This window comes from Pithys albifrons, chromosome 4 (assembly GCF_047495875.1).
Source record: "Pithys albifrons albifrons isolate INPA30051 chromosome 4, PitAlb_v1, whole genome shotgun sequence".
Classification (NCBI taxonomy): Eukaryota; Metazoa; Chordata; class Aves; order Passeriformes; family Thamnophilidae; genus Pithys; species Pithys albifrons.
Window position 1 is genome coordinate 24,202,598 of NC_092461.1, and position 144,179 is coordinate 24,346,776.

The following is a 144,179-nucleotide window of genomic DNA, read 5'->3' on the forward strand; positions in this document are numbered from 1 at the left end:
GAAGATTTCTGGTACTCTGAATATTGGGCTTTTAAAATGAACTTTGGCTGTTCAGTAAAATTCAAGATGCTTGGAAGAGTGCTGTTGTGCAAGTGCTTGCCAGAAGACACTGGTAGCAATAATAATAGTAGTGTTGTACCTACAGCATAGTAGTTCTACAACTTTAGTTGCAGAAAAAAAGATAACCTAAACTAAGATACTCACAGATCCCCAAAAGGGGATCCCAATGGGATGAGGTTTAACAAGGCCAAGTGCCAGGTCCTGCACTTTGGCCACAACAACCCCATGCAGCACTTACAGACTGGGCACAGAGTGGCTGGAGAGCAGCCAGGCAGAAAGGGGTCTGGGAGTTTGGATTGACAGGAGGCTGAACATGAGCCAGCAGTGTGCTCAGGTGGCCAAGAAGGCCAATGGGATCCTGGCCTGTATCAAGAAGAGTCTGGCCAGCAGGATCAGGAAAGTGATCCTTCCCCTGTACTCTGCGTTGGTAAGGCCACAACTTGAGTATTGTGTTCAGTTCTGGGTCCCTCAGTTCAGGAAAGATATTGAGGTGCTGGAGCGGGTCCAGAGAAGAGCAACAAGGCTGGTGAAGGGACTGGAGCACCAGTCCTATGGGGAGAAGCTGAGGGACCTGGGATTGTCTAGCTTGAGAAGAGGAGGCTCAGGGGAGACCTTCTTCCTCTCTACAGCTCCTCAAAAGGATGTTGGAGGCAGGTGGGAATTGGTCTCTTCTCTCAGGCAACCAACACTAGGACAAGAGGTCATGGGCTTAAGCTCTGCCAGGGGAGGTTTAGGTTGCATATCAGGAAGTTCTTTACAGAGAGAGTGGTCAGGCATTGGAATGGCCTGCCCAGAGAGGTGGTGGATTCTCCAGTCCTGGAGGTTTTTAGGTGAGACTGGATATGTCACTGAGTGCCATGACCTAGTAATCAATGTTGGGTTGGATTAAGGGTTGGACTTGATGATCTCAGAGGTCTCTTCCAACCCAACTAATTCTATGATAAGTGTGAGGTGATTATCAAAACCACGAGGTAGGTGCTACTATGGCAGAGCAGTTTCACAGTCAGTGTGAGATTTGCACGCAGGAGACACTCACTTTCAGTGCTCCCAATAGGAGTGTGTGAGACCTCTGCACTGCCTGAAGGTGCCCGAGTGGCTGAGGAGCTGCTGGCCAAAGACACCCAGCTCTTCACGACTCGCGATACTCATTCTACAGGAAATGCCGTGCTGCGGTGTGTTTTTATTCAATTTGCCCACCTGAAAGGGATTAGCGCTAAATCACAGCCATAAAAGCCAGTCACTTTCAGCCAGGCTTTGCTTTAACCTTCCTCCCCAGCTCCCAGGGGTACCGGGGACCAGGGGGCTGGCCTGAGGGCGGGTGATGCTAGAGCCGCTGCTCAGAACCGGGACCAAAATCCCACACCCGGGTGTGCGGCCATGCACATTTCAGCCTTAACACGGCTCTGCGGAGCACGCACGGGGTGTCGACCAGCGAGCCCAGGCGGGGCCGGAGCAGTTCCCCGGGCGGGGCCGGGCCGAGCGGTGCCCGCGGCGTTGCCGGGTGACGGCGGCCCCGCAGCATGGCTGGCCCCGGCCCCGGCCCCGGCCCGGGCGCGGGAGGGCTGCGGGGTGTACAGGAGGCTTTCAGCACCGCGGCGGGGAGCAGGCGGCTTGCCCTCGCCGCCTTCTCCCCCTTCAGCTACATCCCGACCGGACGGGAAGGGCCTCCGGAGCTCAGCTACTTCAATCGGGCGGCCAAGGTGAGGGAAGGGAGCGCGCCGGGGGCAGCCGGGGAGTCTCTCAGGGCCGGGAGGGCAGAAGTGGCCGGGGGTCTCTGCAACGTATAAAGGCGTTCTGCCTTCTGCAGGGGCTCGCCCCTCATCATGAGGGACCTGGTCAGGCAGGTGCCCAAAATCGTCCTACAATCATAGAATAGTTTTGGTTGGAAGGGACCTAAAAGAAATCCAGTTCCAACCCCCTTGCCTTGGGCCAGGACACCTTCCAGGAGAGCAGGTTGCTCATTGCTCCGTCCAGCCTGGCCTTGAGCACTTCCAGGAATGGAGCATCCACAGCTTCTCTGGCAACCCATGCCAGTGCCTCACCGCCTGAATACTGAAGAATGTCTTTCTAATATAGAAATACTGTGCATTAATTGCGACTTAAGGTAATGTCAAAATAGAAGGGTTTGCCTTTAGAGGCCTTTGTGAAGTGTGTTTGCTACTTGTGGGTGGCCAAGGAGGGTAAAGTCTTGGACTGGACAGCAAGAGAAGGCAGAAACACAGTTTGCCAAGGATTGAGGATCAATAGGCTGTGTGGTATCAGTGAAATGGGAGGCATCTTTAGGGGGAACAATAGGAAAGGCATCATCTGTCACTGGGGTTGGATTGCAGACCTGTGTTTTTTCTGGTAACACACACTCTTTGGGACTCTTTAACAAGAAACGTCTCCATTTTCAGTTAGGGCAAAAGGTTTTCAATGAGCGTTGCACAAATTCTCTATATGCTCAGCTTTAATAAAGAAAATCAATACAGCTACTCAAAACAATAACATCTATATATGCCTTCATAATGGAATGCTTCTGAAGGTGTTATGCTGACACTCAACATGTAGTTACTCAAGTGTACTGGCAAGGAGGCTCACTCCTCACTCTCTGCTGCATTACATCAGTTCCTCATTCTCTCTGTCCTCATATTTAGCATTAGAAATTAAAACAATCATATACCTTCAGCCTCAGCTGGGCTATACTTCCTGGGTGGCAATTTTTTCGCTCTCTGGAGTGTCATATGAGACATTGAACAGCTTTTTCCTCAAAAAAAATTAGCATTGAAAAGTTCTGAAATGTCTATTATATCAATGTAATATAGCAATGTTATAGCAACATCTGTTTATTTATAACAATAAATGCACCCCATGTATTTATCCCATCCCAGCCCAAGTGACAGGCTGCTGAACGCACCAAGCACTGGGCAGCACTAACTGGTGGCTTATGAGAGTTTGCAGCTCGTGTGTCCCTGTGATGTGGGCAGGGTGTGGACCACAGCACAGAGCTGGATGTTAAAGAAGCAGCAAATTCCCTGCATTGACTCGGTGGCCAAGCTAAAAGACAAATAGATTTGTAATGTCAGACTCTGTTGTGTTGATTTCAACATCACTTTGGGGAGGTACTCTGAGCCAAAGGTGAGCAGACCCAGCTGGTGCCATGCTTAACAAAACACGGTAGGGAGAGCACAACAAGAGTAAGGCCAGGGCAGGTCAAAGGGCTGGCATGAACTTGGGGCTGATGGAGCTCACAGTCTACCCAGTCTGCATGGAATTAGCAACCATATGGTAGAGCTTTTGCTTACAATATAGTCTGCTTTCACATTCATGATGATCTGGTTTGATGGAAAATGCTGCTCCAGTGGCATGGAAACCAAATGTGATAACATCTGTTTAATAGGTTTCTTCACAGCCCAGGCCTTGGCCACAGGGGCCAGATTCAACTCATTCTTCTGCACAATTAAGGTAATTTGAATCTTTTTTACAGCAAAAGAATTTCATTCCTTTTTTCATCTTAAATACCTAAAACCAACTGTCTATCAGAGACTGAAGTAGAGAGAAATAGGAAGAAGATGTATTCATCATGTGGCCAAACCCCAGAAATTTCTGCCTTTTAATCCCTGGGCTGACAGTTGCTCCCTCCCTTGCTTTACATGGCTTACTGTAGCCTGTTTGCTTGGTGTTTCCTGTTCTGAGATGTGGAGAAAGCTTTTCCTTATTTTATGTGTGTCTGGAATATTAATGAATGTTTACAAACATTTGCTTTAGTAGCAATACACAGAGGATACCCACCCTGAGTGCATATTTACTGTCTGCTCTGCGTGACTTACTCGCTCAGATGGGTTTAAGCAACACCTCAACACCACCACCACCACCATCCAGGCCAACTAAGTTATCATTTAACAACAAAGAGAAACAGTAGCAGAAAGTGACTGGTGTATTGAGCACAGAACTGTCGCCTCTGCACATCTGGCAGAAAATCTTAAAGAGAATCATCTGGGAGAGAGCTAGTTTTTGACATAACAGGCTGACTGCCTATCTTCAAGTTCCAGAAAGAATGAGTTTTCTGCTCTGACATAAGTAAAAATGGACAAATAACACCACATGATTAAAAACAAAGAGCAAATAACCTTCCTGGTGGTGAGCACAAATTAGACGCCAGCTGAAATTCTGAATGAAACTGGTAGCATGGGGAGTAAAGGAGAAGCAAGGAAATGCAGGAATAATAATCATGAAGGTGACAAATCAGGTGGAGGATGCTCTTGAATGTGTCTGAAATTCTCTCAGGCTCCATGGTTTCTGGGAAATGAAGGGATAGGTAGGATAAATACTAAATAATCTCTCCTCTTGGGAGTACCAAGTAATGGAGATACCTCCTGTGATTACAGCAGTTTCTTACTGGTGGTCTTAACTATGGTTTTCTTCTAAGAAAACCATTCTAGGCTTCTTAACTTGCCCTGACTTGACTATTTTTAAAGAATTGTATTGTAAATTATAAGACTTAAAATACATGAATTTTTCAAAGGACACACTATATTAGAGGGGGGAAAAGTCCAACAAAATGCATCATTTTTTTAGTCAGCCGTGCACAGAGACAGCGATGGATTGACATTTAACTGAATATGGACCATTTAATGAAGCTCACTGACATATGACAGCGTATTTCAGTAGGGGATTTTGCTTTTCTTTCCTTGAGCTTTTTTTGGTTTTGAAATTCCTTTGATTCCTTCCATGAGAACTTCTTGATTGGATTTCACAAATGCCTTTGTTGGCAGATCAGTTCTTTAATGTTGCTTATTTGGATACAACTGTGTCAACAGTTATACAATTATATTCTGGCTTGAGGTGTGCTATGTTTCCATGCGTGATATATGTGTGTCACCCATAGCACCAGATCACAGGATTACCACTGTGGCATGTTTCAGAACTCTTCTCAATTCTGCTTTAATCAGCAATTAAATGATTACACTGCAGGAGACCTTTGTCTTTTTCATTCCAAATTAATTTTGAAACTGCATGTTTGCTTTTACATATTCATGCCAGTTCATTTGACAAATACATAAACTTAAGAAGAATAATATTAAGTTCTGAAAATTCAAGCAAATAAAGCACTTAAATTTCCAAAAGTTACAACAGATTGGGTGGGGTGGGGGTCGCAGGGGGAGGAGGAGGTGGGAAATTATGTAAATTGCCACAAGGGAAATTTCAGAGCTGAACAGGCTTAAAAAAAGATATCATGTGTCCTTAGGTAATTTTGCAAACTATTACAAAGAAGTGGCCCAAACGTGGTAATAAACTCAGTAATATTACAGTTATTATCTAATGCAATATGTGACTGTATAAGTATTAATTTGACTACGTATATTCTGTAATCTCTAAAGTTAAGCACTGCTGTGAATTAGCCATTTTCCCCCTTTTCTTAAGACAGAACAGGTTTTCACCTATGACACCATTTTTAGAATACCAGAAGGTTACAACCAGTATCTTCCCCGATGTGACAGAAGCCATGCAAAAGGTCGTGGTCTCCACATTAATAAGGAGGTAACCTGTTGATAAAGTCATAATTACCTTTGTTAAAGTTGTTTGGGTTTTTGTTGGTTGTTTTTTGGTGTTTGTTTTTTTTTTTTACATGGCTGGAGGCTACAGGCATTGTTTTAACCTTTACAGTGCAGCCTATATGGTAGGAAAAGAATTGGAAGGAGTACATCATTGAGCTCAGTCTGGAGGTTTAGGAGAAAGCATTAGCCCATGAAGACACCTGAATTAGCTCTTGCTCTCTGGCATCCTGAAGATTTCCAGGTGACAAGACATGCAAGTTAAAGCATGGGGAAAGAGGCAAACCCACTGTTACAGAGTTCAAGATGTATTCTGAACATCTGTGCCCCTCAGGAGTTGTAGTTCAGGTGGTTCTGGAGCTATTCCTGTGATGCCTGAAAACTCTTCTTCCCAAGAGGACTGGATTCAGAGGCTGTGACTTCACTACCATCCTCCCTATGCCAGCATTTGCTGCACAAGTCTCTGAAGCCCGTGGGCTTGTTATGAAAACTCACACTGGATTACCCTTCAGGAAGGAAATTCCTAGGGAGTTAGTGCAAAGGAGTGGTCAGTCAGAACAGCATGGACATGCCTGAAAAAGGATGGGCAAGGTATGCAAGGCTAGCAGAATCCAGCTTTGATGTGCAGCCTGATAGCTAAATACAGTCCTGCTTTTACACAGCTGCCTTGAAAACAGAAATACTATAATATATATACATAAATATATATGTATGTATTTTTCCATGCAGTATCTGAATTATACACATACATACAGAAGTGTTTATATATATTTACACACAGACACAGAGGGAGAGGCTGTCAAAACCAAAAGAAGTGTAACCTCTGTATGCTAATGGCCTCAAAATCCCAGTGGGTTCATGGGATGTAGAGGGATGGGTGGGCTAGGGATGGCTGCCTGCCTTGATGATTATATATGATAAGAAAGAAGGAAGAGAAAGACAAAAGTTAAAATGATTGTAATTGCTGTGTAATAAAATTGTTATTATTTTGTGACAAAGGCCACTGCTTGTGATTTATCTCACTAGAAGCCATATACGCCAGATATTTCAGTGCAAGTGCATAGCCATAATGCCCTTCATCCTATCAGACAGTGCAGGATGTATTAGGTGCTCCCAAAGGAATCTCAGGAGTGCCCATTACCATCATCTGCTCCTGTCTAGTAAGTCTGTAAATCTGTGTGAGGCCAATCTGTGAACTATAATCTGTGTGAAGCCAAAAGGCATGTTAATGACAACTCCAATTAGAAATGAAGTTTTTCAGTTAAACAGGACAAAAACAAACTCACTCCCCCACTACCAAGACCAACCTCCAACTGGGAGATTTGTGTGGAAAGTTTAGCAATGTAAAGTTTAGGTTTTTTACTGAGCTCTTGTATCAACAAAAGCCACTCTCCTACGAGTTTTCTTCCTAAAGCAAATACATGTGGGCCAGAATTCATACCAGCACTGCTGGGCAGTGCACGCAAGGGATACTATCTGAACAGGTGTCCCTTAATCCAGCCCTTTAATTAGCATAGGGACAAATCAAACCCACATCTATTTAATGCTACAATGTGATCTTGCTGCACATGATGACGCCCAACACTGGATGTAACCATAACTAAAGTGCAGGTCACATACTCAACTCCTCCACTTTAATTATCACTGTGGCCCTCACAGACTTTTTATAATGATAACTATATTATAAAATATAATAAATAAAAATACAACAATCAACATCTTTCTAGTACAGCACCGAAAGCAGAAAGGCTGAATCCACCACAGTACACTCCTTTACTTGAAGTGGAAAAAAAAATAAAAACCACTGCAAGTAAGCCCGTCATTTCCTGCAGAGCCTGGGTGCACCCCGGGAATTCAAGAGCACAGTCCCAGATACTCAGTTACCTGCATGCAGCACAGCAGCTGCAGTGGAGTGTTTGCACAGGGCTGCCATTGCTGATTTCAAGTGTTAACAGTGCCAGAATTACATGCTGCGAAGGCGGGTAGCAGGTCGCTTCCCAGCCAACTGTTGGGAAATCTGTTGAATGCCAAACCCACAAAGATGAAATGCCAGTGTGCACAGTCAATGCTGTGCTACTGAGGATGATGAAAATTGATTATTTATTTAAAAAGGAACACAAACTATTGGAATCACATACTGCTGCCTGTCATTAGCACTGTAAACCCTGTATTGCTAGCAAAGTCTTTCTTGGTAGTACAAAGGTATTGTCATTTCTCATTTTTCAACATTTACCCACAACTGGGGCAGGGGAGAAAATTATCTTTATTTTGCTTGACACTCTTTCTGACTTGATTATCATTCTGGTGGGGTTAAAAGTTGGTGTACTGAATAGCTAAGGACCAAGGTGTGCAGGAGAACTGAGGAATGAATGGTTGTTTTGCAACTGGCTTTTCTCTTAAGGTGTTTGTTTGGTTTGTTTTAAAAATAGAGGATGAATGGATGGATGGATGGATGGAGGGAGGGATGAATAAGATAGATTAGATAGATAGATAGATAGATAGATAGATAGATAGATAGATAGATAGATAGATAGATAGATAGATAGACAGATAGTTTACAGCATCTTCCCAAGAATCTCACATTCTGTCCGTGAGTCTGGAAATGTCTCTCAGCTGACTGCCCTGCTGTGAGACCCCTGCCATCTGTGCTCCCTCTTGAATCTTTGCAGGACCCAAGTTCTGATTTGGCTCAGACTTGTGTCTGTTGTAGCAAAGAAGTCATTTGTTTGTGCTTGAACTGTGGTATGGCATCTGTATTTTAATTCTCCTTTTAGATACTATTTGTAATAGAAGACTAGATAAACACATTGGGGCTAAAGGCTTACTGTGTTAGCCAGTGCACAAACATACAGGCAGTCTGATAAACCCAAGACCTTTGGCTGGGGAAATAAAAACAAACAAATCCTGTCTTTCCCTTCTGACTCCATAGCTCCCCATTGCTGTAGCACAGGAAGGAACTGCAGATTGCAGATAGTGATTGCATAGTCACTTAAAGTGCAGCTAAGAACAAGCTTAAAATTATCTTCTCTTGGTCAGGTTATTTTTCATCAAGTCTACTTCCTATCATTGCAGTTATTTCTGTAATCTTACAGCTACAATAATTTTTAGAAAAACCTTTCCTTGTGCAAAAAGAAAGCAGTATATGCTTTATTTCCTTCAGGGAAAGCTTGCATGGACTAGTGGTTGCTCAAGGTTTTTCTTTAGGCTTTGATTTTTTTCATGCTGTGCTTTCACTGAATTGTGTGAGCAGGGTAGGTGTTCGTATAACAGGGGACACAAATTTCTCGTATTTTCCAAATGAATCATGCAACTCAGTGCAAAAGAAAAACAAGAATAAAAATAAAATCTGTGCTTTTCAGTAACATAGCATTTAGTTTGCCAGTAATCACATTGTAATCACGTGTGTATGTATGTGTGCAGAAAGTTATCAGTCCACAGCTCCATATCTTATCATCATGTCATCTAGTGATACACTCATGGTTTATTAATATACATAAAAAACTAGGACAGCGATAGAACAGTAAGAGTGCAGATCACTGCTAAATAAATATACATCCACACAGCAGGTGCTGTACAGTTCTGTCAGTTATTTTGCCCCTGGCCACAACACATTTCGCATTAGAAAACTGCCAAGTTTCCTATTCATTCTGTGATTTTTTTATAAGGCAACTTTTATATTTTCACAGGAAATGGCAAGACCTGTTCCTGTGTTGTCATCTTCAGAGTATGGGAGATGTGTAAATCAGCCCTTAGAGAAGCCAACCAAAGATCATGTAAGGGCTAATCACCTGCAGGAAGCAATCTATGGGGAAAAACGCAGGACCTGCTTACAGGAAAAACCTTCTCCAAGCCTGGATCCATGTTAAATAAAACTCTTGTATCTATCATTGCCAGCAACATTTACGTGGAAAAAAACACATCAAAAAACAGTATGGTGATTTTGCCTTTTCCTCTACATTTTAGTTAATGAAAATGATCTGGATTAAAGATAGGATGAAAGAGCAGCTGTACTTTTCCTCATGCTAATTAAAATGCATGTCTTGTCCTTACATTCTCATAAAAATCTCATGAAGAGCAGCACCAACAAGAGCTGAACATTTTAGACAGCAACACTGGAACTGAAACCTGTTGGGTTGAAAGCTATCGCTGCAATTCTAGGCACTGCTTCTACATAAGTATTCACAGTTTTAACATTTAATTAGTTTGTTCCTCAAGGTATCAGTCGTCACGGACTTCTTAATCCTTATGATGTTGCTACAGGATCATGAGGCATCATTTTATCTGCACAAGAGCTGAAATGGAGATTCAGCACAGAATATTCTAAAATGGATGAGCTTACCCATAAATGTGAAAATAAAGAAATGATCTTTTCAGAAGTGCTTAGCAGTTCCAGTAGGCTTCAAGTGGAAGTTAAAAGGAACTTCCAAGCACTTAGCATTTCAATAGACAAAATCTGGGTTTAGCTGATTTCAGACATTCATTTCACTGACTTTCACTGTAGGAATGGCATCTGACTGATGTGAAAAGAAAAATCATTGTTGGTTCTGTATCCAATGCTGAAAAAAATAAAAGGAAAAAAACCCAGTAATACTAGCAGAACAAGCACTAAATAGTTGGGTAGAAAGAATGGAAAAAACAGAAGGATTTGAGCAGTAGTCATTTAAAAAGCAAATGCCTAAACCTGCTTTAACATTTAATGCCTTCTGTTGTCAATGAATCCAGTACTAAAGTTTTAAGGTAATTTCAGGAGCAGTTGCTTCTGCAGGGTATGCATCAGTCTGGGGGACAAGAGACATTGATCTTGCTGTTGTTTGAAGCTGAGGCAGTGTTGTTCAGAAAGGAACAACAGCCAGACTGATGATACCAAAATAAGGATGAAGTCCACAGCTTTGACCAACACAGGTTTTGTCAGTACTTACATACAGGAACTTATGTCATTTTTGAACACAGCGAGACTCCTAGTTTAAAAATAACAGAAAGAAAAACTTCTTAATGTGAGACCTGGGTAAGTAGTAAATTAGGCCATCAATAGCACTTGTTTGGCATGATGGGAGGCAGAGCACACAGAGCAGCCCATCTGGAGAGATGTTTGCTACTTTCATTATTCATGACCTGCAGGTTCTTCTCTACTCAGTGGGCTAGGAACAAGAGACTTGAATGCTACATTCCTTTTCAACAACAAATACTTCATTAAACAAGTCCAGCAGCATTAAATGAAAGGAATCACAGTAAGAACAGTCAGAAGGAAATATTTTCAAATACCAGAATGCCTTTTCAAAGATCATTATCAAATGTATACCAGTAAAGAATGAGATGGAATATGGCTGTATTCTTGGCAGGTTATTTTTAGTTTGGGACAGTCAGTACAAATTACTTCTTTTAAGTAGTCTTACTATATTTACATACCATCTGTGTTTGAAAAACTATTGGAAATCAAATTTGCTTGAGAACACCACCACCTTCTGGCCTCTGTGATAAACAGGCATCACCCCTTTTTCATCCCTCCTCCCTTTTGAAGGCCTTTCAGAGGTTGTTCCTTCCACTACTTGTTACTCATTCAGTTCTGAGTGGTTGACTTCTCCCTTCAGTGCTCACTCTCAAAAGAATACCTTGACTATTTCTTACATTCCTTACAAATGTGTGCAAAATCATTTCCTCCGTTCTTCAATTTCTCTTTTGCTAGGATGACAAACTGTTAGATTACTGATGCTCTGAGCTTACTATTACAGTTGGAAAGCATTTCAATACCTCTTGGTGCTCCTTCCTCTGTCAGTGTGGACCTACTCTAAGGGTTTTACACATGCAACAAATTATCATTAACAGAACACACAGCAGGACACAATGTAAATCAGATTTTGGATCTGGATTTTTCATCTGGTAATCCTCAAGGATTGTTGGGACAATTGACACACCTGCAACTCACAAACTAGCAACAGTAGCTTCAGAAGGAAAAAGTGGACATGCTCTGTATCTATTGGTAAAATATACAGAAGGTCAATGATGTAAAATTTTGACCTTTATTGTATGAAAAGTAGGTGATGCTGTGAATTCTGCTTTGCTACTCATAAATAATAACTCCACACAGGGAGGATGCACAAGCCAACCTGAAAATGTGTTTTACATGACAGTTCCTGAAGTAGAAGTATACATTATATGATTAAAACTAAGGCTATGTTGTTTTTCCTTCATCCATCTGCAGAGCAATGCATTGACCCAAGTTAGAGCACACTTGATCTGGATGAAGTGGGTACTGGTTCTGGTTCTCAGTTCCAGAATTTCTACTTGTACATAAAAAAACACTGCCTTAGGACACAGCTCCTCAGAGCTTCACAGTGCAGAGTTTCTGTAAACTGAAGGAACTCTGGAAGGCGTACCTGAACCTATTGAGACAGCTTAGCTAAAACTGCCACTAAACTGCAAACAGAATACATCCAGAACAGCAAGTGGCCCCCACAGAGACAGCTGTGCAAGTCCATTATCCTGTGGCAGCTGTTACAAAGTAAAGCAAATCTTTTTTTATTAAAAGCATTCTCATTTTCTGTAAGGCATTGCTATTTATTGAACAGCACTCTACATCTATTAAGAGCAATAAGCCAACACTGCTTCTGCAGCTACTACAGATTTTAGTTTTATGAAACACTTGGGAAATTACAAAAACAGCTTTAAGTAAATCACATAATTTCTTCTAGTACTGTCAAGAAAAGCCCCAATCAGTAGGCAGCATGGCATATTCTGTACATTCAGACTGGCCAGTATCCTTGAATAATCAGGTATCTGTTTGTAGCTGTGAATTAGAACCAGTGAAATACAAGAGAAAAGTAGCACGAACTGTCTGGCACTTATATCTGTCAACTTATCATAAATATTCACACAAAACTTAAGAAAATATGATGGTCTTTATTACTCTTGACATGTCAGTTGTTCCAAATATTGGAAGGTTGCAAGTTCAGAAGCTCAAATTATCTGAGGTGGAGTTATTTAGAAAACAGCATTTTTCTTCCATATTTACAGTTCTTAGTATGGGAGGTCAAGCTGTGATTTAGTGGTATTCTCCAGTGTCAGTTGCTGAGTCCATAGGTATGAGGAAAGATTTTTTTGTGTAGATATTCTGCCATTTTTCTGCAATTTTCTAGACTCTCTATCTCAAAAAAAGGAATCTGTAAACAAAACAAAAAATAGTTGATGGAAATACCTCCTAATAAACAACTGGGTATAACATGTTCATTAAGCAGATGAAAAATTACGTATCAAAGATTTTTCTGCTTTGAAATGAAACATTTAATTCTAAACATGTTATTGATCTGTAAATCACCTGAAAAGAGATTATTGTAAAACAAAGAGTTATATCCGTTACAGTTTAAACTAAGTTAAATATTATGGAGTTATTCTTATGTAGTAAATGATTATAAATGGAAAATAAAATTGTGAAAAACTAGACATATGTTCAAACATAAAAATACCCCTATTACTTCAAAAGGTATTTGCAATACAAACCAGTTTCTTCTTTTTAACTCCTAATTCCAAATTCAAACCTTTTAAAAAAGTATTTAAAAATGTCAATTCTACCATACTCTTACACAACATTTTCCTTTAAGTCATGATTTGAATGAATCATTGCAGAGATGTACTCTTTCAAGCAGCCACTATTTAGCAGAAAACACAGAGAGAATACACAAATTGATCCAAGAAAGACAAAGGAATTTCTGTACACCCTCAAAAAGGCAAAAGTTAGTCAGAGAGAGTAATAATAATAATAATATAGAAAGCACAAGACTAAATCTGCCTTAGGAATTAATTGAAACTATAGTTTTAAGCACTGTAAAATATTTTTTTACTTGTTTTCTTACCCAGAGCAAAAGCAAATTGCTGTCTTTGAACTTTACCTGCACAACTTCATAACCAAGTAACTGAAGATGTCTCTGTTTAGTAGCTTCTTCTCCCAATAGATTGTGGCTATTAGCACAAAATCTATTTTGACCATCAACACAGAGGGCAATTCTAAAATCAAGCATAAGTGTAGTATGAAAGAAAAAAACATCAACAATCAGTTATTTCAATCACAAATACTGCAGTTCCTAAGCAGCATGAGACAATACCTCCCTTCTTACTTCCTTATACCACCTAGAATCAGATACTGTAGGATGGGAGTTACCTAGTTCAGGACAATTTAAGGCACTCAGTTTAAGAGTGAGAGGTGAAAGGCTGAAGCTTAGTGAAACTGATCTGAAAAGCCTTTTTATTTCCTCTGAACAAAAATTACCATACAAGTTAATGAGAGTTCGATATTGTTAACACTACTATTGGTAAGCTGTTTTGAAGTCTTTTAGAAGGAAAAACACAAAAAACTAGCCTCAGCTTCAAAGTATTTCAGCAGCTAAATTTATTTAACTTACTAGTTTACCTGTTAAATCCATTAGAGTTCAAGTTAAAGTGAAGTTCAAGCTAAATCTGTTAAACCTGTACATATGTTTGGCAGCCTTATGGGTTGTATTTTTTCTCCTTGGTGATAAAAATCCCATCAATTTAACCCAAAATTAATGTATCTACTGTTAAAAAGTTGCTTAATTTTTAGTATGTTAAGTATATAGTGACTTTATTTACACCTGAAAACTTATTTAAAAAATTACTAAAGCCCATTCTTAAACTGGAGAAAGCATAACCTTTTCACAGAATTTTGCTTTATTCACAGAAGTGCAGATGCAAATACCACACAGCAGGTTGCTTAACTTTATGCAAGGGTTCTCAAAATAACCCTTTTTTAATGTATTTTTTAAACAAGTATGCATTTGTTAGTTAAAAAAACCCAGCATCTGTATTTTCTCATTACAAAGGATTCTTTAGAGCAGTAAATTTGTGGACTCAAACTAGCTTAAAATATGTTAAATCTATGCAAATATGCTTGATTAGAATTTAGTTTTAATTTGAAAATTACAGAATATCTAAATACATTACTGTAAGCGAAATCAGGATCACTGGATCCTGACTGTCACAGGGTAAAGAGACTAATGGTCTGGCAAAACGCAGTCAGGTGGCAAAACACTAAGCAAAAAGCACAGATTGCTGATTTTGGCCTTTTGCCAGTAGTTTCAGAATGAAACCTGAACTTTGTTGAAGTCAATGAAAAAACTCCAAGTAGCTTAAGTTTTGCAAAGGTTTCACCCTAGATGCTCTTTGTCAATGTTCATCAACAATTCACCAGTTGTTTCTTCTATTCTCTTACCTTTTGTGTACCTCTTCACATTGGGCTACAGGCAATACGAAACCTTCTTCATCCAATTTAATCTCAATATCTAATATAGATGAAAAAAACAAGTCACATTAAAAATCATTTCATATAATGAAGTACTCACTGTAATTCTCATCCTCTCATAGGGTACTATCACAATTATTTTTTTCTGAATCTCAGAGGTTTCCCAAAAATGTGTATAGATTAAAAACTTAATTTGTAACACTTCAGCCTTTCCTAAAGCTAACCAGCAAAGTAGTATTCCAAGTTCACTAAAATCCATAATGTAGCCAAATGGCACCTTGTTGGGCTGGCCAGGGCCTCTGGAATTTTGACAGCTTTGTGAAGAATGTCTCCCTCTCTGCCCCCACCCTTTACTTTTCTCATTGATTCCCTAATTTTATAGATTACGTCCATTTGCAAACAAGAGTTTTGGACCTAAACCTTGACAACTTCAACACTCATATGGATGCTGAAATGCAAAAAAAATCTAGAATCATCCCTCTCTTTTATTTGTTTCTTAAATCCCTCTGACACCCCTGCCACCCAAGAGGCCCTTCCCTCAACATCTCATTATCATCCACCCCTCTGGGGCACACACACATCCTTCCTCATGGCTACCTCTCTGTTTCCTTTCCCACTCCATGAAACACTGTTTTGCTCACTCTTTCAGCCCACAAACCCCCACTGACTACGTGCAGCCAACAGCTGTTGCTGACAGAGAGGAGCCCAGCTGAGCAGGGGTGACCACCTGCCTGTTCTCCCTTTCTCTACTCACCACTAAAGTGGGGAGATCAGGCAAGTGGCACTACCTCATTTTGCTTTACGTTTGTCTTGGGTTGAGCTGGCAAAATGCCAACTGTCCAAGACAGAGTGAAAAGGGTTTCTCCTCCCCCCAACCAGCTAAGGGGAAAAGAAGAGGGAGAGGAAAGGAAAACTCTCAAAACCAGGTTTATGCTGAAACTAACTACATGTATTTATACAGAAAAGAGAAAATTAAGAGGAAACTACAATATAACACACACTTACACAAGTTACACATATATAACAAGAAATAACTTCCCACTCCCCAGTAAACACAAAGTGTATTACTCTAGATTCATAAGCACTCTAAAAGACACCCTGCAAGAAAGAGAAAGTATAAGAACAAAATAGTTCTACTTCCTTGAACTCAAACAAAATGCAAGGAGCAGTAGCCGGAGCAGGGCCTAGCATAGTAGAGGAGCTGCCAGACGTCCTCCTCTTAGTGCAGCCATGATGGAACTGAACTAACACCTCCCACTGCTATACACATATCTTAAGTTTGCGTCATCTGGTATGAAATACTTCCTTGGTGACCCAGTCAGGTGATAGCTGCCTCCCAATCCACATAGATTCTCTGAGCCTGACAATTTCAGGCCTAGCTAAAACCATTATAACTTTACACAAATTGTTTAAAGGATAAGGAGCCGATAGTAAAAATATGAAATACCAAAAATACAGAATACCAGAGTTAGCAGCTATTTACAGTACAGACGGGCTGTGTAAATTCCAAGTAATGCTGCAGTTCTTTTCTCCCACTTTTCTTATGACTTTAATAATGGGTTTACTTGAAGTTCCCGAGATGTTTCCCCATTTCAGACCTTCTGAAGAGCTTTGTATTCCAGTTTACTTCTTCTGTATTTGCAGAATTTAGAATGCTCACAAAGGGAATGAAAGTTTTGGCAACTCACATTTGATTATTAATCTAAAGAAATGTTACTTACCAACTGCATAGAAATATGGTGTTGATACCTCTGGTGCAAAATATATTCTTTTTTTTAGTAAATAAAGTAGTCCAGTCTTCACCCTTTTAAGGAGGTACACATCACAAGAACTGTGAGACATGGGAAAGGCCTTTACTTGATACTTTGGAAGGAGTTTTGGACCCTACATAAGGAGAGAAAACCAAATCAAACAAAAGAAAAAGGGAGATAACATTTTTGTAATTAACTCATTTTAATGTAGCAAAATGTATTTTGTGCATTTCAAAGCCAAGTCTATTAGGAGACCTACAGTCTGATGTATGATTTGCTGGAAACTTAAAATCCCCCAAACAACCACCAGAACATTCTCAGCAAGTTTCCATGATCTCATAATGAACATGTGCTCAAGAGAAATGTACAACTGTTTCAATCCTCTGCAGTCAACATCAAAGTGTGCCTGATCTTATTGTGCTTCTTGACTTCACGAGCCAACCATAAAGAACAAATACCTGTTGAAAAAGTATTTAGAAATACAAAAACCCCACTTTAATAACGTAAGAGTTAAGTCAGTTCTGTCAAACATACAAATATATCAAGTCAATCCATCAGGTAGAAATGCTTCATATTTTCACCAAAGGGAAAAAAAAAGCTATTTTGTCCAATTCTAGTATTTTTATGGGAAAGACAGTACTCAATTATAAACAGAGCCCTAATGAACTTATCACCTCTTGTTAACATCACTTCTGGTTTCACATGTACTGTACCTCATAAAATGGGCACTCCAGGGTGACAGTCAGAAAAAGCTGGGTTAGCTGGGAGGTAACAACTCTGTTCAAACCAGGTGGCTGAGCTGAAACAACAATATTCAGGCTTTCAGGTGTACCTTCAACAAAGTATCTTTACACAAGCCACCATGCAGTCATTTTAATGTGCAGAGACGACAGTTAATCATTACAATTCTCAATGATTTTTTGAATGAACAGAAAGATCAGTGTGAAATGACACAGAAAAATGAGGGAATTATTTACAGAAATATCAACATAAAAAACCATAAAACTAGCAGGATCTTAGTTAAAACTGTCATGTTCTTTCACAAAAAAAAATGAGGATCTGAGAGATGGAAGACATTCTACAGAGAAGAATAAGGTTGCGTTGAAGTCTTGGATAAATATCCCCTTCCAATAACCCCTTCTCCCAAAGCTGTAATACCAGAATTGCATTTCACTTTTTTCTTTTCCTAATCTGGACATAGTGAATGCCAAATCATTTCTGGAGATTTGTTTGTGTCATAAAAATCAACCCCCTTAAGGTATTTCATGCTAATGAATGATTAAGTGACCAAAATTTCCAATCACTTCGAAAACCTGATCTAAATTTTATTAAGAGAGCAATTTTAACTGAGATCTAAAGAAGTCACTCATCTTCCTGGCATAGCTTACATCTCTCCATAATGATGCTAAAGATGCTTTACTATCTAATACAGAATTCCTTAAAATGTTGTGTTGTTCCTAATAAGTTTGTCTTCCAAAGCATTGGAATATGCAATAATTAGAGCCAAGGACAGACTATCACATGGGAGATGTTCTAGCAGCCTGTATGGGACAAACATGGGGAAACCCAGGCCACTATTTTTAGAAACAATGAAGGATTAAGGGAAATTAAGTTTCTGTTTAAGATAGTCCAGTGCAATTTTCAACCTCATCTAAATGATATAACATGAAGGACAACTGCAACTGTGAAAAGGAGGAAACACACTTTGGCCTCCAGATCACTATTCTCTTACATCATTTAAAGTCATTTAAATCAAAGAATCACAGAATATTCTGAGCTGGAAGGGACCTACAAAGATCATCACGTCATAGCTGACTTGACAGATAAGTGATAAAAAATGAGTGCTTGACAAGAGACAAACCACATAATAGAAAGAAATATAGAACATCCCAAGAGAAACACTGCTCTTTACCTTGAAGCTTTTGCAGAAAGTAGGGACTAAATATTTTTGGCAGAAAGTTTTGTGGGTAACGTTGAATAAGAGCACACGAATGTAACAGGTTCAGCAAGGTGTGAGGCTGAAAGTGCCTAAGGCGAGTATGCAGTACAGTTTCAAGCTTCCTAAACAAGGAAGGAGCACTTGGAGGCAGATAGTTAAGAATCCCAAATGGTATAATATACCCAGCAATCTGGTCAGTGGTAAGTCAGTCAGCATGGGAAATGAAACCTTCTGCCACTGCATCAAAGATGGGCTTTGAAAGGATCGTCTTTTTGCAGCAATACTGCATGACTTTGCAGACTGTTTGAGGATGCATGGTAAGGATGACCTTGGGAACGTATCTTTCCAGTGCCTCTGTAAACATTTGTTCACGATGTCTAAAGTATAGGAAGGCTTCCAGGACATTCTCCAGTTCATAATCTGTGAAATGTGGAACATGCTTAACTGCATGTTTACACAGTGCAATGACTAAGGCAACTGCCTGAGTCTGACAAAGAACCACCAGTGAATTCAGGATTACACTTGCAAAGTTTGGGCTTAGCTGGGGAACTGCGGGTAAAGTGACACTGTTCAGCAAGTTTTGGTATTGCTTCCCTCCCCTGACTGTCACCTGCAATATCTTACAAACCATCACTGTTTCTCTGGGACTCCACTTCTCAATGTCTTTTTCTTGCATGAGGTGCACAATTTGTTCTAGCGTCACACAACTGGGGCTTTCCAACTCAAGCAGGCTCTCTCCCAGAGCACACAGATGTTCCACAGTCAGCTGTCCCTTACCAAGCCGCTCCTCGCTCTCTGTAAGCAAACTTGCCATCAGTGTGCTCTGCGGATCTATGTGTAGCATTACCAAAGCCCGCAACACGTTCAGCAGCCCAGTGTTTGACAGTTTTGAAGATTCAAATTCAAACTGGAAGCATAAGGCCCTGAAAACTTCATTCTCTAACACTGCAGGGTTTTTCAGACCACTGTCATCCGCCTCAACTTCAGAAATCCTCTGCAGGGCTCCTGAGGCCATAGTATCAGACATGACGTCTAGAGAGCTAAGAAAGTCAAAAATCTCTTTTGATGTACAAAGGCTGTTCAATTTCTTGAAAAAAAATTGTTCGTCCGTCCACCCATTATTAGATTTAGTACAGTTCCCAGTATCTCCACAAAGAGGCAGAGTTTCGTTAACAGAAAGTGGCTGCATCCACAGTTGTATGTGTTTTTTTCTACAAAGCATATACTGAGACTTATCCTTGACACAGAGCATCCTCATGGCGACGGAGCTACACTGTTGGGGCTTTCGACGCCCACTGATGAAGCTCAACTTTTTGCTGAGGGTCATCAGAACAGCCCTGCTCGCTGGTACGCTGGATGAATAAAACTTGAAACTTTTTTGGCTAATCAAAGCCATATTGAATCAAGTGGGTTCTGAAATGATACCTAGAGGAAGAAAAATACGTGTAAGCATATAGTTTGGAAGACAATGCCAGTGTCACTAATACGCAGAAAAAACCCAACCAAAACAAACAAACAAAAACAAACAAAAAAAAACTCCACACCAAAACCACACGCCTCTGTCAGCCGGAAAGGACTGGGACGATCCCTCTGCCACCGCCACCAGCGCAAAGCAATGCAAAGAAAAGGAAGTGCCGGGAGCGGCGAGACCCGTGTGAGAGGCTACGACACAGCTCTGCCCCTCGCTGCCCTTCGGGACAGGGGCGGGGGACGGACACGGACGCCTCGCCCTCCACCCCGCGGCGGGGGCAGCTGGGCGGGTCTGACACGGGCGAGCCCGACACGGGCAGGGCTGCTCCACAGAGCTGCTCCATAGGGCTGCTCCGTGGGGGCTGCTCCATCGCTCTGCTCCATCGCTCTCCGCCTCAAGCACCAGCACCTCCCTCCGCCCAGGCGCATCCCTCCCTCCCGCCCCAGCGCCCACTTGTCACTGCCGCTGTCACTGTCACTGCCGGGGCCGCGCTCCCTCCGTGCCGCGGGCACCCGGCACTGCCTGGGTAGCCACAACAGCCTCACCTCCGCCGCCATGACGGGAAACGCGGCGCCTGCCGGGATTTTCCGACGCTTTCCCGGCGGCACCTCCGGGCGCCCCCGCCCCCGCGGAGCTCTGTCAGACCTGCCCTGGCTCACCCTTCCCGGCCGGCGCGGTTCTGCGCGGCGCTGCCCGGCAGTGCAGGAGCGCAGGCTGGCACTGGCAGTGGCGCCTCATCTCGGCAGTGGGATTCGTGGGTCGCGTCCTCCAGCGCAAGTATTCCTATTCCCTCTCCAGGGCATAGCGGGCGCCGGGCGGGGCGGGTGCGCGGGGAAAGGAAGTGGTGTTTGTGTTGGACGCAGAGTGAAAGGGTTCTGAGCAAGTCACTGGCTTAAAAAGGGTCTCGAGAATGGCGTTATGTCTCTGAACACACGATCCCGCAACCCTGTTCAAAGCCACATAGGAGAATGTAAACCCACTGCACTGAAGTTTCTTGCTTTTTTATCCGTTCCATGGCCACAGAGTTCGACACATTTGCCAGAGCAGGTGCATAGTGCGCAGTGTGGCCTCGCAGTGCCCCGGAGCAGCTGCAGGGCCGGCACTGGGGCCTCCACGGGCCGCTTGTGTGAGTGTGTGTGTGTTCACCTCGGGGCTGAGGCACTCCCTGCTCATCTCTGTGCACTGTCAGCTTCTGACCTTTCTGAGTACGGGATCAGATGAGCTAGAATTTTGAGTTTCATCCCGAGTTTCATGTTAAGCCCTGCTTTGATCCAGCAAACCCCAGGTGTTTTTCCTGGCTTAAACGTTATTTTTGGTTATGCACCTACCAACATGTGTTACAGGCTGCAGGTGTGGTAATACTATTAAAGTTAGAGGGGTTCTCTAGAAAGCTTGATAGTCACAAATTAGCATTTTTGCCTCTCTTCATTACAGCTGAACTTGCATTGCATAAGTGAAAGTGGCATATCGTCTTTGAAGAGTGTATAGGGCAGCAAAGCAAGACCACGTGGGCAGCATGTTCATCTGAGAGCAAGTGTGTTCCTGCTTCATGATTGTTCTGCAGGTAGGCATGACTAATTTTTCTTTCCTTGAGCAGGCATCACTTGATCACTTTATTTGTGAAGCTCTTGTGGTTGATGACACAGAAGATGGGTTTGCAGGGTGAAACTCCTCAACTTGTGCAATTTAGGTTGAATCATGATCAAATTATTTTATTGGTCTATTGATGATCTAATTAACTGTTAGGGAGTTGAATTAACTTCTGTTTAGTCAGTTAATTGAATTATGTATTCAACATAAATTGCAACAGATACAACAAAACTAGGCACTTACAAAATGTTAATTAATGCCTACAAATATTTAAACAGCTCTCTGTATCTAATTCCAAGGAATTGTCTAATTGTGGGCTCTCCCATTCCCACACTGTTACATATAAATGCAGTGCCCTTTCTCAGGAGGTCTGCGTAAGCATCTCCAGCATCATCCTCTCCTCTGGCTGCATGGATTCTCTTGTTTCCACATGTGTTCTGTTGGAAGTGCAGTTGCTTCAATCATTGTGTCTTTATGCAATCTAGTAATCCACTCACCAGTGAAAAAAACTCTCCCCAAGTTCACATATATGCACCAAAAATATATGTGGCTACTTTTTGCACCTTTTATTTTTGCTGTACTAGCTGGAGTGGAATGAGCTCACAGTGTTATGGGGATCCTAACTGCTCTGCCTGACCTGAGCAGAGGTCATTACACTGTTAGGGCAACATCTAACCACATCAGACCACATTGTGACTGCTGTTCTTTCTGTTGCCCTCTCTATTCCCCCTCAAGCATTAACATCTTCCCAAGCTGGCTCTTGTTTGAAGTCTGTTTGTAATCCCTTGGCTGTAATGTTGGCAGTTTACCCCTCAGCTTTTTGTGTACTGACGGCTTCTGTGCTGTGGTGTGGTCCCAGTGGAAAACTGTTTATCTTTCTCCCTTTTTAATGTATGAGAAAGAATGCAATAATGAAAGTTGTTTCACCTTGTTGGTTTTATACATCTACAGTCGGGCAGTGCCACCTGCTGACAAGAGAATTAGGTGAAAGAAAACACAGCACATGACTAGGATGAATCTGTATTCTTACAGGGATCTGAGGGTATTTAAATTGTATTTACGCTGTTTTAGATGAGTCTTCATAATTAGCATGTCAGTACATTTCTTTTGGAAAAGGAGGATGAATCATTCTGTGGATTGTTTCACTGTATGCATCTTCTGTGCACATGAAGCCATTTATATAAATAAATTTAAAGTGACTGTTAAGGAAATTTATATTTGTAGGTAGTATATGTAATGAATTTAAGGTGAAAACTAACGGAAAATGTAGCATCACAGAAAATACAATGAAGCCTTCAACATTTTTCATGGAATTCACATGTGGTACAGGCACTGTGCTCTTAAGAACCTATCAATTAGTTTTGCTACTTTTAATGGATAACTAGGAGAAACCTGTAGGAGAAACCTTCCACAGTACTGTGGGGAGAAATATCATGCCATATCACTGGAGTACAGTATTCCTCTTATACAATTGAGCCATGTTTTTTTTCTCTTGAGAAAAACAGAAAAAAAAATGCCTCAAATTATCTAGCCATAGATGTCAATAAATCAGTGTGTGGGTAAGAGACTGAATGCTTTCTGTAATTGAAGCCATGTGGGAACAGTAGGTGAAGTACAGCAAACTGGACCCAGGCACATGAAAAATATCTCAGGTTGGAATGGTTAATTACTCAATTCTAATTTTGTGTATCCGAGTTCTACTGCAGCTCCTTAGCAGTGACAAAATATTGACAGATTAATTGGTAATATCCACATGAAAGGTATTCTGCTTGTCTCTCCTGTTTACTGCATCTTGAAGTTTTCCTTACTTCTGTTGTGTTCTCCATGTCAAAATCATGGAAGAAAACTTTAATTCAAACATTTATGGAATGGGTGAATGGATAAGGATATACGTCTCATTCATCCTACTGCTTTTGAGGGACTTTGTGAAGGAGTGTCATTTTACTAACTACAGCAAATTTCTCTAAGATTGTTTCTTACTTTTAAGAGATAAACCCCCCAAGCAGTCAATTCTGTAGTTCACAGAATCACAGGATAGTCTGAGTTGAAAGGGACACACAAGGATCAAGTCCACCTCTTAAGTGAATGGCCCATATGGCAGTCGAACCCACGACCTTGCTTTATTAGCACAATGCTCTGACAAGCTGAGCTAAACTCATGGTCAAGTTGCATTTGTGTAAGAAGCTCCTTTTTGAAATGTGAAATTAAAATCAATATTTGTGCTCAAAAATACAGGCATAATGGACAGTAAAGTCATTTGGGCAAAAAATACTGATTTCAGAAAAGAAGAAACTGAGAACTTTTTTTCTTCTTGGGCTTTGTAGTTTGACCAAATCTACGTTTTGTTTTGTTTTGTTTTGAAATACATCTCTGAAAAGTGAACAAAGCAGTCACTGAGTTGAAGTGAAAAATACAACTTACGTAATAAAAGTAGTGTGTATTTTCATAAAAATATGAAAAGAGTAGATGCCTCATTTCCAAGTTAGACACCAATGCTGCTATCTCTAAAGTATCTCTTGAATAACATAATCAAAGTAAAATCTTGCTGTTTTGCTTGCAATAAATTCACCTTGCTTAATTCTTTTTTCCCCTGCAGTGTCTCTAAAAAAAATAATCTTCTGTTTTGGGAAATGTGCTGTGATTCAAAAAGGAGGTTTTTGCTCCTCTATGCAACACAAAAGGGGCAGGCAAAAGCCATAGCTGAGGAAATATCACAGCAAGCAGGTGCTCATGGACTTGAAGCTGATATGCACTGCATAAGTGAAATGGATAAGGTGAGATACTCCATGTTGTTTTGAAAAATAAGTGTTTAAGAACTGCATTTTTCTTCACTTTCTTGAGTGGTGACTATAATCATGAAGGCTAGCAGATACCCCCACCTAAAATATACCATCGAGATTAATTTTTTTTTCCTTTGGAATTAGTAACTTGAACCAATACTCACAGTCTCTTAATAGTCTTCTGCCAAATATACATGTTTCTTAATATATCTTTATCTCTCTTCTGACAATGGTTCAGTGATTTCTTGAAAACTATTTATGTCCAGTCCTGTTTAACATCTTTATTGATGATTTAGAGGGGATTGAGTCCATCATCAGCAAATTTGCTGATGACACTAAGTTGGGAGGGAGTGTCAATCTGCTGGAAGGCAGGAGGGCTCTGCAGAGGGATCTGGATAGACTAGAGAGATGGGCTGATTCCAATGGGGTGAAGTTCAATAAGGCCAAGTGCCGGGTCCTGCACTTTGGCCACAACAACCCCCTGCAGCGCTACAGGCTGGGCACAGAGTGGCTGGAGAGCAGCCAGGCAGAAAGGGACCTTGGAGTACTAATTGACAGGAAGGTCAACATGAGCCAACAGTGTGCCCAGGTGGCCAAGAAGGCCAATGGGATCCTGGCCTGTATCAAAAAAAGTGTGGCCAGCAGGACCAGGAAAGTGATCCTTCCCCTGTACTCTGCGTTGGTGAGGCCACACCTTGAGTACTGTGTTCAGTTCTGGGCCCCTCAGTTCAGAAAGGATATTGAGGTGCTGGAGCGAGTCCAGAGAAGAGCAACAAGGCTGGTAAAGGGACTGGAGCACAAGCCCTATGGGGAGAGGCTGAGGGAACTGGGGTTGTTTAGCCTGGAGAAGAGGAGGCTCAGAGGTGACCTCATCACTGTCTATAACTACCTGAAGGGAAGTTCTAGCCAGGTGGGGGCTGGTCTCTTCTCCCAGGCACTCAGCAATAGGACAAGGGGGCACAGGCTTAAGCTCTGCCAGGGGAAATTTAAGTTGGATATCAGAAAAAAATTCTTTCCAGAGAGAGTAATCAGGCATTGGAATGGGCTGCCCAGAGAGGTGGTGGATTCCCTATCCCTAGAGATTTTTAAATGCAGATTGGCCATGGCACTGAGTGCCATGATCTAGTAAATGGACTAGAGTTGGACCAAGGGTTGGACTCGATGATCTCGGAGATCTTTTCCAACCCAATCGATTCTATGATTCTATGATTCTGTTATTCTATGCAGTAGTGAATGAATTCTGTATTTACAGGTCAGGTCTCCTCTTGTTAGAAATGATGCACTTTTTTTCCCTTTTTCTTTTGTTGCATTTGTGTTCTGTGTTCTGTTAACTGTGGGCTTCAGCATGGCCCAGAGCCTTTGTGGAGTCTTTTTGTGTTGCTTAGCATATGTACTCACTTCAATTCCCACAAGATTCCCTCAAGTTATATTTTAGAAAGAAATAAAAAGCTTGGCTGGAGCAAGGAAATGGCTTTTTATTACTTACTGTTATCCAACAGTAAAAATGCAAAAACTGTTATGGTCTAACTAAAAGCAATATGGAGTGTAATTTCCTTCATGAAGTACTTTTCAACTGTGTGTCCTCAAACAAAAGTATATAAAAACCATAAAAATCAAACAATCAAAACTTGATAACCTGTTATTTCATAGGAGATGAGGAGAAAATAACAGCTTAAAGAGTTTTTTTTCATGGACTTGAAAATGTGAGACATTTTGAATGAATACTCACTGAGTATATGTTACAAAGAGACTTCTATGCAGCGAGCCTGGAATGTGATGATTCTTCTTATATCATTCCATTTAATTTCTTCTGCATTTGACAGGTTTGGAGATTAGTTTCAGGAAGGTGGTAGACAGGATATTTCTGACTCTCTTATTGGCCTGCCTCTTGAATAAATCTATTCTGTCAAATTTGGCAAGACAACTGAGAGCTGCAAGTTGATGAGGTAGAAAGATGTACTGAATTGAGAATCTGAGAATTAGGCACCAAGGAAAAAAGTAATTTCTGCCGCTTTGTAGATTTTATCACATAAGCTTCTGCTTTTCCCCTGTTTGTCAGTTAGCAGGCCTGTCTTTATGTAGCTGTTGGGTATTTTTAGGTCTTGTCATCACTTAAAGGGATTGCTCCGACGGTGAATGGATGGAGTAGGTGGCTACAGACTCAATACCTGTAACATCATCCTCCTGCCATACAAAAGTGAATTGTCAAATGCTTCTTGGGTTTCAGAAGCACTGTCTGTTTCCAAGTAGTGTCTCTGACCTACAGTCTTATGGGTGAGAAAACATCATAAATCTCTAGTTGGTTACAGTAGTGGCTTTTTATGGAAGACTGAAATGAAGTGGAAGTGAGGTAGGAGCAGTAAAAAATGGGAGGCTAAATGGAGGTTGTCTTGAGTCACAGTGCATGTAGTCAGCCTTGGATGAGCTACCTGATGAAGTACATTATTACATAAGTACATGTATTATTCTGGATAAGACAGACCTGGGTGCCTGATCCCATCCTCTTGCTTTGGCAATCATTCACAGCTTGAGCGTGCAGTTTGCTGCTCTTGTGTGGCATTGCTGTCCTCAGCTGAGGAGAACTTTTGAGTGAAAGAGAACAAATGGAATAAACCTGTAACACTAAGGATATAGGAAGAAGTGGAAGGTAGAGTACAAATCTATGTAGTTCGGTTAGGTTCCTGTTGGTCTGGTGATATATCAGGTCTCTCAGTAACTGACAGAAATTATTGCAGAACCTCTCACGAAATGTTTGGCTTCCAAAAGAGCTCCAAGTTTGCAGGCAAGACTCTGCAGTGTAGCAAGCAAGAAATTAGTGAATTAATCATGCCTCTGTTCTAATACACCACGTCGTACTTTCTGAGCCTGTATCTTTTTTGGTTTTTTAATGGAACTCATTTTGGTATATTTAGTAAATTCTTATGTGATACTAGTAGTCCCTTGCTTTCTTTACTTGAAGAATTTGCTTTTGTTTCTAAATGCAGTCGTCCCCTGTGGCAATGCACTGCAGAAGTTGTTATGTTTGTACTTGTCAAATAAGATGTGGAAGTTTTGAAAATCTGGGTCCTTATTGCAACAGGACCCTTAGGGCCTTTTTTTGTACAACTTACAGTTCAGTTTTGGAAGTGTCAGAATTTTGTGGGCACTTGGAGTTCATCTGTAAAAGACAAAACCTCTGTTTGTAATGTTCCTGGACCACAATTCATTGAAGTCTGTAAAATACCCAGGGAATATGCATGTGCTTGCATGCTTACTCTACTGTAGGCCACTGTCAGAGGCAGAACTCTGTTCCAGGTGGTAATTTAAGTTGACCATATAACTGCTTTTAGGTTCTTCAGGAAGGATTTGGAAGCAATGTCAACAGCAAAACCCCTTTATACTCTGTTTCTCTGTACCTGTAATATTTTTGGGTTGTAGGTGTCAAGTAATTTTTTACATGACTTGACAAGGGGTTTTGCTTTGAGTGATTTATTGAGTGAAGTGTTTGGAACATAACCCCTCAAACCCTGAAGACTTGTATTGTAGTCCTGAAACTACTTTAAGTGAAACATAGCATCTGTTTCAATCTTTATTTTCTCATAACACTATTATTTTTATTTAACTTGGAATGCTGTGAGAGAATTTAAACTGCAACCTACAGGGAACAGTAGAAGGAGCTTAGGTTGCTTTTTATGGCAAAAAGGAGGCAAGAAGTCACCTAATAGCAGCCTATGGGAGCCAAACTCTTCTTGGCAGCAGAAAACTGTATAACAGGAGGCCAGATCCACTGAGTACCATCTGATAAACTCAGATTTGATGCTAGTGCAGAAGTTTTTCTAGGTGGAAAAAGCTGCCCAGAAGAGGAGTATCTCTACCCTTAGAAGTCTGTAAAATGCAGCCAGAGTTGTAGGTGACAGAGTGCAGCACTGGCAGTTAATCCCACTTGGGGCATGGGGTGGGACTCGGCGACCTGCAGGGTTCACTCCCGAACAAGGTGTCTGTAGAGCTGTGTTTCACATAGATCACTGGCTGCTGTGTGGGTCAAAACCTACAGCCAGTAGGGGTGCTGGGAGAGTGGGTTGTGGGGGTGACCTGCCCAACAGCAGGCTAGCACAGTGCCCAGCCCACTGGTCCCTGTGCAGAGGGACCTTGATAGGCTAGAGAGATGGGCTGATCCCAATGGGATGAGGTTTAACAAGGCCAAGTGCCGGGTCCTGCACTTTGGCCACAACAACCCCCTGCAGCGCTACAGGCTGGGCACAGAGTGGCTGGAGAGCAGCCAGGCAGAAAGGGACCTTGGAGTACTAATTGACAGGAAGGTCAACATGAGCCAACAGTGTGCCCAGGTGGCCAAGAAGGCCAATGGGATCCTGGCCTGTATCAAAAAAAGTGTGGCCAGCAGGACCAGGAAAGTGATCCTTCCCCTGTAGTCAGCGCTGGTGAGGCCACACCTTGAGTACTGTGTTAAGTTCTGGGCCCTTCAGTTCAGGAAAGATATTGAGGTGCTGGAGCAGGTCCAGAGAAGAGCAACAAGGCTGGTGAAGGGACTGGAGCATAAGTCCTATGGGGAGAGGCTGAGGGAGCTGGGGTTGTTCAGCCTGGAGAAGAGGAGGCTCAGGGGAGACTTTATAACTCTCTATAACTACCTGAAAGGAAGTTGTAGCAGGTGGGGATTAGTCTCTTCTCTCAGGCAAGCAGCAGTAGAACAAGAGGGCATGGGCTAAAGCTCTGCCAGGGGAGGTTTAGGTTGCATATCAGGAAGAAGTTCTTTACAGAGAGAGTGGTCAGGCACTGGAATGGCCTGCCCAGAGAGGTGGTGGATTCTCCAGCCCTGGAGGTTTTTAAGGTTAGACTGGACATGTCACTGAGTGCCATGATCTAGTAATCAAAGTGGGGTTGGATTAAGGGTTGGACTTGATGATTTCAGAGGTCTCTTCCAACCCAACTGATTCTATGATCAGTGGAAAGCTGGAATTACCAAAGAATCTGAATGCTTTTTACTTGAGAAGTAATAAATGGTGGCACAAGACCCGAATTTATGGAACTGTCACACAGTCCCTGATACAGGCACTTCTTGCCAACCTCGTATGGTAGGAGTAGCCCTGTGAAACTGGGAAATGTGGAACATCAGTTTTGGTAAAGGGGAGAAAAGTGAATTATGGGGTCAAGATGAAGGGGCCAAAATTAATGAGACTGTAGACCACAGTGACTGTTCAGCACTGTTCACAGCTACCTTAGTTCCCCCAAAGCACAGGGGGATTTTTTGTGGCAACAAATTTAACATAGAAGTTATCAGACAGAACCAAATTATACTTTACGGAACTTAGAAATGGCTTGTATGGCCACACCCCTCTTTTCTGAGGATTATGGTTAACTGTGCAATTTCAATCATATATATACAAAAATACTTTTTCCACTTGACAAATTAAATACAGTAGGAGTTGTGTATTTAAGCTGAGTGCAGTTGTGAAATATTCTCCATGCGTGAAACTAGCCTGCTCAAAATGGTACCCTTTGACATATGTGTGGGATCTGTATGGGATCATAGGATATTTCAAGTTGGAAGGGACTTCATGAGGCATCTTGCAGCAGGGTCAGTTGAGGTCAGAGCGGGTTCCTTAGGGCTTTACCCATTCTGGTCTTGAAAACTCCAAACAAGATGATACATTGCATCCCCAAAATGACTTTTAATTACTTTAAAGACTTTCTGTGGTTTAATGTAAGACAAAATTATAGATTTTTCTCGGTATCTTTGAGAAGACGGAGGGTGGGAGGTGGGATATCTTAAGGTCACAAGTGGGTATCAAATGGCATCTTGTAACTTAACTTGTTCTATTGCTTGTAGTATAACCTGGAAACAGAAAAGGATCCTGTGGTTATTGTTATTTCCACCACGGGTACTGGAGATCCACCAGACACTGCCCGCAAGTTTGTGAAGAAAATTCAAGACACAACCTTACCACCTGATCATTTCACACATCTCCAGTATGGATTACTAGGTGATTTAGTATTTTCTATATTATTGCAGAACTTGTCTCTCAGAGAATTTTTTTTATTATTTTTTACTTCTGAATAGGTTGTTTGAGTTTTTTTAAGTGCTTATAAGACACTTTTTTTTTTTAACATAAACACCTTTTTTGTGTAATGTCCTCTACGAGCAATATAGGAAAAAGATCACAAAAATTATCTGAATGTAAGCTACCAATGTAATTTTTTTATAATTTAATTTTCTTTGCATAAAAAACATATAAACTGTCTATAACTGTTGAATTTTTAATTTCATGTCAAGTCTGTACAAACTAGATTAGTTTACTTGATTGTGTGAGTCATTGGGCATTTCTCTATACAGAGGGAAAGGCGATATAAAATATTCATAAAGATAAGGTTTTTAAAATCATTCCATCCCTTTAAATTTGCATTAATATTTTAATTTTCAATGTCATACTTATCAGGAGAAGGAATGTAACTTCAGCTTAAGGATGGATAAGCAAAATACAGATTTGGCAAAATGCATCTGATACATCTTGAGCTGATGGTAAGGTCAGTTTGTTGAGTTTTCAGATTGTGTTTGTAAGCAAGCTCCAGAAATGCCTACTTGAACCTAGGTTATTTTTACCTGGTAAGTTTAAGTTGATAGCTGGGAATGAGAAAGCTTCTAGGTATCTAGTGAGAAGGGTACCCACTAGAAGGAAATTTCTACTGGATATATAATCTGGAAGTCTGAAATATGGATCCCAGTCATGTAACATTTTGAGATGTTGTGCTGTTGCCTAGTTATACAGTACAGTTTGTGAAATGGTTAGGTTTTTCATAGCTGAGTAAACACATACGTACATGGATGAAGATAAGCATTATATTATTGCTGACTTTCATTGTAGCAGAAATTATAGTGTCTAAGTTATAACACAATTCAAGTCTAGCAAGTTAAGAGTCTTAAAATACATCCACGGTATCCATTTAATCTGGTCCAATGAAGTGTTTGCTCTAAATATTGTACTTGAGTGAGAGCAAAGTCCTCTTAAAAGAAAAAAGGAGAGAGAAATAGTCCATTATTAGGTGGCATCATGTTGAACCCCAACTGGCAACCAAGCCCCGCGCAGCTGCTCTCTCATTCCCCCTTCCTGTTCCGTTGTGGGATGAGGGAGAGAATCGTGGAGGTAAAGGTGATAAAACTCATGGGTTGCTATAAAGACAGTTTAATAGAGAATGCAATAGCTGCATATATATGAGCAAAGCAAAACAAGGAAGTCATTCACCCTTTCCCCTGGACAGGCAGGTGTTTCAACCATCTCTAGCAAAGCAGGACTCCATCACGCATAGCACTGATTTGGGAAAATAGACACTATCACTCCCTATGTCCTCCCATTCCTTCCTCTTCCCCCAGCTTTATATGCTGAGCATGGTGCCACATGGTATGGAATGACCCTTTGATCACTTGAGGTCAGCTGTCATGGCACTGTCCAGCTTGTGCACCCACAGCCTCTTTGCTGGTGGGGTGGGTTGAGGAGCAGAAAAGGCCTTGAGTCTGTGTAAGCACAACTCAGCAATAGCTGAAATGTCCCAGAGTTATCAACACTGTTTCCAGCACAAATCCAAAACATGGCTTCATGCTAGCTACGATGAGGAAAGTTTACTCTATCCCAGCCAAAACCAGCACAAATGGGAATAATAAGAATCTAGTGGTTTGAAATTGCCCATGAGAAAGGGTCAGGCTGTGAAAAATTCTGATAGCAGTAGTGAAGCAGTGGTAGGGATTATTTACCGAATTTGTGAAGACTACCTAACCAGTGGTCTTTGTGTTGTTAGACAAGCATCTGTTAAGGATTATTAATCGCTTTTAAGGTGGGTCAGTGTTTTAGTTGACCTCTTAAATCCTCCATGGACATACCTCCTAAGTGTACTGACTGTTCAGCTGGTAAAGCACGAGCATCTTCTAACAGAACATCTTCACAACAGTTAAAGGGCAGAAACCCCAGTGCGGTTAAAATAAGATCTACAAAGAAATCTTTGATTTCTGAGTAGTAGGTTGTTGGACCAGATGCCCTCATGCAGCTTTTCCTATTTTCTTGTTTAAAATCACTCCTATGTTTGATCTTTTTTTTCAAGTTTCCAATTTTTTTTGATTTCTTTTAATACTCCCTTCCCTAAATTGTTGATATATTATTTTAAAAGCCTCAAACTAAAGCAGCATTTTTCTAAAATGTGAAATATTGAAAGCAAGGTGTTTTCAGAGTTTTTCTCTGTCTTACGTTTGTGAAGAAGGTGCCACTTTTTCAGCTGTTTTGGGACAAACACAGTTTTGTTTGAAGCTCATATATACATACGTATTTTTCCATGCAGTATCTGAATAATACACTTACATACACAAGTGTCTATATATATGTAATTACATTTATCATAAACTTGTAGAAGGCCTATATTGGAAGGGACCTTAAAGATCATCTAGTTCCAACCCTCCTGCCATGGACAAGGACACCTTTCACTAGATCAGGTCTCTCAGAGCTCCATCCAGCCTGGCCTTGAACACTTCACAGACGGGGCATCCATAACTTTTCTGGGCAACCTGTTCCAGTCCCTCACCACCCTCACAGTAAAGAATTTCTTCCTGATATCTGTTCTAAACCTAACCCTTGTCCTCTCACTACATGCCCTTGTAAGTAATCTCTCTTCCATCATTCTTCTAGGCTGAACAATCCTAATTCTCTCAGCTTTCCCTCATAGGAGAGGTGCTCCATCCCTCTAAGCAACTTGGTGACCCTCCTCTGGATTCATGCCAACACACCACGTTCTTCTATTTGCCTGCAGGAAAATCGTGTAGTGTCTTTGCAGGTCTTTGTGTAGCCTGGGTGGCTGCTTGATTGACAGGATTCCTTTTCCCTTGAATTTGCCAGGTCTGGGAGATTCAGAGTACATGTTCTTTTGTAATGGTGGAAAGACAGTAGACCGACGACTTCAAGAACTTGGTGCCCAGCACTTCTATGACACAGGATTAGCAGATGATTGTGTAGGGTAAGAGCTGAAGGGGTTTGGATTTTATTTCTTTGAGGTGCAATATTTGCAATATGTGTATTTGGCCACTTATTCTGAACCATTCGAAATCTGTTGAACCTGGATGCTCAGCACCTCATAGCAATGAGTTCCGTCTGAGCACAGTATGCCTTTTCAATCTCAATTGCTGTTAAATAAAACTCTATTTTTAAAGTGTGAGGAAACATCTGTAAATGCCTGAAAAAATAAGGAATATTTAGCAGTTTTAGAAATTATGTAATTCAGAGGGATTATAAATGTAGCTGTTTTTTTCTTTCTTTTATTTTTTTTTAGGGAGTAGGGGGAGGATCTCTAGAGGAATTATGTAAGAAGATTTTTCTGTTTGCTGTAGAGGAATTATGTAAGAAAACAACTCCCTCCCTGTTCTGCTGCTGTTTCTAGCCAGTAGGCTGCAGTCTTGACTTAGTTATTTTGAACTGCAGCTAAAATCAGTTCTGTGCATGCTGATGCAAGGCAGTTGAACACAACATTGTCATAACCATAAAACTTACATCTTGTGTTCTAAAATAATAAAAATGGACCATTAATGTAAGCTATTGATATTGCTGCTGCACAATGCAAAGCTGCATATTTGGTACCATTCCTTCAACTTCTGTCACAAAGTTCAGCATGTGAAAATAAAAATGAGAAACTGGAAGAAGAGTGAGGCTGTTACATATTTTAGACTTCATAAATTTATGTAGTGATAACAACTATTTTTTTTAACAAAGAAGTAATCTTGGTAAGAGCTGCAGATACATATTAAAGTGTAAATTAATAGTGTTTTTAGCTTTTGTAGTGTTTTCATTATTTGTCCAGAAAGTCACAGTAATTCAGCCATTCATTTCTTTTTTTTCCCTCCATTCCCAGTTTGGAATTAGTGGTTGATCCTTGGATTGATGGACTTTGGCTTGCCCTCAAGAAAGCATTACTATTGCAGAAAGAGAAAGAAGACATGAACAATGTTGTCAATGCTGTTTCTGGCTCTCTCTCTGTGGCTCCGCCTGTTATGCATGAGCTGAACTTAAGCTCTGAAGTACAGAATTTGAAACTAGAAGATGAGGGAGCAAGGAGTTCTGATGTTTCGTCACAGAAACTGGATGACATCAATCTTGAGGCTCCAGCTAGAAACACCGAACCTTCACTTGTTCATTCTGTCCCTCCTGTCTCTCAGGAGTCTCTTAATGTTCCTGTCCTGCCACCAGAATACATAGAGGTGCAGTTTCAGGACACCCATGGTGAGGTGAGGACTCCACCCTGAATGATAAAAGCCTCCAGCTCTCATAGGAGTATGAATGTGTACTCCTACATACAGCTCAAAAGAGGAAATGGATACTTACATATCTGAGATACATCCCCAGATGCAGTAGGTTTTTGAATTTTAAGTAAAAGGCCCATTTATATTGTGAAAATGTAGCTGCCACCATATGAGTTATGGACACTTATGTCAAGATATAATTTAGCTAAATAGTAATTTGGCAATGCACTGTCAGGAAGGCAAGAATGCAAGTCCTCAGTGGCTTATGTTATGGTGGTGAAGACATCTTCCTCTAGTAAGGAGTACACTACAGTTTCAATTCAATTTTTAGTACTTTTAGAATGAATTGAGGCTCTAAATTACTCAAATTCTTGCTGCATTCTTAATAACAGAGAAACTTGCCATTCTAAAAATATGACCATAATTTTACTATTGGAAATGAAAGATGAACTGTAGATCAAAAGCCACTATGCTTTTCCTGTGAAGCCATGTTGAACAAAGACTTGCTGTACAAAGAGAAGGATTAAGCATGTGCTGGGAATTACCTCCAGTTGTCATGCATGACTCAAACTTTTCTGGTTGCTTGCAGAAAGCAGATGTTTTGGTTATCCATGCAAGGAAGCAGTGAATTCTGGCTGCTCTTTAAATGACAGGGAACCAGGAGCAGAGTGTGGTGACACAGCTGGCACCATCCTGAAATACCCAAGCGATGGAAACCAGGAGGTTGCAGCCAGCATCAGCCAAGAATGCAGATCAACAAGCAAGTTTGTGGGAATGAGGCAGGTTTTGGTCCAAGCCAAGAATTTGGTGTGGTCTGAAGATCTGGGCGTGGATCTGTGTCCAGTGATAGGCATGCTTGTAGTTGAGCTGCCGACCAGTACTCTTGTAGTGTAGCTCAGGCAGGGACTGAAGACCCAGGAGTGAGCTGAGATGGGGTTTCTGGGCCCAGTCGGCTGGTGTGGCTACTTTAGTATCCTAAGGGCTGTGACTCTCTCTGTTGAGAGTGTTAATGGTAATGCTGAGAGAATCACTTAGTCTGGCTAATAGAACTATGTTATAGATTTAAACACTGGATAGTTTTGCTTTTTTAATAAACCTCACACTGTGTTTGGTTTTGCTGAGGTTGGTGAATCTAATAATCCCAATTAAATATTTGGAGACTTATGATTTAGAGGTACTCATCGTTTAAAGATTAATAGTTGGGTTGAAGGTGGTGACACAGTGCTTAAGAGTTCATTTTCTTAAAGTCAACATATATTATGTCGAAAAGAATTCATCAGCTTCTATTATTTATGCTTTAATTTTTCTGTAAGTAGAAAAAAGTAAATTTTGCTTTTGAACAGCAAATGGAAAAAACTGAATCTGCTAATCTGGAATTCAGTGACAGATTAACGATTCTAGTCCAGATTTCATGTATAAATCTGGATTGTTCTCTTGAGCCTTGGAAAGCATCAAATGCCTTTGTGGGTGTTTTAGTTTTGGCACTGTTTTTGACATAGTTGGCTAGACCTTGTCAACCAGTAGGTTCCACATAGAGTCATGTTTGTTTTTTCAGGTATCAAACAATTCATGCCCTGTTTTATTCTATCACATTGCAACAGCCATGGGTATTTTTTGCTGAGCACAGCTGAAGTTGATGTGTTTTGAAATGCATCAACTTGAGTTTTGGATGTCTCTAAAGAGAGATTCCCTGCCTTTTAAAGAAGGCTGGATACATTGATCTCTCTAGTTACTTATATGATTCTATATGGCTGCTGAGTCTCAGGGTTGGATTAACAAACTGTTGCTTATTAATAGCAGAGCAGTAACGGGCTTAAGCGTTTGTGGCAAGTGTAAGATAATACAATACAGTTTATCTTAGATCTTGATTTCATTATGCCTTGAACTTGACTAGGAGGGAATACAAATATAGGGAATTACCACAGTCCAGCTGATGCACAGCAAGTTGATATGGTCCAGGCCATTAACCACTGTGTCAAAATTTTAAGAGAATAAAAAGAAATTTCCAACCATTGGCCTCTAGTGATTCTCTTGTCTCCTTTTTTTAAAGAGGAAATGTTCAGATTAACGAATATTCTGGTATTGGTAGAATAATTCCTTTCCATTTGACAGAGTATTGTTATGGACATATGGTATGTTTCCCATCTCTTTGCATTTTGTCTGCATGATATCAACTTAAACTTGTGAACTCTAGGAATGGAGAAATGAAGGCTGTAGTCTGATCTTCAAGTGACAACCTTTGACAGATGTGATCTGAAATTATTGTTGGTGCACATTTTCAAATCTTGGCCATATATTTGTCTGTGTAGAAATGTCATGGAATAACATAATTCTGTTTTGTGGTGTGGCGTTTGCTCATTAGCTCTAAATTCAACTCCTTTTATAAGTTGTCCATAATAATAGCCCCATATTGACCCCAAAGTCTTAGCCTGTAAATCTGCAGTGATGTAGCTTCTGTTCTTATGTCCATTTTATACAGCTTGTAAGCCTTTAATTAGGCAGGAGTTTTCTGGGGTTTAACAAAATGCCATTCTCTAATTGGCTATTTTCAAGGCAGTTCTTGAAAAATGAAACAGCTAGCTGCATTTGATAATAAAGTAGGCCCATTAGACTGTTCAAGTCTACTGACTTCTTATAATTGAATACATGCCTGTTACTGCTTAGATGTAATTTTTAAAAATGTAGAGCAAAACACTCTTTGTATATAGAAGATTCATGGTTTAGCTTGTTTTGTTTTTCAAGACTGCTTAAAAAAACCAAACCTGTACCAGCACTAATTCTTGTATGTCATAGTAAGCTATAGTTCAGCTGATTTGCATTTTTAGTGTAAGTTTTTGTGTCTGCTTTTTCAGAATCCGCATCTGTCCTCGCTTATCTCAGAGGGAACAACCTTTGAAGTGCCAGTTACAAAAGCAGTTCAGCTCACTAGAGAAGATGCAATAAAAACTGCATTGCGCTTGGAACTTGATATTTCAGTAAGTTAGTGATGGCTTTTTTCTTTCAGTGGGTTCAAATAAAGGGTGAAAAGCATATGGGCTATGTATAATAATTGAGAGGGGAAATTATCTGACTGTTTAAAAATAAAAAATAATTCCCTATATAATAGGATGTCAGCTTACGCTGATCCGTTTTGTAAATGTAAAGTTTGAGTTATTCACTTAAAAATAGGACTCTGTGAAAGTCAAAACAGAAATAAAGTGTCAGATTAATTTCTTTGTGGTTCCATGGATATTGTACTGACTGAAATACCTTTTTGAAGGAAATTTGCAGTGGAGATAGGTCATCAGGAAATATTGAAAATGAATAATCTTTCAGTTTATAAGTATACAACTTGAAAAATACTCAGAAACTGTATAATAAGTTGTGACTGTTCCTTGTGGTGAGTAATCTATACAAGTAGTAATTTGACTGGTGTTATAGGAGTTGTTAGCTCTTGAGCACTGTTTCTGCCTCTGGCATTCGTCTTCTCTGGCTTAAGATACTGCTCAAATTGTCAGTCTCGGTTACCCTCAGCTAAAAAACTGGTTTAGTTTATTCATTGAAGATCGTACTTTGTATACTGGTTTGAAGAGGAAAGGCAGGCAGAGAGTGCTCAATATTACTTTATAAGAAATCTTTGAAAGGAAAGTATGTTGCTTTTGAGTGATTTCCCAAATTTGTAGAATATTGCTTTTGGGACATTCTGATTTTGGTATTGGACTCTCCAAGGCTAATCTGTGTCAATATACATGGGGCTTCTTTGAATTCCAATTCTAAATAGTCTGTTAAGTTTTGAGCAACTGATTATCTGACCAACACGGGTTTTTTGCATATATTTGTATGTATGTATGCATTCTGTCTTCAACACCCACTGAAAATCTAAGCATTTTTTTGCCTTTTTCACTTAACATTCTTGACAGTCTGTGTATGCAGGTTACCTCACCTGATGCACAAGGAAATATAATGATGCAAATATAATTCTGTACATTCCTTTAACAGGCAGAAGCTTGGGCAGGGTTTCAGCAGTTACCCACAAGAACCTCAGGCAACTAAGTAGAATCTAGGTCTTAAGATTTGAATTTTCACTTTGCTCATGTCTTGCTATTGTTCTTTTTTCCTCCAGAAAATAAAAGCAGTTGGAGTAATTTCAGTGACAGTTCATCAAATAGTTTAACCAGCAAATTTTCTTTTAGTGATAATGTATCTCTATACAAAGTTACATTAATTAGGAGGACTTCATTTCTCTGCTCTTCTCAAACCAGAAAACAAAGTACATCAGTAATTAATGGTCTGGGCTGATTATATAACACATCCTCTTAATACGTATTTATTTTCCTTCTCTTTAGGCTGCTCAGCAGTTCTCATTAAAGAGTGTCCAAATATTTAAACCAGATAAGGAAAGATTCTTCTAGGTAGTAAGGTTAAGCCTGGAAAGAAAACATGACTATTTCATTTCTGATGTACTCCAAACACTGGAGTGTTAGTACAGATTAAAAGAACATATGACTTAATTTGAGTGCAATAGTAGGAAGACTGTTGTCAGGAATGAGGATGCTGTTAGCCTTGGTTTGTGGTATAATTTAATAGAAGTTATCTCTTGTTTTAAAACAGAATACAGTCTTTTACTACCAACCTGGAGATGCCTTTCGTGTAGTATGTCCCAACAATGCCAATGAGGTGGAAGAGCTTCTTCGCATCTTGGGACTTTCTGAAAAAGGAGATGACTTCGTTTGTGTAAAGGTTAAGCAGGGCACTAAAAAGAAAGGTATGGCATGAAGCACTGGTCACAGACTAATGCTCATTTCTGTGTTGGTAGTAGTTGGTATGCATAGTTTTGAACATTTTTACCTTTAATATTAGAACACAGCTGTCATTTCATGGAGACATGTTGGAAGTCACAGCGATGTGTTAGTTCTGAGAGGATACATAAGAATGTTGCTGCTGCTTTTATTATAGATGAGTTATTTTTTGACTGAGAACTTAAGGCTGGCCTTGGCATTCATCCATCTCATTCTTCCTCTCTGCTCCTTTATGTTTATGGAGATGAAGCTTTAACCACATAACCTTACAATCCCCCACTTGAAAGTAACATCTTGCACAGCACTTCACATCAATCTGTTTGCAGCCTAAGAGGGCTGCACTCCTGAAGTATAAGCCTTAGTGATATTGTGGGGTGCCTTTTAAGGGGCTTGTAGGTCCATATGATCTGTTCTACAGAGTTATGATCCCATGCTTCAGAAAGGTAGCTGTAGGTTCAAGGTGTGCCTGTGGGCCTCTGCAAATTACTCCATTCTAGGATTGCAGTTGGTGTCTTAATGGTGCTGCTGAGTTGTGCTTTTATTTCCATGGGATGGGGTAGGGATCTTTGTTGTTCTGGTCTATATGTAAGTCAGTTCTCATGGTGAGATTCCCTGCATCATTAAGGGCAACACAAGCTGTCCATTAAGTATGAGAGGTAAAAAGGCCTCTTTCTTGGAATTCACAAGTAACACAAGTAGCTTCCAGTCCTATTTAACATCTTTATTGATGATTTAGGTGAGGGGATTGAGTCCATCATCAGCAAATTTGCTGATGACACCAAGTTGGGAGGAAGTGTCAATCTGCTGGAAGGCAGGAGGGCTCTGCAGAAGGATCTGGATAGACTTGAGAGATGGGCTGATTCCATTGGGATGAAGTTCAGTAAGGCCAAGTGCCAGGTCCTGCACTTTGGCCATAACAACCCCATGCAGCGCTACAGGCTGGGCACAGAGTGGCTGGAGAGCAGCCAGGCAGAAAGGGACCTGGGGGTACTCATTGACAGGGAGCTCAACATGAGCCAACAGTGTGCCCAGGTGGCCAAGAAGGCCAATGGGATCCTGGCCTGTATCAAAAATAGCGTGTCCAGCAGGACTAGGGCAGTGATCCTTCCCCTGTACTCTGCATTGATGAGGCCACACCTTGAGTACTGTGTTCAGTTCTGGGCCCCTCAGTTCAGGAGATATATTGAGGGGCTGGAGTGGGTCCAGAGAAGAGCAACAAGGCTGGTGAAGGGACTGGAGCATACGTCCTATGGGGAGAGGCTGAGAGATCTGGGTTTGTCTAGCCTGGAGAAGTGGATGCTCAGGGGTGACCTCATCACTGTCTCTAACTACACGAAGGAAAGTTCTAGCCAGGTGGGGGTTGGTCTTTTCTCCCAGTCAGCAATAGAACAAGGAGACATGGGCTTAAGCTCTGCCAGGGGAAATTTAATTTGGATATCAGAAAAGAAATCTTTACAGAGAGAGTAATCAGGCATTGGGACGGGCTACCAAGAGAGGTGGTGGATTCACCATCCCTGGAGGTTTTAAACTGAGATTGGCCGTGGCACTGAGTGCCATGATCTAGTAAATTGACTGGAATTGGACCAAGGGTTGGACTTGATGATCTCGGAGGTCTTTTCCAACCCAATCGATTCTATGATTCTGTGATTAATGAGATGTGTTCACATTACAGGCCGTGTGGGAACATATCATATGGGATGTCCAGATGTGGCTGATCCCTATCCCTGAGCGCACTCCAGTAACAAACCTCTGCAGTGCAGGGTCACCATTTATACTTGGTGCAGAGTCAGTGTGAGTTTCAGCCTGTTTGCTGTACGAGGGATAAGCCCTCCATCTGCCAGGCTGGTCTAGCTGTTATCCAACCTCATTGTGATAAACCCCTTATCCGTGCACCTCCCTCTTGGGAAACACCCATCACCCTTGTTCCTCTGAAATGTACACCCTCCAGACACACCACCTTGCCTCCTTGCTCCCACCAAAGGCCCCAGCAAGGTCCCAGCTTTGTAACAATCTGCATTTGAATCAGGATTGGTCCTGAGTACCTTTAAGCTTATGGCAGTGTCACCCCATCTAGAGCCCTACAACTGTGCACAGGCAAGTATCAATAGACTGGGTTGTGTGAGAGATTTCACAGGTGTGCTACTTCTTGAAATTTTGTTTGTCCTGAAGACTAATAGGCTTTTCTGTGCAAGTCAGAGCCCTGCTAACTGGCTGCATAATACACAACTCTCTCTCTGTAAAGTAATGACAGTGTCAATACGATGTTTAAACTGAAGGTCTTGAATAGGCATGGAGAGATATTCTCTCCTTCCTGCCTACAGTTCCCTTTTTTCTGCTATACTGCTGTTGCAGTAAGGATATAAAGCTGCCCTAACAGGGCACTTTAAGTTCAGCAGTGGTAGAGCAGTTTCCATGTGGAACCAAGTCTGCATAAGCCAAGTGAGCATAGCTTAGCCCCTTGATTATTGTATACCAAAAAAACTGTCCTTCCAAGGCAAAGTTGATAAAATAATTGAGTGAAACTTGAAATATCAGTGCTCTCATCCTATGTGTAAACCCAGGTTACTGTATCTCTGGCTGCCTAATGTAGCACTAATCAGGGAAAAAAGGGTGGAATTGTGTTACTTGCACACATTTTTCTATATCTTATATGTAAAATGACATGCCTGTTTGTGAATCTTAGGGGATGATAATGGACAGGAAGATCATAACACTGGATTGCAGCACAGAGAATCAAAATTATTGGTTCTGCTATTGAGTCTTCTCTGTGATCCAGAGCAATTCATTCTTTGGTACTGTGGTGATGAGCAGAGACTCATTAATTTGCTATAACTTACCTACTTGTTGCCAATCTGAACCAAAGAATTGAACTGTTTTTAGAAATGTTCCAGAGTTCCTTTCCTTTTTAGATGTTTGGCCTTCAACTTCATTCACATTTCTGAGGAATTTGTAATAGTTAATACAATCTAAATGAGTAGAGCTGAAAAACCTGGGAGAAGAGCTTGAACAGCATGCTGTGCCTCTCATGCATCTTTACAATTTACCAGAAATTCCACTGAATTTTTTTGTGACCTTTATGTTTGGTCTATCTGATAAAGTAGATAAGTTGAGAGGACAAAAGAGAAATTATTTGAAGTTTAGTACAAAGTCTATTGTTTAAATACTGGATTTCTGTAGTTGTTTTTTTATTCTACATACCAGCATCCTAGGAAGAGGGTGAATTACTTTTTGTAACATGCTCTCTGCATGTTCAAGAAAAAGAATTTTATATAAATATGAAAACTGACACTTCTTTCCTGCATTATAATTATGCCAGTCCTCTTCTAAAAGTAAATCTTCTTCTTTGTATCAAGAGTTCACTCAAGTAATGCTGTAACGAAGAGGTAATTTAGCAAATTTTAAAGGGCCGTTCTTGGAGCAAAAATTCTGTAGTACTAAGGGGCTCTTGAGTGGAAAAAAGCATGGTAACAGTCAGTAGCTAGATGTCAAGAGCAATCCCAATAGGCAAATTGTGTCTGTAAGGAAACAATTTGGTAACTGCAGAGCTTATTAATTAAAGTGGGTTTTTGTCACATAAATACTCTTCTATTGCTTTTGGAGATAACTTAGAATAGCTGCTTTAGCATGACATGCAGTGAGGATGAGAAGCCTGGCTGATGCCATGAAGGGATAAGATGGAATGTCAGAGTATCACCTTCCTAGATGTGGAACCTGTAGAGAGTGGAGGAGGGATTATTTGCTTGTACAGAAACCCCTTGGATCTGCTGAGTCTCAGAAGCTCTAGCATGGCACTGTCTGGCTTTGTACACCTTGGAATAGCTAATTAGAAAGCTCCAGCGTGTTTTGGTTTTCAAGAGTGCTTATTGATGGAGGGGAGAAATGTAGATATTCCTTTTCCTGGTAAGTATTCCTCTGAACTTTTTCAAGCTGGAAAGTAGGAACAAAGCCTGCAGTGGTTTAGCAATGAAATTTATGTGAATACTGGACAGTATTCTCCTCAGTTTTCTGCTTTCCTAACGAGTTTTGACTTTTCATCGGAACATTGTCATTTATACTTCATTAGAAAACTTCTTATAATTTCTGCTAACGAGCTGGGGCTCAAACATAACAGAATTAAATGCAGTTTAGCTGTCTTATTTCTTGAAGGAACAAGGACTATGTGATTCCATTTTTTTTATTAATAGATGCACCTTTTGCTTTGTTCTTTTTTTCCTCCCACTAAACTAGGAGCATCTCGTCCGCAACACATCCCTGAAAGAAGCACTCTGAAATTCATTCTAACCTGGTGTCTGGAAATAAGAGCAATTCCCAAAAAGGTGTTTATGTGTTTGTTCTTTTAAAGAGAAATCCTTAGTAATTTTATGCTATATGGGCTCTTACACATCTGTCCTTGCTTTGTGTTTTGTTTCTTTGTTTCTTGGTGAATAAGGATTGTCAGTTTTTATGTTGCTGTTTGTACTTTACTCTGAGAAGACTCACTTCTGGTACTTTATCTGGCTAACATTCCTGTTCTGCACTACCTTGATTCATAACTAGTCTGGAAGTAAGTAGAAAAGTATTAGATAATTTGGAACGCTGACTGAACCTGGCCCCTTAGTCACTTTAGAGAGAACATTCTTTCTAATCAGAGGGACCCATATCTGTCAAGTTCTGTCACTAAAAAGACACATTGCTGCATGCAAATATACCACAGTGTCCTTTAAATTATTTTGAAGTTTTTCTTTAGCATTTCAGTAACCTAGCAGAATTTCAAGAAAGCTTTTTGCTTGTATACTATTTGTTCTCACAGCATATAAGTGTTATTTTCCTTTCATTCTGTGCATGTAAAAAAGTGAAGGCTTGCAGCTGGAAAAGCATGTATTTTTGGTGTTATCAAAACACAATTTAGAGATAATTTTGTATGAAGGATGAAGCTAAACAGTTGTGTTGGTTGGGTCTCTGAGAGAAATCAGTTTTTAGAAGAACCATTTTATTCAATTTAGTGGATTTTGCAGCTAAAGAGAATCTTCCAGTTGTTCCAATCTTTTCAAAACTGCATTTAACAGTTTTGAAAATTTGTCTCAGCAATATGAGTAGGCAGAGGATCTTGCCTGGGAATATCACCATAGCCAGTATTGCTGTGTTAACTGTTCAGCCTAAAATGTTCTTTATGTATCTCCATGCTCAGAACTATTGTCTGGAAGCTCAGTGGTTGAGTACACTCACATTACTTTCCAAGTATTCTTTTGTGTTGGATGTGTCATCTGATTGCATTTGGTGTTTTGGATCACTTTTATTTTACACACTGTGTCTATTTCCACCTTTCTTTTTGGAATAAAAACCCCTTGTAACTATTTACATCTGATTTACTTTACCTTGCAATGCTCAATTTAATTTTCTTTTAAGAAAAGCTTACAGTACCATTATGTAGGCATAAAGTATGGAATAAAACACCACAGCAACATTTACATCACTCATTAAATACCATACTTTATTTATAGTCATACCTCTTCTAAGACTTTTTCTTATTCCTTTCCTGGCTTCTGTAACATAGCAAATGATGTTGTGTCTTAAATTAATTTGTGTTATGGAGCTGCCTAACTAAAGAGTAAATATGGGAATTAAGAAAACCTTACATAAATTTGGAATTTTTTAGGGAATGGCTGGTGCCTGTTTATTTGTCTCTCCCCTGCTCAGGCTAAGTAGCATTTTCTCCTAACTTGACCCAGACATTAAAATAGCAGTCAAAAAAAAAAAAAAGGTAAATTTTTGATAGTAGGTAAAAGTGTGCACTGGGAAATAAATTGTATTATACATTAACCTGCTTCATGTCCCAGAGAACCCAAATTTTTCCCAGTTTTGTGACCATTTTTCCAAAAGGACAAGTTTTTTTACTCTTCACTCTTCCTTTCTTCCCTACAGGCATTTTTGCGAGCTCTTGTAGAATGTACCAGTGATGCAGGAGAAAAACGGAGGCTTCAAGAGCTTTGCAGCAGACAAGGAGCCTCTGATTACACACGCTTTATTAGAGATTCTAATGTTTGCTTCCTGGATTTACTTCATGCTTTTCCAAGCTGCAAGCCTTCACTTAACCTGTTAATTGGTAAGTGACTGATTTAGATTTAATTAGATTTTGTTTCTGAAAATGCATCAGACTGAATGTTCAGTTTGCCAAGAAAGGGGAATAACTGTTCACTTAACTGCTTTAGGAATATTATACTTTCTATAGTGATCAGGCTGAAATTGTTGTTGGGGAACAGAGCTCTCTTCTACATTTCATAGTCTTTGACCTTCATTCTGCAAACACTTAGGTTCATGCCTGTGCTTTCAGTGGCTCTGGCTTACTCCTGTACATAAGCAAAAGGTGCTTGCAGGATTATGGTCTGTCTTTACAAGTCAGTTCTTCAACTGCTTACAATTAAAAAAGACACGTTTTTACAACTCCTAATTTCTCTGCCTATATGTTAATTTTCTCCACTTTTCCTGTTAAAACAGAATGGTTTCCCCAGTATATTTGTATTTATTTAATGTCTAATGCACTCACTGACTTGCTGGTGTAAAACATTGAAGGAAGGATACTCCCAACTCTCAAATACATCTGGCAATACTGGCAGTCATTTTTCAAATTAGAATCCAAAGTTTCTTAGTATGTTTCATAATATGAATCAAAGAAATTGCTTTTTATGTTCTTGCAGTAATCTTCTCCACACCTACTCCCAAGCTTCTCCTTCTTAGGACACTGTGGGAATTTCAAAAAATAAATGCAAGCTGTGTTTCACTTTGTACAAATGCACAAATTTCCACAATGGAAGCAAACACACTTGGCTTTTCAAAGGTGATATAGAACATGCTGTAGCAACTTAACTGAATAAAAGGAAATCTCAAAAGTTTTTGAAATGTGTTCCCCAAAGAAAGTTATGGCCTGGATGGGTTCAGTGTCTTCTTTAAGTACTTGCACTGCACTGACTTTTCTTAACTCTGCCTAGCAACTATCTTATGTAGCAGAGTATCTTCAAAATATGTCAGGGTGTCCATGTTCTGGCAGAAAGGGTAGTTCCATTTATGTACATACATGTGTAGATATAAATTTGTGTGTGTGATATAAATAGTGGGGTTTCTGTTGGAAAAATGCTGAGTAAACGGTCTCTGGTTTTTCTTGGCTGAGATTTCAAAACTTTACATGTGTCCTCTTAGTGGTTTGACATTTAACTGGCACATCTGCTTCTAAGACATTGTATGTAGGAAGCTTTCAGTCAAGTAATTCCTGTTAGAGCTTTTGAGCTCATATATAAACGGTGGGGAAAATTACATTTCAAGCTTCACCTTAACTACTCGCTACTGGCATCATTTTTGTGCACCTTACAATTGGTTTTAATTGACCAAGAACCCCATAAAATAACTGTTGGGGCCTCATTGTATAGGATTTCTAATTGATGTTGCACAGAGTCTAAACCTGTTTAAAATAGAATTCAAGTCTTAGTAGCTTATTTTTGAACCGCAAACACTGAATGTTAATAGAGTCAAATTATAGTTAAATTAAAATATCTTGTAATCTGTTACAGCATAAACACTCATTATATGAGTAAATCAAATAAGTGATGCTTCTTTTTTTTCTATTCTTAGAACATCTTCCTAAATTACAAGCCAGATCCTATTCAGTGTCAAGGTAATGAAATATTCAAATTATATCTCCTTGGTTATTTAGATGTGCTTTTTTTCATACATGTTTGTGTACATTATAATCTAAAGAAGAAAGAGAGGAGGAAAGAGTAAAACTTAATTGTGACCCTATTAAAAAAACCCAGCATGTTTGGCTATTTCAAACAACATTGTTTTGAATGTCTGGCAAGGCTTTGGTGAAGTTCTCAGAAATAAGCTTACTCACATGTGGATCTGTTAGGAATTTGGACTACCTTCTGTGCATTGGCCTCTGAGTCCAACCCTAAGATGTTTCCTAACTATATATAGATATTGTCGTTAGCTGAACACTGAGAATCTTGATTCAATTGAAGTGGTTTGGGCTGCAGATGGACTGGCTGCAAGATAGTAGAGCTGTGTCTCAGGTTTTGGTTTGATTTTTTAATACTTTTGTTTTTGCAGTTCAAACTTGTATCAGCCAGGAAAGCTGTGCTTTGTATTTAATATTGTGGAGTTCCCTCCCTGTCCCTCTAGACCAGTGTCACGGAAAGGAGTATGTACAGGGTGGCTTGCTGAATTAGTTGCACCTCTACTGCACCCCAATAAAAACACTCTGGATACCAAAGGAGAAACCTCTTCAACTGTAAAGGTATGAATATTAGATCAAAACTCATTAACTGTTAAATTTCTGCATTTTTGAATCAACTGCAGGTTTCTTCATTCACTGCTGTGATGTAATGCAGGTGTTTTGGTAGGCTGCACCTTAATTTTGCAGTTCTTCCTTATTTTTAAGTTTACCTTCCCCTCTGTAACATATTTAGAACTTCAGTGCTCAGTACTAAAGTTAAATTTTACCTCTCTGTGCATACCTGAATAGTGAAACTTCCCATTGCTGAAATGACAGAGTTGTTTTCTACTTCACAGTCATCCTAAGCGCATCTTGGAGGATGTTCTCATGGTCCAAACTATGGCTGTGCAATTCAATGTTTTTGACTGTTTGTGTTGTAAGAGAGAGGCACTTGGAAAGGGTGGCAGATAATAGGGGAGAAATTGTAAAACTCACATTTCTTGTTAGGTCTTGCAGAGTTTGCAAAGGCCACATTATTGAATATGCCTGGGGACAGTCGTTAGTTTTTTCTGGTGTATATCAATGATGGTTTGGCATGGTGCTTATTACTGGAAGAAGGTGCATATGCCCCCCTGCCCCTTTTCCTTTATGGAAGAGATTCTGTGTAATTAATTGGTCTCAAAGTTATTAAGTGTAAGCTATTTATTAAAAAATTGGAATTCTACTATATAATTAATATGACAAAAAAAACTACTGCCAGTCTAATCTATATTTGATTATGAAGAATGGTAACAAAAGTAGAATTTGGTTGAAAGAAAACTGTGCCAGTAATTCAAGATGTCAGTCAAGCAAAAGGGAAGAAAACCCTATATAAGTCATCTTCATTTTTTAAAACTGATGCAAAAGGCAAACTGATTCATATGTACATCATGTATCTTATTTCAGTATTCACATCTGCTCTTTATTTAAAATATAATTGATTTGAAGTTTATTAAAGATCCAACATGAAAAAGAGGTGATTAAAAAGGAAAAAAAAAGGGTTATCACAGAATGAGTCTGGCTAAAGTTCAGAACTATTTACATCTGCTGTGCAAGCTAGAATTCAGCATAGACAAATATGCAGCAATACCCATACATTGCAGGAATATGTGGAATAACAATACAAAATAGATGGGTGTGATCTTGTGCAAACATACCTTAGATTAATTGAATACAATTTACACTATAAATGTGTTTACCATTTGCAGTCTGTTTTATAAAAATGACCAGTTTGGAATCACTAATAGGGAAAATAGCCTCCTAGCTCAAATGTGGTCTTAAGTATATACATAAATACTGTTCCCCACCAGCAAGAATTATATGTTTTTTTATCATTATGAAGCCAGGAAAATAATCCTGTTTAACTTTGTTGTATCTGTAGTGAATTAGAGTATAAGAAATGAGTAGTGCTAAGCCACTCAGGTTTACAGAGCAAAGTTTAAATAACTTGGTCTCATGCCTCCCTCCTTCCTTAAACTTGAAATTAAATTCAAATCCTTTCATAATTAATGTGCAAAATAAATTGGATGTTTGCTTTTGACTTGAATGGATGAAGCTCTGCTATGGCTGCTGCTGAGTCTTGAATAATCTTTTAAAGAATTAAAAATAGTGCACTCTTGTTTTCTGTCTATTATGTTGGCCTCATCTCATAGGATAGTCGTGGAGCTTCTATAAAAATTATATTTAGGCTTCCTTTCAGACACAGATCTGAAGAGTAGAATTGCAGTTCATCAGTGGAATTATGTAAAACATTTTCCAAGGTCCTTGAGCTCTTACCTGCCTCCCCTCACCCATATGCATTTTTGGAGACCACTTAAAACTTCTGGGAAAATTAAGAAAGCAAGAGCAGTATCAGTGGGCTTCAATTCACTTTAAACAAATCCTGACTTCCAGTGGGTTCTTTTTAGATAACCACAACTCAAGAAGTTGAGTTGCCCATAATAGCAATAGACTAACTTTAATTCCCTTTCATTACCAGCACCACACTTTCCATGAATTTTTTAGCAGTATTCCCCAAATTTATGGTGCAGTCAACTTCCATATTCAGAAACTCGTGTCTGTGTGATTTTCCTCAGTTTTCCTCCAGATGGATTAATAGGTTTGTAAATAAGGTGTGAGAGCCTTTTTTCCCCAGAAACTTAAGTGAGCTTTTATTCTAAATGTTTGTGTGGCATTAAAGATAAAATCTGAAGCTCAGGATTTGAAAGGGTTTGTGGATATATATGCTACATAAATATCCTGAAGATTCTGGAAAATATCACAGTGTTTTCACTGCTTTAAGAAAATTCTTCAATTATATTTTATCTAATTTAATTTTAGATATCTATTTTTCATCGTCCAAACAATACTTTCCACTTACCTGCAGACCCGTCTGTCCCACTCATGATGGTTGGTCCAGGAACAGGAATTTCACCATTTATCAGTTTCCTGCAACATAGGTATGTACCAAGTTGTTATCTGGAAAGCAGCCTTTTGTGATGTTGAGGAGAAATACAGTCTCAGGTTTAGAGTATAAATGCAATTAATTTTTTTTTGTAATAGTAGTATGCTGATAATAAACACTTATTAAATTTAAACAAACATCGCTTGTATATTTATTTGCTTTTCAAATGAGAAAAACACTCTCACCTGACTGTATTTAATATTCATAGTAGATATATGAGAAATTAAGTGAATTACAGAGACAGTAATAAGAAATTAAATCCTTTGTGTGTTGCTGGTGGAAGTCCTGTAAGAATATAGTAGTTTTTATAAATACTGGTTTGCTTAAATTTGGTATTCAAATTCCTTTTCCTTCATAAGTGGCATTTATATTAAATAGTCCTGGTATGATGAATGTCAGGTTTTCCCCCACATTCCTTTATTTCTTTGTGTTTTACATTTTGATGTTTTAAGATGAGGAGGTTGGCATGTAAACCCTCAGCAGCAGTCTTGGGGTTTGGGAGTTTGTGTGTGAGGGAAGGCACATCCTTTATTTTGCCCCTCCAACTGCAGTAGCATAAGTTTGCAAGGCAAAAGGATGCTCATTCAAAAAGTGACAGATAGCACATCACCAAGAATGTGTAAAAACGTGATCATTCTGAATAAATGAAGAACAGGAAGAATGGGATATTTGGGTAGGAATAGTTCTAAATTTTGTAGGTAACTGACACATAGCATTTCTGGGTGACTCATTAGATCCAGCAAGATAATGGAGTTTCTTGGGTCCTGTAACAATTATTTTTGAAACATTTTCTTTGAAAGAAAAGTGAAGTTTTGATATGATGTTTCTAACTCCATGCTTTAACCAAATCATTTTGTACCATCCTTGCTCCTTAATTTTAATTCCAAAATACTCCTTTATCTCAGGAGTATTTTGCCTTTTATCATAAGGATAAATTAAATCTCTCAAAATGCAACTAGGAAGTTGCAGCTAAAACTCCTTTAAAGTAATACTTTCACCATTATTTCAAGAAAATGGAATAGCTTTTCTGATGATGTGATAGTTAATAGATTGTTATTCCTGTAATCTAGCAGATTTCTACAGCTGAATGGAAAGCATGCTAAAATTGCTGAGTTTTTTCCAAGTGGTTTACAGGACTTTCAGTGAAGGATAAAAAGTAGTGATCTCCTTATTCAGCAGTCAGAAGTGTTTGTGAGATGCTTGGATGTGTCAGTCTTGACTATTCCAACATGAAAGTGTTGACAAAAAAATAAAAATTTTGAAGTTGATTGATTTTGAGCTGGTCCAAAAGTGAGTAGTCAAGAAAATTGAATAAAAAGGATTTGACTTTGATTTACCTGAAGTCATTTCACATTTCTGCCAATCCAGAGGTTTTTTTAAGTACTACTTGAAATGAGAATTAGGTTATAGATGTTTTAGATTCTGTACTCGATAAATCAGGATTGGAATTTTTTTTGTCTGTTTAGGCAGAAGCTCAGAGAACAACATACAGACTGGGAATTTGGAGAGACATGGCTGTTTTTTGGTTGTCGGCATCAGGATCGAGACTATTTGTTCAAGCAAGTTCACTATTTAATGTTAATTTTCTATTCATGAGGGAATGCTTACCTCTGAGCCATTGCTAACAGGTTTTTATTACTTTTCAGAGATGAGCTGAGATGTTTTCTTGAAAATGGCACATTAACTCATCTTAAGGTTTGTTTCTCAAGAGACTCTTCACCTGCCGAAGTAGCTCCACCTAAATATGTGCAAGACGTCATTAGGCTTTATGCCAAGGAAGTTGCCAGAGTCCTGCTGAAAGAGAGGGGTTACTTCTATATATGTGGGTGAGTAGAGTGGAAATGGACTGTCTCTGAAAGAGAGCAGTGTTAGCAGAAGTTTGTGGCTTTAGAAAGACTTCGAGCTCTCTAAAAGAAAGGACCAACATGATGCTCAAAGAGCCTCCCTGAAAAGCTAGAGTTTCATCCCTGTGTCTATTGCTTTCCAATACAGTCTTGAAAGTATAGCTTGTAACCACACAATTCCACTGATTATTTTAGTCACTTATTATTTATTTTTCTTTGGTTTTTTTAAATTCAATTACATTATAGGAGGTTTCAAGGTAATAGATTTCTCTTTAGAAAATGAGATATTATGAATACACATGATGAGAAACTGCTTAGCTATGAGATAGTAGCAGTCTTCTGCTGTGGTTCAGGTTTGGGTGCTCCAGAATGCTAAACTCTGTAATAGCAATATATTTTACATTGGGAAATTTTATTTGTGGATGCTAACTTACCTGGAGGTTCAAGCTTTTTAGAAAATCTGTTGATAAGTGCACAAACTGTTTGAATATAGGGCCCAACATCAATATGTTCTCCTGCAGATGTATATCAGCTATCTATATTAAAAATAGTATCATTAAGTGAGGGTTTTGATAGCTTTCTTTGTTCTTCTTTTTTGATATTAGAACTGCATAGTGATATAATAATAAAAAATACTTCAGCAGATCCAATTCTTCCTAAAAGAAATCAATTCTGTGACAGCTCAGCTATGGTTGCAACGTTTTATACTTACAAATCACAGCATGCTGAAAACTTTTTAGTATTGGATTGAGTGAAACCCTGGTTACTGTCAGTGCTCAGCTACATGAAAACTCAGAATATTGCTGTACAAAATAAAAGCTGTATTTTTGTTGGGATTTTTTTGTAATGCTTTTTTTCCAATATTGTCCTGCCTCTGAAGTTATTGATAAATGGGAAATATACTATTACACATTTTCATCCTCTACTTTTTGTTTTTCAGAGATAAGAAGCACATGGCTGATGGTGTAAGTGATGCTGTAGTAGACATTTTAAGCATGGAAATGGAAACTGACAGATTGGAAGCAATGAAAATCCTGGCCATGCTTCGAGAAGAAAAACGCTATTTACAGGATGTTTGGAGCTAAATATTTATCTTTTCCTATGCCTTTGTAGCACAAAATACTTTTCACACATATGCTTTTGAGTAAAAGTTGTTATCAAAAGTGCTGTCTACAGTCACACAAATGTTAACTTCTCTATTGACCTTTTAAACAGGAACATGAAACCTATTAAATGGCAGCAAACCAGGCTGGCCTTTGAAGTCTGTCGGTTTTTAGAGGTGTTATGTAATGGACCATCTCAGTGCCTTGATTCTCTCATTTTAAATTGGTTTAATGTATAAATTAAAAGCTTCTGTACTTGTACAAGCATAATTGTTTCTTGACATTACATCATGTATTTTTTCCTATAATGTACACATAAAGCTGCAGAGAAAATATGTTACTCACTGATCTGTGTGTCATCAAATACATTACTGACTTGCCAAGATTTATTTGAGTACTTCCTGGATACTTCCTGAGACTCCTTATATTTTTTCAGCTTGCACAATGACAGTAACTGCCAAAAGGAGTGATGTTGTACAGAAAGGTCACTGAAGAATTTCAGATCCAAAATTCTCTTTAATACTTAGCTTTTTCATTACATCATTGCATCATGTCTCAAAGTTTGCTACATTCTATGCTATCCCTGTTAGATTTTTCTGCATAATTATTTTCAAATTGTTTTCATTCCTGTCTCTGAAATGTTTGTGGTTTAATAATTTATGAGCAAACTTGCCAGTTGGGCTGAATTTGGCTGCTTAGCATATACTTTCTCAGATTACTAAACTAATCTTGCTAAATTGAAGACATAGTAAAATACAGTGTTTTGAAAAAGTTGCCCTTACATGACATTCCACTGCCAAAATCAGGTTGTTGAAAGCAAATCATTGAAGTGTCTGGTCTTCTTTCTGAGGAGGGACACTTGATGTACAAATAGGTGGAAAAGTGTAAGTCATTTATGCTTCTCTTCACATCCCTTCCTCTCTTCCCTCTGCTTTTTCTAACTTCTAAACATCCATGTTGTCATTCTTAGACCTTTAAGGGTAAAAATAAAGTATGAGAGAATATTTTAGACAAATCATTATTTTGGGGGGAATATTGTTTTGTTTTGACTTACACATAATCAGAACCACATCACTTACTCCAAGCCCTATGGTTGTCTAGTGATTATTAGTTAATTGGTAGGTAAAAAACAAAAAGTAAGAAAAATTAGGATGATCAGTTAGAATAAAAATCTTGTGTTTAAAGAAGCGTTCCAGTGAAGTGCCTGGAATTAAGGTTTGGATATAACCTGTGTAGTGATTATTTAAATAGCCTTGGAAGAGATAAACTAGAATTTTCTGCAGAAGTTCTTCAGCAGAGTGATTGTATCAATCCCTGTGAAGTAACCTCTACAGCAAAAGTTCCATAGGGAGAGATGGCTTGCAGTAATTAAAAACTGCATTTTTCTATCTTTGGCACATAAAGAAGCAAAGAAGTGTTTATTTTTCAAAACTACTCCAATTTTAAACTTTAATGGAAATGACGAAGACAATGCAAATGTCAAAATTATTATTAAAAGAAAAAGCTACTGGTATTGCAATAGTAATGATAAAAGTCTAACTACCTTCTGTTGCCTGGAGTTTGTTTGGAAATAGCACTTATTATATGACATGCATTCTCAGATAGGACTTAGAGTTTTCAGTGCCACTTGGAAGGTCTTGGAGATTATGGAAAAAGCAATGTTTTTCTCACTGCAAGTTGTGGCTTTCCTCAAATGTCTTACAAGTACTCGTGTTACTTACATTCCACAAAACAGAAGTTGCACTGACACTTTTAGTAATACAGGTAATTGCATAGTGCCCTTTGGGATATTGACAGCTGAGTGTCCTTTCATCATTGTGTGTATTGCATTTGACAGGGTCTTACATACTACTGGTATCTGTGTATTTCCCCTGTCCTCTTATCAATTCCTTACAAAACACTTGGGTAATTTAGTGATACAGTGGTAAGTCCTTAGTGAAGCACATGAACTTTATTATGATCTCTTAGAACAACAAAAAGTAGTTGCAGGCTACTCTTAAATTTGTAACTGCATGATGCAAAGGCCAAAGTTCAAACAAACTAAAATAACCCCAACAAAGAGCACCATCTGTTAGCTGAGGGAAGTTATTTTGCATTCACATTCAGTGACTTTGAATGAGGAGGAAAGGCAGGGAGGAAAGAACTTATGAGGTACAAGAACGATGGAGGTGGAAAAGGCTTGCAGTAAGAACTATGTTTTTCTTAATTAAATTGTGTGTTTGTATAACTAGATAGTGCTGATTTATGACTGCTCCTCAATGTCTTTTAGAATAGCATACAAAGGTGGATTTTGCTAATCTAAAGCAGGGGATTTTTTTAAACCTCTTTTAATTTTATTTCATTAGAAATAACATGTATGTGCTTTACCTCATACTTCCAGAATTTGTTACAGAATTCATTTGTTGTTTAAAAGAAACAGTTAAGATTGTGTGCTGTTTCTTATATTTGAGAGGTGTACCGTTGTTATGCTGGTAACAAGGACTGGTGATTATGCTAAAGCTGCTGTTCTAGAGAACCATTAATAGTGAAGCATTCATATGGCTTTATTTTCTCATTGGTTTTTGAAAGTTATTCTCAATTTGCGAAATAGAGTTAATGTCACAATTTCTCTTCTAATCCACATTTTTAAAAGAGGGTTTACTTTTCAAATTAACAAGCTCATGTAAATTTTTTTTTTTAGTTTACTGCTTCTAAATTAAAGCTGACTTTACTGCACCTGAGAGCAGATGTAGTATTTCTTTCACCTCTTTTCCCTCTCCCTTTCCTTCCCCCTTCTCTCCCAGCTTTTCAGGAAATCCAGAATATAGGCAGAAATAGAAAGAACAGGTCTTTTTAGCAGTTTCTGAAAATGCTGAGCATCTTGAGAAGTTTCTTTTGATAAATTACTAGGCCAATAGCAGAATTACAGAACATCACTAGTGTGTCCATTTTAAGACTAAACTTACATACTGCTCATAAGTCTCTTCCTTTCTGTCTTTGGTGATTATTTTTGTTCTATCTGAGAGCCTAAAGTAAGGAAGGAAATTAAGAGAGCCTTGAGCTTGGCTTTCCTAGTACTGGATGCTGATTAGCTCACAGATCATCTTCCTTATGCATTTCCTCAATAATTGCACTGTCTGATATCACAGAAAATCTAGCTACTTTCCAAAAATGTAGAGGTATTTTTTAATAAGTTTGAGGAACTATTTTTAATGGAATGGAAAATCTAAACATCAGACTTTGTGGGAAGGGATAGGTCCCACTGTGCTCTACACAAATTCTGTCATGGGTCTGCTGTATCAGAGGTGCCAGCGGGGAGGGGGTGGGGAGTGGGACACATGTCTGTGTGGGGCTATGTGTGGGTATCAAGCTGTTAATGAAAAAGATGCTTTATTTTTGCTTGTTAGATGTTTTTCAGTTTCCTGCTTGTTCTTTGCCATCATTCATACTGCTGCATAGCACAGAAGATGCGTGGAATGCTGAAGTTAGTGGCAGCATTGCAGGGTTTATGTGGACTCTCCATTACATAGTGGCTTACTGCGCTGCTAGTTTTGTATTGTGTTTTGTACTCTGAAAATGCTAACTTTTCTGAAACCATCCTTCAATGTTACACAAATTCTTCTCCAACAGTTATATTTTATGTGGCCTAATAGTGATTATTGTTGCTATGCAAAGATGTGCTGTAACACAAACCATGTGGAAGGTATACACTGCGCATTTTATCTAAGTGTTCTCCTGTATCCTTACTAAACTGCTCCCCGAATGGCAGTTGAGTTCTCTGTTGTTGAGGATAGAAATATTTTGTCAGGTTCTATGCTTGGCTAAAGTAGTGTCCATGGTGGATAGCATTACACCTGAAGCCTTCATGCTTTTTAAAACCTTGGTCAGCACCAAGCCAGAGATAATTTTAAATGTATCTGACTCACAGATCCCCTGTTTGAATGGACAAATTCAGCTGCAGCTGAAGGTAGTGCAAAATTCCACGTAAGTAACCATATTTATTCAGTCTATTATTTGGTAGCTCCATTTTTTAAAGAAGGATAAAAGAACACTTACAGCAAGCTAATATGAAATCACTACCTGAAAATCAACTTTGAGTTTTATGGTTCCCATGAAGACATGTTTGCAAGTTCTATAATGTAAAAATTGATGCTCTCATTGGATAGTCATGCATTTAGCAGTTTTGTATGTTGATTGCTTTGCACAACCAACTTATTTGGGGTTTCAATTTCACTGGATATCCTTTATAAAGGGCACTTTTTTTCTTCCAAGTAGCTTTGTCATCCTGCATCTCAACCTGACAGCTTAAAATTTTTCCCTGCTCTTCAAATGGAAACTTTGTATCTCATTCTGTGGATCCATCTCATTCCAGTTATGCACCATCTCAGTTGGGAAGACCAAAACTGAATCCAGTAATCTAATTTCAGGCATGACAGTGATTATATAAAAATAATAAAATAATAAAATAATAACAGAATATTTTCAATATTTTTTTATATTCTTTTCTGGATTTGGGGGTATCTTAGAGGAATAAAAATGGGAGAATAACTGCATGCCTGCTAGTGGTTATAGGAGACTGTTACAGCGCTGAAAGGTATGATCTACAAGGCCTGGTCAGTTCTGGTGAATTGAGAGATGAATCTCCATTGGCAGAATTGTATGAGCAATTGATTCAGATCTTAAAATTGAGCCAGTTGATACAATGGTTTAATATAAGAGCTGTAGACTATTTTAATGAATCTTGATAATCTGCTTTCCAGTTGCAGAAAATGTGTAAATGTAAAAAGCTGCTCAGTATTATTAGAGTTGCCTAGCATAAAGAAATCAAAATGCTTTTAAATTGATGGCAAAAACAGTATATCAATTTGTTTAGTCTCAAAACCCTATTCTAATATATTTCATATTGAAAGAATCAGTTTTATACAAATGCAAATTACAGACTTGAAAAGTTGATTCAGCACCACTACAAATTACATTCACTTTCATTAGCATTTGAATAAATGCTTCTCTTGTAGTGGAAAAGGTTTGTCAGATTGACAAAGCACTCCAAGCCAATTGTCCTTATTAAAAAAGAAGAGATTCTACTGTTGGTTTGAAAACAGCAGTTTTGTAAGGCTCCATCAGTCAAGAATTGATTAGTTTTCCTTATTTTTTTTAATGCATTTCATTGCAACTTGCTAGAAGATCAACAGGACTGCTTCCAGTACTTTCTCCTCAATATTTTTAGTTTTTCAGGTGTTGTGAGAAAATGGTGTCACTTGCCCTCAGTTTATGAACACCACCAAAGCAAAGCGGAATTATGATATTGTGTCTAGTCAGCATTTTTGGGTAGAGGCAGATGTTGAAACAGGCACTTGTGTGTGCACCTGTGCGTTCCATTTGTCTGTAAAAACTTTTTTTCTGGTTAAGTGCCAGCTCCCTGGTTGTGATCCTTATACACAGACCACTGCTTCTTGAGATGAAGATGATACTATGCTGTCTTTCAGCTGGAATAGATTCGTCTAGAATAAGCCACTGTTTATGTCACCAGCACTCCTTTTTGTTTTCTGTAAGGATGAGAAAGGAACAGTATATGAACTACCAAAACTGCAGTCAAATAACAGCTTGTGTCTCTTGGAAGACACTATTTCAAAGGCAGAATCTCTTTCCCTTTTTCATGTTAAGTTCCTAAATGTACTAGAAGGGAGTGGCATTGGTGCCAACAGAAGCCCCAGAGGCAGAGCTTGGTGGTAGTAAATTGTTTTGTTTTCCTTGTCTAAGAACAGCTGGAGTAAACAAAAATAGGAGGGCGAGAAAGGAATCCTGTAACATTTTAAAAATAAATTATTGGATATCCAAGAATTTCATGCAAGTTGGTTTTTAAAAGGTCTGTTCCTATGAGAAGCAGAACAGATAAGTAGAACATAAGTTACTGTTGAAATAGTCTCAAACAAAAAGCTAATTTCTAAATAGAAATGGCTATATTTATCTACCAATGGGCAAGTTTCTTAAGGCACTTACAGCTTTGCACATGGAGAGTATTGCATTTTAAGGTAAATGGAAACATTTTTCATTTGTAAAACTTCCTACAAAGGTCCTTTCAGAATTCATGGGGATGGGGATAATAATTCTTTCATCAGTAGTTTTCCTACTTCTTTCATGGGTTATGTAAAACATCTTTTTTTTTTTGTCATACACATATATCTAAATAAGAAAGAAAGAAAGAAAGAAAGAAAGAAAGAAAGAAAGAAAGAAAGAAAGAAAGAAAGAAAGAAAGAAAGAAAGAAAGAAAGAAAGAAAGAAAGAAAGAAAGATGGATGGAGTTTCTGTCTTTGCTCCACAGGCAAAACATATTTTGAAATATCGGAGTAGCTGTGTTCTTCCATTTACACAGCTGTATTTTGCTATTGAAATATATGTAGACCTATGTTCAGAAAATGTCAAGTGAACACTTCCAAGAAAAAAAATAGCTGCTGGATAGTTCCATCTGTTCATTTATTGCTGTCAGAAAAATATAGGATTTTCTTTACTGTTTCATTTTGCAGAGAGAAACTCTTGAATGCACAAATGGTATATAAAATGGAGGGCATAAATCTGTAAAGTGCTGTACAGATGTGGTGGAAATATTCCTTGTTTCTTACAGTGCCTGTAGCATTCTAGGGACTTTCAAACACATGAAGAAACACAACTGATCTAGTTTATATTAATCTCACCAACTTTAAAGGCTTTTGTACAGTTGCATATTACTGTCTGATATTGCTGTCAAAATACAGTGAATGAAAGAATCTGTATTTTTTTAATGTGTCTGTTTATGTATTCAACATGTAGATGGTGATTCTAGATGATCTCTGAAATGTCATGGCAATGAGGAGAGGTTCCTGAGGGCTGGAGGAAAGAAAATGTCACTTCAAGATGGACCAGAAGGAGGATCTGAATAACTGCAGTCTGGTCAGTGTTGCTTTGATTCCTGGAAAGCTGATAGAGCAAATCCTCCTGGAAACCATTTCTCAGGGGAAATTGGTGATCTGGATTAGTCATCATGAGTAATGAGGAAATACAGATTTTCCTATGTGGCAGCCTTCCAAAATAAGAAAACTGGCTTTCTGAATCAGAGAAAAGAAGTGGATATCATTTGATCTCACTTGCAGAGAGGCTTTTAACACTTTTAACACATCTTACTGATGAAATAGGGACTAAAGAAGTACCAGGTGGATTGAAAACTGGCTGAACTGCTGGTCTCCAGTGGTAGTGATCAGCTCAGCTGGATGACAGTCACTTACATTGTGCCCTGGGGAACAATACTGGGTCCAGTCCTGTTTAATATTCTCATTAATGACCTGGACAACTGGGGCAAAGTGCAGGTTCAGCAGGTTGGGAGATGATGCAGAACAGGTTGCAGTAGTGGTTGATGGATAAGATGACCGTGCTGCCCTTTGGGCCGACCCTGACAGTCTAGAGCACAGAGCCAAAAGGAATCTCACTTTCAAGTGACCTTTGCAAGTGGTTGTCCCCAGCTTGGCTGCTAACACCTTTGATACAGAGTATAGTATCACCCTGATAGAAAGATTCTGACTGGAGGTTCAGAGAACAAAAACGTATTCTCTAGGAAAACCTGCGAATGAACAGGGAGTCTGTAAAGGTTACCCAGAGCTTCCACATTAGGGATTCTGAGGTGCTGTTTGATACTTTTGATATCTACAGCATTCTGCAGTGGTCTGTGGTGTCTTATTTTGCTTTCCTGACAATGCTTTCTGAAATGTTCAATGTTACACATATTTGGAAGGGGTGGGTTGGTGGAGGAGATTTAATAGACCACTGCTACAGTCTATCCAGCACAGCCTTTTCCCTTTCGCTGATGTCTGCATTAAAAATTATCACATTTGTTTCCTAATAAAACTTTATGTTGAAGTTCAACAGTATTTTTCCATTGTAAGATTTTCAGCAGCAGCATCTTAAGTGCTGGTATGTGACTACATATGATTTGTGTTCCTGTTTTGTTTTGGGCCAAAGCCAGATTAATGTCCTAAAAGAAAATATTCAAGGCATGGTATGAACTTCAGCAATTCAGTACATCTGGGCAAGTTCGTCCTCAACAGAGTTAAATTAAAAACAAACTGGTTGACTTACTGTGAGTCAGGCTGCAAAAAAGGATGCATGCAGGCTTAAGAAAGACAAAGTATATATGCCAGCTGGCCAAATAAAAGCAAATGTTGTTTTATATTTTTATAGTTGGGCTTGTGCAAAGAATTATTTCATTGCTATTTTTCAAGTAATTTATTGAGACTCTGCAGAACTGAAGGGTAGTAAGTTTTGATCTGGACAGAGATCCAGGTCATTGTGAGTTTTCAGATGATCATTTATAGTTAAATTTAAAATGCATTTTTAAGAGAGTGGTTAATATTTACTTGTAATGTTGATGTACAGGGTAGACAACTCTGACAGTTTCAAGTAGAAATTACATGTTAGTATACGGTTAAACCAACTGTAAATTCTTTTATTTAAGACCTTGTGATCACTGAGTGGAAGAATCAACTGTTTCACAAGTTATTTGTCATTACCATGTGCATGCAACGTGTTTTATCATATGCAGTAACATAGCAGTTAAATTACTCATAGGAGTTGTGGTTCATTTTGCCAAAGACCTCCATGAAGTTCTTCCTCCTCTCACTGTTGAGTTATGGTACTTTGAACCACACAGTTGCTTTAAATTATTTTTTAATTAAAATCCATAAAATCTGCAAAAATATATCATTCTTGTTAAATAACTAATTTTCTATTCTGTGTAGCTCTGAGTATAAATGTGAGCCACTGTACATCAAAGTTTTTCAAATGTCATATAGTATTATGCACATTTTAATTTAACAATTTGTCTCATGTCATGCAATCCTCAATCATCAAATTTCACAAACCACGTCATTGCCTCATAACTCCTGTCTAATATCTCCATGCCAACTCCCACCTTTAATTGTATGGAAAAGCTGCACTAAAGAGGTCTTTTTCTATAATGTTACCATGTGGAATCCTTGAAAATATTTAGCTAATTTTTTCTAATTTCTTGTTTTCGTTCTTGCTTCTTTGTCCTTGCACCTTCAGGTATGCACTTCTGTCTTCTACTTATCTTCTTTTGCTGATGCATGTATGCCTCTGATAACCTCACCTCTCTGCTCTGCACATTCTTGTGGCTGTGTTTCTCTTGCTAGAAGCTATCCTAGGTGGTTTGAACATATTTACTTCCAAAGGTGATTCTGCCCTCCTGAAGGTATGTCATGTTTTCCATGCAAATTTGTTTTGTGGCAACAATTCCAATGGCAGCATTTCTTTTTCTGGGACTTCTGTTGCAATAAAGTGTAAAAAAGCCAGGAGTCATCAATGGAATAACTTTTTCCTTTTCCTGTGTATTTCAGAAATGATTGCTACAAAATCCCCATTTTTAATAGGATACTTTATTTTTCTCATAATTAATTGTCTCTGAACACATACTGAGGAATTTCTGCAGATTTTGGCTTGTCCTCTGAAGACGATATGCCCTTCTTTTTCTCAAACAGACCATTAAGAACAGAGAACAATATGGAAATATTACTGTTTTCTCTAGCACTGACACTTGTAAACTCCTAGTGAATATGATGCAGATAGCCATGTCATCCTCTGGGTTTATATAATTCCAGTCAAAAAACCTCCTGTCAAGGGAAACAAAATGTACACATGCACTATATACATGCCTCCAGCACTGGTCATGGGTAAGATGACAGAAAAACCTGTGTGCATCCTCTTTCTTATCATCCCCCAGGCAGGGTGTGAGGAAATTGTCCGCAGGCAAGCCAGCAAAGAAGCAATCAAAGATCAGTGTAGCATACAAAGCTTTCTGTTGCTGTGAATCTGCCCATGGCATATCTGTCAGCCTTTTTTTAAGACAGGAGAAGGATCATTAAAGTAGGTATAATATATCTGAAGAGTCATGAGTATTGGTTTTCAGTATACTTGGTTTTCATTCTCGGATTTTCATCCCCTTCCTGCATTCTGGGGTTGAGAAGATTCCTTGACAGGGTGCCTGTGATTCATTGCTTGCACCGTTCAGAGTAAACACAGTGGCTTTCCCAAGACAGACTGCCCAGTTTACCTCTGCTAGCAAACTGTAGCAGAGGAATGCAATGAAGGCAGTTCTGCCACTGGTGGAGAATGCTTTCACTGCTGTCAGCTGCTGTGGGCAATGCTGTATTGCAGTCAGCTTTAATTTGTCTTGAAGGTAGATAAAAATTCCACCAAAGTCAGCAGTATGGGAAATGTGCTGAACTAACACAGTAAATCACCTGCTTTGAAGGATGGGTATTTCCTGGCCAATTTATGTTCCTGGTGAGCTAGTGTTTTGGGGAGTGATGTGTATGTGCCTTCAGTAATTTCTTTGACCTCTTCAGGAGAGTAAGCGTGTCCCCATGTTGCATTCTCCTGAGTATATCAAGGATACCTTCGTGCTTCAAACACTTTCACCCTGTTACATGAAGACTACAACACTGATCACTCATTCCCAGGGCCATGGGCAGCTGCAGTGCCATAGAATAATTTTGGTGGTGTTAATAATAGTTCCTTGAGTTGGGGAAGGATGAAAGGGGCAAAGTACTTTTGAAAATAGCAGCCTGTGTGATCTTAAAAGAAGTTGTCCGAATGTTATCTTGTAGAAAGGAAAAACTAAGGATTACACAGATGCACTAGGAGGAAAAATTCAAATTGCTTTAGAGCAAATTGTTACTCTGATTAAACTAAGATAAAATATGAATATCAGAAGTGAACAGGGATGGAACTGCTGTGCAAGTAATGCTGTCAGTCAGCAGAAATGTGTGCTTGGACTTCAGTATGAAGTTCTTATGTTCTAAATTAGATTGTAGGTGAATGGCACAACCCTTTTGTAACCCAAGTCTTTTGTGAAACATCAGGGAAAAATTCATAAAGTTATGGATGAAGCATAAAAGAAATCCACTGTGTTTTTATTACAGATGATCAAACGCATTATTTGCAGTGTCCCATATTCATTGTGTCACAATGAATAATTATTGCTATGATCCATTGTTTGTTGTTTGTGTTCAAGTCTAGCTAATATCTGACATCCCGTTTCTGCAACTTTTTAAATTCAATCTGTTCCAATTATCTGCCTTTAACTATATACTTGTCTACTTTTTTTTTTTTTACTTTTACTAATTGGGTTAGACAAAGAACACAGGAGCTATAGCTAGTGTTTTTTTATCTTTTTATTTTTGTGGTTGTATTATTTGTATTATTTCTGCTCAAATGGACATGCCTCAATAGCATCTATACCTTACAGAGACAAGCAGAGTGCACATAAAGAGATACTCATTTTGATGACCTAAGGAGAGATCAAAGTATCAGGGCAATGTCCAGAAATAAATAAAAGGTCATTTTAAGAGAAAGTAGTAGGAGAGAAAGCAAGATGAGATTGTCCATTGATTTAAGATCAGAACTGTTTTAAAAGAGCTGAAAATGATTGCAAAGTCTAGAGGCTGTTTAACAAATTTAACCTCAAACACTCCTATTTATCATTTTTGGCTGGTAAAATTAGCTTCATTTCAGAAGCAATGACAGATAGAGTTCTTGATTTATGCTATATTTTGGCTGAGGCCTGAAATAGCTTCTTAAAACTCTTGTAGCAGAAATCTTTTATACTGACCTGTGAAAGGTTTAGTCTTCAACAGAATGTAAAGCAAATTCCTAGCATAGCCATGAAGTTACATCTCAAAGGAGATTCATCAGTCTTGTTCTGTTTTTTAAAAGAAATCTAATCTTTTGTAGTGAAACTGGTGTAAAAAAACCCCTCCAACCAAACCATCAACAATTTTGAAAATATTTTAGAGCAGCAACTTATTTTTCAAGACTATTTTTTTTCCAAGTTTGGTTCTATGCTTCTTAATATGGCTTAATTGTAGTGTTTACATTTTAGGCAACAGCAGCTCAGAAGCCAGGCAGAGAGAAATTGGGAGCTGGAATTCTGGGCCTGGATGGGCTTTAGTTTCGGGAAACCTTTATCAACATTGGCCCTCTGCTCTCCCAAAGACAGACACATATCGGAGCTTGGAAGGATTTTTGAAGTGAGCTCAATTATTTACACTTCTAATTGTTCTGAATGCACGTAGAAAATTTATCTTGTTCTTAGCATTTTAGCATTGTGTTAATTTGGGAATCTTTTATTCTCTTTCCCACCCATTCTTTCTCATTGTTTTAGTATTTAAATATGTGTTAAATTTGAGCCTACAAACATGGCATACATCGAAGGGTCAAAATTTTGAGGTCTAAATACCAGAACAACAGCCTGAAGCAGGGATCCTCACTCTTACTTTATATGTGTAGAAATGTACAGTATAATGGGAAACAACCTTGTAAGCTTGGCAGAGTACTGTGGCATAGTACGGTAAGGGTAAGAAAAGGAAGGGCAAAGCCAAAATGCTTTTCAGAACTCTACTGCCAGAAGATGCTGTCTTTGAGTGACAAGACACAACTGACCAACTGATCAGTGCCACTGTTCACTCTGTGAAAAGATGTTCAGAAGAGAATTCACCTGAAGCTGTGAATGAAGGTAGCTGTTTTATCATATGTTCTTGTGAGTGTATGTCTATTTTCTGTGAAGAGATATGAATTTTGATTTGTTAAAAAATCTACTTCTAATGATAGTTTGTAAAAAAATGTAATGGGAGAATAATAAAGCATGATGGAGGTGACTTTGATACTAATTGATAGAATTAGCTATGATTTTTCTTTCATTATGAGAAAAATGGTTTGCTGAAGAGTGTGGATATGCTACGCCAAGCATTGTTTCTTCACAGAAAGGAAGGGAATTCCTGTAGGGGATTGCAAACTACCAGAACAAATCAACTTTGATACAATTTTAGAATGCCTCCTGAGTGCTATTAGATAGCTACAGACTAACTGTATCATGTTTGATATATGTTTGTAGGATTGCACTGAGGCAAAACAACCAGGCACGATACCCGTTGTGAGTATAAATAAAGCTTGTACCTGCTGCACAAAAGCAATTGAACATTCAAACTAAAGTCTATTTATCTACATTTATTGCTTCTTTTGTGAGAGACAATAAAAAGGGGTTTGTATGTGTGTTTGTGTTGCCTTGTTTTTCTGAATCTAGTCAGTAAGGATGCATAGCAGGTTGGGCAAAACCCATCTAATAAATTGGTAAGGCTCTTTGCTGGTTTTACATGGCTATCTGTCTTCAGTAACATTTTCAGAGCTCTGTCCTTGCTCTGAAAAGGGCTGAAGTCTTTTTCAAGCAAAAATGTTAAAATCAACCACTGGCTTGTGGAATAAGTTTCTGCAGAAGAGCATCAGAGGACTAGTTGTTAGTCCTATTTGTTTGGACACATCAGATGGGAAAATAGATGCTTTATACCTGTGACTGAAAAAAACAAACAAACCAAACCAACAAAGAAAAGCAACCCAAATGAAAATGCCCAGTTATAGTGGATCCTATTATCTCAGGTATGGTTTTGAACAATATAAGAAGTAACTGGTGATGACAGAAAATCTATGGATAGTTTACCTTCTTCATGTGTACATATAGTTTGAGAGCTGAAAAAGAAAATTCCAGTATTTAAAATATATTCTAGTTTTATTACCTCTAAATGGATCAATGTATTTTATTGCTCGTTAAGGCTCATATGCCTTCAGATACTTAAAAACACTTAATGGTAATAGCTTTGTACAGTGTGCAGTTCTCTAGGCTTCAACATTGAGCAGAGAGAAGTTTTATGTGCATATGTCCTTTCTTATTTCAAAAAGTGACATACTCGGTTCCTGAAATGTGAGAGGTTGGGCTGAGAGCCTGATGGAAAATAACCCTTAAAGCTCAGAAGCATTCACATAATCCAAACTTATTTAAATATGACTTGGAAGGTAGGTGTTCTCCATTATATACAACAATCTAGATTTGGAAGTGTTAAGCATAGTTCTTCTTGTAAAGCTTATAATACTGCTTTCAGTCACCTTTAGGATAAGAAACAAAAATGTTTAATACTTGGGGGAAAAAAAATTGGATTTTTGGAGGGTAGGAAGGGGTAAATATTTGTGTGTGTTTTAGTGAAATCATTACACGCCTTTAATATACAATATTAGCTAAAATTCAAAATTTGAGTCTTGGTTCTTAATAACCTAAAGACAGCCATCAACTTTGTATTTATTTTTTGGTGTTTCTTTATTTTTTTTATTTTTTATGGCAAATGTATTAGTGAAAGACATTTCCCCCTTTCTTATTTTCTCACTATGGTTTTCAGACTCTAATTGAGCCAGTGCTGTTTAAATAAGCATTTTGATCTGTCAATGAAATCATGAGAAATACTTTGCACACAGTTGTAGTATTAGCAATGTAAAACTCAAGTTGATCTGTGTAACGTCTTACGTGCAAAATCTGAGAAATTAAATATTAACCTTTCCTAACCATTAAAATATAAAAGCTGCAGCTGAATGCGAGATGAGCACATTCACCTTTTTGTTGAAGTGTGATTCTGAAAGCAGTCAGTTTTGCTAATAGACTCCAAGTTTCAAGCTTTAGAAGACCTCTATTGTTCTTGAATAGTCCCTCAAATACTCCATGAGAAAACTAGAACCTTCAGAAGCCTTGAAATGGCTATCTTAACTTTAGCAGTTCTAATGTGAAAAAGGTCTTCTTGGACATTGAGTTATATTATGGTAGTGAAAAGTCAAGTATGTCATGAAATGTAGCACCACAGTTTTTCTTTCCCTCAGAAGAGCAGTGAACAAATGCAAGTGTTTAAATAACACCTGAGTCTAATTTCTGCTCTGAGATCAAGGCTTCATCTTGTAAGGCTTCAGCTTGTCATTTCTTCTAGGAGTTTTCTGCTACTCAGAACTGAAGACCATTTTGTTCATAATCACTTGACTTGGGTTCTAGAGGGAAAGCAGAACTCTTTTATCTTTGGTAAGAGAGACTGGCAACTCTGTGCTGCCTGAGTCAGGCCCACTCCACAAAACAGCTCTTCAGGAAATCTTTGGACATAAACAGCTGCAACAAATCCAGTTGCCCAAGTGCTGACAGCCTGCTGCTTCTTCCATTTCCATGCTAACCATGCATATAATAACTTTTAAAAAAAGATCTCGCAATTTTGCACTATCATACTCGTGGCAATGAAATGATAGGGACTTTGTACTTTCATCTTGTGATATCTTTTTTGATTTTCACAACTTTTACATACTGCAAACAGGAGAACTGAATAAAGTAAATAATAAAGTGTCTGAGAAGGGAAGTTTTTACAGCTGTTGTTTGCAGTAGTTTTATCTTAAGACATCTTCAAAGGCAGTTTTTAATGTTTACTGCAGTGAGAATATTACATTGATGTTTGTGGTATGGATGGCAGACACTAATTCACAGGAATGGATTGTGGGAATTCCCTCTTAATTGTTTAACAAGAATTTACCAGCCAGTTTTCTGGATTAAAATTTTATGATAAGCCTGCTGTTGTGTACTGACTCAAGCTCTCAGAGATCATCAGCAGTTTTTACAATAAGTGTGTTTAGGTTTAGTATTCTGTGTTATCAGCTATACTGAACTGACAAATCTGATAGATGTTGTATCTGTTTTTGCTGCAGCCATAGATAACCACATAGTCTCTATTACTCAAGAGGAGATTGCTCCATCACAACATTTCATTCTGTCTGTTCAGTTTTCTCCAGAAAGGGAGAATTTTCCAATATTTAACTCAGCATATCATGTTCCCAGTTAATAACAAGTCCAATTCCAGGCCATTTTGCAAACTTATGGCAGCATAAACTCTGCTTATTGTTTTCAGTTATTCTGCAAATTCTGCATGACCCAGGATTTTTGCTTGCAAAGTGACTGGAAATCTTTACAATATAATAAAGGGAAATTTAAGTTGAATGTTGCTGTCAGGTGGAGATTATTGATCGATGTCTTCAGGCCTGGATAGAAACTGACACAGGATTGTTGGTTCATCCATCTGAGTACTCCTTTTCCATCCTGGGAAAGTACCTTACTTCATCCCTGCACTGATCCTCCTGACCGTGAAAGCTTCTCTGTGGTGTCAAAAAACTGCAGTTAATACATTTGTTCTCTAAATCAAAGTATTTGCTACAAAATACTGGAATAACCATTAAAGTTTACATATATAGTTTACTGGTGTTTTTACTTTCCTATGGAAGAACGATGTTTCTCTGCAGGTCTCAGGTGTCAGGGTATCCCTGGGGCCCCTCACTGGGCCTGGGCAGTGGGAGACAGTCTCAAAGGGGTCAGGAGGAGTGCCCTTGTTGAGGATCTGTGCTGCCAAGTATGGGAATTTTGGGAGACAGTCATAAGAGCATGCAGCATCAGAGATGGGGAGAAAGAGATTAAAAAGACCTTCTCCGAGATTCCATAGTCTCAAGAGCCCAGCTTCCCTGATGCACTGAAGGGACCAGCAGAGATTTTGCCTATCAGTTTTGGAAGTGGAGACTCCTAGGGTGGCTAAAGCTGGCTGTGACTCCTGGCACCAGTGGAAGACTCCTACTCCACCTGAGGATTTGCGGCATGGGATCAACTCAGAGCCCTGGTAGCAAGGGGCTGGGACCTCTGTCTAATGAAGCATCCAAATCAGCTGAACCTCAGGCATGCAGCAACCCCAGGAGGAAGTGGCAAGTGGGAAGAATACTCTGCTGAGATGAAGGAAGATTATCAACTGCCAACTTGACATGTCCACTGAGTTAGTTTGCTCCTCCAGTTCAGGAAAGTATGAAGAGATTCCCAAGGCTTATCAGTCCTCAACTATTAATCCCCATTGTTGTTCCATGAAGTCACTAGTGACAATGGCAGAAAACACCTGGACCATATCAAACAAGACAGTATGGATCTCAGACTGATTGTCAAGGGCTTGAGGCCCAGATGTTTTTCTTCTTCATCCCATCAGTGGTCCTGTTCAGGCTTATTTTCATGCCCCCAGTACTCCTATGGCTTCATGTGATATGTTGTCCCCTGTTTCACAGCTGAACTATCAATATGTGACCTCTTTTTGCACCACAGGTAAATATGTTCAGTTGTGCAGCCTTGGGCTCTCAGACTGACTAAGCTGCCAAAAGAGACAGTGTTATCTGAGTTTGGGCATGGCACTACACAAATGAATCTCACCCTGCAGGAGAGATATCAGCTCATATTTGCAGTGACAAATCTGAAATACACTGCTTGGGTGTCTGCAGCTACGTTTTGCTGCATCGTATAGATGTATTCTTGCAGAAACTATCAGTTTTATCACAAATCAGTTTTAAGCATAAATACAGCCTGGACAGATAATGTATTAAGAGCAGCCCTCAGGAGAAGGACTTGGGTGTGTTGATGGACAAGAAGCTCAACATGAGCCAGCAATGTGTGCTCACAGCTCAGAACAACTGTGTTTGCAGCTGCATCAAAACCAGCATGACCAGCAAGCCGAGGAAAGTGATTCTGCCCCTCTACTCCACTCTGGTGAGACCCCACCTGGTGTACAGCATCCAGTTCTGGCATCCCCAGCACAGGAAGGATGTGGACCTGTTGGACAAAGTCCAGAGGAGGGCCACAAAGGTGATCAGAGGGCTCAAGCACCTGTTATATGAAGACAGCCTGAGAGAGTTTAGGTTGTTCAGCCTGAAGAAGAGAAGACTCCAGGCAGACCTTATAGCATCCTTCCAGTACCTAAAAGTGTTGCAGCCCTGATTTTGGTGGGTCTGAAAGACCACCTTACAAGTTTCATTTTCACCTTAAAAGGACATATTTCCAGCCTCAACCAATTGGACTCAGACCATTCTACCTGGGGTGGGGTCACTTGAGGTGGTATATACCTGTGTTTTTGAATAAACTTGGGATTTGCTTGAACATCATATTGGTGTGTGCAGCCTCACTAGAGCCTGGTCTGCAACATAAAAGGGTCTACAAGAAAGCTGGAGAAGGATTTTTCACAAGGGAATGTAGTGAGAGGACAAGAGAAAATGGCTTTAAACTAAAAGAGTGTGGCTTTCAATTAGATGCTAGGAAGAAATTCTTTACCATGAGGGTGGTGAGGCACTGGAACAGGCTGTCCAGAAAAGCTGTGGATGCCCCATCCCTGAAAATGTTCAAGGCCAGATTGGCTGGGGCTTTGAGCAACCTGGTCGGGTGGAAGGTGTTCCTGTCCATGGCAAGGAGGTCAGAATTAGATGATCTTTAAGATCTCTTCCAACTCAAACTATTCTATGCTTTAAATTCTTGATTGTTTCCAGTTGAAAATACTCTATGAGCTTAGGCTAACATCTGCACTTTCTCTCCATGACAGAGGTAATGGTTCCTATGTATAATTTCCCAAATTTCCATTTCTCTCTCTGGTGCTGCTGTTTCTTCTGCTTTTGTGGAACATTATCTTCAACCAGAACTATGAAATGCTGGTGTGAGAAAAGTTCGCAAGCTGGTGGACAAAGATCTGTTACAGCCGTATTCTGTGATTTTGTGTGGGCAAGAGAAACTACTAGTGTGAGTGGAGCATCTCAAATGCTGCATTGGACCAGGTACACAGAGCAGTGGTGGAATCTTTACTGTGGGAGATTCTTGGAATATGACTGACTTGGACCTTAAGCAACCTGACCTACTGTTTGAAGATAGGCTCAGAGGAAGGGCTTAAATGACAGTCATAGTTCTCTTTCTACCCAAGTCCTTTAATTATTCTGTGAAGCAATCTTGTCTAAACACATAAAGCTAAATTCAAAGCAGTTATGTGCCCAATGTATATGGCTAAAAGATAATGTAGGTGCAGAGGAAAGATGTGTGAGTGGGCATATCTCCTATCAGCTGTCATCACTGCTGCAAGGGAACTGGTCAAGGCTGACTAAGACAACTCTGTCAGGGTTTTCAAGAATCTAACTCCCAAACTGAGGAAGCAGGAAGCACTGTGGTTTTCAACAGCTACAAGACCTGCTTTTCTTATCAAGTCTTTTTTATTCTTTTACACTTGGAGGCCATTTCCATTATGGAATTACATAGAAATACCGCTTATAGTCTTTTTTTTTCAGCGTGGTTTCTGAAGTTCACCCCTCGGTCTTGAAAATGTGCACTGGAATTTTGTTCTGCATTTCTCCCAACGCACAAGGGATTTGTTGAATTCAAATGAGTAACAAATATTGGCAGGCAGGTTTTTGTTTTTTTCAGCTTGCATGTTAAGTATTAGCATTATTCAATTTAAAATGGTTGAGATAATGATCTCTCTCCTTGTAGCGTGTTACTTTATCTAGCCTGTACAGCCTATTTTTCTCTCAGACCGTCAAGTTACATGCTGTGGGAGTTTTTAATGCAGATAAATAATAAAATCAGAACACTGAGTGATTACTTTGTACCTGTGGCATATTTAGCTTTTAAAAAATATTCTCAGATTTAAATGGGTAAGTGCAGATTTTTCATGACATTTCTGCTAAAGGTATGCATTAACCAGAAAACAGTAGGCTACACTGGCTTCAAAAGGAACTACACTTAACCATTTTGAATTGTACTCAGAAAGAACTGTGAAATTAGTTTGATTTTATATTGTAAAGAAAATAATATTAATTAGTTTAATTTTATATTATATTTGAATGAAATTCTTTTCTATCTACAGTTCAGTAAAATATTTCATTATAGTGAGGCTTTTCATTACCGTTCAGAAGATATTATCTCACAATATGTTCTTCTAGAACCACTCAAAGGTGTTTAAATTATTAGTTCCCTCTCCAACATTAATTTTTTCCACAGTGAAGTAAGGTAACATGGGGAATTCTTGATTGAAAAGCATCTTTCTCTGGAGGTCTGTAGTCCAGCTTCCTGCTCAGAACACTCCTTCTACCATCAACACTACCTTAGGTTAGCTGTGGCACTGTCCTGTTACCCCAAAAACTGCTAAGGATGGAGAAGAATATGTGTCCATCATTGTAATTTTTCAAAGTTTAGATTTTTCCATTTAAAATTCTATAATTATTACAGTTAGAAAGAAATAATTACTGTGGAAGATGGTTTCTTTCTAGTAAATTCTATTTTAATTGTAGAAAGTTTTACAGTTTTGATTATGATGTTCTAACAAATTCTTCAGGATCTATTCTAAACCCTTTTGAAACTAGCAAGGGGAAAAGAGCAGATCTAAATGTAGTCAGAGCCACCTGCTTTAGGATCAGCAAAAGTTTTTCATACTGGTACATTTCTACCACAGAGTGCTGATGCACTGAACGTGAAACATCCTGTGGAAATGTGTCCATGCTGATAAGTTTTCAAAGAATATTAAATATCTTTCTGCCTTCCTTCTGGCCCATTGGGCTGCCAGCCTCTTCACTCCAGAGCAGGTCACCCACAGACTGCTGTAACACAAAGCTTCCATGGTCCCTTTGGAATCAAACTGACATGAAGCAGTGTTGCACTTCCATTACATTTTTTTAGCTTCTTGTAATTTTATCCTCTTTGCTGGATGGGTTGTCAAGGTGTGCAGGAAAATGGCAATTGCTTTCTAGGTCAGGCGTTGATCAGAACTTATGTAGGCAGATCTACTTTACAACATCTGTAAAATCAATAGAAAGGTGAGTGGAGCTGCTTTCCTGTAGTTTGTGGTGTACTGCCTCTTCTCAGACATGGAGTAAGCACTGGGAAAATTGTGCAAACCTGTCAGGGTATAGGTGCTGTTTTAGACAGAGCATAATTCTAAGCCTTTGAAACAGATATACTATTTAGCTTGTAAAAAAAGAGGTGAATTAATTTATGAGAGTCTGTAATATTTCAGTGTGTCTATACTACTTATTATGTGTGATTTCTTGCTTGTTTTGCGAATGAGAAGAAAGGTTCATGATGGAAGATCTCATTATATATAATTCAACTTCAGTAATTTTAATATTCAAACATCTCTGCAGTGAGTTGATTTATGTAAAGAACTGGTCTTAAAAGCATGTCTATTGTGTCTCCTGGTTTCTACCTCTTTCCTGTCAATATTACTCTAAATTTTGTAGCATCCCATTCTTAATATGTGCTGGTGTTTTTACTGCATAATGATACAGTTTCCCCAGTTAAATAATAGTATTTGTTGGAGAATAATCAACTGTTATAATCTCTTGCTAAACCAGAAAACATTAGCAGAGAATATGGACAGTGGTTTAGAAATTGCCCCTTTTACTCCACTGTAAATGGGGAAATTTTAAGTACATTAAATTATTAGAAGTGAAGTTTTCACAATGAAAGGGACAAAAGCTTGTTTTAGTAGTAAGATGAGAAAGATGCATGGCAACAAATTGTGTGACAGCCTGTTATCAGCACATCAACCCTTGCAGACTTGTTTCTGGTATTAGGACAATGTGATTTTCTTGGATGAGCTTACTCTTGGTAGTGTATGTAGAAGTAGCTTTTCTGGTTTAATTAAAAGAAGGTTTCTTTTAAGCCTTTGGACACTTGCTTGAAAATTTCAGTTTATCCCCAGATCTCCCTTTCACTACAGATTTCTTTGCAAATTGTCATATCATACTGTCTGAAAAAAGGAAACATCACGTCAGAAAAAAGCAGAATCCCTGTGGCTGCAGTTACAGGCAGAGATATGGGTTCTTCCTGACATCAAAGGACAATAATGGCACTTGGAAGGTGTTTGGGAGTAGTCAGCACAGCTTTATGAGGGGGAAATTGTGTCTGACAGCCTGACACAATTTGATGACTGGCTTGCCAGATGAAGGGAGAGCAGTGATGTTGTTTATCTTTAGTTTAGAAAGGCTTTCAGCATTGCCTCCTATAACATCCCTCCGGAACAAGCTGATGAAATATAACATAGACGAGTGTATACTCATTGAAAAGTGGCTGATGTGCTGGGCTCAGACTGTTGTTACCAGCAACACAAAGCCCAGCTGGAGGCCAGCCACTAGTGGTGTGCCCCAGGGGCCAGTACTGGGTCTGATTATGCTGACATTGTGAACAGCCTGGACGACGGGGCAGTGCACTCTCAGCACATTGACGGATAATGCAGAACCAGCCTAGAGAGGTTAGAGGTTAGTTAACAAGGTGAACGTGCTGCCTTTCAGAGGGAGCCTGACAGGTTGGAGCATGGACTCAAAAGGAATCTCATGAAGTTTAGCAAAGGTGAATACAGATTGTGAGAAATAGCTTTGTGAAGTTTAACAGCAGGTTAATGAAGATGATCAGCACTGGTGAGACAGATCACAGAATCACAGAATATGCTGAGTTGGAAGGAACCCACAAGGATCATCGAGTCCAACCCTGCACAGGATGATCCCCAAGCATCACACCATGTGCCTGAGAGTTTCTGTTATGCTGTGCATGGTTTTGGGCTCCACAGTGCAAGAAGGGCATGGACATGCTGTAGCATGTCCAGCAAAGAGTCACAAAGATGATTCAGGAATTGAAGCATATGTTATAATAACAAGAAAAAAATCTGTTTTCCATATTATTTCTTTTATTCTTTTTTTTTTTGCTTTCATATATTAGTTTTGTGTATTATTTATTTTTATCTATTTATTTTCTTTCTAATTTCACTTGAGAAATAAATTTTATTATGTAAACCAGTAATATATCAAGCCAAAGCAATAAGCATAAGTAGAATTAACCATTTTCAGCCTGTGTTCTTTTGAGAGGTAATTTGACTAGAAGTGTGGTATCTCTTTTTTTTCCTTACAAAAAATTGTGAAAGATTTCAATGTTTTGCAAAGTGAAGAGGGTTGGCATGCCCTAAGAACTACCATCACATAATCTGTAAAATCTGAAGTATATGACACAGCATTTGGTTTTAGAATAAGCTGTTATTACATCAAGATTTAGCACATAATAAAATAATTATGGAAGTGTTTAATTTTTGCGATATATAGTTGAAAGATAATTTTAAATCATATAAATATATTGTTTTCTTTTGATGTCTGTGTTGGAAAAACATTTCAGGGAAAGATGGGGTAGAGTTAGGAAAATGAAAGGTGTAGCAAGCTCTTAAATGTACTTTCCACACTAAGCAAATAAAACCCAAGTTTGTTGTGCCCTAAGCGGAATGTTAAGCTTTCACTTTGCCCTCAGATGGCAGCTAAAAGGGAGCAGCACAGTTTGAAGACACAGGATCCTACAGGCACAGTTCAAGCTTATCAAAAGTGACTCCTTGGCCTCCCCCATCTCACCCGAGGTAAACAAATAAAGTGAATCCTAAGTGACCTGCTTCTGGCAATACTCACTGTCTTAGGGTCACGCTCTACTGACAGTGTTTGAATTAAAAGGTCCAAACATAAATGATTTATAAACTGTGTGAAGAACCTTGTCCTGAAGAAACAACCTGTTTTGTCCATTTGTAATGAACTGCTGCAGACTGGCCCCTTTATAGCTGAATGTTTACACAAATAATTAAGCAAAATTAAAGTGCCATCCAAGTTCGCTTCATTATGTGTTAGAAAAACCTGACTTGGTATCTATTTGAGCACCCTGCTGTGGTACAGGGTTTGCAGTCTGCCTCTCTTTTGCATGATAAGCATGCAAAAAATAGGTTAAACCCTTGCTTTTCTGGAAATAGAAAACCTCATGATATTTGAGACTTGTTTTCTCTCCCTCTCTGTATGCCTGTGGACATGACTGACTGCTCACTTTAGGGTCTGTGGAGAAATTGCCATTGTTTTAGGGTGATAGTGGGGAGCAGCAGATGAATGCAATTGTCTTTCCACCTTCATTTATGCAAGTTCCACTCCTGGATACAGGGTTCAAAAGGAGCTGGATGGAAAGAAGGGATCCTCTCTGAGAGCCCCAGCTCATCACCATAGTATCGACATTTGAAAAATGCTGCTGAGCTGTGACATGACAGCATTTTGAATTCAGTTCCTCTCACAGTACCCTATTTGAGTCTTCTCAGCTTTCTAGTTTCACACAAGTCATTATGAATTTGGTTTAGAATGAATTGATGCCACATAATCAGGCCTCAAAAAACCAAGAAAGGCCCTGTAGGTCTGCGATTATGCCTCATCTAAGTGCTAAAATTTGACCTGAATTGGTTCAGATTTTTTAGAAGGGCACAAATGGAGCACAATGAGAAAAAAAAATGAAGCAAAACCACAGATGACAGACAGAAAGGGATCAGAAACACCTCAAGAGAATGAGCTTGTGTAAAAGAGACAGCAAAGCTCTCTGTCTAAGGCGTTTACTGACTTGTTTGCACAAAACAATGTCCAAAAAAAAAGTTCTTATTGTTCTGGAAAGGTTCTATTTGCTAGTATCTCCCATAATCAGCTGACAAGAAGAAGCCTATGGTTGTTGTCTGAGCCTGTCTCATTTTTTTCAAGTTTCTTTTAGCCTGATCTCTCTCATTTTCTTGGAGAAAATTAGTGAAGCTTGTTGTGCTTCACTTAGTGGGCACTGTCCTGTGCTACTTTTTCACATCTGTCCCAGAGGTGATGAAGTGAAAGGAGCCTCGAAGGAATGGGAAGATGGAGATCTCTAAAAAAATAGTAAAAGCTGTTGCAGAATATGTTGAAGTATTGTTTATTTCATGTATAAATGAAATTCATTCTTCGCCTATATACCACTTTGTTCATATAAAATGATCTTTCAGTTGACCGAGACAGTCTAGTTTAACTGGTACTTTCATGAGAGATTTTCCCTGCCTGAGAACTTACTATTAAAAACCAAAAGAATCCCTCACATTTAATTTTGTATCCAGTTGCCTTTCTTCTGATATCTAAGTTAATAATTTGTTTGAATGATTTATGTTTTGGAATAAGCTTATCCCCACACACAGAGGCTTTATCCAAACACAACATGTGTATTTGTATTAATGGGATGATTTACTGGCAGAATTTTTTGTCCAGTGCCAGTGTTATCTATCTCCAGTGATTTTTTCTGTCATCACATGCTTTACTTATTTATTTTTTGGCTGACCTTTTGTAGGTATCCTCTTTTGTTATTAAGTGTTGGTCAGGAAAATTGTGACTTGTAAACTGCACACTCCTTCAGTACTTACAAGATATCAACTGTTGCTGGAAAACAGAGAAAACATGAAAGAATGGCCTTGTTAGTAAAGTTTTTGTACAGGACTCAGAAAACCTATTTTACATTGTGGTTCTGCCACACACTTCTTAGGCAGCCTCTGGAGAATCGCATAGGTTCAGAATCCAAGCTGTGTAAACATGATAATGATAATTTCTCTGCTTTATATTTCATATTACAACCTTCTCAGAAAATGCTATAATTTTTACTACACTTGCACAATGTAGGACAGTGGTCTATGAGCTCCTTTGGGTCCACAGCAACACAAATAGTGGTAGATGTGACAAATGCCTCTTTTTGCATATGTTCAATGGAAAACTATAAATGGTCCTACTGTGACTTACCCCATAGATATGGTATCAACATCTTGTAGAGTTTTATGAAGCAGCCATTTCTAATTTCCTACCATTTATCCAGAGATCTGTCTAAGAATCAAAGACAGAGAAGAAAACTTTTCTTCATCAGATTCAATCAGCCATAAATATTGGTGTAATAGATTTGTGTAGCATTCAACTTACAATATCTGGAATGAAAAAGTCCTACCAGAAGTGGATTTGTAAGAAAATGAAGAAGTTAACTCTAATGCCTTAAAAACTGAAGGTTTTAATGTTGTTTATATGTACAACATGGTGTCTATTGTCTTTTTTGCCAAGTCACTGCTTCTCCTTCCCAAAATCCCTTGAGATGGCTGTTACTCACCCCTGAGGAATGTATCTGGGGGTCTGGAAGGAAGTTACGAAAAGTGTTCTGATTGGATGTTATCTATCCCTTTCTATTGGTTGTAAACCCCTTTATTCCTACTGGCACAGAGCCAACCCCCCTTTTCTTACTATTGGTAGATTTTGGATCCTTCCAAGGTCTGTATAAACCCTCACCCTTGAGAAATAAACTCTTTCTCTCATCCCTCTCCTGTGGTCTCTGTGTGGGTCCTTGTGGGCTCCCTGGGGGCCACTTGGTTGGAGGCAGCGGGGGGAGCACACCCCTCTAGGTAACAGGCTAAATCCGGGACCTGGAGGACCCCACTCAACTGTTGCAGAGTTGTATCTAAACTGGCAACCAATTCTCAACTCTCCGTCAGGGATAACATACTGTCCCTGGGACCAGGATAATGCTGTGTGTGGATGAGTGGAAGGCTGAAATGAGTCCCTGGCACACCAGTTTGGAGAGAGTGCCTACAAGGTTTACATCCATTTAATGAAAATGATGTCCAGTGTTAGAAATAGAAGTTGCAAGAATTATATGGAATTCCTCCAGAAAGGAAGTGATCTAATATTGATTTCTATTAATTCCATCTGAAGCTTCAGACTGAAAATGAATCACATACCATATTTTTAACTGTTTTTTTTTTACTCAATAAACATGATAACATTGTATTTGTGTTGCTAGAAATACATAGATTTACACCCAATATGTAATTCCTGACTTCCTGGGGAAAGCTGTCAAAATTCAAAGAGGAAATAAAGCAAATCATTTTACCTTCAAGTTACTTTGAAATACTTAATTTGACTGCTCACATATTCTGTATCCAGCACTGTCAAAAGCTAATTTCCAGAGAAGTAATAAAAAAGACTGACAGTTATACCAGCCCCCGTACTATCTACTATTGGGCAGAAAAATCCTTTCCTGACTCACGAGGGGGAACAGTTAGCATCTGACATAAAGTAAGATCCCTTCATCCTTTGTTCAGATATTCACAAATACTGATAATGGTACCTGGGATTTAGCACAGTTTCTCTAGAAAGTGAGAATTCATGCTGTTCTTCCCAAATCAGAAGAAATCCCTACAGCTGTTTGTTTAGCAGATCATTCAAGGCACTTGCCTGGGGAAATGTGTTGCATACACAGGCTGAGAACTGGGAAGTTTCACACACAAATCAATTTTGACAAGACCGGACCAGAAACAAATGCTCATGTTAGTTTAATATTCCACCCTGACAGCCCACATGGAGAGCTGACAGCCACCCACCTGGCTTGAACTATCACAAAGTGTCAAACAATTTTCAAAATTTGGCAGCACTTAATGCAACTGCAATCATTGACAAGACAGGATCTGAGCCCTGGTGGTTCCTGAAAAAGAGTATCCACACTAAGTCAAGGTAGAATGAAGGCTGAAGCACTTTTAAATCTGATTTAACACTTGCAGCCCTTAAAGATGCAATATCTAAGACTTCATGTTGTTGTAATTGAAGATCATTAAGAAAGCTGCTGCTTCTCTTTATTTCTTGACCTGTTAAGAGAGTTCATGGTCTAGCAAAACCATTTGACTCACATGACATTCTACTTTTCAAAGTTATTTTTGAGATGTTTTTTTCTTTCCCTGAAGGAAATGGTAAAAGGAAACAAAAGAGTTGCTGATGCAATTTATCAAATCACACATGGATAGCACTGGAGTTCCTTTGATTCTTTCTGAGGTCCTCTGAAGGAGAAATCTTGACTAGAGAAATCTAGGGGAGAAATCTAGGGGAGAAATCTAGGTTGAGAAGTCTTATGGCATCTGTAGCAGGAGACAGGAGACTGAGCAAGGAGTGATAAGGCACAAGGATTTAAAGCAACAGTCTGAACTTTGGAAACAGATACATGAATTGAAGTGAGCTGGAGCGACCACAGTATCAAAAAGAACTACTGAACCAACACAAGGAGTCACATTGCATAATTTCTCATTTCACTGGCTATGTGGTCTTTGGGACAGAGACAGAAGTTTTCAAGGAAGTTGCAGAAATAGTATAATAGACTAATAAAAAGACTAATAGGTTTTATGCTTTGACTTAAACTTTCTATGTCCATCTAACCTCTCCAAAAAGTCCATTTTCCTACTCAGAATAGGTCATTTTAACTTTATGCTGTATTTAACACCTTGTTTCTTCATTCTTTATTTTTATTGTTTCCTGTGTTATCGCAGTCCTCCTGCTGCTTCCTGATAAGCCGTTTTTGTGACTTCTCTTTTTCCAACTCCATCTATCCTTCTTGCCTGCCCTGAGCTCTGGCAACCCTATGTCCTATTCCAGGTAAGACCAACTTAGTGTCTACAGTGGATCCTGTACTCAGAACCATTCGCCCAGTCCCTCACACTACCCCATCTTGCATGTCTTCCCATTACTCATGTATCCTGCTGTACATGATGCTTGACTGAGGCTTGCAACAGGTGTGATTATAGGCAGCAGTGAAAACCAAGGCAGCCTGGAGAACAGAAATCCCATTCAAGGTGCACTCCTCCAGGATTCTTTCCTAATCCTACAAAGGTTGCCATCCAACTGGAGAGTGATGGCTCTGTTGGGAGATGCAGTGTGCTATGCCAATAACTGGGATGTGCTGGAATCAGAGAAGCTTGCACTGGAAATGATGCACTTCATTGTACCTGTAAATGCTATAACTGAGAGCCTGTCAAAACTAATTTTGATGAAATGACCCTTTGTTAAAGTTAAATGGCTTTAATAAAAATTACAGTGTGGGGTAAAAGCATCTGAGACATTTTCCCAGCTGTGTGAGTTGATTCTTCCTCCCCATTTCCTGGCCAGCTTAATCTCTTGTTCCCAGTGAGTCTGTTTGTGAAGACAATACTGTGTAAAGTTTCTGCAGTTATTCTACTATTTAATAAATGCAAATTTCAGTAAGTAAGGCAGAAGTATTGAAATCCTTCAAGAAGAAAAGAATTTTCTTTCTGTCCTAGTTCAGCAGGAGGGACCAGCTAACCCTGTGTGGGGGTGATAAAAGCTGTGTATTCTACCCCCTCTACTCATTCCCCAAGGTCAATGGGCCATTAGCAGCAGCTGCCCAGGGAGCCATTATCACCTTCACACCCAGCCTGAGGGGGGCGGAGCTGCTAATGGGCCATCAACAGCTCAACACCCCCTGGCTCCCAGAGTTAATCACCCATTGTGTGAGTCCCTGCCCAGGGGGAGGGACTGAGAGCTCCCTGAGGGTACATAAGTGGTGGGTAAGAAGACCTTGGTAACCTCTCGTCGGATCCAGAGCAGCAGCAGGACCTTGACAGGAGGAGATCACCGCTCTCGCCCAGACCACAGCCCTCGCCTGCACCAACAGGTTTTTCTTTTCCTTTTGCTCTGGACTTGGGGGAACCACAGGGGTCTTAGCACAAGGGCAAACAAACCCCCTTGGGTTTGTGCCCCAGGACACTGGGTTATACTGCTGGGGTATTGTGAGTTGAAAGCAATTTCCCTTGTGTGTCAGTGTTGTTATTGTAATATTATTATTAAATTTTAGGTCTGACTTATAATCTCTCTCGTGGTGAGTTCATTTCCCCTGCTGCTTCACCTTTAAACCAGCACACTTTCTTTCAGGTCTCTCAAAGGTCATACAAAACAATAATGTCCAGAAGGATTAGCAGTTGTTTACAGCATATTTGATTCAAGAATGGAGTACTTAAATATACAAAATGGATTTGATTTTTATTTCAAGCTTACTACACTTGTTTTCTTAGCTTTCAGAGGTGTGCTGTCTTTTCAAAATATTTCAGTCCAAGTGAGAAATAAAAGATAATTTATCAGATGCATATGATGAAAGGAAAACAGTACAGCTCAGCAAGTTTATTGTATGAACTACCATCAGCAGAAAGGGGGGGGGGGGGGAGGGGGATGTTATTTCAGAAAAATCATCATTTCAACAAATAGTTATTATTTCTGACCTCTAAAAATTTCTCCTATATGGGCTTTACTACAAGGCGGAAGACACAGCAATTCTATTTTTTTAAAGAAAAAGCTCTTTATGTGCATGAAAAATAGGGAACTACAAAGATTATCTGTATTGGATAACAATGCAAATTGTATCCAAGGGATTGCAGTGTGCAATGGAGAGCATCTATTTGTTTCTTTTTTGTTTTTTAGTTTGTGGGCTAGGTTCCTTCAAAAGCAAGTAAATGGAACAGACCCTCCAAGGCAGATTGTACTTTCTCTTGGAAGCGGTTGAGACTGTTTCTGGAGACCACAGACCGGAGGTACAGACAAAGAACTGGAGCCCGCATTTCACAGGAAGACTACTGGGAGGATCAGGGTGCAGACAAAATCCACACCTGAGATATGGCAGTGTAAACTCAAAGCTAAAGGGGATGGTGAAGTTTTCTGCAGACCAGAAAGTTCTTGATTACACTGAAAGCAAGACTACAATAGACAGCAGGATTTATGAGCATTTAAAATTTATAGTTTGCCCATTTTTATAATTTAGGGATACTTTTTGCCACATTTTACTTTCTCTGTTCAGAAAGTATTCTACATTCTTAGATACAAGATAAGACCTTTATTTTTTCCTTTTTTTCCCTTTTTTTGTTTTATTTTAAAACATGCCATTCTTACAAAAGTTCACTGTAAACTCATTACTGAGATCACCTCAAAACTGTAGTTGTTTCAAAGTACTTTTATAGATGGCCAGAGCACTAGCATACTACCCGTTCTTCAAATGACCCAAGTATAAATAGAATGCATTCACAAAATATATAATAGGACATATATAAAAGCAAAAAATGTAAATAAGTTACCAGTGCAGTAAAAACCCCAACCAATTTAAAATTCTTGCTGATTTTGTGCATTTCGGTCAGCTGAGTTATTGCAAGGCACATTCTAATTTTCCAGCTCTAGCTGCCTGATTGATCAAGAGGTGTGGATTCTGCAGTCTCTCTGACATGTTATAGGACTCTGGTATTTTCACTCACTTCATTCCATTACCCAATCACTGATACAGTAACATAATATTACTGTAAGAATTCTATTGCTCTTACTCAGGTACTGTTAGGATTAATGCCAAACTGCAAGTGGCATAGCATCCTTTGCTGGGTTTCTGAATGTGTCCATACCCATACAATTCCCATTTGCCAGACCTGGCAGGTAACATTGATTGGCATTGGCAAGATAGAAAGTCTTCCATATATAGTAAACTGCATAGATGTTAAAGATCAAATGAGTGTAGTTTAATAGAGCAGATGGGAATTTGCAGTCAAGTCCAAACACGCAGTCATTGTATTGGCTGGGATTCTGTATCAAGGGCTCTCAGAAGATTCAGACATTTGACATCAGAGACTTTAGGCTTTCAGCCAGCAGTTGGAGTTGTTATTCCAGCTTTCCATGCACAATGCATTCAGGCAGCTATGCTTGATCCTGCAGTTCTTCCTTCCTAAGGGGTCTTCCTGCCATGCCTCAGCTTGTTCTCTCTCATCCTTAACTCAAGAGCTGTTTGTTTTTAATCAGTGAAAGGAGAATATTTTTATCTTAATTTTTATGTTTGAATGGACTTTTTCTGACCTGCTAGTTGAGTGACAAATCTGTGAAACAGCTGCCACAGCTTAGTGCAACTTATCGAAGCTTGGACAAGCCTTTCTTTGCCCTATCTTGAGGCACTAGGAACAGAAAAATAAAGGGACTTTTTTTTAATTACAAAATTTTGTGTTTAAAAACATCTGTTTATGGATAAATAATTATTAAGTGACATCTAAAAAAATAATTCCCAGCAAGACAGACAGCTTGAAAAGACTGTTCTATTAATGCTTGAAATCTATTAAAAGGAACTACTGACTAAAAATCTTTCTTCTTAGGCATTTTCTGTAACATCCTCTGCTGGCTTCTGGTGATACTAAACATTATGGAACACCACACTAAAAAGAATTCTTACAGTGCCTGTGATCTGAAATGGTTATAAATGAATTGCAGCAAAAGCTTCTTTTAGGTGAAGAAGAAAACATACCTGTAAATGCACTATCAGTTAGAAAGTCCTTAGATAAATATTTATATACTTACCATATGTCTCTGTGTGACAGGAAAACTCAGGTTCAAATAAAAAAATCAATGTATCTATAAATATTTAATTTATCATTTGTGTCATGTATGTGTTTATAGAGATACATGTTCAATATGCACAGCATTTTAATATTGGGTGTTTTTAGCTGGTAAAAGTGGACAGTTCAAATTAAGCCAAGGAGCATCTACAAACTGTATAGCCTTCAGATTAAGAGAAATATTTTCTGATGTAAGGCTTCCAGAATGAGTATCCAGAATGAGCAATCTAAGTAGTCCAGAAGGAGCAAACATGAGTATGTGGTGTACGCCTCTGTTCAAGGTGCTATGTAGCTCTTTTTTGGGTTGCACAGAGTTGGTTGCATCTGCAGTGAAAGAGAGATGGTACTAGAGTAAATAAAATCCTTTTTAGTCACCATCCTTGTGTGGTATATTCAGGAGGAAATTACACTTGTCTGGCATGTGACATGCATGGAGGCACATTTTCATAATGTTACAGATTCCTTGAAGTCCAAGTGCTATGGTGTTTGCCATGACTGGACTTGCAGCTATAATAAACCTGCTGGCCTTGATGAACTTCTGCACATCTTTTAATATTACCCCATGGAAGTCCTCTGCAGTTGTCTCCTATGATTAATGAATGTACATAGATAACTTCTACATGTATGCTGGTTTTTACTTCAGGGAATTCTAATTAGTTAGAAGAACAGGTTCCTCTATTAGGTGCAGATAATGATTCCACACACCAATTTTTCTGCTAGAAAAATCTACCTTTATCAACAGAAGTGATTAGCATGGCAGCATAGACTGTTAAACTTATTTCAGTCTGTCCTAAGACAAACACATGAAATACTATTTCCAGAATCCATGTTTTTCAGAAGATCCATAATTAATAAGGTTTTGTTTAATCAGGTCTTTAAGGACCTCTGTTCTTGTTTTCATCCAGAAGAACTAGTTACTGCTGCTGCTGGTGGGAATAAACAATAACAGTGATGCTCTGTTTGCTCTTTACTCCCTCTGTCTTAGTCAGAGATGCATTATCATTGACTGGAAGAGCATAACTTCATTTTTCTTTGCTGTAGAGTGACGAAAAATCTCCTTGAGACAGTACTTCTGGTAGGTCTCTATCTCACAAAGGCTCTTAATTTTGAAAATTCTTCTCTCTCAAAATTCCCATTAAAAATAAATGGGTCAAGAATACACAGAATGCAACTTAGATACAGGATTTTTTTAAAATCTTTTTAAAAAATTCAGAGAGTCCTGAAACCCAGTTTTTGCTGCCAGCACACAGCAGCTATATGCATTTACTCATTGTGACTTGCATTTCTCACCTGCTGTAAATAATTTTCTTTAGATTGTTTAGTTTATCCTCAAAAAAAATACCATACTGTATTTAGTTGCAGTTACCCCAAGTCCTCCTAACCCTGTGGGGTGAGATTACTGTTCCTCTTCACCGTTACAGATCCCACTCCTTCCTCTTTGGTGAGAGTGTCTTATATACAGGATAATTCCTTCTTCCTGACAGGAGGCAACAATCAGGAGAATTGGAACAGCTGCCCTCCCAGCACAGCACCTTTTGCCCAAGAGACAGAGGAACCTCTGTGTTGCTTTGCTTGATCACATTTAACACAGACTTTTTTTGATATTCAGGGAGTCCAGATGGTGCTGCATGAGGTGGGGTCCTGGTGCTACAAGCATCTCTTCTTAGGTTACTCAGGTCAGTCCATCTTCCCTCACTGCCCTCTGTGGCCCACAATATTTGGCTGTCCTGTAGAAACAAGCAGTAAAGCAGAGCACATTTAGAGGGCTGCTGAGCAGGTCTGATGAAATCCCTTCTTCAGCTTTTTGTAGAGAAGGCCCAATTTTCATGTGCCTCTGCTTATTCTAACCAGTGGTTTAAAGCCACACTTCAAAAAATAAAGATTAGAAGATACAGGTGAAATCATTGTAGCAAATCAACACAATACTTAAAATCTAGCAGTAGAATTTACTTAGTACCAGAGAATTCGTGTTTTCCTCACTGAACTGGAGAAGTTTTATCTCTCTGAAAGGCAGTGTGCCTGAAAGATACATGAGCCTTATTTCCAAAAGCTGCTTGAAAGCCCCAGAAATTCCAAGACCATGAGAAACAGTAAAAGCCTACTTCTCAGTACAAATCCCATCAGTCACAGTTTGGTTTTCCTGTCATTTCAGATGTAAAAGTGATCAGGAGGCTTACATGCCCCTGTTTTCCTTAACACTATCACCTGAAGCCTTCTCTGGTCTTGTGCCACATAAGGGTTTGAATGACATGAAGTAATTTTAGCAAAAATCAGCAAAATTCAAGCCCTCTGGGCTTTGAAGATCAAAAGACTGTCACAGATATGATCATTCCCATTTATCATGTTATCACATTCCCCATTTTCACCTTGTACTTCTGAATGATGGCAAATTCTAGGCTTGGTAGCTCCAGCTGCAGCATTTGCTATTTTTATTTCATACCTTTCAGTCCTGAGACCTTCAAATCTAAGTAACTGCATCACTTTTATCTACTCACTAATAACTCTCTGGTAGGCATGTTGTTACAGTAAAGTAGAGCTTGAAACCACCCCCATGGGCTTTAAAGGTTGATCATTTCTATGGGGGTGTTGATGAATGCAAGTTTTGTCTGCAAAATTTGAAAGTGAAATCTTTTCAGGACCTATGCTACCACAAGCCCTTTAAATATTTTTCATCCCCAGAACTGAACTCATAAACTTTTCAGTCCATCATGAATATTGAAATAAACAAATACAAGTGAGACCATCTGATAAAGCATCCTGTTCTCCCCTCCCCATGCCCAGCATATGAACACTGCTGTATTAAAACCTGGCATTTCAACCATAGCAGAGGCCCACTGCTGATATGAAGTATCACCTAGATGGAATAAATGTAAATGAACATTTTCTCAGCCAGACATCAAATGTGCTATGTGTGCAACCGATTCTTGGCCATGTGTGAGACAAATATAAATACAATTAATCAACTTTAGAGTACAATTTTTCCTTTGCCTCCTAGTCCTTTTCTTCTTTTTAACAGCTAAAAAGGCAGGGGAAAGGGGCAAAACTAACCTCATTTGCTGATGAGCTATAACACTGCAGATCATCAGGGAAAGAGTCCTCATGTCTGAGCACTCAAAAAAAATAACAAGGGCTACTTCTGACAGCAACATAAACCACCACATTTTTCTCAGTAAATTAACCACAGTAAGTAAAATGATGGCTGAAGACTGCATCTGTGGGAGACAAAAATGACACTTTCCTCAGATCTAAAGAACACAGTTTAGACAAGCATGCAAGTTGCCTGCTGGGTTATTGCTTCACAGCCTGTGTGGGTAGTGCATTGCTTCTGTAGATGAGTGAGCTCTGTGCTGGTTTAAAAATGGTCATTGACTTGACTGCATTTAGTACTTTGAAAATACACATGCCAGACATATTGAATAAGGGAGCTCTGGATGTTAATAATGCTAACCTGTACAGTGCTGATTTCCCAGAAGCATTAGGGAAGATTGTTAAATTCTTTGAAAGAGGAAAGGCAGGTGAAAATGTAACCAACAACATTATTGCATTTCTGGGAATCTTGTCATGTTGAACATTCTCTCATGGTGCAGAGAAGGCTACAGCTGTGCAGGCTGTATTTCTGCATTGGCAGTGTGATGGGACCTTAGGTCATGTTGAGTGCTTGGGCTGGGCTGACCAGGCTGTCCTTTTCACTGTAATAAACATCTTCGAAAGGAGCTATGAATTCAAATGGCTTTTTCTGTCAAATTTTCTCTCATATCAGAGATGACATTGAATGGTGCAAATCCCCACTCCACTTACCTTCTGCCACTTTGTGTGCTCTCTTCTCCTTTCCTCTCCTCTCCTTCACAGCCTGGAGGTCCTTGGTTCTGTAGAAAGCTCTCAGTTGGCTAGAACTTTTCTACCCTATCTTCTCCTGTCTTGTTGGTCTGGAAACATCTGTCTCCCAAGCACAGCTGCTCCCATGAGCTGCTGCTCCAGGGGCACCACAGAGCATTCTGCATAGCAGCCTGAAGAAAAAAAAATCACTTGTGTCTCTGCAGAAGAAACACAACCCCAAGCAACTGTGAGTACAGACATTAATTACATCATTAATTGCATCATCTAGAATAACAGTGGCCATGTTCCTTCATGAACTGAAATTCAGAGCTTGAAATTCAAAGCTATTCAGGTACCAGAAACCTGGATATCAAAATAGTCAATTTGTTACGCTATTCTGTAGCTCTTTTTTCCTTTTTCAGAAGTGCTGCACACCAATGAAAGGTTACTTTTTCAATATTCTCAAATAATAAAAAATATATGCTTTCCTCATACAGATTAATAACCTACAGATACTGCATATGTTATTAAACTCTATCTATGGGAAAATTAGCATGATAAAGCTGCTAGTAGCTCTTAGACTCATGCAGGAAAATGTCTCATGATACCCTCACGTCCTTACATGTGACTATGCCAACGAACTTTCTGCTAATTTAGTTGAAAAACAAATCAAGAAAAGATTAAATAAGTAGATTCTCTAGTGACATCAAATTCCTGCCCATGAAATATTGCTTCCTTAAGTGCAGTTTGAAACCAAATGTAAGCATTTGTAAATGAAGCAGCTAATTAACTGCTCCAGTGGAGGATAATAGGTGGAAGCAATCAGAGAAAATGGCAATGTATTAAGCATGCATCAGTATTTCAAAGTCCATAAGCAAAAGATATCTTAGTTTTAAGACAAGAAATATTGGACAATCAAATCAACAATTTCTAGTAACCATTAGCTTTCAAAGAGCCTCACAGATGTTCTCTCTAGATTCCTCATTCTGAATCAGCTTCTCACCTATTTTTTCTTCCCATTAGTGGCATTCTATTTGTTGTAAAGATAATGAAAGCAAGAACATCCTAGAAATCATGTGCTGGTTCTTACTCTGACCTCTGTTAATGAATTCTTGTTTGATTGACTGTTTACAAGTGTCAAATTAACTCCTCTGCTTGGAGCCTTGTATCGACTTAAAACACCTCACAGATCAAATGTGCAACGTCTCTTTGATTTGTTTATTTCACCCAACAGTATAAAATCTAATAGCGCAAAAAGGTTTCAGCAGCAGCTCTGGTGCAGTGAATTAAGAGAATGACTTGCAAGATTACAGTATTTAGTAGTGATCACAGCACTGCCAACATCCTAAGTGAGGAAACTAAGTAGAAAACAGCAGGTTTTTTGTTTTGGTCATACTGCAGGCTCCTTTTCCTAAGACATACTTCCAAGAAGTTGGATCACATGAATGATGAGCACAATTTGTGTAGAGCATCTGAAAGGGTTTTTCATATCAAACTATATAAAAAATAAAGGTATCTTCAATAGTTAAAGCAACCAGTGGTGATGTTTGCAGCTGAAAGAAAAAGGTCACGTGTTCTGCAAGTTCTCAGGCATAGTTTTCCTAAACAGGAAGGAATAGACAGGTCAAAGATTTTGAAAGGCAAAGAAAGAGATAAAGCATCAGCCACGTTTTCCCCCTTAAAATTCCTGGATAGGAGAAAGATTATCAGATTCTCACTGAAGAGAAGGACTCATCCAAAATTAAATTAGTCAGATCAGTGAAGCAAAATCAGTATGCTGTTGAAACACAAGGCTCAGAAGATGTGCTGGTTTAAAGGTAAACTGGCAGGAGAAACAAACCCAACAAAAAAGAGATTATAAATCAGAGTCACAATTTAATTTATATAAATATTACAATAAATGCAACAATATAAAGAGAAATTGGTTTTAACCCATGAAATCAAGAAGTATAACCCAGCACCCTGGGGCACAAACACAATGGTGTTTGTTAGCCCCTGTGCTGAGACTCACGTGGATCCCCGAGTCCAAAGTAAAAAGAAGTGAGATACAGGTTGGTGCAGATGGTGGTCGCAGTCCTGTTGAGGTTCTGGTCCTCCTCTGGATCTGAGAAATGGTCCCCCAAGTCCCAAAACCCCCAAGATTATATCCCCTCAGGTCCAGGTGGAACCGCCCAGTACCTCCTCCAGGCCAGGGAATTACACAATGACTGATCTCACTCTGTGAGTCATAGAGTATCTGGAATCACTGATGGCCCATTACCAGACATGACCTCTCAGGCTGGGTGTGGAGGTGCTCACAACTTCATGGAAGGGAGTTATCACAGCTCTTATCTCACAGGTGTCTTTCAGACCCAGCTCACACCCTGAGGGGTCAGGTGTGCCCTGGGCAGCTACTGCAAATGGTCCGTTGTTAACAGTTCTTGGGAAATGAATAGCGAGTGTAGAATACACAGCTTTGGTCACCCCCACACAGTGATAAACTGGTCCCACCTGCTGAACTACGACAGAAGAGAATTTAAATGTAGTTCCACCCCAGGTTTTTCCCTAGGTGGTTTGCAGTGGCATGTCCATAGCACAACACCACCTGGTAACTCAAGACAATTTATTTTCTATTTAGGGAAGATATTTAGCACAAAATGTTTAAATTAGATAAATACATTTTTCTCCTCTCAAATACCTGTCTTCTTCAGTGATGTACACATTTGGTTCTAATACACATTTCTTCTATGTAGATTTACACTAAGTAAAAATATTTCCTATCTTGGTTCTACAGGTGTTGATTAATATCAGTTGGTATATGAAGATCTTTCCAAGTATTGCAGTACTAATACTTCAGTGGTTAAAGTTTTCTTGCCTAGAGTTATTGTCAAAATGAGTAGGAATAAACATCAGGAAGTGGCCACTTTGTTTACTGAGCCCATTTTCCTGCTGTTTCAGACAGCCAAACTACCTGATCTTCTTCATGCACTGAAAGAAACTTTATTTTTTTTTTAACATCAATTATGTGCTTTCTCCCTTGTGTCACTCAAAATCAAAGTTCCAGAACTCAGTCAAGTAGCATTTAACCTCTAGATTCAAGCACACATTTATTCATTATCAGAGAACCTTTTGTTCCTGTGCCAAATGTGTTCTTTAACTTATTTTTTTCCTCTCAGAGCTCATGCTTCTAATGATGTATTTATAGACATAGCTCTTTGCACTCTTACAACTACTTTAAATTTTGCAAAACACAATAAATAAGAAGATAAACTCTTTAGAAGAATATGTTGAATTCAGAAGTAATGCCAAGAAAATTTTTGAGGCACTTGATCCTTTAAAGCACAGAACACTCAAATTGTGGAAAATACAGAACTATATTTGCTGTTAACACTTTCAAATCCAAGATATGGTAAAATCACGTACAAAGGAAGAAGGTAGTGTGGCCACTGTTGTGATGGTGAGGTGTGTAGGACAATGTATTGGACTTTACACATAAACTTGGAAAATTTGTTAAATTGAAAAAAAGATTGGCAGAGATTACCATCTGTGCTTCTAGTACTCATGCCTTGACAAGTTCACTGAACAGAGATGTCACTGGATAAAAGGGGGAAAAGCTCAGTGCTCCAGAACTGATCATGTCTTTAAATTTTTGTTTGTCCTTTATCACATTATCTTTCAAAAGCAGTAACGAAAAGTCCCTGTAGAACTATTTTCAAGTGTAACTATCACTAGTACCTAGTGGTTATACATAACTGTAGCCATGACTAGCTAAACTGGGTGGTTGACATGTACAGATACAAAATTTGCCAGTAAATAAAAGGTCAGTTTAGATTAGGCTCAGAAGTAAAATATTTCCAGACACTTTTGTTGACTTCAGTAGGCTTTGGATCTCACTTTAAATATTTTAATTTTCTGGATCAGCTCTTTTAAGGTTTCTGGGTGAAGGCTACATTTCTATAAATAGGAGAAGTAACAGTTCTTGATCTTTCAGTAAAATGTAAGATAATATTGATAATTTTATTGAAATACACTGTTGACTTAAATTTCACCTTTAAAGGTCATGGCTGACAGGCAGAGGAGACCAGAAATCAGAGCCTTTAAGTTTTGTTGGATAGATCAGGTACTGAAAGTACTAACAGATATGCCTTTTATAAAGACTGTTCTAAAAGTGGCAATGCTCTCAGCAGTTAACCCTTTGTTAGTTCCCTCAGGTATTAAGCATTCCTGAATGGCTGCAGTTCTTCTCAAAGCAACTTAGGTACTTTATAGGTAAATAAGTACTAGTCTCCATCAGAAGACAAAAGTCAAACACATTTTTAAACATCACTTTATTTGTGTGAAAATCATCCTGGTGTATATATGGTGTGTTATCAGGTTTTTCAAGAGGAATTTGTGGTGCTGTTCAGCTGAATTTTATTAATACTTGTTACAAAACTCATAGTTGTGTTCAAAAGAAACTACTGAAAATGCAATCAATTTTAAATTATATTTGCCATGGTTTTTATCCTGCAATAGCAGACTGGAACACATGAAGTTAAAGACTAAAGATTTTGCTATTCAGAGTCATCAAAACTCACCAAACTGCATTTTTTTCCTTTCCTTCAACCAAAGCATGAACAACTAGGCAATGGGTTATAAGCAGCTCTGTTCTTCAGGGGGAAATTACCTTGTTTCTGTTAGATTTTGAGTTGAAGTTATGTAAAGCATTCATTGCAGGCATTTTCCTCCCTGGTTTAATAAGACAGGAAGTCTGAGCCATAGTGAGACAATTAGAGAAACAGAGACAGATATTTGAAGAATTTTGTAGACCATTCCCACCCTTGGGTTCCTTCCAGTCATCTCCACTGCTCCTTTTATTTTCCTAGATAGTGCCTGTGGGATACAGTGATCAGGCACATTTCACTGAATCACAGATCTTGTATGGCTGAAGGGACCACTGGCAGTGCCTCACTCCGTTTCTTATTTGCAGCAAGCCTACTGCCAACACAAGGTCTGGTCAGCCATGGCTTTGTCCAGAGGAATCTTGAAAAACTCCAAGGAATTTTTCCATGCCACACTTTGTGGAATTGTGTACATAGGACTAAGGCAATGCTATGTTGCCTCATATGTTTTACAAATTTTAAGGACTTTATTTTTCAGACTAAAGGCTGTGCAAAGTTTAGATATTTTGACTTCTCAGATTTTGGAGCTCTAATTTTAGAAAGGAAATTACATCTTCACTGATGCACTCTGCACATTAAAACAGTTCTTTCAAAGTAAGTGCAAAGTCAATATCTGCTTTTAAAGCCAATGTATTGCTTTTTGAATGTTTATGAAAGCAGATGCATCCATATGGATAAAAGAACTTGCAGTAATAGAAAGCAGTTTCAAAATGAGCTACAAAGAAAGTCAACTGGTTAAATAATTACAAACCATGACTCAAAAGATTGCTGTGAACTGATACTTGTGCTCTTAAATAAGATGATGTCCTGTTGAGTCATGGTCATAATGGCTTATGAAACTACCACTCACTTCTAATACCTTTAGTTTTTGCTTTGAACTGTTACTTAACTTCTCATTTCTTTCCCAAATGATTTAACTATTTGAACCCAAATAAAACTGACTGCATGACTAGGGCACTAGACAATAAATCAGCATAGCAACTTTACATTCTACTTTTGAGATCATGTACCTTTTCAGGGCACATGAATGTAAAAGCCTGTTGGGTTTAGTCCCCTATTAGGAGAAGAATGTTGTGTCTGCCTTCGTGTTCAGGTTTCCACTGAAAGCCACCACTTCAGCCTGAACCCAGGAGTAGTTTTGTGCTTTTGCACTTTAGTAGCTGCAGTGATGAAAGAAGAAACCTGCAGCAAAAGTGATGTAAAACTGAAATTAAGAGTATAATTGAAATAAACTCTTAATTTATTACAAACTCTCATTTTATTACCAATTCAGCTTTGACCTGAGTGGAGTCTAGGCTACCAGTCCCTAAAAGGCAAGGAAAAGCTCAATTTTAAATGCTGGTCTTCAGAATTGTCTTCAGACTATCCTGACTATCCTGTGACTATCCTGAGTCACTTTATTGTGTCTATCATTTTGGATCTCTGGGACTTGCTGTAATATAATGTGCTAATAAAAATATACATAATAGATTAATTTTCCAAAGTGTTAAAAAATTTAGCCACCTCGGGCAGGCCTGAGATATTCAACTCTGTGTCTTTTGAGTATCAATCTGATTCTCATTCAGCATGTGTTTTTCAGGTCTAGAGAAAAAACACCCTCAGTTTTGTGCATTAAATAGCCACACTACATTTCATAGAAAGGCTTGCATTTGTGTATATTGTTTGGAAAAAGACTTAATGTTTTGAAGCTTCAAAGTACACATCTTTTGTTTACCTTGAGCTTATTTTAACCTCAGTTTAACTGAATATTCTTTAATTTTTGAGGACCAAGACCCTGCAACACAGTTTCTCAGCCAGAAATGGACTTTATTATGCAGCAAAAGTTTTGTCAGCATGGCTAAGAGATTACCAATGTGTAAAAAACCATGCAGATTGCAGGTCTAGGTGAAGCTATTGGCCACATACTATGAATATTGTATCTATATAGCTATGTCTGACTATCTATCTATCTATCTATCTATCTATCTATCTATCTATCTATAAATATATATATCCCCCATATTGATCAGTGTGCATGAAATAGGTACCACTCGTTGTTATGTACCAAATGCCTCAGTTATTGCAGTAGGTTGATCCTGACTGGACACCAGGTGCCCACGAAAGCTCCTCTATCACTCTCCTCCTCAGCTGGACAAAGGAGAGAAAATATAATGAAAGGGTTGTGGATTGAGATAAGGATAATAACTGGGAGAGTAACAGGCAAAACACGGACTCAGCACAGCTAGCGAGAAGAGTGGAATGACTGTGGGGAAATTTGTTTCTTGTAAATGTGTAGGAATAAGAGACAGATTTTGTGTAAATTGACCAGTTTTATCAGTGCTGTCACGATGACATTTTGATTTTAGTGTGGGGAAATTTTTTTGCTGCTATAAATTAAACTTGTGAAGATTGCTCAGATTGTATGATGAATATGTGTTTTAATAATAATCTTAAATATGTGATTCTCAGAGGTAAAGCTGGCAAGTATGGTGAAGACCACAAAAAATTTTGTTTCAGCTACTTCTATCTGCAGATTTCTCTGCCATATGTTGAAAGCAGGGATCTTATACTTGAAAAACCTCTAAAGGCCTGAACTAGCATTAGGCTATGAAGGGATATATCTTTAGCTGGCTATATCTAGATGCCTAATAGACTGTTCACTTGTTATCATTAACAAGGTAGAAATTAGTGTATATATAGATAATTTTTTATAATCTAGTTGAATTATATTGAAAAATTACATGATGGAAGCTAAAATGCCACTATATTCCCTTCACAATATTCCACTTCTCTGTGAGAGCCAAGAAATTGGATATTTGATATTTGAAGGTTCAGTTTCAATTTTCAACTTCAGTTTTAAATTGAAATTTGATATTTGCTGAAATAAAGATTCCTTACTCTCCTCCAGTATACCACATCTTCTTTCCCCAGTGACACTTAATTCTAAGGATGACTGATCTAGGCTTGGAAAACAAGTGGAAATATTTTGAACACTCATTCACAAAGCCAAAGACAAATACTGGTGTGTTTTTGCTTCAATAATCGTGCCATTCTGCAGAATCCTTTCTCTCTTTCTAGATCCATTACTTATTCTAATTATTGTTTCTTTCTCTTGTCTGTCACCTAAACTCATCTCTGGTTGCACTCTTTGTTTTTCCACACTGCTGCTCTCTTTATAACTTTTAAGATAAAGGTCACAAGAGCTAGACTATTTTCTACTGTCTGAAAAGCATCAGCTTCTTAAAGCTTTCCAATTTTCTGTGCTTCCTCCATATTTTTCACTCCATTAATTATAATGTAACTTACGGAAGTTTCCAAATCAAAAAAAGTGTTTCTTATGAGGTTTTCTGTGATGAGTATGGTTCAGTCAGAGTGTTAAGTGTAACAAAGTCATCTGCATAATGTGGCATGTGGGATCATTATATGAACACAACATCTGTGATACGACAGAGTACCAGCCAGTTTCTATGGTACAAAGCAAAGAACAGTAATGTTTGAACATAGAAGACTCTTAATTGTCAAAATTAATGAAGCTTTTATTTTACAGATAAAAGCATGTTAGATAGATGCTAATTTTAAAAATCTAGGCTATTTCTTAAAACATTGCTGCTGCCTTATTTATGGTTCAGTGTCAGTAGTTCTGTATGATATGTCAGGGTTGCTCTGGCTTTGGATTTTACTGGCAAGCTTGTAGTACTCTACTACCTGTTGAAAAATATCTCTTTTCTAGACAATCTTCTTGTTGTCAACTTTATTATGCCATCCCAGTTCTCAGATCTTACTATACATGTTTCATGTGCTAACAGCAAATATAAAAACAGGCTAAAATCCCCACTGAAGCTATGAGTGAAATAAATGCACAGACTATCATGTCTGTCAATGTCCAGTATGAATATGGTCATTCAAGTTTGAGGGCAAGGGGTAAACTGAACGAAATAGGCAAGATCACTTTGACAGGAAATAATTTCTACAATTTTTCTCTTGCCTACTGAACCCATCACCTCATCATAGAAGGGTGGTTGGTCAGGAATTTATCTGTCACAAATCTATGCTGACTAATCCCAATGACTGACTTGTGCTTCTATCCAATGCAGCACTGGAGCATTCCTAGAACTTCCTAGTTTTTCCTTTGCTGCTGATATTCCAGTGAAAACCCTCATCATCTGTCCCCAGTCAGAGTTCTGTCTGTTCCAACTGCTCTCTTCTACTAAGAGCAACTCCTCCTCGCCAGAGGGTCCGTCTCCTTCCTAAGGAGCATGATAAGGCTGGCCCACATTTCTAGGCAAAACACAGTTTCAAGATTAGTGAGCCAGTCTAAAATGCAACCATGCTGTACAAGATTTCAGTATGGGAATGACAGGTTACCTGCATCTGTTGTACAGCCTTTGAATGTGTCACTGCTCTTAGAATTAGAACAGCTGTGTGCTCACATAGCTTTTCCATGCCAGTTTCCTGTCTGGGGAAGCAAAACTCAGTAGCATTGAAGTGTTCTTTCTGCATTCATAATAGTTAAACAAGGCTTTGATAAACAATTGTCAATATAATACTTTTAAAGGTTGGACTGAAAGGAAACAAACAAGCCATAGTCACAGAAAACTGACTCAGCATCGAGTTGATTAGAAAGACAAAATCTTTGCTGTTTCTCTGGTTTTGCTGCCATTTTTTAAAATTCTTTTGCTACCCTTTCCTCTCCCAGCTGTTGATAGAACAATAAAGCATAGGTTTGTGTAACAGTCTTATAGGCAAATTCCCTCAGAAATATTCTTTTACAACAATACTTGAATTATTTATATGTACTTGTATAAAAATATGTTTTTCAGTCTTGAATAAAAGAAACTCACATCCTCCCAGCTTTTGAATCAGGCATGACCTGCACAGAATATGATCACACAATTCTCTGACATAACGTAAGAAAACAGAATAATCTGGATGTGTTAATGCAGAAAAAAACCTTGGTATAAAAAAATGCTGTTTGAAAACCGAGAAGGGTGATTTTTTTGTGGTTTAGTGTCTCTTTCCCATACCTATATAGTTAATATAAACACTAACAACTAAAAACGGTTTTATGTGTCTTTGATATGCAGAAGCTGTGATTTCTGCTCATGTTTTGTTATAATGAGGCTTACAAAGAACTATTTTAGAAATGCCTTCCATATACTATGATTTATTTGCAACTAAATGTTTTAGGATGAGGTTTTGTTACCCACTTTATTTAATTTTCTGGGAAATTAGGTTTTCTTTTCATCTCCAGTTTACATTCTGTGTCTGTCTTTAGCTAGACTGCAATTTTCAAGAAATGGTTGGTCTCAACAGTTTAAGGCATTTTTCAGTGTAACGCAGGATTTCTGGAAGCCTCTCATTGACTGCTGGGAAGGTCAAATATCAGAATCGTAATGACACCTAGCCATCTATTGGAGAAAAATTAACCCCAGTGATGGAACTTTGATGACTTTTTTGGGTTCTCAGGTAGCAGTGTGAAGGCAAGAAGCAGTGGCATCTGAAGGCCCAGCAGCAGCATTCACAAACTGGGTGTTCTCACAGTGACTACTAAACAAGGGTTACTGGTGCATGCTCTTGACTCAGTAGCACAGTATCAATTACCTGGTCATGTAAAGAGGTTGTAGCAGAAAACTAGCAGACATATGTGAGGCTTTTTAAAAATCTCATTTACTAAGCCAAATTATACAGAATTATAAGAGTGCTGAGATTACAATAATGAAAAGTAGCAAATGGGAACTCAAAAAACAGAGCTTTAACTCCATGAAAGGAAAAGGAACTTGTTGGGGCTTAATCAGCAGTACACTGGAGCAATTCCTGGATATCTCTTCTTCCTTTGTTCCTGTTCTTATAGAGACTGTGATTGTCTTTTACCCATTTTTATTACCTTCTCTGTGTTTCTCCCATATACAGTATGTTGTGTATATATATATATATATATATATATATATATATATATATATATATATATTCCTTTTGTTTCTGTCATGTCCTGAAATCAATTCTGTCTAATTCTCGAAGCTGCATTCCTTCAGTAAACAGTAACTGAGAACATGGTGTCTGGTACATTTAAAAAGTTTTCTTCAGCACCTTCTGAACTGGTCATCTACTGCACAGTGGCTTGTGATGGAAGTGTTTGGGGCTTGATAACCCATTTCAAGAGGATGTCGATAAACTGCAGAGGGTCCAGCAAAAGACTGGGAAGTCACGGCCCAGATCACAGAAATTGTAGGGAGGAGTTAACAGAGCTGGGCTTTTTAAGTTTGGGAAACAGGAGGTTAAATCATAAGGAAGCTCTCAGAAGCCTGCAACTGCTGTAAGGGAACTTGCAAAGAAGCTCTTCTTGGCTGTGGCAGGCAATATAAGGGACGAAATCCTGCAAGTTGACTAACTTAGATTGGACATTTCCTCCAAGAGTCTCTCAGAGAAGTGGTAGAATCTCCATGCCTGGAGGTTTTCCAGACTTGTCTCAGAAACAGCATAGAACCTTTTCTGAGCAATGAGGCTGAATGTGGATATAATGAGATTATTTCTGGAAGGATGGATGAAAAGCAAAGGGAAAGACCATACAAAAGATATCTCTCAAGTACTGCTGGCTAGGGCCAGTTCATCCTCTGGTCTTTTAGTCTGAGAGTCTGCTGTGGAAAAATATGAACGGCAAAATTAAGCCTCTCAAAAACATTGAAATAACAATGATTTTGTTTTAATAATAAAAGTTTTTTACAATGATTTTTTCCTGTATTGTCTATTTTAGTGTATGTAGTGATGTAGTGTAGCATCATTCCCAATATGTCAGAAAGATCATAATCACAAGAAGGAAACTGTGTTGTGATAGTAAAGATATGGGTTTTTAAAGTAAGTATCAGCCTTTAAAAAGAAGGCATATTAGAGAATGACTGAATCTAAACTGATGAGTGACTTATTACCCTTTTCAAGTTTGTAGTTAGAAACAGGTCAGTAGTGATCAAATTATTATTACATAGACCATTTGCAAAAAAAATATAATAAACCATTCTGTTTTCCAGGCTAAAAAAAATCAATAGCTTTACCACATTAAACATAATATTTTTTCCTGCGTTTTTCAGCTCTGTCAAGTCATCAAATGCAACAAAATTTTCTTCCAACACCAGAACTGCAGTGAACTACCATTTTCATTAAGTCTTTCATATTAATCACGTTCTGTATTGTCTTCATCAGCTAAAAATGAGTTTCAAGTAAATGGTCCAGAATTTTGTGCTTTTGAAAATCACAGGAACTGTGATTTTGATAAAAATAGCTCTCTGAAGGCATTCCTGTCTTTCATGTCTTTAGAGCTTGTATAAATAAATAGATATATCTGATGAGAAAGCAGTGGATCAGCATAGTTTTAAGCATCAGTTTAGAGATGTAGTAACATTCTAAAACCAAAGCTAAAATTCTGAGGCATTGTAAATATTTGGTGGGGGCTTTTTTTAACATTTTGATCTTTTACAATTTAAAGGTTAATTTCAAAAAGTATTCCCTCTCAAAGCTAATGATACCATTTTTAAGTACTCAAGGGACATGCTAAAGAAAGCTAAAGAATTTTTTTCTTTTTATGAGGAAAGTGGAATTAAATTTAATTTTTCAATCCTAAGTGACTCATTCTCTGATCAAAAGTAAATTTATATGATTTGTATTCATATAGAAGCTTTCTCCCTTTTAGTGGAGAATATATATCAAGCTATTATTATATGAATGCTGTCAAAAATGTCTTGATAACAGATAGTGTAAAATACGATTTACCTAATCCATTTTAAGGTTTACTAATTCCTTGTGAGTTTGTAAGGCAATGTTTGGAACTAGTGCTGTAAAAGAAACAATTTTTACCATTTTATGTAACTTTATTGAAGTTTCAAGGATTTCCCCACTGTGGAGTAAGCTAAGTCAAAACCTGTCAAGGACTGCAAAAATGAGTGTGACAGAAGACTTAGTGGCCTTCAGAAAAGAAGTCTCAGTATGACTATGATCTGTGGGTTTGGATTTCTGTTTTGCTAAATTTAACCTTTAGGCTGAGCTCTAGGTATTCCTTTTCCCATGAAAAAGACTCATCCAATCATAGAGTGCATCATTTCTTTTGTATATGCTAACTATTTTTTCCCCTCTTACTTTTCTGTCCTGTTAATTTTTATTTATCTCAAGCCACAAATTTTATTCTTTTTTCCCAATTCTCTCTCCCATTCCCTTGGATGTGGGGGTGGGAGGGAGTGGGATGAGAGCAGAGTGACTGAGTGGCTGTGTGGTGTTTGTCTGCCTGCTGGTTTAAACCACAATGGTCCTTTTTAGCACTCAACACAAGGCAAGAAAGGTTGAAATAATGACAGATCTGACCAGAGCATGTTAAACTAAATTTGTTATAAGCATTCATTATATTAGTTTAGTAATTGCTGGTCACAATGTTGATCTATTTGCTGGTCTAATTACTGGTCACAGTATTGATTGAGTTGTGCTTGCTATCAGAGTTGTGTTATGTAGCACCTTGCTTGCTGTATATGTTCCCTGCTGTGATGTTTATCATGTCTCTGGGCTGGGTTGAGGTTGTCACCTTGTTGTGCTCTGTAGCACTGGGTCATGTTCTAATAAATTGTAGGTGCTGGGAGATCACCTGCTATGTACACTTGGCATGGCCTTCATCCACTTCTTGGGAATTACTCTTGATTACGCTATTGTCTTTTCTCCTTGGAGAGTCCACCTGTGGGGGATACACCTTCATCCATCTTCCCCTTCAGGATGATTACAATAGTTCATGAGAATTTTTAATATCCCTGGGATGGTCAAACCAGCATGTTCCTGTTGCAGTCTTCCTGAATGTGTTTCAGGTCTTTTTTAGAGTTAAACAACTCTTTAGCAGCATCACTCAGCAATCTGCCCTGAGGTTGCATAGCTAGGAGTGGTAGGGTGTGGGATAATATGGGCAAGTGCCTAGGGCAGTAGGTATATCTAATGTTTTGGAATTTCACACATGAAAAAGTGCAGAATCCTGAAAAAAAGAGTAAGACATTTGGAAAAAACAATGCTGTCACCTTGGCAGTTCCAGAGAGATACAAATCACTGCAATATGCTGGGATCTGACCCAGACCTAGCAAGCCCTGTTCAACACTATCAGTCCCTCAAGGGGAAAACAGAAGGTCTCTCTCTCCAACAAAAGAATGACAGGCACCGCAAATACTCCTGCACAGCAACAGTCACTGCGGTTACTCCAACACCCACGACAAGCACCATGGCTACTCCAATCCCACAAGGGGCACCATGGCTACACCAACCCTGGTGACAGGCTGAAGAACCAACCTGTGCTGGTACACAGCCACTGCACAGAAAAAGAAACACTGAAAGTCAGCTTGTTTAGAAGAAGTGGACGAGGCAGATTACTGAAAATCAGTGCCCTCAGAAGAACAGGAAGAGGCTGCTGATCTGGGAGGAGGAAGAACTCATAATGAGGCAATAACCCCCAATCCCTATTCCTGAGTGATCTGCAAGATATGCAAAAAGATTTCAGCTGTCTTCCAAGCAAGAACATTGTAGTAATTCCAACAGGAATTAGGGTGTAAGGAAGACAAAAAACTGGGATTCCTTTCTAGGGAGGGGGTCATTGACAAAGCAATTGGAGAAGGGGCACAAGCCCACAGTGTCTGTAGGTGACTTCTGTCAGGCATGAAGAAAAGGAAGCCTTTCAAGGGAGATGTTCTATATGACCCCAGCAAGTAGAACACTATGGAGAAAGGTATTCAGTACCTGAGGAAATTAGCCATGCTGGAGGTGATTTATGATGATCTGGACAACAGTTATCCAAAGTTCCACATGGTGGAAGTTTGTTCAGAGTATACTATCACTGTATTCCAACTCACTGACAGCAATGACCTGTAAAGATGGAGAGTGACAAATGGTGGATAAATTGACTGGCCAACTCCAGCAGTATGAAGAAAGTCTTTTTTCCTACCTCGTTTTGACTGTGGAGAAACTTGTGCAGCAACTCAAAAGAGGTAGACCCTATTCCTCACTTATGTGGACCAGTATTTCCACTATTGAAAGGAAGCATTCCCTTGCTCAAGAAACAGCATGTAGTGTATACACACCATTGACCACCCTGTGGCTTTACCTGTATGACCATGGAGAGGACATGAGGAAGTGGTATGGAAAAATCTCCCTGGACTCCAGAGGCACAGGCACACAAGTTGCAAGGAAAAACAGTTAAAAAAAAAATGTTCTTCCAGGAAAACTGCTTCAGTCTCCAGTGGAGCTCCCCTCACGAGAGTTGAAGGGCTGATCTTAATCCTAATCTTGATGAAGGAAATTCTGATTTGCATTTAGAAGTGCATAGTGAATACTATGACCAAGACAAGAGTGGTCCCACCTCCAGCCAGGTAGAGGAACTGGACAACTGGTTTTGCTGGACTGGGTGGATTCAGTAGCCTGGCACATCAGTCCCACAGTGATAAGTGATAAGGCTCTAGCATTGCACATTGCAGCCTAATGCCACTGAGCTAAGGGGCAAAATGCATCTGTATTTCTGTAAGGACAGAGGGATCCCAACAGCTGACTGTATTGGAGGCTGAACTGAGCCTAGCTGGGAATGAATGATAAAAGCACTGACAACTGGCCTAGAGACTCTTTCTATACTTGGCATAGACTAGCTTGGGAGAGGGTATTTCAAGGACTCAAAATGGTACTGTCAGGCTTTCACTATAGCTGCCTTGGAGATGTAGGAAATTAAACTACTCTATTACCTTGCCTGGTGCCTCAGAGAATCCTTCAGCTGTGGGTCAAAGAGCAACTGGTGTGATCACTGCCACAATGATGCACCTATGACAATATTGCACCAACTGTGACTCCATGATTCCCAACCATAAGCTGATTCTTTGGCTGGAAAACCAAGGAGTGATCAGCAGGACACTTCAACAGACCATATGACCAGTGTGAAACTCTAATGGAGACTGGAGACTGACAGTAGACTATTGTTGCCTGAATGAAGTCTTGTCACTGCCAAGTGCTGCTGTACTGGACACGCTGGAACTTCAATACAAATTGGAGCTGAAGGCAGACAAGAGTTAGGCCACAATGGACATCACCAAGGTGTTTATCTCAAGCCCTTCACTGGCAGAGTGCAAGCCATAGTTTTACTTCACTTGGAGGGACAACCAGTACACCTGGAATCGATGTCCCAGACGTGGAAACACAGCCCTCCCACCGGTCATGGGCTGACCTACTCTGCATTCAAAGGGTGAAACTCTGAGGCACCTGCAATACATTGATGTCATCATTGTGTGGGGCAGCACAGCAGAAGTTTTTGAGAAGGGGAATAAAATAGTCCAGATCTTTCTGAAAACTGATTTTACCATTAAAAAAGTAAGGTCACAGGACCTGCACAGGAAATCCAGTTTTTAGGAATAAAATCTTAAGATGGATGTCATCAGAGACAATCCATGGGATCAGCAAGATAACAGCTATGTCTCCACCAGTTAGCAAAAAGGAAACTACAAGAGGCCACCTCTACCTCTGAATATTTTCCAATGCTTTAGTAATAAACAGCTGAAAAACTAGGCTTTTTAAATATCTGCCATGAGGTGCCTAACCCTGCCTAGGCACTGTGTAAGCAGCTTGGGTGCCATACACAGTGCTCTGAATTCTTGAGAGCCACAAAATACACTTTCTTTGTTGATATCTGGTTTTTGTCATGCAAGACTTTATATTAATTGGAAAACAGGGAAATTTCCTAACTGCTGCTCCTGGGGAAGGTCTTTTTACTGATAAGCTAATAAAAAGAAAATCATCTATTGGAAAGAAGGGTATGCCCTACATTTTACTGAAACTGGTAGCAAACTGGCTTCCTCTTTTAGAAGCATATGTGCTATGAGTAGGTGGGTATTACATTTGGAATTAAATTTCTCTTATAAATACTTTTTTTGCATTCAGATAAAAGTATTTTATGCATTCAGACTGTCAGGTTTTATTGATGACAGTTGCTTGTGTTTGTTCTCTCATATTCACTGCAAGGTGTGGCTGCAGCACAAGTGACCAGAGCTGGGCCTTGTGGCTCAGTATACAGCTGGGATCAGAGTTTACTGTCTTGTCAGCTTTAGCATCACTGACGCTGGGTTATTATTATTATTTGAATGTCATATAATAATAAATATAGCAGAACATAATTATTAGAAAAATAATCAGAATTCCAGAGGAACATTTGTTTTTCTCACAGTCACTTTGCTGTATATTTTTGAGGACCATAATTTTAAACAGTCTTGTAGAAATCTGATTTGCTATATTTTTAAGTAAAACCTGTAAAGGAATTTTTAGCAAGCCTCAAATTAAAAAAAAACCAAAGCCAACAGAAAAATTTAGTGTCCCTACCATATCTCTTCTACTGAATTCCCCAACAACTGAGGGCATGAATACTTCAATAGTATTTTAAAAACATGTCATTTAAAATAACTTCAATTATACACACATTTGCTTATATCTACACTTTGGGAAGCCCAGTCAGTAACAACACTTAAATGCAGTGCATCTACCCAGACAACATTGAATGCAGTTGTATGTTCTCATATATTATTATGTAACATAAAAAATATTTTAAGTATCATAAGATAAATTGAATTTAATATCACCCTTTAATATGAGTAAGTTTGTGCTGATTTAGTTAGCGAGCTGTAGATTGAATTAGTTAAAACAATTTCCAGCTTTGAAATATGCCTAAAGCTGCATCATTTTTTTTCTGATAGTGACAGAAAACTAGACATATCAAAGGTATTTGCCAAGAATCAAGGGTGCAGCATGCTGCAGATTATCCTGGAAATTCATCCTGAGCAAAAATCAAATGGCTTTTGGGGATGAAAGATAAATTATCAAAGATGTCTATAAAAATTTATTCTTCAAAACTCCCCATATTATTTCAGATTGATTTTTAAGACTGAACTTTGTGTGTCCAACTTGGCAGACACTTATTATCTTTTTTAAAAACATATTTTACAGGAAAATAAACAGTACATTTTCCTTTCTTTCAATAATTTTAAAACAAATTTGCAGGAAAAAAAAACATGTCATACCTAAAATGTGGTCAGCTGCTTTTGTTTCACCTACTTTGTAAACCAGTTCACAGGTAACATGAAAAAGAGGATCAGCCTCTGGAGTGACAAAGTCAAGACTTGTCTTCCAAAGATGGACTTCAGCTCTCATCTGCACTGTGCAGTGCTGCCAATAGAGAAAATGGCAGCTTCAGTTTTCCCATTAAGAAGTCATGATCACCCTGGGCCTTTTTTAAGACCCATCCTTCTATTTTTCTCTGGGAGACCAGAGGTTTAAAGGCAGAAAATCTATCTCTCATATGATTTCTGTTTTTTTAAGAAGGAAAAGGAACTTACTAAGGAGGGTACAAAATTTGCAGATTTTTTTTTTGCATATGGTTATTTACATACTCATTTCTTGGCCTAAGCCAGATTTTTAATTCTGTACTACCTGCCTTGATTAGTTTAATACAGATGTAAATTTCTGTTTCCCTTTTTGAAGGACACCTTGTAATAAGATTATCCCTAAACTGATCTTTGTTATCTGTCTGTCACTGTTAGCTTATTGTCAGGTGCCAAATAAATGCATGCATTTGCTTTTGAATTTGTGTCAATGTGAACTCATGAACACTGTTTGCCTAAAAATAGTTTTGTTCTCAAAGTGGTAGCCTTTTCCATCATTTAGCAATTAGTTTAGATTTAATATTCACTATTACCTTGGGTTTACTTTTTGTTTTTAAATGAAAAATGATAAAAACTCAGAGCTGGAATGAAATGTCCAGCTTTTGATAACAATTCTTATCTTTATGAATTCAAAGAAACAACCAGCACTTGAAAATAAAAAAGTTGCCTTTAAAAAACTGTGTGGTATGTAAGTAACATCAAGTCATTACTTTCCAGGATAGAAGAAACCATTTGTCCTGCCAATACTAATCATGGTCCTATGTGGCTCAGTCTCTGCTTCCCATCCATCATTTTAAGGGAGCTAATAATTCAAATTGTGGCAGACCTGGGAAGGTTTGGACATTGAAATCTCACCAAGGGAAGAAGAAGGGGAAGAAAGGAAAGAAGGGGAAGAAAGGGAAGGGGAAGGAAGCAGAGGGGAGGGGGTATGGAGGGGGACAGGAGAAGGGGGAGGGAGGGAAAGGCAGGGGGAGGGGGAGAGGGGTCTTTAGAAGAGTTGCAGACACAATTCGGTGCATGGTTGTCTGTTCCTCTTCCCCCTACAGACACCTGTGGTTCAGATACAGCAGCTTTGGTGCCTCTCTTTGACTAATAATGACCTAGAAGGACTGCTTGGAGGCAAACTTCACACAGGATGCTTCAGCAAGTAGTTGTGAGCTTCTTTAAGGCTTGTTGAGCATAACTCTGTACTGCGGTCATCTCTCATGTTTTGTGAATCCACCTCTGCAGCAGCTGAAACATGGTAATGTAAGGGGAAGGAGAAGCACTGGGGAAAGAGTATAGAAGCAGATTGCTGCCCTTGCAGTGGCATTTTCAAGGCAGGTTGTGTCATGGGCCATTACTGGGACTGCTGTGAGCACTACTGAGTGCTTCCCTGTACCTCTCCTGTGTACAGACATCAGGTATGCTTCCTACCTGAAAGGTCTCATGCTGACATAGTATTTTCTAGAAACTGTTGGTCATCTCAGGTCTTGAAGAGGCACATGAAAGGGCTGCAAGACTCTTCTCATCCTGATTGTGCCCATTTTAGAGCCATGTGCTGTAGCATGGTTCGGACTGAGTATCTGGGAAGGGCAGAAGGGGAGAATTTATCTGCAAGGCTAAATCATGTTATTCAGTATCCTGCACTAAAAAAGTATGAATATGTCTTTTAGCCACTCAGGTGTCCCCTAGCTGGTGTCACAGTAATTCACAGCAGGTGTGGGAGGTTGCCCCTTCAAATCTGCAACAAGTAACTGCAAATTCAAGAAGGATTTTTTTTTCCCAGCAGATCACTTTGGGATTTCGTATTCTTCTATTATCAGGTATGTAGTGGCAGATCTGTCACTTAGGAGTTAACATAGGACACACTAGCTGCCTCTGATATCTTCATCATTTTCCTAGGGTACCTTAGCTCTTCAAAGATTTTGCCCTTTATACTAGAATTTACTGAGTTTGTTGTAGCGATGTTGGAAGGGATTTTTATTTCTTATATGTAGATAAAATGCTCTCTTGGCTTTCTTGTTGTATCATTCAGCACTTTAGGGGAAGGGGAAGGTGGAGTACTAGAGACATAGATGGCCATTAATAGTCATGTGATCCTATATACAATAAATGACACTTTAGAGGGAAGATTTTCAGAAAAGTAATTTGAGCTTTGTGTTCAGTGGGTTAGTGACAGCACTTCAGGCTGAGTTCTCTAAACTCATCCCTTATTGTGTGCACATCAAAATAGTGAAGAGGTTTCAAAACTATGAAGTTATTCCCCAACAGACCATTAGATTTTCTAAAATGGAGAAATCACAAAGTTCTTTGAAGAAGACAAAAAAAAAGGTGGGCATCATGGAAAAATCTTCTGTCTGTGCTGCTTTTGCAGGAAATAACGCATGTCCTGGATTTGTTTTAAAACTCTTAAATAAGTGTCTTTCTGGGTAGCAGCAGAGCACATTCAGTCTCTGCAGGAATTCTGTGGTTGCACCCCTTTGCAGGTATCTGCTCCTTGCCCCTTGGAAGCAATCCATGGTTGTTGCTCTGTCAACTACGCTCCTGGGAAGCTTTCATTTCTCACTGCACTCTGATAGCTTCTGTTAGTGGACAGACACTTGTATGTCTACAGGAAAAACATATTTCCCCCTTCTTTTCTAAAGGGTCCATCTGCCCCAAAGTGTAGTAGTAAATACTGGGTGAACTGCAATTTTCCCTGAAACATTCCACAAGCTGTTATGCAAGTGCTGTCTTTCAAAAACTAGTAAACATTTTTATGAATATACTTCAAAATATATACTAATGGGAAGATGATGATTCCTTGACTAATCTGGAACCATATTTTGTTATATTTATTTACCAGTTAAATTTTCATTTACTTAGCCTTCTCTCATGACAGCAATGGAAATATGGTATTGTGAATTTGGGACCAAAGCAAGATTTAAATTACAAGTTATACTTCAGAGCTTCTCACAAGCATCCCTTAGAACCATTAAATCAGTAACATGAACATTATGTGGAACTGCACAACCAATATGCCCCTTTTTTAATGAAAGGAGGTATTTTCTTTATGCATTTGCTATTAAGTTTTTGCTTTTGAGTCAGTGATATCTCTGATATAGAGGATAAGCTGTATTTAATAGTCTTTTAGTCACTGAGGTTGAAGATGTACTTTCCCATTAATGACTTCTAGTGGATGGCTCTCTAGTTACTGGTCCAAAGCAAATTGAAGGAATTTAATATTTTTTACATTAAAATTATAATTTAATACCATTTTCTACTGTCCCTTTGACATGAAGGCTTAATGAATGAAAATATTTTAAAATTAATTGTGAAGTTAGAAACTCTAGCTAATGTGACCCTAGCTTCTCCAGCAGTGATATTTCATATATGTAGAGTTCCAAGTTCTGATGCCTTCAACTGAAGATAGGCTGCTTAACCTCCTTGGAAACCTTTATTACAGCAATGTATTATTCCTTAAGAGATTATCTTTTTTTGGTGCAGTACTCAACCATCTTGAAACTATCTTGAAGAAAATTCTAAAGGAGTGAAATGTTTAAATGGTGCCAATAATTTCCACTGATTTTGTTACCCTTACTGGTATTAAACCTTAGTGAATGGGCCAGCTGCAGTATTGTTATTTCTTTCTTTCTTTATTTATTTATTTTGAAATGGGACTGCAGCGCAGCTTTACAGGCAATGAGAAATTGCTTTTGAATTCATAACATTTAATTGCTGAAAAACAGTTGTGGCAGCAAGTGCAGTACTTCTCACAGTAGAAATACCCAACTCTGTTGCTCTAATGCAACATTATGAAACGAGCTGTTGTTTATATGTGAATTCACACTTTTATCTTTAACCCCATTTTTGATTTCTGATAGCTTCCTCAAACCACTGTATTCTTAGTTGAAGTATTTTGTCTGGTATCAATCAAGAAGTAAAGTATTTATTTTAGAAAATTGTACATAAAAAAATAAAGTAGAAAAAGAACAGCAGTTTCCACACAAGCCATTCTGGAGCACATTCTTGAAGGCAAAAATGCATAAAGTTCAGCCACTTTACTTACTTGAAGACATTTCAATTTGAATTTTTATTTTTTAAAAATTACCGTTTTGAAAAATAAAATAATGATGATATGAAATACGATATTTTCTTTGAAGACTGTGCAGTGTGGACTCTGGATATTTAGTGCAGTGGACATCAGAATTTGCAGAAAAGTCAATTAAGAAATTATTGTGAACAAGACTGGAAAGAAAAAGAAGGGAAAAAAAGAGAAAATTTCTAACTTCTATCACAGTATACATCATAAGTCTATACATCTGTTACGTTAGGACTTGCTTTGAGGATAAGCGTATAAAATAGTAATAAGGCCATTCGGAAAAAGGGAAGATAGCACAGGGAGAAAGAATTCTGTGGTAAGCAGTCTCATGAGGGGACTGTAAATAGTTCTTATGGGGAAAATGGAACTGCAACAATAAAATTCTGTTGCCTCCCCTAGATGTTTGATTTTGTAGAAAAATAAAGCTTTCTTATCTTGAATCTGCCAGGACCTATCACAAGAAGCAGCTGAAGACTTAGTGATTGCAAGTAAAACATTCTCAAAAACTAACTCTATACTTACATGTCAATGTAACTTACTACATCATGATGTGTAGACTATTTCCAATGATGAAATGACTCTTCATTGGGTTGATGATAGAACTGGGATGAGGCTTTGGAAAATCATGCTGTCAGCAGCTATTAGAAGAGATCTGGAAGCTGATACAGTAAATATGATAATTATAAAGAATAAGTTATGGAGAACTGTAATTGTGAGCATGTGTTTTAAACCTGTTATTAAGACTTTATAATAATTCAAATGGTTGTTCCTACTTTACATACTCATGCAAATACTGCTAATAACCTGTCGGAAGTCTTTGAGACAGGCAGAAGTGAACAGACATGTTGATTAAGCCTTGAACCTTGCTAATGTGATCTTTACTGGCAAAGAAAAAAATTATTTATGGTTGAATGACCACTGTGAGGTTTTTATGTCCAAACTTCATGCTGTGGAAGGTGAAAACCTTGTAATATATCCTAAATCTTATTTAAGACTTCCAAAATCTCCTTTAGACTCCTAGAACTAATGTGAGACAACATAATAAAACTGAATTGTATAATTATGTTAACATAGATCAGCTTAATATTTTTTTAGTTTTTATTTTTGGAGGGGAGGTGGGGAACAGTGGATTTAATTTATTGCTTCAAATTTTATTCTAACTCAATGAGAGTGGTCAGAGTGACAATGTTGAGAAACAAAATAGTGGTAAAATAGTATTGTGTTTTCCCATACCCTGTCTATGGAGTGGTTTTGCCATGACACATTTTAAAAAGTCAGAAAATAATCTACTAAAACAGAGCGCCTACTGTTATTTAGCGCACTGATTAATAGCGCACTGCATGATTCAAATCTGATGTGATAATATGATAAACATGATTAATATAATATCATTAATATATTAATATAATACAATGAACAAAGATGGATCTTCTGATCCTATTACAGGTTGACATAGGAGGCTGTCCTGCAAGCCACAAAATATTCATAACTGCTAGAGCAGATAAATGTAATGTCAGACCAAAATATGATTAAAATTTCTTAAGACAAATAAGAACACATATAGAAATTTGTTTCTGTATTAATTTCCACTCACAAAATACCACAGAAAACCTTTTCATCTTGAGTTGGAAGGGACTCTGTAGGATCATCAAGTCCAACTCCCTGCTCCTCATAGGACTAATTAACACTAACTATAGGACAAAGATGTCATCCAGATGCTCTTGGGCTCTGTCGGGCTTGGCACCATGACCATGTCCCTGGGGAGCCAATTCCAATTCCACATACTCAGTGACGAATATTTTCCTAATGTCCAATCTGAACCTACCTTGACAGACTTCATGTATTATAAGTGATATGAGTAGAAAAATCCTTATACCTGTATAAAAATCACAAGCCTGCTCTGAAAGCTCAGTCCCACACAGTCTTGTGTCACTAGGTAGAAATGTGCAGACTTTATCTGTCAGGAGTCTGTAACAAACCACCTTAGTTACAACAATTTACCACTCAAAAACATTACAATATACTACTCAACAAGGCTCAATCTGCCTTCAACAGGATCAGGCAAATTACAGCTTCTCCTACATTCTTCCTTAGCCTCAATACAACTCAAAATGCTGCATCTGGATGTAGGCTAGCTCTTGACTGGTGCCAGATAGAAAGACCATGCATACTCTGCTCATGTTTGTTTGCTTTTCAACTATGTAATGGTCTTAGTGGGAAATAATTTTCATGCTTTTAATACATTAGTTTATAAACACATATATCTTTCTAATGATCACCTAAAAATGAACACTGCTGTTCTTTTTCTAACCTGACATCACTGAGAGAAATAAGCTTGTACCCCAAATGCTTTTACAAGCACTGTGGCACAACAGATACTTAAGGCTAGAATGCTTGATTAAGAAACTGACTGTAATGGTAGAAATTAATTTTTGATGTAATGATTTATTTGAAATTTACTCTTTGGTGTATGACTAAGGAGCAATACACCAGTTCTCTAAATGTAATTTTTAATGGAGTGGAAATATGAAACTTGTGATGATTTTACCATCTTGAATTAGGCGAATTAGTAAATTCAGTTTAATTTGGCTGTTACACAGATGAGTAATGGTAATAAAATCACAATGAGAAAACTTCTGGTAAAATCAGTGGTCCAGACAAATAAAAATTATCTTCCTAAGGTCCTGGATGTAATATTTTGTTACAATTATTCAAATTGCTTTAAAATACTATACAAAAATCTGTACTTGATGGATATAATGCTTCTTGACTGTTACAATGCATTATTTCTGTATGCCAGTTTAGGTACAAGAGTGTTTTCTGTGGCTATGTTACTTAACTCTGTACAAATTTATTCCTTACCCACATCCAAGTAGTTACAAAGATGAAGTACATTGAACCCTTAATTCTGCTCCACGTCTCTTCTCTCAAACAGCACTCAGGAAACTTACAAGTACTTTTTCAAGCAATTCTGGAAAGCACCTGCTACCAGTCCCCTTCTCCTGAGGTGATCTTGGAATCTCGGTTGCCTCACATGTTGAATGCATAAGCTGGAGTCGATCAAACACTCTTAACTGAGATTGCCACTTCTCATGAAGCCAGATGACAAAGACCCATTCTAGTGTGATGATCTGGGAACCTTTTAACACTCTCTGCTGGAAGCCTACTGTTTGACTTCTTTTTGAAACATCTTTATTGTTTTATCCTTTCAAAATGCAGATTTTTATTCACTCATGGGATGTTATCCGTCAATCATGCAAGCTTCATGCTGCTTTGGTAATTACCTAGTTTTTGATAAGAGGCCAAGAAATAAAAGGTGAATCCTGCCATGAACTGAAAAGACAAGGCTGAGCAGAATTACAGAAAAGTGTTGGAGACCTGATTTTCAGCTGCTCAGGGTATAGATTCAGTGCTAATGGACATATTTAGAGCACTCTGACCAAGAACCTAATCCCTAACCTGGGACAGCCAGGATGGGTGGACATATACAGGAGCTATATTTTTCCCTGAGTTAAGGAGTGCTGTAAACCATCATCGAGGTGGTCTCTGGAAAAAAACCCTAGAAAACAACAACAAAAAACCCTAGCTGTATGTGACTTTGCAGAATTCATACTTTTGTTCTATGACATGAAAATGCCTTTTCTGCCTCTGACTAGCTTGTCACTGCCATCCTACCTTCTGTGCCACAGATGGTGCAAACCCTCCTTAAACAAATTTTTAAAAATATCAAAATACAACACACAACCCTCTAAAGAAGTTAAAAGAAATTTGAGAATGACTGTATCTGGAAAAAGTAGAGTTATTCAAGGAGAAAAGAGGTGGAGACATAGGATGTTGTAGGACACCTCAAGAAAGGAAGCTTGCTTAAATTATGGTCATAGGGCAATAAAGATTTAGATGACATAAATTAGTTGCTGTTTCAAAGTTCTTTATATTCCTAGTACTTTGCTTGAGCATCCATAATGTTTAGCTCCAAGAAGAATGCCTGATCATTGTGTTAACCAAAGACTTCCGAAGAGTAGAACCAGAGATGCCTAAATTTATTTTAGTCACTTTGTGTGACTAGTGGACAACCACAGAGATGTGTGCATGTATATGTACATGTATATATGTGCAGGTACTGCAGTCAGAGTCTATTTCAGGACTGGGAAAATTATGCTATTCAGCTTTGGACCAGGAGAGACAGCTAAGAGAAAGAGACTTTTTGAGTGCACTTCTAGTAACCCTAAAGAATATGAAAATACCTCTAGCCTTGATACCCTGAATGTGTGCTACCAGGATGCTTAAAATTTTAGGAAGCCAACACTGAAAATTGATTGTATCTGTAATCTTAATCTTTTTTTTCTTTTAAACTTTTTTTATAGTATGATATCTTTCACCAAATATCCAATAATAGGAAGTAAACAAAGAAGGAGGTTCTCGGGTATCATAATAAAAATTTAAAGAAGCATGAACATGTAAGTAGATGGGCAGGAATCAGCTCAGTCTAGGGAACAGTAATTTCAGTTAGAGATCAGTGATTGTACACACTTGCAATCTTTCCTGTAATGAATAATCCCACTGAAATAAAATGAAGTTCTCAATATGAATAATGCAGAGTATGTTTTAATTTAGATGAGCTCGTAAGTCTGGGGAATTTTTTTTGTAGAATAACATTTTTTAAGCCCATGAATAGCATTGATAATTTTAAGAATTATTGCAAGTTGAGAATTCTAATTTGAAGCCTTTGTGGACTGTTTAATCAATTAAAACACACATGGGATGTTTTGTCTTTTTAAAACATGGCAAACATTGTGAAAAACAAGCTGACATTGTCTCCCTGTAGCTTGTGCATAAATTTTAAAGGTGTTAGACATGCCTAGGTTAGCGATAGTTTGTGTAAACTCTTTAAACGTGCTTCATCTGGTTCAAGTATATGTATCTTGCTAGAAGGCAGGCACTATTCTGCCATCTCTTTTGTGAAAACGTTTTGGGCTAAAATTCCTCGGAGGTTTGACTGCTGGAAATTTAGATCAGCCAGTGTAAAAATACCAGCCTAAAGGCTATCAGTTTAAGGGCTTCACCAGTGAAATATGATCATTCTGGCTAATGTGGACCATTTTCCATCAAAGGAGACTGGATCCTTAAAAAAAGGTCACCTTAGCAAACAACTAGCCCAGAGGATAGTCGTTCTGAGTCAGCATTGATAAAAATGTCATCCCACTCCTATCAATTGCAAGACAGCAGGGACATTCCTTAGGAACTTTTTGACAATTCAGCCCCAGAAAAAACTCTTGAGTGTCTGCGTGGATTCACATAGAAGGTCAATAACCTGTTTCTGTCAGCAGGCTTTCCCAAATTATTCTTTTGACTTGCAGCCTACAGTGGCTCTGAGACTTACTGGAACAGAGGTAATTTTTGTTTTCCATATCCCTCAATGGATTTTTCTACCATCAACCAGTCCTTTACAGATACAATGTCAATTTTTTTCACCTAGTTTCTTCAGGGTAGAAGGTTCACAGCTAATCTGTGCAGTGCATGCAAAGAGAAGCTCTTCCCTTTGGTTTGTGTTGTGTTTGGCTGTTTGTTGTCCCTAGAGGTGGAGTGAGCTTTTGACTGTTCAATTTCTTCATGCCAGGTATGACTTTATAGCCACACCATTCTCAGCTCTGTCATCACTTTAGCCAGAAGAGGCTATTTAATATATTTAATCATTCCTTGTACAGAATCTTTTCCAAATCCTGAACTGTTCATACCACTTGTTTTTCCTTTCAAATTATATATACACATTTTTATGAAGAGACATAAATCCCATACAGCATCTCAGAAGGAGGTGCACCATGGATTTACGCCACAGCATAATGATGCTTTCTGTTTTGTTGTCTGTCACTTTCTTAATGATTCCTAACATTTAATTTCATGTCTTGACAGCTATTGAATAATGTTTCTGTATCCCAGCCCCACAATTGCATCAGATCAGAGCACAGCACTCCATAAAGAAAATCTATGTTGTTTTTACTAATGTGCATGTTTTCATTTATATACATTGAATTTCATCTACTGTTTTATTGCCCAGTTACACAGTATAAAGTTCTTCTTCATAATCTGTTCCCATTTTTATTATCTTGAATAACTTAATACCATCAGCAAAAATTTCTGACTTAACTATTCATCTCTTTTCTACTACATCATGAATACACCATACAGCATAAGCAAGAACAAACGACATCTTCATAGGATATATATTATGAAAAGCATTTAGGAAATTTAACTATTGAGGAAAACTAATCATGAGAATATTTTACTCTTTTGACAACATTTTCTAAGAATCCATAGGCAGAACAGGCTTTGTAGGCAGAGGGAGTGTTCTTTAGTAGACATGGTAATATTCTTGATGAAGGAAACAACCTTGGGCGTGAGCCTAAGATGTCTTCCAGGTGTCAAAATAAAGGTAGCATCTTTCAAAACAAAATGCATGTTAAGAAAAATTAATCAGAATTTACTTACTTATACTTCAGTTAAACCATCTCCGTAAAAAATAGGTTTTGTTACCTAGGAAGCAGAGAGGGCATTAGGAGGGTGAAAAGAACTGAAGAGAGAGAAGAACAGAGGTGAAAACTAAGAAAAAGAGAAACTGATAGGGATGAATAGATACTGATCACTTAAGGGGAAGAGATACATAGTGTATGGTTTGTGGAATATGGAGAGGTCAGTACTGGGGGAAGACATCATAATACGCTATAGAGTTCTGAAGTTTGTCTTGTTATATTTCCTTTGTGGAGATTAAATCCACAAGAATGAAAATGGAATGTTTTTTTCTGGGAAACGTTTTCCACTGCCAGCAGGATATTCTGTCATGCACAGCCTGAATTTATAAGATCATAGTGGTGCCTACTAGTTGCCTAGTATCAATTACCTTTGTGCCTTAATAATAGCTGGTGCATTTTGTGGAACATCATACACCTGTGCAAGCAGAGCTGCGCATGGTTCTATTGTAGGAAACATTCTCAGTGACTAGCACAGACAAGTTAGTGAACCTGGCTTTTGCTGCATATGTGCTGCCTGTAATCAGTGTTCTTAGGATTGTGGAGAATTTGCTTCTCATGGTTGACTTCATGAGGCTGAGAAGTTGCTTAAAGTGTCAGGAACATAGTTGCGGGAAGCTTTCTTTCCAGCATTTTCTTCCAATAGAGCCTATGTTTAATGACTTTGTATTCAAGTTCCAGGATAGAATGGTATGTGATAAATGAGATTTATTTTTTTCCTTTCAGATAAATAATTCTTTATGTGGTATTCAGGGAACTGTTAGAAATATGACCTATTTTTCTAAGTATCTTTCTTCAGTAAAAGTCCTCTTTAATTTACTGAGTGGCTATTGCAAACCAAATACAATAGTAGAAGAGGCTTCACCTCAACCTTTTCGCTTTTATGTTTCAGATGATAGCTGGTCTATACAGATGGGTACTCTGGCATGAAGGTCTTCCATATATCATAGTTTTTAAGTTGACATTGTTTATGCTGACTGTGCTATTTAGAAAATTGAGATTTACATAGTAGTATTTTGGAAATAATTTGACAGAAGGGTGCAAATAATAAACCTGTGGGGAAAACAGTAAAGGAGGCTGAATTTCTGAGCCTGGTGATAAAGACATTTGTGTAATTTAGACTTTTTGGTAATGTTTTTAAAAAACCTTTCTTGAACAAAGCTCACAGTTCACAGACTGTGGGTTTATTGCAGTCTATTATCTATTTCAGTATCTGTCCCACGAATGACTGCCTGACACTGAACTTACCTGTTTCCACAGAGCTCCTCTCGTCCTATAGTTCAGGAAAAATCATTTCCCTTGAGAAATGTGCGCACAACATATCACATGGTTCTTTGTTCTTCTCTGTGCCCAGATATCTCCTGGCCTCTTTTATGTCTTGTTACAGAGATGGACAGCCTGCTGATTACCTTCCTAGAGCAGCTTGTCCCTTTTGCTCTATTTAGTTCCAGGGATCTGCTTGATCCAAGCATTTTATCTCTTAAAGGCCTGTTAGAATATGCAGCTAAAATGTATTTTATTATCCAAAGATGGAAGAATTCTTCTTAGTCTCCATTTTGATCTTGCAACAGAACAATCCGAAGGAAGAATTTGAGTTATGTGATTTTGAATGTCTGTGACAGAAACAGTGGCCTATATTATTTTTGTAAAGTGAGTAAGACTTGAGGTGCATGATGCATCTGACAAAATTCAGATGCCTACCTTGAGATGAGATATTGCAGTATGTCTTTCCTCCACTTATTATGGAAGAGTTCTAGGAAGGTAGTTCATACAGCTTGTCTACATTGTAGATGTTTTAAAATAGATGAGGCAGACAGATACTCTTGCCTGAGGCTCTGCCAATAAATCAGCCATTTGAACAGAGGAACTTGGCCAAATAAATTTCTCTACAAGTTCCAAAAATAGCAATGAACTTGAAGTGAGGAAATTATTCATCGTATGCCACATGCATGAAGTACTTAGCTATAGATGTAGGAATTTTGTATAGTGACAGTAAGACCATTAAACTCACTAGTATAAAACACAGAAATACAGATAGTCCCCTAAGATAAGTCCTAAAAATTCCTTATTCCTTTTTATCTCCAACTAGCCATTTCCAACTTTTACAACAAAAAAATAAACAAGGCAATAAAATAAAATGAAAAGAAAAATAATAAAAAAGAACTTCTGCTCAGAAACCTCAAGCAAGGAATTTTATGCAAATTAATTGTATTTAAACACATTTTTGAATAATTAGTTAGGAAACATTTTCTAACACATCCAGACAGTGCACAGAGGGAAGGCAGAGGAAAATAAAGGTTTGTAATTTATTGAAATGTCTTACGCTTTTGTTGAGGTTTTGTGTAGCCAATGCCTGTATTGTAATAGAGACTCTTTTTATTCAGAAGAATGGCTGTTGGAAGGCAAATTCTTTAGAGAGACTGCAAGAACACTTGTCTGAATACGATTCTGCACTTGTTGAAATCTACCATCAACATCAATTTCATGATGTTAACTCTTTCATCTTAATATCACAATCTTTCATTCTCACAGTCATGCAGTTTTAGGATAGGGATGGATTTCAGGTTGCTGCTTCAATCTCTGCCATTTAAACAGTCTGCAAAATGGAACTAACTAGCCTTAAAAAATTTTAGAATAACTTGTGCTGGGCTAAAGGAAACAAAAGCCTTGTCAGGATGGATGCAGAATAGTAGTTTCCCCCTACCCCCCCTCTTTTTTTTTCAGTTGCATTTTGCTCATGAATCTGAAATGGGAAGCAGATTATGCGATGATAAACAGATCTAGAGGGAGGGGATTGGGCACTGGACCTACTTCAGCACAGCACTGTGGAACTGGCTGATCCCAGGCTGCTTGGTCTTCAGCTTCAGTAACAGTGCCTCAGCAAACTTCACAGGGATCTCCTTTTCTTCTTCTGCAGTGTCTCCTGCTCGTGAAATGCAGTGAGAGAATGTGGGAATGCCTGAAATATCAGCAAGCCTAAAGGTGAACCGCCCAAGGCTGCAAGTCCTCTGACTCAGAGATACTTAGCTTAGAGTTCACCCTGTGTCTCCTGGTAAGTGAACTACAGAGAAGTTTTTGAGTACTGCATGAAAAGGAAACAAGTTTTCTATGCTATTTTATTTTTGCATCAACTTTCCACCCTGATTTTATTCCTAGCTTACCTAAACAAACCTGTTGGGAACTTCAGAAGGCATTTCCAGAACTGTGTGGCAATCAGCATACAATCATGAGTGTAGTAGAGACAAATTTTTGTGAAAACTGGTTATACCTCTAGAGCCCTTCTCGGAGATAGGGTAGCACACAATCTGTGTGCACCCCAGAATGAGGGATGCAGATACAACTGTGCTTACAATGAAATAAGATATCTTTGAGAAGTCTGATAGTTGGTGTTTCATGTGTACTAACCCTTAAAGAATGGTCCAGCACTGGTCAAACTGGCATCATGGTTGCTTTAGGGAAGCAATGGAAAAATTACAGATAGCCATAGGTTTATTGAGTCAATCCCTGGTAGATTTCTAAATGCAACAGTAGTGATTTATGGAAGAAGAGAGTCCTTTCCCAAACAGAATGATGGAGAGCAGCTGAAGGAGTTACCAGCTGAGGAACTATTTTCTGTCAAGAATTTTTGTGCAAATGCATTGATGAGATCATGGAAAAAAGTCCTCATATAATGTGAATTTAATGATGATGTCTGTTTTTATCTGTGTAAATAATATATTTTTTATCGAGATCACAATGCAACTGTGCCATTAGAGGCAATTGTATCCTAAATCTGTAATTGCAAATGCAGGCATCTGTTCTTATTCACTGAATTTCATACTGTTTTAGCTTGCCCTTTCAAGCTTGTTTAGCATGATTCTAGCATATTTCTAATTTATTTTCTCTCTCACACTCCTTCCTTCTTCCCTGCATTGGTCTTCATTTTTTCACTAGCTCAGAAAAGAAGAGTGCAGCTCTAATCTTATTATACAAAAATACGAGGAAGATTTTTATCATCAGACATCAGTCTGTTGATGAATTTCTTACAGTAGCTCTAATTTAAACTAATAGTATATGTTGGAACTAAGACAATTTATGGAGTGTCCAACAAGTAAAGTAGAGAATGTGAACATAAGCTGAAAAACAGTTTCAAAATGCATGTGATAGGTTAGATGAATTCTGGCATTCTGAGACAATATGACAATTTCTCTCATGTTTTGAAGGACTGCTTAAGTTAAACAATGAAAGGCATTCAAATGAATGCCTAAAATAGTGAAAACTAGGAAAAGTATCAAAATAACAAAATAAAAAGTTCAGAAAGTCCAAGAAGGAAAACTTGAAAATGAGGTTATGTGGATAACCTGCTCCTCCCCATATCAATCCTTGTCATCACCCCCTGCGCCCCCCCTCCCCCTCCCCCCCGAAAAAAATCCAAGTCCAACCAACAAAACAAAACACACAAACAAGTGACTAGGGAACCATGAATAGGCCCATCAGCTCTCAGGAAAAGGAACAATCAGAATCTCAGCTACCTTAGGAAGGTTAAATGACAAGAGAGTGGAAGTGTTTGTTGTCAGCCAGGTAGTAGTCCCCAACTCTGGAAGCCAACACTGAAAAAATATGAAACTGAAGACGTTCTTTACCACTGCAACAGAAGAGTCATGATATGCTGCAGTACAGGCCTTTAGTGAAGGGAAATCTGGTAGCTATACTATACAAATCATCACTGGTTTCTGTATGTTATTCTAGTATTCAATTGCCAGATGGAGAAGACAAAGCTCTTGCTTGATGCACAGCAGTGGTCTAGTCTATTCCTGCTCTCTCTGGTATTCTGAATGTCTAAAAGAAGGCATGGAAAGGAAGAATTACAGACACATGACTAAGTGCTGCCCTTCAGAGTTAGCTGACTGCATAGGGACAAAATAATGACAGACATACAGTTCCTGAATCCCTTGTCTGATTTGTTCTCTGAGACAGAAAGCTCCGGGTCGTGGGTGAAGGTAAAACTCATCTCTTGTACAAAAATAGAGTTTCATGTAAGCACAGACAAATAGTAATTTCACCTCTTTTACTTATCCTAAACAGAAATTCACTGTACATCTTTCCATTACTTATGATATTAATCATTTGTCAAACTGATGCCTTGAGAGACTCCAGCAAAGCAGAACTCTGAGCTAAGTTAGTGTGGGATAAGATAAAAAGTGAAAGTCCTTTAATATCAGGCCTAGGGTCCACAGGAATATATATTGACGTGTGCTGAACACTGATTTCTATGGTTTTTATAATATTGTCTACCCAATCCTCAGTTCACACATCTCTCGGTCCAGCCCTGTCCTGCTCCTGGTCACACCTCCTCAGGATTTGAGTCAGGGGGACAGTGGAACCCTCTCTTCATCCTTTGCTCTTCCTCAGCACACATAGGGCCCTTGGAGCTTTTCCAGTGTTCTTAGACCCAAGGTTGATGGCTCATAGTTATGATGCATTCTGCAGGCCTTCTGAAATTCTTCAGCCTTCTACCTTGAAGACAGTCTAAACATCTAAACAGATATGTGGCAGAGGTTGACATGTATAAACATTGAACTTAAGATGCTAGAAAGATTAACGCACTAAATCTACATTTTACTAGGGGTTACAAGTTCTATAAAAATGAAAAAAAAATCAAAAACTCCTGTGGCATCAACCAGCTCTTACTGAAATGGCATGGAAAGAGAAGTGTTGCATAGCCTTATGAGCCCCTTCCAATATGGCATATTCTATGTCTCTGTGATAGCCTACTATAAAAATACAATAAAAAAGATAAAGATGGTAAAGATAAAAATATAAAGGACTTCCAAAGGTAAATGTGAGCCTACTCAGATTTTAAAGACTAACCATACAACTACACTGAAAAAACCTGAAGTCCAGCAAAGGCATAAATATCACAAGGAATGATAACATTCCATAAAACATTTGTAATGCATTTCTGTCTATATATATCTATCACTTTATAGACATCCTAGTCATCAGCTAAACTGAAAAATTGAGGAATAATCATAATTTCCACCCTTTCACTGAAAACATTTCATTATTTGACACTGATCTTTGATCTGAACTTTTCTGTAGATCTGCAATGTCTATGGCAGTTAATTAATGTGAACACTCTCTGGTCCACAAATGTGTTAATGAAATATAGTTGCCAAAACTAGGTGACCACTTTTTAACTCTCTCCTAGAAACAGCCACTTGTCCTTTTTAATCCTGAACCAACATGTGGAAATTGTTCAGGAGTGTTCTACTTAGCCCAGGTCAAAACTATACCATGTACCATTCAAGCAAGGTAACTCTACTGAAATTTGAAAATTGATGGGATTGTGTGATATAATTGAAAACTGTGTGGGTTTGTGTAAAGGCTCGGCACCCAGACTAAGCAGAAAGAAAGCAGTACTAGTAGGCTGAAATCTGCATTAGGCTGCCTGCATATAAAGGAGTTAGCTAGTAAAAACTGGGGAAAGAACAATTACTGAAACCTGAGAGAGAGGGGAGATAACAAACCTCACACCTTTATAATCAGTAATATTCATACAGCCTTTTCAAGCCAAAGAAAGCAATGCACTTCATTTAGCATCTACACTCTCATTTTGTGAACAGACTGTCCTAAACCCTAACTGAAGGAGTGGAGAAAGATCTGCAAAGAAAGATGTAGAAAGAACTAAATGGTACTTACAGCACAGTGTTTTTACTTTACAGATTCCTATGTCAGGCTGCCGAACAACATAGATGTCCACAATTTGGTGAGAAGTGGTGCAATAATGCTTTAAGCATGTGATTGATATATATATATATGTATCTGGTAGCATCATACAAAAGGTTCAGCCAGACAGACCCTTTTTGGAAAAAAACACAATGAATGAATAACAAAACTGTAGGAAGAGTGAGTAGGAGAAAGCAGGACAACACTGATAAGATGACATGATACTTCTGTGAATGTGAGGACATGTCTCCATACTAATGAGAAGATCATTTGATGGGCAATGGAAGAAATAATTACTTACATAGCATGAAGATATATTGGAAATCCATAGTAAGAAAATACACAAGGTTATTCTTCCTGTTCTTCCTTCTCTAGATTCTTACAGCACTTATCTATTGGAATAGCATGACAGGAACATAATTCCCTTAAAAGAAAACTCATAATGGTGATTATTTGGGATCACTGTTGAAGTATCAGTTATTTGTTTCTGTTTGAATAGAACTGTATTTGCTTCTGTCTACTGCCTAAGATCCTAACTCTAAAATATAAAAAACCCAAGGTCTTTCAAACAGGTCAGGGACTGTCTTGAAAAGCACATTCTTTGCTGATGACTTCCAAATTACAGTATGCAACATGGTTTACTCTTTCAGCTAGTACCAGTAAAGTCACATTTGTTTCAAGAAATTATGTTCCTCCACTAAGCTTAGAAAAATCACATTCATTTATTAACCTTAATGTATGGTCACCTGCAGAAATGTTTGAAAACTTTTAATCAGGTACTTTAGTTCAGACCCATTACTGAACTGACAGAGTCAGCATGACTACTGAACTCATCAAACAGATGTGCACAGATGTAAAGAGAGGAAGGATTTCCCCTCCCAGGGGAAAATAGGTTACACAAGACTGGAACTAGCCAATTAGGGGACTGGAATAGACAATGGGTATGTGGAAAAGGGACTGGAAAAGAAGATTGGTAGATATGAGAAGGAGCTATGAATTTAGGAGAGACCTGAACTGTGCAGACCAAGAAACAAATGCAATACTCATGCTTGTGTCCTCTTATTTGAGCTTTCTGACCAATGAAAAATAAATTTTTCAGAATAGGCATACAACACGTTTTATATTCATCAAATTATTTGTAGTCGAGAATTGAATATTTTAAAGCTTTCAGGGATACAAAAGGAGACAAAGGTTCTTTCACTGGTAGTTGAAAATACTTTTAAGAACCGCATCTGTGTTATAAAAGGCAAAAACAATCACAGTAGTCTGTGCTTTGGGTTTCCTGTGACAGGTTAATCCAAACATGAATCCATTGCCCATATAGTATGAATATGATTATTTAATATTAGCACCTGCCCTTGGGTCTCTTAGCATAATCATAATGTATCCTTAGGGGTTTTGAAAACTGCTGAAAGTTTAGCCTTGCTTTATGCAAATGTATTACATTATGAGCACAGAAAAAATGAATCAGGACATGAACTTAGCTGCTATTAATTTAGCTAAGCAAATTAAAAAGAAAAATCCAGAGACATTTTATAGTGATGGGTAGTAGTCAATTTTATTAACTCCACATTTGAAAAATTAAAGTAATTCAGGCTGTTCCATTTTTCAATGTCACCAGAGAAACCATCAGGTGAAATCTGCAAGAAAATCTGTTGAAATGTGTTTGAGGAATATACCCAGGGAACCACGTTTCATGAAGTCTGGGATAGAGGTGGAAGAAGATTTTGATATGCAAATTTAATATAGATTTTTCTAAATATCTGTGTGTCAGTATATAGCATTTCCTAGTGAAAGATTATGATAATGTTCAGCTTTATAATATTTTGCAACTATTTGAGTTTAAAGACACAAAGTTGTTCTTCTATATTGTATTTTGAAGAACGGAGAAGTGTAAACACTGCTGTAAATCAGTTGCTGTTCATACTTCAAGCTCTTTCTCCCTTACCTACAGGAAGGTTTGTAAGGACCATCAGCAGTTCTGGGGGTATGTGGCCATCCTAAGCTGCAGATAGTCAACAGAGACATTCATATGTATTTACATACATATACATATAGATATACACACACACATATATTCACTTTGAGCTATTTCCCACCAAAACTGACGAAAGTAGCCCATTAGTAATTAAAGGTATTATGTCTGCGAGAAAAATCTCACATTGCTAATAACTGTCCAATTGTTATATCATATATCCACCTATAACCAACATACAAATTTAAGAAAAGAAGAGAGAGACAGAAACACATTAAACATGTTTTATGGAATGGCCAAAAGTATTTTCATGGCAAAAAATGTATTCACTAAAATTTCCTCTAATTTGGGAAGTTAGTGAGAACTTTTTCTAAAATAAAACTATTTGTGATTTATTTTGGAAGGCAGGGAGAATTGGATCTTATTAATGTTAATTTTTCAGATAAAGGATAAAAATCTGCATCCTGGAATACATGGTAATTAAATACCTAGGCTAACATTTACTCACATATCAAATTAATTTGTAAGCAATTAACTCAAAATGAAAAGAAAAAGGAAAGCAACACACTGGGTGACTGGGAATCACACAGTGAGTATTATGATAATTCAGAACACCAATACCAAAAATGATATTTGATAGGACAATTACTTTCAACGTATGTAGTTAATTAAGATATTTATTATTAATACTTTTTCTGGTAAAGATCATGTACCCAAAACCATTCTGCTTTAGGTTAAACTCATGTATATAGAAGTTTAAAAATCAACATAAACCATATATAGTCTTGCATTTCAATATTGGCTTTTAGTTTGTGCTCATTTCCCCCTCCTCATTAGATATGATAGGAATAGAGAGTCAAATATATTTGGGATATTTTATTTAAAATAATATATTAAAATACTATATGTCAGTGAATGTTGAATCCTGCATCTATGGGTACACCTGTTGACTCTGAATTATGATTTTATTAGGCTAAAATGCATCGGTCTGATGTTAGCTGCTCTTTAAGTGCAATTACTGTTCCTGATACTCCATCTGTTTATTTCATGTATAAATCTGATTTGAAAGACTTCACTGTGCTCACAATTGCATTCTAATATCAATCTAATTTAGAATTTGCCTGTGTATCCGACACACTTTTGACCACCAAAGTGAATAGGCAAAATTAGACATTCTTAGACTCAGATTGTCCATTTATACTTATGCATACTCTTCACCCAGTGCACAGCTTGTTCTAGGGAGCTCCTCTATAACTACTGCTTCTTTTTAAATCTTTTTTTTGTAGTAAAATAATTCGGTTTACTTAAAGACTATGTTGTATAAAAAAGAAAGAAATCCAAAGATCTCTGCTCTCTTCCAAAACTGAGTCACAAAACTCATTGCTGAGCACTAGCACTTGAGAAGTATCTGTCATTTTACAATCTTGCATTTTTCTTTACTGGTTCTCCCTTTGCAGTCTGCTTACACTAGAGTGGAAGATATTTTTTTTTACAGGGAGTGGGGAGGGGGGTTGATATTAGTTAGAATACCAACTTTTAGTTAATTAGATGGCAGTTGCTCAAAGAAAGAGTCTCCTTTTACTGATACTAATAAAACATATTTTTACTACATAATCTGATCCACAAGAAAACATTTTCCTGGATTCTTCTGTCTTCAGAGGGTCCTACAATGCCTAGCTGAGTCAAGAACTGAGTGTGGGTGGGGTTTTCAGATTCAGTCAAGTTCTGGCAAGCTAAGCCATCAGTCCATTTCTGCGTGAAAAGCTCTAAGGGAGATTCTGGCAATTTTTCCTGAGATATGTTCTTTCCCCCTCTTCCTCCCCCCCCTCCTTCCCCTGGATGAGTCACCAGGAGTGAGTACTGTTTATTATATTACTGACCATCTTCAGGAAAGATTTCTTGTCATATCTTCAGTGTTATCACTGCTCCTATCATTATCTACATGTTAGAAGTATGTAGCAGGAAAAGTATATTTCGAAGAAAAAAACCCTCAATCCTTATTTTAAATCTCACTATTTATTTGAGCTTTAAACTCACAATCTTGATGTTTGGAGCTTCTCGTTTATTTGGGTGTTGACCTAAAATTGCTACTATTGCCCAGATATCCAACACATTTCACAGAAGTATCAGCTTGCTTTGTCTTTCTTTCTTATTACAGCAAAAGATAATTATTCTTTATAAATACTTTGCAGTAGATCAGATGAGATCTATGTTGCTCTTTCCTCCATTCGGGGATAACACTGTCCTTTGCATCAGCCACAGCAGCCTTTTGAGTACTGGTAGGTTGGTGAATTGCATGCAGAGGTTTATTTGCATGTTATATGATTTTTTTAGCTTTTCTGAATGATCTCAAAAACCAAATAATGCGGGGACGCTGTGTCTTGGCTACCTTTTCAGCTGAGCTAGATATGATAGAGTAATACCCGTGTTGTGTTCTGAAACCAATAATGAAAGTCCTATCCGAAAGGATAGCAAGCTTCCCATCAAAAAGGAAAGTAAACTTGAAGCCTGAAGCTATCAGCTTTGTGATGCAGTGTTTACAATTCACAGGATATCTACTTCATAGAAATTTCCATGGTGTGTGTCTGAGATCAGCATTCCATGCAAAATCCCTGTGGTATAGATTTATGTTGATCTTCCCTCAGGTTTGTATTATAAACCAAACTCTCAAACCTAGTTTTGCTCCATGATTTTTATAAAATGGCAATGGCTTGCATTCTCAAGTAATTAATTTATCTTCACATGTGAAGCTTAATTTTAATATAAAAAAATATGAAATAGGAGATTGCATACTTTAAGAAATATTTTATTTCAAGGTTTTCACATAAAATACATGTGAACAGATAGTTGCAACTTGAATATCTGTTTCCTGGGCCATATGAAACAAATAGCCTATTCTCTAAGAAGTTTTCAAATTTGATATGAGAGGCATGTACTTCTAAAATAGCAGCTTACTTCCACAATGCATTGATTACTATGCTGTAATGTTGAATTCAGAAAAGTATACATATATCAATCAAAGTCTATTGAAAATTTAACTGAGAACTAATAACTGCAGGCTTATTGTTGCTCCAGCTGAAGTTACTGGCAGACCTCATATAAGTGGAAAGGGTTCAACACTGAAGGCCCTGTAGAGCTGCTCCTTAGTCTATTTATTTTTCAGTTAAGAAGAATGGTATCTTTTTAATGTACTTGTTTTCTATTAGATTGATAAAGACACTAAATACTTATTTTTTGGCACAGTAGTCTCAGAATACTTTTGGGAATGAAACCGAGTTGATTTTAATATAATACATGTAGAACTAATTTATATGGAGAGGAGCACTTGAAGCATAAATACATAGGAAGTTACAAATAATATGGCAGCTGACAGTCTGAACAGCCTCTTCCTGTGATATTCATTTTGATTCTCAGGAACACTGTTTAACATTGACTTCCCTCCTCTAAATATGCATTCTACATATCTACTGTTTGTAATAACTGCTCCTGCCCAAAAACCAGAGCTCCACCAGCTTTCTCCATTTCAACTGAGATGGATATTGCTGATTTTCCACTGCCCTCCTGTCGCTGGCTGTCTGAGTATTCCCCTAAGCTGAAGTAGAACCCAGTAATATGTTGGATGCTATTGCATCTCAGGGAATTGGCTTTATTTCTTCTCTTTGAAAGTTAGCAATGTTGCTGGTGCTTGTGGGTCATTTCCTTTCAGGGTAATAGTCCATTCACTTTGTTTTCCTTTAACTGTTCTTTCATCAGCTATTTGATGGCATCTCTTTTTTCCTGTTGTCCCTGAGGTACTCCAAAATGCTATCCTTCACTCTTTATTTCTCCCAATAAGTACATTACTTCTGAAGGTTCATCCATACACATCTGCTCTACGGTGATTTATGTGTTTCCTAATCTCATGCTGATCATGGCATCCCCAGTATATTACATGGGATGAGTCATCTGGTCTAGTGAAAGGTGTTCCAGACCATGGCAGGGGCACTGGAACTAGATAATATTTTAAGGTCCCCTCCAACCCAAAACAATCAGTGATTTTGTGACTTACCTCAGTGTGTGTGTGTCAATCTACACAGCTCAGGAATGCTGCACTAGCTTTACAAGAGATCACATGCCTAGAAAAAGTCAATGCACAAATTCTGAAGGTCATAATTTTCTGACAAAATTGTGATGATTTCACCTATCAGCATTTGTTCTTTCCTTACATGGGAAAATCGGTGACATCTCTGTTTAAGGCAGCAGTTCTTGTCAGTAATATACCTGAATTTTACCATTTTTTTTAAACTTTACTGTTCATGCTGCCTACCTCTCTCCTTTAAAACAGGTGATAAACATGGTGTAGAATGGGGTTTTTGGGTGCCTTACTTTAGTGCTGAAGTAAAAAATATTCTTGCCACTTTTTAAGTAGTGTCACTCAGTTAGGTAATTAAAAATTAAATCTTACAGCCAGCTTCAACAGCATGCAAATTTATGAGCCAAGATTCTCTATTACATTCATTGAGCTTGCTGCATGATCATGATCCTCAGAACATGTTGCAATATGATCTGACTCTTTAATGCATAAGGGACCTAATGACTACTTCTCATTATGGCCTTAGCATTCTGACTCAAGCCATCATTTCTGAATAGTGGCTTAGAGAAAGGTATGAGTTTGTACGTCAATGATTTTACACACTATTGACAGACACTTTCCAAGGACTTCCCTCAGATTGGAATAATAATGCACTGAACACCTTCAGCAAGAGGACAAACAGCTGACAGGTGTCAAGGAGAGAGGGAAGCTGATGAGGCATCTGCAAGTTGAATTATGTACCAACAAGAAAACATGACTACTTATAACACAGAAGAAAAATGTGAGGTTGATGAGGTGTAACTCATTTGTGTTTCATACTCCTGGGAAGCAGCAGTAAGAAAAAAAGATGTAGTTTCATGTCAGTGAGCAGGAGAATGGTGATACATTTACAACAATAAACAAGACAAAATTAATAAAGGCATTAAAAAAGTCTATTAGAGCTGAAGTTTGGAGCAAACAGCTCCATGAAGATTTATAGTCTGTAAAAGTGATATGAGGTGTATATGTAATCACTATTTCTGTTAGCATTTCATACCCAGCATCTTAATTTGCAAGGTGATTTCTAGTAAAAAGCTGAATCACTGTTAAACATGATTTCAGTGAAAGATTAGTGGAGTTTTAAGACTTTTGACTCTAGTCTTGTGCATGTGTGCATTGTGTCCTTGTCAGAATTTAGATTTTCAATTTATCAGTTCAAGAACAGAAACACCATCTTTTGAATGGTATTGCACACAGCATAGTAAGACCTGGCTCTGACAGCCTGTTATAGCATTGGGAAACATGAACAATAGCAAAACATCAGAAGCCAAGTGCAATTAAGAGCCCTATGCATTTTTCCTCAGATATTAAGGGGTGGATATCCAGAATTTGACATTAGATTCTGTCTTCTAACACACTATGGAAATCAAAGTTGTAAAAATTAATGTAAATTAAACTACTTTTAGCATCACTAACTTTCACCTTTCATCTTCTTACTGAGGAGAAAATTGTGGAGAGAATGATAACAGTACAATTCTTGAAGTCTCCTGCTGTCAGCAGTAAGGTGACACAGGGCTCACAGTAGGTATCTTAAAGTCTGATTTCCTCACTGATAATTTCTACATGATAATGGCATCCTCATTTGCTCACAGGGCTACTCCAGTCTTTCCTTGTTTATCTTTAAAAGGGACCCCCCCACAAGAATAATAAACAATAATCAGGTTCCTTGAAAAGCAAGGTCTGTGAGATGTCTCTGATTTTTCCATCTTTGCCCTCATTTTTTCACTGAAAAGAACAGATAGATCCAAATTCATTTGATGAAATATTGAGCAGTTTTTGATGTTTTCATTAAGCAGTAAAGATCTGTATAATGTTTCTCAAATACCATAAAATGCTAAGGTAGACATACATATACAGTTACAAAATAGTGCCCTATAGAGGGCTTGAAATATGAGCAGATGAGTTCTGGAAGTAACTTTTTGTTAAGAACCAATAATATCCTGACTTCAGTGTTCATCTGACAACATTTATTACTTTATGTGAGGTGTGAGCTGAACAGCTTATGCTTTTTTTTTTAATACCATGCATATTGAATTATGTCAGACCAGCAAAACCCTTTAGAATCATGGATTTATTTACTTAAGGTCGACAAGCTTTTTTGTTAATATTCATTGTAAATCATCCCAGGAGCCTCTAGCCTCTAGCAATTATTTAAAGTTTGAGATGCAGTCAAATTCTGTCACTTTTATTTCTCATATTTATTTATTCTCTCCTTCACTTTTATATCTTCTTGCTTTTTCAATGATGTTAGATGGACCACTCATCTGAGCTTTAGTTATATTTTCAATCTGCATATTTTTCTCCCTTGGTTCAGAAGGTTTGCACAGTCAAGACATCAGTTTTAATTTTGTCCTCTAAGGTGCTCGATAACAAGCAACTTATATGGTGATCAAACAGAGTAGTACACAGCCGTATGACAGACTGTCATGCTATTATGTTGGGGAGCAGAAAGGCACAGGTGACACAAGAATCATATCAGGATAGAGACTTGGGTAGCTGAGGCTCAGTCTCACAACCCCAAGCCAAGAAAGACAGGACTGGCCTGAGAAAGGCAGTCAGGGTCAACCAAGGGTCCAGATCCTTAGGTAAGATCATGGTGAAAAGTCAAGTTCCAAGCTGGGAACAGAAGTCAGGATCAGGTCCTGTGATGGTAACCAGGGTTGGTCAAGTGATGGTAACCAGGGTCAGTCCAGCGATCATCCCATAAACCCATAGTGATGAGGCCTGTCCAAGGTCAACCTGAAAAATTAATCCCAGGGATCACGATCAGGGCCAGCAGGATACATGTCAGAGCTGAACTGAAATGTTTCTTTTCATCATAAAGAGGGGAACCCTCCAATAGCTAGCTAATGATTTTATGTGTTTTTAAATTTAGTTGTGAGCTCTAATGAGTAAGGACCCTGTTTACTTTTCAGCAAAAGGCTGGAAAGAGGACTCTCATCACTAGAAAATCCAAATGAGGATTGAAATTTCCCTGTTCATCTGTTCTTTAAAAATTACAATATGAGTGGCGTTACAGTGCACTGTGTGCACACTAGGATGGAAGGGAGAGGAAAACAGGATCACTCACAAGTGCTGTTTTGAAGGAGATCCTCTTCTGCAGCCACTTTCACAGATGCTCATGCGGAGACTGCACCGGGACAGGAGGTGAGAGAGAGGGAAACAGTGCAGGTTCTTTCTTGAGCTCAATGATAAAAGCCTGGAAACAAATGACATAATAAAATAGCTGTTTTAATAAGATTCCAATAAAATGATAGAGTAAAAAAAAGGAATATAGATAGCAACTATATCTGACATCACTCCAGGTGCTGGGAACCTCATGTTTGTGCAGCATTGGATGTATCTTGGATCATCCCATGGCAAAATGCACAGATATTATCTCTGGAAGGGTTTATCTGATGATGGATCAATGTGGTGAGCTGGGAAACTGGGAATTATCCCAGACCTTCACTCCTGAGGATGTTGATAGATGTTTAAAGAAGCAAGTGGCAGGTCTGGGCAGAGGGAAATGAGATCTAATTAGTATATAGATCTTTCTTTCAGTGTCTGTGGGCAGCCTACAATGTGAGTGAAAGAAGGCAAGGGATTTCCAAGCATAATTGGCAAGTTTGGAGACCTATCTGTACCGAAATAAACTGGAAGCCCAATGTAAATGGAGAAAACATCAGACCTTTTTTTTTCTGTCACAAAAGAAATTATGAAAAAAAATGCCATTGGCATGTTGATTTATTTCAGACCTTCAAATGTTTGACACTTTTGTCACTATAATAATGATCTAATTTATAGTGCTACACAGATGTTTATCTTTGAAATATACACCTGGATGTTAAAGTGGTCTATGCTGCTAATGGGCAGAGACTGAAATCTTAGTTCAATATGACTGTATCTAGGAATCAAATGAAAATACTAGTAATAATAATAAAAAAACTTTACAGAACTCCAATATTCTCAAACTTCCTTCATTTGTGCCCTCACATTTTGCAAACATTTTCTTTTCAACCTTTTAGTTAACTGCATTATAAATCACACAGAAGTTTTTAGTCAGAAGAAAGAAAGGTAATAGATGTTGATGCTGCACAACCATCGCAATGTAGACTCTATGCAGTAGTTGCACATGTCTTTCATTTAAAACGCATTTGTTTTCTTGATTAAAGAAATGGTGTTATACAAAGAATTGAATACTCTGGAAAAGTACAATTTACAGTTCAGTAGCATCTGGAGATACACTATACTTTCTCCTTACTTTAGGGGAATTTCCAATGGATAATTGGGTGCTGATCTCTTCTCTCTGGTGACCAGTGATAGGACCTGAGGGAACCTCATAAAGCTGTGTCAGGGGATGTTTAGGTTGGATATTAGAAAAAAAAAGCTTTTCACCCAGAGGGTAGTTAGTCACTGGAACAGACTTCCTTGGGAAGTGGTCATAGAAAGAAGCCTGGCAGAATTCAAGCTGAAGACACAAATATTTTCAGAAAGAAAATCATGCAAAAGTGCAATGAAAGAAATAGTGGTGTTTTTTAGTTTTAACCAAGGAAAATAATTTGTCATATTGTACTTTTATGTCAGCAAATATTTCCTTGATATGTCATGGTTTGTCCACAGGTGTTCTTAATTTTAGTTTAAGAAGTGTAGTGTCTCTAGTGAAGTGGACACTGAAACTTTCAAGAACAAATAAACCCTTGCTATAACTTGCTGTACATGGTACTACTAGGCAATGATAAAAGGCTTATTGTTTTCATATTTGGCATCCATCTTGTAAGTATCTTTAAATGTTTCATAGTTCAGGAGGAAGTCACACTATGCTATGAAGAAAGAGCTTATTAAGCTTCACCGAAAATATAAAAAAATAATTTTAACCGTTCTGCACATACTAAACAGTTTCTCACATGAACGTAGGTTGCTAAAAGAAAGATGAATGTTCAGAAAGTATTTCTGTTCATTTGTCTTGACTCCAGTGAGCATGTGAAAGTAGCAATTCAGCATACATTACACTAACTCAGCAAAAAAATCTGATTTCTTGAGCTGGCAAACCCAAACTCCTTCAAATTATTAATATTTTTTCATTAGCGGAGGAACATCCAGTATAATGTAGAAAGAGGTGTGGTAAAGGTCACTAAAAGAAGAGAATTAGACAGGAAACTTGAATTAGTCACTTGAGACAATACAAGCAGCACTTTCACTTGCAAGAAATTAATTTAAAAAAGCAATAATCCTCATGAAAGAAATGTAAATTTGAAGAGTAATGACACATTAATTTTCCTCCTTTGTTTTATCTAGTTGAGTATACTAATGGGTGTAATTGAAACACTGTAACTTTACATCAAGTCATTATAAAAATAGTTGAGGTCAAGGACCTGAATGTTGAGTAAATGGCAAAGTTTGCTCTAATTTTTCTCTAGTATCTGTTTATGATGAATAGAGAATTTTCTCAAGTGTTTCTCATATGACAATGTTTTAGTTTCTGGAGCATTTTTTTTCTGTGAGGTTTTATTTTGCTGAAATGGTATTTGTTCACTAGGTATTTTCCATTAGTTTTATTTGAAAAATAATTGCATGCTGTTAAAAAAAATATTATTTGGAACCCACATAAGTACTATTTCAACATGAGGAGCCCAGTTTCCACTGGGAAATAGGTGTTGAGTCACTGGTTGCTCAAATTTCTGGGGTTTTGATGCATATTTAGAAATACATAAAGAATAATTTTATAAAAATCCTCGAAGTTTGTTAGAAATCTGTCTTATTAAAGTTTAGCTCTGATCAAAAATGTTACCAAAGGAAATAGTGCCATCTTTGTACTCAACTTTGAAACTGTGCTTGTGATGATAACTGTAGTTTTGTTGTAAATATGAAGCAAATCTCTTAGGTTTATTTTTTTGTGTTAGCTTTTTTTTTTTTTTTTCATTTCTTTGGTTGGGTTTTTTTGTTTGTTTTGGTTTTTTTTTTTGTTTTGTTTTGTTTATTTAATAGCAAGACTTTCAAAGCAATGCAGCTGAGTTGGAGGTCTAATTTCTATTAGTTCTACTGGGAATTTTTTTCCCCTCAAATTTGAAGGATTAGGGTAACTTTTTGACTGTGGCTTGAGCCAAAGGTCAGTAATCAATTCATTTATATTCTCCTTTGGTTTTTTGTAACTTGTCTTTTCTGTTATTAATATAACACTGTGAAGTGCTTCATATAAGCATATTCTTCATCTTTATTGAAAGAAGAAGCTGCTTATCTCAAAGAAAGTAGTGGTTAGAGTGTTGCCTAACATGCAATTGACATTAGGGCAAAGTTGCTTGAATCAAAACAACAGCTTGAATTTGGGACTTTATCCTTCCAAATTAGTATCCTAATGCTTTTGAAATATCCAATATACCTCTCCTCTCTTTCTGATATATTCTAAAGGTATCTCATGTCTTCCAGGGAGGAATTGAAACTCTCTTTGTACCTAAGCATGTTCAGTGAAAGAAAAAAGTCAAACCACAAAATGTTTAGTTAATTTGATCTAAAATTATTTTGCTTATTAATTTTTCTCTGAATGTTTTACATATCAAAGCATGCTCAGAACTAAAGAAAAGCAATTCCTTTTAGGTAAAAGAAAGTATCTCCCTGACATCAAATATTTCCCTAACACTTCCTAGTGAATTATCAGAACTCAAAAAGTAAAATTAATTTCACACAGAGAAGAAGCAGGTGTTTGCTTTTTTAATGAAGCGTCAGGGAATGCAAAAGCATTTATTTATTCATGCTTCTTTTGTTATTTTTTTTATCCTCCATTTATCTTTCTTTTCAAAGAATGTCACATAATTGTTCTAGATATTTTGCTTCCTAATACATAGCTGTGCCTTCTTCACTTTTATCTCTTTGGCTTCTGTAGTTTGTTGGATAGAGTTCTGCATCAGGCAGAAGTGGCCAGCAGGATTCTTTTCTAAGGTTTATGGAATTTCTGAGTTTTGATTTGTTTGTTTGTTTGTACGTATGACCAGGCTTCGTGAACGAAGATTTCGGAAGGGCTCTCCCCACGTGGGTGTGCCCTTCCAGCCTGCGCAGTGGATTTTTTAGGTGAGGCACAGCGTGCACAGAACTGGCCCCACAGTTTAAGTCCTAAGGCCCATCTGCCATGGCTGAGTGAGCTTGGACAGTGACAGTGAAGTCCTTGGGACTGTCACAGCACCTGGTACTAACCGGGACTGACTCTGCTGAGCATCCGAGATCTGATGGGATTGGATGTCAGGGAGGCATTTAACTGCCCAGTGAACATTCCCCACTGAACATTCCCCACTGAGACTTGAACTCAGGTCCTTGAGATTCAGAGTCTGGAGTGCTCTCCTTTACACCACGGAACCACCCTTTTGTTTGTTTAAACATAAATATATTTGCACAGCCCAATGCAATAGAGCCAGGTTTAGACTGTACAGGGAGGTTAAACAGGTAAAATCTTTCCTTAAGATGTGAAATAAATACTTCCTCTAACACCTTTGGGCTTAGAGCCCTGGAAGATACCTGATCCAATGACAGAGCTGACAGCCTTCACTGGCAAAAGTCCTACAGTTGTACAAACAGCAGGCAATCTACCACTGTGCATCAAGGCAATGACATGAATTCATTACCCTCATCTGTCCAGTCACCCAAAGTGACATAAATTGGCACCACATGCAGGTTCAGAGAAGTTCATAAAGCTGAACACAATGGATTAGTGTGGCTCATATCTACTGTCACTCAGAGATGTTAAACTGTCAAGACAGAATCACCAGTGGTAAGTTGAAAATTTCTGACAAAGAGATAAAATGTTTTTTTCAGATGGAAAGGAATGCAAGACTTTGTACACCAGATTTTGGACAATATTAGAAACCTCAGGACACACAGAATTATAGTGTATCACATTCTTTTGAATAAGTCAGTCTAGACTTGAAATGCAGCCTTGACTTTGAACCCCTTGCCCCATTTCCTGCAGTAGCTGGTTCTACATAACATGCTGGTCCTTGGGCGCTCTGTGCTTTCGTTGGGGGTTCCTGCAGCATTGTATCTCCCCTGTGATTTTCTGAATACCTGTATAGTCAATTTCTTGAACAAAACTTAAATGAAGGTTATAATGATCCTTCTCTACCTTACCTCCTACCAATGCAACAGTTAGCAACACACCTCAGATTCCAACAGGAGAGCTTCTAACAAGTAAGAGCTGTACATATGAATGCTTAATAGTATCACAATAGGCTTCTGGAGAGAAAGAGAAAAACAGAAGGAAAGGAGGCATTTTGGTGCCCCATTGCCTCTGAAGGCATCTTTGCTGGCCAGACAGGAGAGAAAGTGTTTCCTTGCTGGAAAGGAGTTGCTGCTGAGTTGCTGTCTTATACTAGCTCCACAAAAACCAGTAACTCTGAAAGCTCTACTTGATGACCTGATAATTTCCGCTGAGGCTCCAACTAGATTGACCATCCTGATTAGCCTTGTTTTGTTTTTCTTTCTTCTTTTACATCTTGTATCTTTCCTGCTGGTGATTTCAACGTTTAAACTTAGAGATACTGCTGATTCTCTCTGAGCAATCCTGTGACTGACTGTAACTTTTGCTTTCATACATGTCTGTTTCATACATGACAGTTATTTTGGAGCAACCTGAGTCCAGGTTGTGGAGCTGTGCCTTATCAGAGCTGGGCCATAAATGCTGGGTACACAGACCCTCGGTGTGCTGATTTAAAGGTAAACTGTCAGGAGAAACAAACTCAACACAAAAGAGATTGTAAGTCAGAGTTACAATTCAATAAAAATATTACAATAAATGCAATGGCACAAAGAGAAATAGGTTTTAACCCACAAAACCCAGAAGTATAACCCAGCAACCCCGGGGCACAAACACAATTGTGTTTGTTAGCCTGTGTGCTGAGATCCACATGGCTCCCCTGAGTCCAAAGTAAAAGGAAGTGAAAAAACCTGTTGGTGCAGATGATGGTCGCAGTCTGGTCAAGAGTGGTGGTTGCAGTCCTGTTGAGGTTCTGGTCCTCTTCTGGATCTGATGAGTAGTTCACCAGTCCCCAAAACCGCCAATATTATATCCCCTCAAGTCCAGGTGGGACCACCCAGTACCTCCCCTGAGGCAGGGAATTACACAATGTGTGATCTCACTCTGTGAGTCATAGGGTATTTTTGGAATCATTGATGGCCCATTAGCAGACATGACCTCTCAGGTTGGGTGTTGAGGTGCTAACGACTTCCTGGAGGGGAGTTATCACAGCTCTTATCTCACGGGCTTCTTTAACACCCAGTTTACATCCTGAGAGGTCGGGTGTGCCCTGGGCAGTTGCTGCAAATGCTCCATTATTAACAGTTCATGAGAAATGGCATAAAGGGTTTAGAATACACAGCTTTGGTCACATTCACACAGTGATAAACTGGTCCTGACTTGCTAAACTAGGACACTTGGACAGCTGTGGGGATGTGTATACGTGTGTGCTAGCTGCCAGCAGAGTTACAGAGACAGGGAATGAAGTCACCTTCCTCCTTACAACTGCTCATTTCCTCCCCAGCGAACCGGAAATGCATCCAGCTGCTGGTACAACCAGGTGCTTACTGTAGTCAAGTGGCCAGGGCCTCATTTTGTGAACTAGCACACTAAAAACAGAGCAAACTGCTGTGAAAACCAATAAAGTTGTCCAAAGAGTGGGAAAAATACCAGAAGAAGGGGAAAATTGAGGCAGAAAATAATTTTTCCCCCATAAATCTTCCTCACAGTCTTCATACCTAGCTACTCTACAAGACAGGAACTGTTCCAGATTCCCTCTGTTATTGGAGTTATATCAGGTTCTTAAAAATTCAGTATTTGGGAATGTCTCTATTTAGTAGATGATTTATGAGTGAGATGCTTAGGTGTTGATTGCTACAAACACTCTAGTACTTTCTAGGCAGAAAGTCCTGCTTTCATGAATTGAAGGTCAGACCTACAGGAGAACTGAGATTAACCCACATATGCAACACTGTTCAATATTGCCATGCTTTCAAGAACCCACTGCATACTGTAACAACAGATCTTTACCTGCTTGTTAAATACATCAAAAAATCACTAAACTGCATTTCTTCTGTGAAGGTTGTTGCACAAAAGACCTACAATATCCTTTTGAGTCTGATGTAATAATTTTAAAGAAGTTCCCATCCAGCAAATTTGCTATTCTGTGCATGAGCCAGACACATACTGCTTTGCAGAATTCTAACATTGCTGTGTCATCTGAAGGTTTACGCCTAGAAGTGAACTATATTCTGATCTAGTTGTTTTTCTTTTAAGTTTCATATATGCATGTTAGTTTATTGATTTATATGGTTTAGTTCACTATGTTTAAGAGGTTTACTAGCTATCTGTCACAATTCAAGGAAACCACATATTTAATAAGACAAAAATAGATTCAACCTGAAAGAATTTTATTTATTTATATTTTTAACTTAACATCTGGTATATGGATTACTTCTATTTCCACAGTGACGTATTCAAAGAAAAACACATTTCAACAGTCTTTGGGCTGAGTTTCTGATGCTATTTTAGCATCTGATATTCTTCCATAGACAAGTTTTTATTCAGTTTGCAGAATATACCCCCTATTTGATTTTATTATTTTATTTTAACATAAAATAAGTGGGTCTTCTAAAAATACAGAAAGATGAAGGAAAAACCTCTTTAAAATAAAATCACTTGTTTTGGTAATAACTCTATATCACATTCAGGAAAGCTGAAATGGGAATATTTGAAAAACATTTCTAATATAAGTCTGATACACTTTGTGAATTTGGAGACACCTGGTTTTGTCATTGTATTCCAGTTTATATATAACAGTCATGTGAGACATCAATGTATTGAACAGAACCACAGGAATGTGATCTGCCAGTTCCTTCTGTTCTCCTTCTGTTGATGAGTATTTTTTACCATTCTTCCAGATTGTTCCTTTGTCAGCAGTTCTATGATCTAAAAATATACATTTGGAAGGGGTATATTTTTTCTGTTATCTTAGATCTTCCTTCTTCAACTTCTCATTACTCTGTTTATAACTTTCAAACCAGGGCCATCTCCAGCTGTCTAACCTTCTCTGTCTTGCCTTTTTGTACCAATCTTGGCTATTACAATATTCATTTCTAGCACATAGCAAGTTATACATAAAGGCTGAGATCACCTGTCACCAGGCAAAGACGAGTGTACTTTTGCTCCATTGGATTGTGGAGTTGCAGTCTGGTACAATTTGGTGCAGCTGTCAAGGGCATTATAGCTTCTCATGGGTAATTAGGTGACATTGAGGGCTCCTTGATGGTGCCTGCCATGACAAAGCAGCTATGCTGGAGTGTAATATCTGTCTTTAGTCAGATAGCGTATTACGAATTAGCTTTTTGCATAGAAAATATTTGAATTACTCTACGTATTTTTAAGAGAGTGAGCATGGTAATTAAGACTGCCTGAACAAATGGAAGATGGTAGCTTGGAAAGCAGTGTTACTGAAAATGATATAAGGAGCACAACTGATGGACAACTCACTATCAGCTCCCATATTGTAATGTGGCGATTTAAGGATAACATAATCCTTGACTGCATGAGGAAGGAACACAGAGATGACTTATCCCTGCATGGCAGAAATATAAAAGACATACTTTCACTTTAGGTTTGGGGCTGCCTTAACTAGTCTCCTACCTTTTACCTCTCTTGATTGAATTAATGTGCTTGTCTCAGAAGTCTGGCATTACACCTCCTGTCCACTGACCATCTTCTCAGTCCAAGGTTTGATCTGAGCAAGCAATTCATACCTTTTTTAAGGAATGACTTAATTAGCTAGCGATGACTACTTTTGGCAATGCAGATGTGGTTCATGTAGCAGAAAACAATATTAAGCAAAAGGCAATTCATATGTTGTTAACCTTATGATTTGTCCAGGACCTGATTTGCTGTGACTGATCAATGAGCCACGACAATGTCTGAAGGCTCATAGGAGATTTAAATAGTGACATATCCACGAGGCTCGGAGAGGGATGTAGGCTTTTGCAAAGAAAGCTGAACTTAGCACAGGGAGGACTGGAGAGTTATCTTTCCTTCTGTATAAATGATTACATCATTCAAGTGGTTCAGCCATCAACTGGCTGTACTAGTTGAGTGAATCAAAAAATAGTACCAGCTGAATGGATCAACATCTTATCTGTCTCTCATTTCATAAGCAGAGCAGAAACAGTCACACAATTTACAGTAGAGTGTGGCCAACAGTACAAAAACTGAACAACAAATGAAAAGGACTTCAATGAAAGTGACAGACTTGATCTGAATTCCCATCACATATTTATTGAGAAGGTGAGGATACTGAGTGTTTTGGTAGTGAGCTTATTACTGAGAATTAAGCTAGTACTGTGATTCAACTATGTAATGCTATTGCTATACCCTGATTATTTATATTCAAGTTGTGCTTTAAGTATGTTGCTGTATCTCCTTGCAAAACTAAAAGTCCATGTAACATCAGTAGAGATTCAAATAAGAAAATTTGGTGTTAAACTTTAAATCCTTCCTGTGTGGAATAGCTAAACTAAATTGGTTAGAATATTGGACTCTAATGCTGATATAGGTTTGTCAGGTCTGCATCACAGACTTTGCTTCATTGCCAGTATCTGTGTCACATGTTTGATCTTGCGCACAACTTCTAATGCTTCTTGAATGTGAAAACTTCCACGGATCAATGTACTTAATTTAAAATTCACAGTAATTCCCCTCATCTTTGCAGTGGCTTCTCCAAAATCATCACTCACTGATCCACTGTCTATAGGAAAGGTACATAGATACAACTGTCTTTTGCCAATTTTTTGAGGTTTATAATATACAATTTTTCAATATATCTGTATTTAAAAGACCTATGATTCCAAAATATGAACTCCAGCACAGAAGGCTTGTCCTGAAATTGTGCAAATGAGTCTGTTATCTAAATTTCAAGAAGATTGCTGAAAGAATAGCAAAAATTAGAAGAGCAAACAGTATTTGTGGGTTAGAGGAAATAATTTATAACGAATGCCTTAACTCAGTAATTTTTATCTTTTCAAGAAGATTTCAGTTAACTAGATTGTATTCTATAAATACTTGCACAGTCAGAAAATATCAGTTCCTGAGATGACTTTTAACCTCTCAGAATCACACAATATGCTAAACAGAAAGGGATACATCAGGATCGTCATGTCCCAATCCTGACCCTGCACAGGACCATCCCCAGCTTTCATATGTGCGGAAAACCAATAATTCCAACCTTTTAATTGTTATTCTGTCATATGAAGGATTTGTTTCTTATTGCATCACAGAATAATTTTTTGAAGAACATTTATTGACCAACTTTCTTGAATGCCTTTTGAAAGTCTAACTAGACTTTATGAACAGAATGCCTGTTCTAACACTTGATATGATTTTAGAGATAAATGATATATGTAACTCTATGAAAGTTTTCTTGACTTTCCCAGTGCCTTATATCTATCTATGACTTCTCCAATTCTGTTTTTTATTATGATTGCCAGTGACTTTTCTTTGTAAGCATTAGATGTATTGTTCTGTATTTACTGGATCCCATTGATATAATTAAAAATTAGTATTGTATTGTGGTTATCTGACACTTTTATGTGAGAGATTACTAACCTGGGTTACTAGCTCAGCTGCTTTACCCTACACTTTCTTAGGAATTCCTGGGTGATTTGATATTACTGCCATTTTTTTACCTTTGAATATTCTGCTTATATTTCAATATAAAATTTATTTTTCATGATATTTCCCAGGCCATGGAAAAGATTTCTGTAATGCCAATCTTCAATGACTAACCCTTATCACAAGCCCCAAACCCTATCACAAACTCCAACAACTAAGCCCATTATAAACCCTATCCTATGAAAAATTTAATTTATAATTAAAACCCTAAAAGTCTAATCCCAAACCAAAATAAATCCCCTAACCTCCAACCCCCTCCCCCTCACACATGCTGTAACACAAAGCCCTAAATCCAGTCTTGAGGATAGCATTAGAGTTAGAAGCCAGATTAGGTTTGTTTTTGTGTTAATGCTTAATGTCAAGCTGAGTATTTGATTTATTGTTGAGGCAAAGATAACAGGGTACGGCTAAAGATTATTGTCAAGTTTAGTACTAGGGTTTGCAATTATGATTACAGGTTTGGGCAGAGTAGAACTAGAATCTCGGTTGTGATCAGTTTTAGAATTCATGGCTATTCTTGTAGCCAACAGTTTGGTTTGGCTTTATGTTTAGAGTTCAGGGGCAGTGTTACTCTAACTGTTTAAATAAGAATATTTATGGTTGGAATTATGGTTCAGTGTTAGTGTTCAGATTTAGAAATTGGGCTAGAGTTCAGTGATTGAGTTTGGCTTTAACATTATGAGAGGGTTTAGGATTAGGGTGAAGTTTAATATTTAGATATTCTTGTTTAGTTAAGGTGCAGTTAG

The 144,179-nt window shown here is 38.3% G+C and overlaps 3 protein-coding genes across 6 annotated transcripts; 2 read left to right on the forward strand and 1 right to left on the reverse strand.

Moving 5' to 3' along the window:
• Positions 1–1,580: 1,580 nt before the first annotated feature.
• On the forward strand, positions 1,581–9,496 carry CFAP90 (cilia and flagella associated protein 90). Its single transcript, XM_071554229.1, has 3 exons — positions 1,581–1,760; positions 5,464–5,580; positions 9,281–9,496. Exons 1-3 carry the CDS (start codon positions 1,581–1,583, stop codon positions 9,458–9,460), a joined length of 477 nt encoding a protein of 158 aa, XP_071410330.1. The 3' UTR covers positions 9,461–9,496.
• A 2,647-nt stretch (positions 9,497–12,143) lies between these two features.
• Positions 12,144–20,577, reverse strand: FASTKD3 (FAST kinase domains 3). Its single transcript, XM_071553662.1, is given in 7 exon segments — positions 12,144–12,751; positions 13,478–13,592; positions 14,815–14,884; positions 16,566–16,728; positions 17,309–17,394; positions 18,508–19,959; positions 20,551–20,577. Coding segments are annotated over 6 exon segments (1,956 nt in total). The 5' UTR covers positions 19,931–19,959; positions 20,551–20,577; the 3' UTR covers positions 12,144–12,652.
• A 41-nt stretch (positions 20,578–20,618) lies between these two features.
• Positions 20,619–55,751, forward strand: MTRR (5-methyltetrahydrofolate-homocysteine methyltransferase reductase). Of its 4 annotated transcripts, none has more exons than XM_071553663.1 (16): positions 20,619–20,782; positions 21,440–21,569; positions 24,192–24,369; positions 30,200–30,353; positions 33,246–33,363; positions 34,252–34,624; positions 37,492–37,614; positions 39,230–39,383; positions 43,645–43,733; positions 45,319–45,499; positions 47,020–47,062; positions 47,497–47,683; positions 49,961–50,079; positions 51,551–51,643; positions 51,731–51,910; positions 52,869–55,751. In XM_071553663.1, exons 3-16 carry the CDS (start codon positions 24,226–24,228, stop codon positions 53,011–53,013), a joined length of 2,103 nt encoding a protein of 700 aa, XP_071409764.1. In that variant the 5' UTR covers positions 20,619–20,782; positions 21,440–21,569; positions 24,192–24,225; the 3' UTR covers positions 53,014–55,751. The 4 variants fall into 4 exon arrangements, with proteins under 4 accessions (XP_071409764.1, XP_071409765.1, XP_071409766.1 ...); XM_071553664.1 differs by having other exon boundaries at positions 20,619–20,778; XM_071553665.1 differs by lacking the exon at positions 24,192–24,369.
• Positions 55,752–144,179: the final 88,428 nt, after the last annotated feature.

Excerpts from the sequence above, each read along its gene's own strand:
- CFAP90 (XM_071554229.1), top strand. The coding sequence starts at position 1,581 with ATGGCTGGCCCCGGCCCCGGCCCCGGCCCGGGCGCGGGAGGGCTGCGG. Across the intron at positions 1,761-5,463 it reads ACTTCAATCGGGCGGCCAAG|ACAGAACAGGTTTTCACCTA; the intron begins GTGAGGGAAGGG and ends CCTTTTCTTAAG. Across the intron at positions 5,581-9,280 it reads GTCTCCACATTAATAAGGAG|GAAATGGCAAGACCTGTTCC; the intron begins GTAACCTGTTGA and ends ATATTTTCACAG.
- MTRR (XM_071553663.1), top strand. The coding sequence starts at position 24,226 with ATGTGCTGTGATTCAAAAAGGAGGTTTTTGCTCCTCTATGCAACACAA. Across the intron at positions 34,625-37,491 it reads TTCAGGACACCCATGGTGAG|AATCCGCATCTGTCCTCGCT; the intron begins GTGAGGACTCCA and ends CTGCTTTTTCAG. Across the intron at positions 47,063-47,496 it reads AGATCCTATTCAGTGTCAAG|TTCAAACTTGTATCAGCCAG; the intron begins GTAATGAAATAT and ends TTGTTTTTGCAG.